The 119,203-nt window shown below is 44.6% G+C and overlaps 7 protein-coding genes across 18 annotated transcripts; 2 read left to right on the top strand and 5 right to left on the bottom strand.

Annotated features, from left to right (window-relative positions):
* Positions 1-1,501: 1,501 nt before the first annotated feature.
* Positions 1,502-9,095, top strand: DYNC2I2 (dynein 2 intermediate chain 2). The gene is made up of 9 exons (XM_065853536.2): positions 1,502-1,663; positions 2,261-2,515; positions 3,094-3,203; positions 4,909-5,066; positions 5,500-5,609; positions 6,350-6,517; positions 6,950-7,182; positions 7,963-8,120; positions 8,683-9,095. Exons 1-9 carry the CDS (start codon positions 1,586-1,588, stop codon positions 8,919-8,921), a joined length of 1,509 nt encoding a protein of 502 aa, XP_065709608.1. The 5' UTR covers positions 1,502-1,585; the 3' UTR covers positions 8,922-9,095.
* SPTAN1 (spectrin alpha, non-erythrocytic 1) lies at positions 9,079-56,478 on the bottom strand. Of its 10 annotated transcripts, XM_071817339.1 has the most exons (59): positions 56,336-56,422; positions 53,346-53,396; positions 48,504-48,743; positions 47,956-48,081; positions 46,117-46,257; positions 44,847-44,993; positions 44,112-44,245; positions 43,206-43,350; positions 42,957-43,111; positions 41,584-41,719; positions 40,949-41,050; positions 40,030-40,167; positions 39,686-39,796; positions 39,159-39,236; positions 38,846-39,001; positions 38,309-38,513; positions 37,997-38,178; positions 37,514-37,757; positions 37,071-37,193; positions 35,755-35,972; positions 34,938-35,030; positions 34,447-34,581; positions 33,786-33,934; positions 32,457-32,516; positions 30,872-31,070; positions 30,097-30,201; positions 29,492-29,515; positions 29,147-29,182; positions 28,628-28,675; positions 27,889-27,980; positions 27,352-27,496; positions 27,057-27,238; positions 26,781-26,880; positions 26,446-26,643; positions 26,192-26,338; positions 24,642-24,745; positions 24,342-24,504; positions 23,863-23,877; positions 22,034-22,165; positions 21,656-21,793; positions 21,199-21,303; positions 20,770-20,978; positions 19,846-19,966; positions 19,570-19,691; positions 18,933-19,065; positions 18,379-18,477; positions 17,944-18,103; positions 17,661-17,737; positions 17,297-17,506; positions 16,726-17,022; positions 16,136-16,248; positions 15,275-15,292; positions 13,486-13,548; positions 12,201-12,255; positions 11,511-11,707; positions 11,147-11,200; positions 10,577-10,723; positions 10,102-10,249; positions 9,079-9,401 (listed from the first exon to the last, which is right to left on the bottom strand). In XM_071817339.1, the coding sequence occupies exons 2-59, from the start codon at positions 53,376-53,378 to the stop codon at positions 9,276-9,278; spliced, it is 7,533 nt and encodes a 2,510-aa protein (XP_071673440.1). In that variant the 5' UTR covers positions 53,379-53,396; positions 56,336-56,422; the 3' UTR covers positions 9,079-9,275. The 10 variants fall into 10 exon arrangements, with proteins under 10 accessions (XP_071673440.1, XP_071673441.1, XP_071673444.1 ...); XM_071817340.1 differs by lacking the exon at positions 53,346-53,396 and having other exon boundaries at positions 56,336-56,478; XM_071817343.1 differs by lacking the exon at positions 13,486-13,548.
* A 2,047-nt stretch (positions 56,479-58,525) lies between these two features.
* GLE1 (GLE1 RNA export mediator) lies at positions 58,526-69,092 on the bottom strand. The gene is made up of 16 exons (XM_065854135.2): positions 68,838-69,092; positions 68,131-68,352; positions 67,015-67,140; positions 66,636-66,784; positions 66,268-66,328; positions 65,788-66,042; positions 64,793-65,021; positions 64,109-64,224; positions 63,887-63,956; positions 63,392-63,534; positions 62,141-62,331; positions 61,551-61,680; positions 61,128-61,232; positions 60,488-60,570; positions 60,252-60,315; positions 58,526-59,609 (listed from the first exon to the last, which is right to left on the bottom strand). The coding sequence occupies exons 1-16, from the start codon at positions 69,075-69,077 to the stop codon at positions 59,541-59,543; spliced, it is 2,253 nt and encodes a 750-aa protein (XP_065710207.1). The 5' UTR covers positions 69,078-69,092; the 3' UTR covers positions 58,526-59,540.
* A 109-nt stretch (positions 69,093-69,201) lies between these two features.
* ODF2 (outer dense fiber of sperm tails 2) lies at positions 69,202-87,623 on the bottom strand. Of its 2 annotated transcripts, XM_065853897.2 has the most exons (21): positions 87,281-87,299; positions 85,512-85,596; positions 84,675-84,826; positions 83,939-84,064; positions 83,169-83,339; positions 82,114-82,280; positions 80,937-81,066; positions 80,513-80,644; positions 79,895-79,969; positions 79,097-79,168; positions 78,383-78,499; positions 77,316-77,501; positions 76,396-76,505; positions 75,578-75,713; positions 74,803-74,913; positions 74,081-74,185; positions 73,432-73,590; positions 72,473-72,573; positions 71,776-71,938; positions 71,295-71,420; positions 69,202-70,546 (listed from the first exon to the last, which is right to left on the bottom strand). In XM_065853897.2, exons 3-21 carry the CDS (start codon positions 84,780-84,782, stop codon positions 70,373-70,375), a joined length of 2,469 nt encoding a protein of 822 aa, XP_065709969.1. In that variant the 5' UTR covers positions 84,783-84,826; positions 85,512-85,596; positions 87,281-87,299; the 3' UTR covers positions 69,202-70,372. The 2 variants fall into 2 exon arrangements, with proteins under 2 accessions (XP_065709969.1, XP_065709968.1); XM_065853896.2 differs by lacking the exons at positions 84,675-84,826; positions 87,281-87,299 and adding an exon at positions 87,457-87,623.
* A 1,104-nt stretch (positions 87,624-88,727) lies between these two features.
* PTGES2 (prostaglandin E synthase 2) lies at positions 88,728-94,060 on the bottom strand. The gene is made up of 7 exons (XM_065854122.2): positions 93,835-94,060; positions 92,665-92,859; positions 91,998-92,053; positions 91,254-91,406; positions 90,533-90,733; positions 90,122-90,239; positions 88,728-89,519 (listed from the first exon to the last, which is right to left on the bottom strand). The coding sequence occupies exons 1-7, from the start codon at positions 94,039-94,041 to the stop codon at positions 89,391-89,393; spliced, it is 1,059 nt and encodes a 352-aa protein (XP_065710194.1). The 5' UTR covers positions 94,042-94,060; the 3' UTR covers positions 88,728-89,390.
* A 1,224-nt stretch (positions 94,061-95,284) lies between these two features.
* Positions 95,285-99,170, top strand: BBLN (bublin coiled coil protein). Its single transcript, XM_065853723.2, has 2 exons — positions 95,285-95,407; positions 97,662-99,170. Exons 1-2 carry the CDS (start codon positions 95,329-95,331, stop codon positions 97,853-97,855), a joined length of 273 nt encoding a protein of 90 aa, XP_065709795.1. The 5' UTR covers positions 95,285-95,328; the 3' UTR covers positions 97,856-99,170.
* CIZ1 (CDKN1A interacting zinc finger protein 1) lies at positions 99,110-118,338 on the bottom strand. Of its 2 annotated transcripts, XM_065853722.2 has the most exons (16): positions 118,145-118,338; positions 117,726-117,850; positions 115,709-115,824; positions 113,097-113,260; positions 111,924-112,059; positions 110,963-111,023; positions 108,046-108,125; positions 107,632-107,711; positions 106,398-106,580; positions 105,920-106,050; positions 105,423-105,507; positions 104,924-105,037; positions 104,416-104,595; positions 103,697-103,766; positions 102,505-102,626; positions 99,110-99,834 (listed from the first exon to the last, which is right to left on the bottom strand). In XM_065853722.2, exons 2-16 carry the CDS (start codon positions 117,821-117,823, stop codon positions 99,250-99,252), a joined length of 2,205 nt encoding a protein of 734 aa, XP_065709794.1. In that variant the 5' UTR covers positions 117,824-117,850; positions 118,145-118,338; the 3' UTR covers positions 99,110-99,249. The 2 variants fall into 2 exon arrangements, with proteins under 2 accessions (XP_065709794.1, XP_065709793.1); XM_065853721.2 differs by lacking the exon at positions 118,145-118,338 and having other exon boundaries at positions 117,726-118,017.
* Between the last annotated feature and the right edge of the window lie 865 nt (positions 118,339-119,203).

Raw genomic sequence — 119,203 nt, 5'->3', positions numbered from 1 at the left:
CAGTTTACACCCTGGCAATTCGGACGAACTCCTGTGCTCATCAGAGACTAGAGGGCTGAAAGGACCATCCGCCCAGCCCAAGAGCATATTTATGTTCCTGGCTGTACGACAGTCCCGGAGGTCCAGGCAACCCAGGGGAAGCACCACAGCAGATAGAAAGAACTGGACTGGAAATCTGGAGGCTTTGGTTCCATCAGGACTTTCTTTTCCTTGCTTTTGAAGGAGGTGCCATTTAACCTCTTTGTGCTTCAGTTTCACTATCTGTAAAGTGTCTATAACAGTTCTTCATCATGAGTTTTATTGTAAAGTACTTTAAATTCTTCAAAAGAAGTGTTGCTATCTGCTTTGACATAAACTGATTCACACGTGCTGAGGCAGCGCTACATCTGCTCTCACGGGCACCTGCTCTGTATCTTGCAATCATGATTTTTACGTACAGGACAAACTCCGTCCCAGCACCAGCAGGAATAACCCCACTGAAGCTATTGCATCTGTGCCTGCCTATGCCAGGGCTAAATTTAGCCTGTGCGTTCATCGTTAAGTTCTTCCAATTAGAAAAAACCCCGTAAGTGATAATTCCTGACAGATGCAACTGTGCTTAAGGAAGTTGTGGCACCAGTAAATGTTTCTGCAGACACAAGCAGCACAAACGGTGTCCAGCTGTACCTGCACCCCTGGACAGATGCTGTACCTGCACCCCTGGACAGATGCTGTACCCGCGTAACTACAGCTCCCTGGTGCTCCCCAGTGCCAGCAACCCAGCCGGCGTGCAGCGGGGTGAAACAGTAATTCACCCACAGCGACAATTAACATAATTCCCTCATCAAAACCAATTAAAGTAAAAAGCAAGGAAGTCAAAACGCACACCAGGCTTTGCACGTGTGTTCGAAGCGGACCCCCTGTCTCCATTTCCCCGGCAGGAACACGCCCTATACACTAACCAAAGCGGCGGATTTATAATTATGTTTCTAGCATCACGAATAATTCCACCTTCGGAGGGTGGAGGGCTCCGGAGTGCAGGCCCCGGGCCTACGTCCGAGCATCTGTCATTGGCTCCGGAGCAGCCCCAGGGGCCGCAGCCGGTACCGCTCAGCGCTGCGGGATTTCTGCGCCACCGGTCGCCGAATATCGGATTTCTCTCGACCATGGTTTTCCTCACAATGCGACCCGGGCCGCCCCGCCATCGGCTTTGTCGCTCCCTCGGCCCCCGGCGCCATCTTAACTCCTGGCAGCCCTGGCGCCCTCCCGTCTGTGCCGCCGCTTGTGCCTCCGGCGACCCGGCGGGTACGGCTGGGGCAGCCGAAGGTGAAGCCCTCAGCGGACCTACGGCATTAACAAAAGTATCGGCCGAGGCCCCCGCCGGTGCCGGAGCAGCCCGTACTCCCCCGCTACATGCAGCCGCCGCCCGCCTGTCACAGACCCTCCGTGCCCTTCCCCAATATGGCACCGCCCGGGCAGTTTACCGCCCGCAGGCCAGCGGTCCCGTCGCTCCGGATGGCGTCATCCCGGCGCGCCTCGCCCGTTTCCATGGGAACCCGCGGAGCGGGCGGTGGGAGCTGGTGGTGCCGTGGCCCCGCTCGCCGCCATGTTCGCGGACGGGACGGCGCCCGGCGCCGACGTGCAGTCGCTGTGGCGGAGCGCTCGGAGCACGGGCTGCGAGGCGGTGAGGGACCCCGGGCGGGGCTGGGCCCGAGGCGGCTGTGAGGCCCGCGGCCCTTCCTCCTTCCCTCCCCCCGACTCGCCCCTCCGTGAGCCCCGCTCGGGTCCCGCTGCTCCGAGCGGGGCCGGAGACCTTTCCGCGGGGAGTTTGCATCCTGCCGCTACCGGGTCTGCCCGCTGGTTCTGCCCCATGGCAGCGTTTTACTGATCTAGGCCCTTTGTACAAACTGGCAAAGAAACACACGTGCAGCTGCCACAGCCTGGCGGTTTGGGCAGTTTGAGAGCAGGTAGCACTGCAGGTGTCGTCGTGTTCGGGGTTTGCTCTTTCCTGCAAAGGCTCTTTGTGCGTTTCTCACCTCACGGTTCCATACTGAAGAGCGCACGGCCTGGGTTTGACTGGCATTGGGGCAGCTCAGCCTCACAGAGCGTGTGGCGGTCACACAAATATCCCCGACACCCCAACAGTTACACAGGCACCCTGCTGTTAACCGCGGACCAGAGCTGTGCGTGTGTGCTCAAATGTCTCTATGCTTTGAACATTTTGTGCAGCACTCTCTTTTTTTTCTGTTTGGATTATAGAGTCTCTGTCTTTTTTTACTAGAAAAGCTGCCAGACTGCAAAAATTACAACAGCAGAAGCTGCAGCACAATCTCATACCAGCCGAGATGCCGGTGTGCAGACGGATCACAGCAAAGATGCTGCCCAAGACTTCCAGCAAGAAGCCCTGGTCGATTACGCTGGCCTTCTGTCCTTCCTTCAGAGGGTGGAGGACGCTGTCATCAAAGAGCTAAATAAAAACTGTAAAAGCCGAGCCTTTGATGGCTTTGAAGTGAACTGGACAGATCAGAATGAAACAGTAAGTTGGCAGAACTCAGATCCTTCTCGTTACCCAAGCAGAGCTGGTTGCAGTGGCTCTAACTTGTTAGTTCTATTTCTTACTGCTGTGATTGTTCTTGCCGGATTCTACTCATTAGAAGTTACTAGTCGTTTTTTCCTCCAGCTTTCTCCCTTGGTTGTGGCCTGGCCTTGTGTGGTAAAACTGGTTTTCCTGCTAGCGACTGTTGTCGCAGCTTTGTGAGAGGCAAGTCTGCAGTCGGTGTAGGTTTATCTTCAGCTACCAGTAGCCCCTTCAGAGCACGTCAGACCAGCAGTTGTCTGGGAGCAGCTGCAGCTGGTGATTTGGCAGCTCTTCCTATTTAGATCATATTTGTTTAGTGTACAATGTTCAAGAGTGGAAGCAATTTGTATCAGTCAGCACACATTGGTACCATTGTTTTCAAGCCATTGCTTGGGAAGCTTATTGAGTGCCAAACTTGTAACTGGGGTGCTGCTGTAAATCCTTAGGGCACAACCTCCCAGAATTGTGCAGCCCCTGAACTGTGCAGAGGTAATTAAAAGGCAACAGTTGCAGTGCCTGCATTTGCTCTCTTCCAGGTGTTGTGTTTGCATACGTTGTCATACGCGGAGGCTCGGGATCAAAACCTACAGGTTACCAGCGTCTCATGGAACGCAACCGGATCCGTTGTTGCGTGTTCGTACGGCCGGTGAGTATCCGAATGGACTCAGACATCACATCACCCTCAGCTGCACTCTCAGGATGACCTGAGTTCTAGGTATGTTCACTTTTCTGCAGTAATAAACTAGACATATACACACACCTTATGCAAGTTAAATAATTGATATTCAAACCAACGAAATCTCAGGGCAGTCTTAAATTATGGCTTTTATTTCTTCTACTCCTCACCCCCTCCTCCCCCGCCCCAAAAATGGATACATGTACTCTTACTAATTTGTTTCTAGGTAGATTTTATGTGAGGAGAAAATGTAAAAAGCTGATGCACTTGCAAATATCCATGAGTGAGTTTTGGAAGTACGTGCTTATCTTCATTGAAGATCATGGTTTTTTAATGTGCTCTCTTAGCACCTCAGCGTATCCTGGCACTCATTCACACCTGTGCCTGATGCCAACAAACATTTAAGAATTTCTGAAATGAGAGTTGGACAAAACTTTCATGTAATCCATGGAATGTGTGTAGCAGCTTCTCCCTTTTGTGCCCTCCTGCTCCCCGATTCCTTTCTCTATCCCCTGTGGTTTCCTTCAATTAAAAGCCCCAGCAAATGGGTATCCATGAGTGAATGTGCAGGGGAGAGTAAAACTGGGCAAACCTGTATGTTACTTGCTCCTGCTTTCCCAGTCCAGAGCTATTTTCAGATGAGACTGTGGTTTCTGTGTCTGTGGTTACCTTGGCAGAATTCCCTTCCATGAACTTTCAGTCTCTCTGAATCTCTATAAACTTTTAGCATCTACAACACCAATAAGGAGTTTCATAGATGAACTACCCATTGAATTAAAAATTGCTCCTTTTATTTGATCATATCTCTTCCAATGAAGTAATTAAGAGCATCAAATAAAGGCAGTAGAAGTCAGGCTCAAAATCTTTGCTTCCTGCCCTGACCACTGACTGTTCTGCAGAACTCTGTCCTCCGTATCATCTCCTGGTAGTGAGATGGGACATCACATTGGTCAGTGTGGTGCTAGTGACGGAATACGTCACATTTCAGTAAGCGTGTGATGAATGAAACAGGTAAAAATAACGAAGTACAGTGTCAGGTGTCCGGTAGCATCCCAGAGTAATAAATAATTCATGATCCACTTGTGGTAAACAAGTACGATGGGCGTAGGGCTGGACTGAAATCTCCTGAGCCATGGGGTGTGGTGTGATGTGATTTGTGTGGGGTCATCAACACCATTTGGTGGGTGCGAAGAAAGTTCTCTGTTCCCAGACTTCAAATCATGCTGCTTATCTTAGGCCAAGACTCGGTAAGTCTGTTCAGCCCCTCTCAGTCCTCCAGGGAAGATATTTCCTCGCTGTGTATCTCAGACCCTGGGTCTTCGAGGGCTCCTCTAGAGGAAACGTGGTTTGCAGCTCAGCCAGTTTGTAAATCAGCGTCTCTTTGATCTCTTTGGATTTTCATTCCCAAATACAGCAACTTTCTGTATGTGCTCTTTAAGATTGTTCCCATTCTTTGAACAGTTAGGTGGTCTTGGAATAGTGAATTATATCTGAGGTGTATTTGTTGGCACTTTGTTCTGTAGCTACACTGACATGTACTGTAGCCTGCAGAGAAGTTTCATCACCTCATGATCCCTTCACCTCAGTTTTCCTTCCAGCCACAAAGCAGCACGTTTAAACGATGAGTCAGGCACAGCAGACCAGACAAGGTCAGACATAACTTTCTCTTCTTCAGGTTGGACGATGGGGACTGGAGCACAGAAAAATCCTACGTTTGTACCTGGAATCTGGACAGGAGAGGGTTGAATCCACAGCACCCTGACCTCGTGGTGGATGTTCCCAGTTCTGTCATGTGTGTGGCTTTCCACCCCTCCCGGCCTTCGCTGATAGCTGGTGGGTCACTCGTACCTTAGATCCTACCTGAAATGTACCCGCGTTTCCTGCAGCTTGGAAGATTTTTGTCTCTCTCTGAGCTCAGCCTCAGATTTCTCGCAGAAGTGATGTTGTTGCAGCTCCCCAAACCAACACCCAATAGCTGTTGCTTCTGGAGTGGGAGCTGGGACTTGCTGCTTTTTCAGTGACATCTGTTTTGATATCATCTCCTCAGAGACACGATACATGAGGGCTGAATTCCCTTCTCAGTGGGAAGAGTCCACTTGGGCTCATACTCATTTCGGTAGAGCTGGATTCTCCTACACCAGAGCTGACTGTGCCATCCATAGAGCTGCCAGTCCTTTGAAGCCGGTGGGCCTGCTTCCACCAGAGCTTCCTTTGTGCATTTGTTTTGAGCTATTAGACCTCAGATGTTTTCTCTTTGTCCTTCGAGGTGGCCTGTTCAGTGGGGAGCTGGTGGTGTGGGACACCAGCCGGACAGAAGACCCGGTGCTCTGGAGGACGGGGATGACAGACGACACCCACACCGATCCCGTCTACCAGGTAAACCGCACAGGCGGCTGGGGGAGGCGAGAGCTGCTGTTGCTCTATTTCATACTCGCAGTTTTTGTTCCCCTTGCTGGTGCTGAGCCCACGGCTGCTACATTTCAGTGGTTATGTCCTCTTTTCGTTGACTGTTTTCCTCCAAATCCAGCTGCTGAACAGGTGTTTCCTAAAATTGGCACTTCTAAGTAAAAATAACCTCTCTCCATTTGGGATAAACAAAGAGTAGGTCCATTCCTATGCTGTAACTGTTTATTGAAGCAGACACAGCTGATACTCGTAATGATTTCAAAATGTGAGTACCAAAGTATCACTGATGCTCAGTTGGAAGCTTGAAGCTACACAGAAGGGTCACAACTCATCCTGCAGTCTGGCTTTCCAGTGGTTTTTTGTCCTGGAGTCCTGTGACTCTGGGTAATCTGTGTCTTATCTCAAAGTCAGGAAAATGCGGCTGTTTCTAGCTGGATGTCAGTGCTATAACTACCACATCTCAAAAGTGCTGGCGGTTGAACCACAGAAACTGCAATTCAGAATTGCGCCCTGAACACCCAACCGCGTTTCTCCCCAGCGTGTCTGTCTGTGCGCCAGCGCCCGGCAGGAGCTGGTTTGGCACCGACACCCTGGCTGCCGCCTGGCTCCGCTCCCACGCTGTCCCGGCGGGCGATGGGACCGCAGGGTGCAGGGCGTGGGTTGGCAGTTGTGACAGTCCCCTCGGCGTGAGCCCGTGGCGTTTGGGACAGGTTAACTGGTTACCTGAGGCAAAGCACGGAACGCACTGCCGGCTGCTGAGCGTCTCGACGGACGGAAAGATCCTGGTGTGGAGGGAGGAGCGAGACGGTCGGTTGGCCTTGGCCGAAGGGTTTGCCGTGGTGGCTCAGCAGATCCCTCGCAGCACTCAGCTGAAGAAGGTGAGTTCAGCAGTTCACAGAGTGCTGACTTAACAAAACCACCCAACCCTGGAGCACACATGGAGGAACTTGTCCTTCACATGCGAAGGGCCAGGAAAAGCGCCTGTTGAATGAAATGTGCTAAACCACAGTCCCCATCTCCTTTCCCATGCTGAAATAGCTCTTTGGAAGACTGGCTACAGCTGAGGTTTTGATGTGCTCTAAAGAGAAGCTGCTGTCTTGGAGAACTTGCTCATAATAACATTAACTCACATGAATCCCTGTGTAGGAGGATGCTGCAGGGGTGAAAGGCTGAGCTGCACCACAACCATCGTTGCTGGTGCAAGTTGTGCAGCTCGCTGGGTTCCGGGCAGGCTGGTTTGTGCTGCTGTAACCGCACGGGCGGGTCACTGCAGCCCCTGCTCACAACAGGTTTGTCTCTTTTTCTCCCAGTTCGCCCGGGGAGACGCTGCCGTGGGTGTGACCTCGCTCTCTTTTTCACTCTTCGATCCCCGTGTGTTCGTTGTTGGCCTGGAAAGCGGCTTTTCCCTGAAGTGCTCCACTGCGGCCCAGGCGCTGGCTCTGCAGCGGCTGGGCGGCTCCGTTCCGCTCCGGGCACCGGCTGAGCTCGCCTTCTCCCCGCACGGCGGGCCCGTCTACTCCGTCAGCTGCTCACCCTTCCACAGGCAAGTGCTGGGAACTGGCACCGGTTCTGCACGTTCTACACAAGTCACTGCCTGGCTCTGCACGTGTGTTTTTCAAATAGCTGCTGTGGGGGGTGGTGTGTGTACGGTTTCCAAAAAATGATCACGCTGGGAACTTGATCAAGTAGCTTCCTGTTGTGGGAGAATGAATGTCCATTGGTCTGGTGAAGCTGCCCACTCGAATCTGCTGCGTGTGGGCTCAAAATGAGTAACACACTCTTGAGCTTGGGCCAGGGCAGGACATCAGCACCTTCCTGAGATGTTAATATTAAGGAGCAATTTAAAGTCAAGGGGAGGAGCTGAAAAAGTAATTGATGTATCAGTGATGTGCCCATTGCAGCTATCAGTAGTAGCTGCCCGAATGCAACTGAGAAGCCGAGGTCTCTGCATTCATCCACCGGCCGTGGAAAAGGCCCCAAGCCACGTTTCTGTGAAACATGCTGACAGTCCAGGTTTGCATTTCATTTGCATGAGGCACACACAGCGCTCACAATGCCTGTTCTAGCTCAGCACTTCCCCGGCATCCCCACAACCCACCATCAACACCCCAACCCTCATTAAGCTTAATTGAGGGCAGTAACAAAGCTGTGTCTCTACAGAACACATCCCAGGGGATGACTTGGAAATTGCTGCTTTAGGAAACACAATCAGACCTTTGCAAAGCAGTGATATTGTCCACGATCATGCTCCTTCAGTGAGTTTTGTTCTATATCCTTAGCAATAAAACCTATAAAGTTGTTTCTTGCTTCCTCCATCCCCCAGGAACCTCTTTCTGAGCTGTGGGACTGATGGACAAGTTCACCTGCACTCCATGTTACAGACACAACCCCTCATTTCCCTTCAGTTATCAAAGAAATATCTCTTCTGTGTGCGCTGGTCTCCAGTTCGACCCCTGGTCTTCGCAGCTGCTTCTGGGGAAGGCAAGTAACTGCAGGTGCCTTTTCTCAGACATAACATTCAGATTGTGCTGGGTATTAATTAGTACAAGTCAATTGTGCTGATTAGCATTTCCCACAAGCAGTGACCATTGTTTGTACTGTGTGATTAGTATAATGGAGTAATTTCTAACTGTAGCCAGATGATTCAGTCACATTTTTCACTTTTGATGATACCTTTGCTGGTGCTGCCACAGCCGTTCACAGGGCTCCAACACAGCAAGATTGCTCTGCCTGAAACTTATTTCTGGCTTCCTTGGTTTTGGTATTTGCTTCTAGAGCTACTGGTTTAAAACAATAACTTTTTCCTTAGAAAATTACCCAACAATTTTTGAATTAAGGGAGATTTCACAGAACTTGGGAAGCTGGTTTCAGGTCTCTGACAGCAGAATAAACCTGCGCTGTCTCACAGCGATGGCACCTTCACAGCCAAGAGCATCAAGGGGGAAAACAGCTTAAAAGGAACCACTTTAAGTTCCAGACTAAGCAGATACGCATCTTGTGTTAAATACAAAAATCCACTGCCACAAATGTTTATGTTTTATAGGAGATGTGCACCTGTTTGACTTCGAGAAGAGCTCACAGAAGCCCGCTGTTTCCCTGAAGCAGGCCGCGGGTGAGCCCCCTGTCTACTGTTTGGAATTCAACGCCAAGCAACCGGGGCTGCTGGCAGCAGGGGATGGCACCGGCACCGTCAGAGTCTGGCGGCTGAGCTCTGACTTCACCGAGCAGGGACCCAGGGAGCAGAGTCGCCTGGAGCAGCTGGCGAACGAGATCACGGACTGAGGCAGCAACACAGTGGTTGCGTGAAACTTGCTCTGACTCAGGAAAAGTTGCCCACGTGCCCTCCGCAGCGCGGCCTCTGAAACACACATAACTACAACAGCTGGAATTTCATCCACATAATAGTTAAATTTCCATTTAACCATTAAACACAAGCTGATGTAGTTCGACCAGTAACTTTTATTGAAGCACACTGCAATATATTTATTTTCCCTAAGAGTTTTAAGCTAAGCAGTTTCAGGTTACATCATCATAAAATAACATTGATTATTGTAGAACACGAAGAGAGACACATGCAGAGCTATCATCAGCAAACGTGAGCGTGTTCTTTGCATCTTTTGGTACTAGTGTTTTAGATCAATTCACAAAGAGTGAACGTGTAAATTCTATGTAGTCGTAGGCAGAAGGCAGTTCTCTGCCCTTGCCGTCCATGTAGGGCTTCATGTGAGAGATGCAGTAGTCGGCTTGTTCCCGGGTCAGGTTCTGAAAGACAAAGAGCGTGGAGGTGGAGACGGGTGCGTTGGGGCTGCGCGGGGGATGTTCACGGGGAGGGGGGCGTTCACAGGCAGCCCTGCCCAGGGCACGGCTCGGAGCGGCAGAACTGCACCCGGCAGGGAAACGTTTGCACCGTTCGGGTAAGGGTTGGAAGGTCTGACCCGAGTTTTCCCACCCAAGAGAAAACAACCGGTAACTGATACAAGGAAGAAGTGCAACTTCTTTATTTCCATGCCAGCTTGTGGGGTTCAGACAGGAAAAACTTGCTGTCTTGGCAGGGCCGTGAGAGGGAGGAGATGTTCACACTGAGCTCAGGCTTAAGTTTCTCCTTTGAATCACTGGAGAAACATCTCCCTCTAGTCTCCCAGGTGATGAAAGGGAAGCACAAGTTTCTGAGGACAGACCCAGCGAACACACTCCCTTCCCAGGCCCTTGCGTAGCTCTTGTTTTACTCAACCTGAGTTGTTTGGCAGTTAAAAGCTTTTCCTCTTCCTCTATAGAACCACCAAAGCAGCTGGGTAGGGCTGTTACCGTTTCTGCGTTTGCTGCACAGGATACCCTGGCAGGTCCAGAACTGACTCAACTACAGTGACACAAGCCTCAAGCAATTAGTGCTGGTCTTTGTTAATAACCCACAAACAAAAAGCCTCCGTCTGTTCCTCCCTGGTGGGCCGCAACCAGAACTTACTTGGTAGAGCTCCTCCTTGGTCACATAGGGCTTCCCCTCGGAGCTGAGCGCACGGAAAGCGCTCTCGATCTCCTCGCTGGATTTCACGTTCTCCGTTTCCCGGCTGATCATGAACGCCATGTACTCCTGCAGCGAGACGTGTCCATCCCTGCCGGCGAAACACAGCGTGAACTCTGCTGTCCCTTAACACCCAGAGCACGGCGCTCCCGCACCTCCTGAGAGGCTTCAACTCTTCTGGGAGGAATGAAAGTCTTAACACCAGATCACTTTCTAAAGGGAATTTCTTCCTCACAAGTGTCAGTCTTTCTTACCTTTATAGGGACTGTTTTACATAATTTATTGTGAAAACAACCACAGCCGCTCCTCAACAGAAGAAAGCAAAGTCCTCAGCCTGTGAGAGACCTTCCTGCTGACCTCCCAAAGAGTCCCAATAAAATATTGTGCAATATAAAAATAAAAGGTCCAACCCACGTACCTGTTGGGATCCACAGTGTCAAGAATAGACTCAAACTCTGGGTCTGGCTCCCCTTCCTCAACCATAGGCAGGTCATAGCCCAGAGAGCGCAAGCAAGACTTGAACTCCTGGTGATTAAGTCGTCCAGACTTGTCCTTGTCGAAGTGCCTAAAAACAAAGCCAACATTTTAAAGTGTCCGTTGTTGAGTACTGAAAGCTCCAAAGTGGGCTGCAAACTAAACCAGATGACTAGTCCGCTGTTCTAGACAGGTGAGCTTGAATCAATAAATAGGTCTAGCTAACATACATTAAATATAAGGATAAATTATTTACTTTGCTTAAAAATCATCTGAACTGGGGGTATTCCCAGCTGGAATGCATCAGCACTCCCAGTCCCATGGGCCAGTGTGCCCAGGAGAGGCTCTGGCCGGGCTGTGCCAGCAGCGCGTGGCTCTGGAGCCTCCTGCCATCTGGCAGGGATCACAGCAGCTCCGCTACCAACGGATCAGCCAGAGAACCCTGTGAGCAGGAGCCACCCACACACCAGAACCCCCCCCCAGCGCTCCTCTGGCGCGCTTCCCTGCCACTCACTTGAACATCATGCTGAACTCCTTCAGGGCCTCCTCGGTGACTCCAGTTGTGTTTCTGAAAAGGAAGCAGCAAGGCTTGTGAGCGGTTCCTAAACTGCAGGACTCTGCTGAGTCCATCTGCCCCAAGCCGGCGTCTGCATCAGAAGGTGAGGACAGACCAACACCACAGCTCAACAGAATAAATTCCGCTGGGATCTCGTAATTGCTAACGGCCAACAGGAACTATTTCCAAACTGCTGCATCCCCCTGGAGAGAGCCAGGAGGTGGTGGGATTCACAAGCTTGCTGCACCCAGTAGAGCACAGGAGAGACTCATTAGCACAGACCGTGCGAGGTTTGGTTTTAGACACGTGGGGTGGACAATACCGAGCCTGAATCTGCTGCTCCAGGTTGTGCTGCATCCTCATCCCCAGCTGGTCCAGCTGGTCCCACTGCTGCGCCAGCCCCACGGTGCTGTGCTCCGTGTATTTGTTGTCCAGGATAAGCGCCTCTTCCATGGCCGCCCCGAGGTCCTCGATCTTCTTCAGCTGGCTCCTCATAGCTCGGATCTCCTGGTGCTTGCGCTGTTACGAGGGAGAGAAGAGGAGAAAATCAAGAAGTGCAACGAAACAATCTTAAAAAGAACATGTTAGAGCACAGGCTGGCAGGGGAGGAAGGGATTATATACACGTAATACTGCGATTCGTAAAATAGTATTCAAAACAACGTTCCTCTTCGTGCACACTATTGGAAACAGGCTTACAGAACAGTTCTTGAGACAAAAAAATCCCTCTTATTAGGAAAGGTACTGAAAATATTGTGTCCTCTCTGCCCTACCCCGCTCACTTAGAAAAAAGAGCAAAAAGGAAAACAGCATCAGTGTTGTTGAATGGCTTGTGATACAAGCAGACATCGGATACATAAGCAGCTCATCCCAAAGGTCTCTTCAGTGTTCAAAACGTGTATAAACGTTTAAGATTTTGCCGCACAATTACAGGCATTTCCATTCCCACCCCATGTTCCCAAGTCACCCGTTGGGAAAGGTGTTTCAGCAGGAGGTGAGTGAGCATCGCTTACTTTAGTGGCTTCCAGCTGCGATTCCAGCGTTCCCGATTCCTCCACCATACAAGACCTAAACACAGAGTCACAGTGAGAGCGAGCACTTCTCCCAAAAAATGACAGGTGGGGCTTGAAATTAACAGTCCTTCCTTGAAATTAAAAATCCTTACAATGGTGTTATTCTCCTGTAGATATACAAACACTTTTTGTGTTTTGTTTGTTCTGACTCATCCTATTTCAGACTGACAGGCGTACATCTCTCGTTTGATACTTATTTCTTTATATAGTTAATTTCTAGCCCCATTTGAAAGGCACCGCGATCAGCAGCCACACTTCATGCCAGATCCAAAGCGCCCCTTTTACTGGACCTCATGAAATTAGAAACTGAGTGCAGTCCCACCCGCCGTGCCCAGCACACACACACACACACCAGCTACAGGTGAGTCCCCGGAGACGGGCTCTGGTGGCCAGTACGGGACAGGAGCTCTACAGGTGTGTTACATGGGGAGAAAACGGGGGAGAAAGATCTATGAAAACTGCTGGTTTGGTTTAAAAGTCATCTTAACGTGGCACAGTTTCCACAGAACACCGCAGTGGGTGGTGGACAGTCGCTGGTTCCCCACCCCGCACCCAGAACAGCTGTGGCCCAGCCACCCCTCTCAGTCCGATCTCACACAGAGCGTGGGGTACAACTGCAGCCTCAGCGCTGCGGGGATGGTCTCCAAGACCCCCATCGCATGGACAAGACAGGGAAAGTCTCTGGATGCTGCTTTTTTACTCCCCCAAGATCCTAAGCAACCTGTAAGCAGCAGCATTTCAGAACCTCTGTGCTTCCAACGCGTGGGGGGGTTCCCAGTGACCCGTGCAGGGACAGCAGGTCTGGGCGCTGCCAGGTGGCCTGGCCTCTCCTTGGGCTCTGCAGCATCTAAGTTCCCAAAACTTAAGTCACTGGTATTTACATCACTAAAAACAGGTTTTCATCCCCACTGAAAACTATCCTACGTGCTTTTGAGCTTCTTAAGAAGGGGATTTCAAGCGCTGAATCACTCTGTAGCAATGAAAACGCACCAGACATCTGGGTGATTCTCAGCACAGGGTTAAGCTCAGAGTCAACGCGCGTCTGCAGAGACAAAGCGCAGGCCCAGGACCCCGAGCGGGGAACCAAGAACCAACCAGGAGTCAACAGGGAAACAAACCTCCAAGCATCTTTAAGCCGTGAGTTAGTTGGAAGGAAAGCGAGCCTTGGAATTAAAGGGTGCATTTGAAAACCAAAGTGAGGTAAGAAAATAAGAGGAAAAAAAACCTTCCAGATAGATCATCCCCAACTTCATACTGATAGACACGAATGACACGACGATACGCTATGCTAGTCAAAGAAAAGAAACCAAGTAAATGCCAAAAAGGAAGGAAGAAAGAACAGAGGAAAGAACACATCGAAACACGGCCCCTGCAGCGGAGCCACACGCCAAGCCAGCAGCACCCTGCAGCAAACACATGAAGGAAAATTATTCCAATGCTGGTTGCACATACACAAAAATAATTTTTTAATGTTATTATTTTTGTGTAAGTCACACAAAAGTGAGAGTCTCACTAAGAGACAAACTGAACTCCTGCAGTTAACTCCTCCACAGCTTCTTTAAACTCCAAATCCTCCTCTCTCCCGACCCCAAAAACACCCTCCAGGCAGCACCGGGCGCACACGAGCGGTACGGGACGCTCAACAGCACGCACGGCAGCTCAGGCCTCGAACCCCCTCGGAAGCTCTGCCATCCTCTGCCCAGGGAGGCCGAGCGCAACCAGCGCCTCTCTGAGCTCAGGCTGCGCTTATCTAGTCACGCAGAATTAAGGACAAACCCCGCCTGGCGTATCAGCGGCCTTCTGGTAATTTGTTCAACAAAAGAGCTTGGCATGGTGATCTCCAACTCTGACCCTACAGCTTTTAGTAAATGGCTCCTTTCTGTTCGCTCGTTCTCAGATACCAGAACTAATCTACAAAACTACTTTACAAAGGAGCAGAGAATTCAGCATCCGTTCCAGGAAAATCTGCTTGGTTCCATTAAACTGTACAACAAAAATGGGGCGAATTATTTTTATCTGGCAGAAACAGCAGAACACAAGACACTGTGATGGTTACAGAGCAAATAAGAAGCACAGTTATCTGCAGAGATTCCACCCTTTTATTATGAAAAGCTGCTCCCCAGGAGCAGGTTCCTGCTCTGCGAGCGAACCGAGCCCACTGCAGGAGGCCCAGCCGCCTTGTTCGCCTTTACACGAGCTCTCATTACAAAGCTGCTGTTGTGCTGCACATCTTTAATACTAAAGAAATTTAAATGGACAGACACACTTTCAGAAGGTTTGGCCATCTCAAGACATTTAAAGACCTCATGATATCCTTTCCACGTCTTGACAATGACCAACACGTGTCCTCATCAGGAGCTGTGTCCGTGGACACAAAGTGGGCTTGACCCCACAAACTCGCCTGCAGTTTGATGTTGGAAGGTTTTCTTTTCACCTACCAAGAATTTAATCTTTGTGGGGCGTGGTTATGCAGCAGATTAAAAAACGGGCGGTTCATTTTTACATACTAGAGCACCAAGATAAATAATTTCAGTAAAGCTTCTTCATAGGAATCTTCCCTCCACCTTACCAAAAATGGTCAATACTTTGAAGCTTTAATTGTTCTGAGAACAGTTATAATGGAAAAGTTTATTTCACTAAGCAAGTGTCTGTTGGAAAACCAGGAATGTCAGTTGTTTTCCAAGGGCAGACTATTCCATGTTCTCCCACATCTCATCGGATTAAGAGTTTTCTCGTGCAAGCCCTCAGAGACAAGAACAAACACTGGACTCCCAGGGTATGCCAGTGGCTACTCAATAATTTCTCCTGCTTTTGACTAGGAAATCATTATGTTTCTACTGGTTTATACTTAATTGACTCCAAAATCTTGTTTCCTGTGTCTGCTCCTCAGCCACAGGTCGCTCTTTTCAAATAAAAGGGGTTTCAGCGCAGCTTTCACAAGCTATGTAACGACAGAAGAGAACAGACAGAGCAGAACACACCACACTTTTAAAGATATAAAATTCGATACTAACCCATCTAGCAGGTAAGTCCTGTAGAATGTGAAGATCCAAACATCAGGCAGCAGGACAGAGACAAGACAGTAAGAGAGGGACAGAGATTTGGGTGGGAAGCAAACATCAAAAAGTTAAAAATCGTATTTATATTGCATTATTTCATGAAGACACATCCAGAACTATTTGTAAACACACAGAGACAGAGAATCACAGGATTACAGGAAAACAGAGCCCACCTCCTCTACAGCACAACCCGAGTGCGTCAGGACCAGCTAACGACGCCGTCCGAGCACCGTTACCTGCGGCTGCTGCAAACACGCTCTTCAGTTCACTGCAGGTCTCGACCTTGAGACGTTTTATTTGTAACAGAGTTGTTAAATCTTTACTCCTTCTCCTAGGCAAGGATATTACTAGACAGCACCCCAAGTGTTTACAAAGCAGTCTTAAGCTTTTTTCCACAGCTTCTCTCTATTCAAATTCTAGTAAGATTGTAATATACTATTCAATACAAAAGGAGCATTAACAGAAACACCACTGGCACTTCAGTCTCCTTGGAGCTCTTTGTTTCCCAGCCCCAGCCGTGCTGCAGAGCGGTTCAGGAATTACTGGAGAAGACTGAAGTTCTGGATAACTGGAATTACTGCAAATAAATTAATTCAGAATCAGAAATTTTTAAAGCCTGGCGTTTCAGGGCTTTCCTCTTTCCTGGAGCTAACGGGGCCTCCCTTGAATCCCAACTGCAGGAAATGAACAAGTCATGAATGGGTTTTTTTTCAGCAGGAAACATTTACAACTTGGACAGACTAAAGAGATATAGGACAGATACAAATATTAGCTGAGGAATTCTTCGAGGGCAGCTCCTGGGAAGATAAACTATACCTGGTCTCCTGAATCCACTGGTGGAAAGCATTAGCATGCTGAGCAAATTCCTGGCGCAGTTTGTCATTTTCTTCCTGCCTTCGTTGTTCCTTCTGCAGCTCCAGTTCACGTTCCTGAGAAATGAATAAAAATCATTTCAAACAGAGAAATTATGTGATTGCTCCCATTCTGTAACAGAGCCCCAAAAACTAGGAGCTGCAGAGCAGCAGAGTGCTGAAGCTCCAAACAAGACTCAGGGCTCAGAGACTGTCCTGGATATCAAGACAAAATAATTTAAGACAACACAGAACGTTCCTACTGAAGTCCTGAGAACTGGTGTTGAACCAGCAGTGACTTTGCTGCACAGCATGGACATGAAACATTGGATAGTTAGGAAGTGAGGGACATGTGCTTTGTCTGTTGAAAGACAACAAATGCAAGACTATGAAAACAAGTTTACAGCTAATGGAATGTTTTTCTTTGCTCCCAATTTTCAAGATATTTCCTTCTGTAGCATAGTGACAAACTCCTGTATGGATTGATTATCTTGGACGACAACCTCCAGGGAAGGCTGGAAAGGTCATAAACTATGGAAAGAGTCTCTGACTTGCCTTGATAATTTTCTGCAGATTCCTCCAGGTTTCTTCGAGAGCCTCCATAGTAAACCAAGTGTATGGGTTGGAGGCTACACGGAAGCTCTTGATCTGGCGATCGAGCTCTGCCAGCTGGTTGAAGTCAGCCTGGGCCGAACTCAGTGAGGAACGGAAAGCATCGTGAGCTTCTCGCAGTGCTTTGATTTCTTCCAGCGAGTTACAGCGCACGGGATCCGTCAGGTCCTCTTCAGCGTTCTCAAACCAGCTGTTGAAGGCAGACGCCTTCTTTGCAAAAGTCAGGAACAGATCCTCAACCTTGACAAGACAAAACAATCCAGTTGTTCAGTTCAGTTCCACAGTAACGCAAATAATCCAGATGAGTGGATCTGGAATTAACATACATCAATGGCAGTTTGCCTTTATTACTTATTTCTTGCAAACATGTAAAAAATTTCTTATGACAAGGCATCAGGATCTCCATAATCATTGGCTGCAAATGAAAAAGCTGCAGAAGTTGCAAGGGTTGAGTGTTTTTTTGTTTCCAAAGAGAACAATTAAATTTTTGTAGCCCCAGGGTTTGGCCACTTACCTTTCTGAAATGCTCCTGAGCCTCCAAGAGTTTCTTTTTCCTGGCAGCAGAATTAGAAAGCAGCTGATTCCAGCGTTTCATCAAGGACGCATGCCGAGCCTCTATGGCCTTGGACTGGATGTGTTTGGCTGCAAGGAGCTGGTCTTTCAGAGCAGTGATGTTTGCGATTCCCTCCTGCTGGAAAGCCTGAAGTCCAGCATCAAAAGTTTCCTGAAGCATTAAAAAAAAAACCCAGATTGTATTTTTATTTAACCGTTCAAATATCCTGCATATATTTCAAACGTAAACACCAGATCCTTATGTTGCAGAAGAGTTCACTTGCTCTCTCCATCACTTCGGGGGTGGAGGCTGCGTTAGCACTCACCTGTTTGGTCAGCAGTGTCTGCACAGATGAGAGGTCACGTCCATAATCATCTGTCTTCAGACTGTTCTCCTTCTCACCTGGAAAATAAAACAAATTTAGTTAAAATGTCAATGTCTCCAGCTTAAACATTCCCTCTACTCCACATCCAGTTAGTGTAGCACTGCTGATTACTTTCGGTTCAGGTCTCCTTGTTACAACAGCAAGTGAGGAGCTATTTGAGATCTTTTGCAGAGCATTTCAAACTCCTTTGTGACAAGGTGCTGTGCCCCAGTTCAGAACGTACCGATCCACGACTCCACGACATCAGCTTTCCAGTTGAACTGGAGGAAGGCAGAGTTCTCATCCAGTTTGGCTTTCCTCTGAGCTGCCGCTTTCTCCAGATCAGACACTTTGCCTCTCAGGCCCTTCATCTTGGCAGTGATGTTCTCCACATGGTGATTGTTCTACGTTACAGGAGAGAAAACAAACCAAACACACACTGTATCATCTTAAGGTCTTCCAAGGCATCCACGAGGTTGGTGACAGAGCAAGGACTTCAACTGAAAGATTTTCTCTAAGAAACAGCTTTGAAAGCAGTTAACACCGACAGCTTATTCAGCTGCAAAAATGAGTAAAAGCTCTTTTCAATGAGATGACAAATCAGAGAAGAGTAAGTCTACTTTGATGTGAAACATCCTGGGCAGCCTTTGAAGCTCTTTCTTTATGATTTTATGCTCACCTTTTTAATGAGATCCTCTCCATTGGTACAAACATCGTTCACTCTGTCTTTGTGGACAGTAAAATCAGTCTCGAATGCTTCGTGCTTTTTCAGCAAGCCCTGCAAATACGAGACACAGTCACTTTTTAATATAGTTTCTCACCACTTATTAAAAATAAATTCAAAAAATAATTTATTGTTATAAATCCGCTAGCATCAACTTTTTTTTCTGACAAAAACCGTTAATCTTAGCTGGTCAGCACAACTTGCTGTTTTTCTGTGGACTGAAGGAGACCGGTATCGCCTTCCAGTATAACTTCAGCCATGTGCATTAACCAGGACGGTGCGTCAGAGGTCAAGGATGCAAAGCTACACCAAACTGGAAGTCATTTCCACAGGAAATAAGATACTTGAGGTGCTTTCATAAAAGGAATTAAAGTTTTTTGCAGTGTAGGCCTTCTAAAGGAACCAACAATAACCTCTACATTGGAAAGACAGTTAAAGAAAAGGTTTGCTAAGCTCTAACCAACAATAATGAAACAAGAAAAACAAAGAGCTGATAACTTTCTCCATACCTGGATAGCAGCAAGGGTGTCCCCATAGTCCTCACTGGCCACCAGTGTCATTTTCTCATTGATCCAGGCTTCTTCTTCCTCAACATTTGCCACGAACTGCTGGTACTCCAGAGACTCCTCCAGACGCTGGCCCCTGTATGGGAAAAGAAAGGTAAAATTAGTCAGTGTCGCTTTATGGCTTTTAGATGTAAGATGTAAAACCAAATTACAGCAGCAGAAAACCTAAGAATGCGCAGAGACTGAACCCTAAACTCACGATCGTTCACACGTCACCCCTCCAGCAGCAGAGGCAATGGCTACAGCTCCCCATGGTCACTGGGTCACAAAGGGCCACATGCTACTGAAGGACTAAAATGAATCATTTCTCTCAACAGCTTCTGTTCAGAAAAACATCCTGCTAGCAGATTAAAGCCAGAGAATTTCAAGTCTATGCAAGAAAAGGCTAAATGCAGCACACCTCAAAAAACCCCTCATGTTTCTACTGAGGAACATTATCACTAAAACTCTTGTCAGTCGTCTCTAAGAGTCTGTCATCAGTGACATGTGCTAACCCTCAAAATTCAGTAAATCTGGTCATGATAAGTCTATGTAACTGTTTTAGTTAATACTGAATTTTACAAAAACATGTCTCACACACCTGGCAGCTGCCAACTGTTTTAACTCCTTCCAGTGATCCACAAACTGAGCCAGTCTCTGCTGTATCTCCTCCTTTCCAATCGTGTTATCGTCTGAAAGCTTCTTACCGGTGTCTAGAACTCCCTGCAAAGCAGAGAAACACACAGTTAACAGAACACCACTTGCTCTCTTATGCATTCTATTTGGATTTCAGCAAACCTATTGCTGCTTCTCGTATTTGCCAGAAGCAAAAAAAACGCTGCTTATAGAGAATTTTGTCACAGAGAGAGGTGTTTACCTGGATAGCAGGTTCATGGGCAGCTAATTCTGCTTCTAAGCGCTTGTGTTTCTTCCTAAGGTTCTGCACACCAGTTAGGTCTCTGCCATAGTCCTCTGAGCTGACCAACAGCTTCTTCTCTCTAAATACAAGGGAGAGAAAGATAGAATTTTAATATTACCTCTATAGGTCAAATCTGATAAAAGGGGAAAACAAACCCACTACAAGGAAGGAAATGCTCCTCATAGTCAAAAATCTGGGATGTAAAGAATTGTCTACATAAGCTATCAGCAAACAGCACACTCGGGAGTAATGTGTGGGAGAAAGAAAGGTGACAAAGGGCCTGCCACCCTACCACTTCTCTCTGAATGACGGAGTTTCTGTATTGTTTTCTTTCTGAGAAGATTGCTGCCTTTTGTAAAGTTTACCTGTTGTTTTCCCACTGTATTTTTTTATTCTACAGGCATCACCAAAAATGTGCTGTAGTTTGAATGATTTCTGTAAGTCTCACTTCTTTCCTTCCTCCCAGGATACTAACACCAATGGGGAAAGAGGATTTGACTAACTACTACAACTGGCTAGAACAAACGAACAAAAAAGTACTTGAGACTGAGAAAGGAATGTTTGAATTTTTGCTAGGAACTTTCCCAAAGAGAGCAGAGTGACATTTCAGTTAGCCACTCCAGCATTCCTTTTTCCAGAACAGAGCTTTCCTTCCTGGGCTTTGACCAAAGAAAACTGTAGATAAGAAGCCACAGCCCAGCTGGTGCTGAAGCCATTTTGAATGCCGTTTTCCTTGAAAGGACATAAAGGTGATTTCTCGTACAGACACACACACACTTGTGGAAAAGGCAAGTTATAAAGCCCATGCCACAGACTATGACTGTTGTCAGCAAGCTGTCAGTAAGCACATGCACCAGAGCCCTGAAAATCCAAAATACACACTTGATCCAAGACTCCTCATCATCCATATCACGGAAAAACTGATGCAGGCGGTGGGACTCGTTCAGCTTCGCACGGCGGGCAGCTGCCATGCTCTTAATCCTCTGAAAGCGCCCATTGATGGTCTCGCGTTTATCTTTTACTTGGGAAGTATCGAAAGCGCTGCTGGTCATCAGGCTGTCAGCCTGACTGTTCAGGTCCTTCAGACGATCCTGGAAACGTGGGTGAAAATCTCTGTGAATTGCTTGGATCTCATTTCTGCATCTGTTATGCCAGCATAAAAATAATAATCTGGCTGCTGTGCAGAGTCACGGTTTTTATTAAGAAAACACGTTTCAACAAGTATATGACTACAGCATGTGTTGAAGTGGTACCTGTAGGATTTGCTGATTACTATGATTTATCTTCCAAAACTGAAAGAGAAAGCAATACCTCATGAGCAGATATATCAGCCTCCAGTAACTGGTGTTTCTTCAGAAGGTTGTTAACTGACGCCAAGTCCTTCCCATAGTCTTCAGATGCCAATAAAGCCTCCACCTGGGGTCGGGGAAGGAAAAACAAGCTGTGCTTTCACAAAACTCTTGAAATTGTGTCTTTAAAACTGTGAAAATTAATTATCTTCTCAAATTTCTGCAGTGTGGATAAACCTTTGTCTCATCACCTGATTAATTAATAACAGATTCTATGCAAATATGCTGCTTCTTACCTTATTGTTTATAGATAATAACGTAAGAACGTCCACAAGACTTTTAGTCATAATAAAGATTTTTTTTAAAATAAATCTCGGCTTGCTCAAAGCGGACTGTGCCCCACAAAACCTGACATCAGCAAAGGGAGTCCAAACTTAGAAAAACAAGTCTTGCAAGTAAATAATCCTAATCTCAGTTACCTCTGAAAGCCAGAAATCAAAGTCCTTGATGCCAGTATTGAAATTCTGTTGCTTATTGGCTTCTTTCAGTTTCTGACTCTTCTCTGCTGATTTCTGCACCAGGAATTGCCACTGGTCAGCCAGGGCAGCCAGGCGTGCCTGTTATGAAAAGATGGAAAGGATAAATGCTACAAACAAAACACTGAAGTTCTGATAATGGCAAAACCACGATAAGGTACAAGTTTGGCTGCTGATTCTAGATACACAAATTACAGTCACTATTTCATGTGATGAACTAGAAATTTGGTTTTGGTTTTGAGGGACACCCTCCTCCCTCAATTACCAAAACACTTCTGAAAGCAAAAACTAAGCAAAGCTTCTAAGACTTGTTGTATCTACCTTCACGGCATCCTCGCTGCCGGCACACGCTCCTCTCTCAATCAGGGAGTTCCCCATGTCGATGACTCCGCGGATCCGGTCTGCGTTGGCGTGGAGCTCCGCTTCAAAGGCCTGGTGCTTCTGGTGTTTGCTCTGAATGCCACAAAAGCAAAACCGTTAGAGACTGCACCAAGGGCTCCTACATTGTTCTCATGCTCTCTCTTTAGCCTGAGCTGAAGACATTCTCTCTCTCAGTAAGAATACTGAGTAATTCTCGTTGATCTGAGTCACCGTCAAGCTTTGACTTAGCAAAACTGTGTGAGCTGATACACACTCGAGCAACAGCTGCTGCGTTTGACAGATGCCCGTGCAACGTTCTTTGCATTAAGTGTGGCTGTTACGCAAGTAAAGCTTCCTCACGTTCAGTGCCGTCACCTTTGAAAAGCAGCAATTACAGAGACCCTAAGCAGAAGCGCAGTAGAACATCCCTCCTATTCCTAATTTCAAAAATTTCTATTTCCCTTCCTAATGTACAGGTAATTAAGATAAATTACTGCTGCAGCTGCTTTCTGCACAGTTTTGATATTAGTCAAAGTCATACGTGACCACATTATATATTGAAATTGTGAATTAAGAACCAATAAACTTGATAAAAATAACTGAATTATTTGTTAAATTCTCTGCTGAGTTGAGAGCACCATGAGAACAACAGGAGCCTTGGAGTGGGAAGAAGAAGAGGCAGTTCTCAGATCTATATGATCCATCCGCCCGCCAGGAAGGTAACAATAGCACAAAAATGACAAGACAGAATTTACAAGTATTAACTGGAAATGCTAGTAACATTGAACATGGGTGTACAACGCCCTGAGAGAATGGAATGAAAGGAAATGTTAGATTAAAAATAAAAGATGGAAAATACTGTAGCGCTGGCATGAGAAATTCTGCATGAACTGCTTCATTTTGGGAACCGTTAATCCTGAGTGCTGAGACTGTAAGAACATGTCCTTCAAAGCTAGATTGACCAACATGTAAAATTCAATTAAAAACCTGCCAATTGCGTATCTCCACATAATTATCATGACAATAAGTCCAAGACAAGGCTCTTTTGATATGAACTTTTTTTAACCAAAAAAAGTCATAAAAATTTAATGCACAGCCTAAGATGACAAAGACCGATTCCTTCCTTTCTTACTCGTCAGCTTCCCCTCTCCTTGTTCTGTGTTCTCCTTCCATATATTTTCATTTTACTCCACTTCTTGGATTCTACAAGTCCTGTCAGCTTTCCACCTGGCACTAATCTTTTCCTGGAGTGTTCCACCCATATTATTCCCTTCCTGTATATGTATATCTATATGCTCCTGTTGCAAGAACTAAGCCATCTTGGTCTGTCATTTTACTGAATCCTCCATCTTCAGCATTGGATTTTACAAATGCAAGCTAACAGTGTTATGTGTCATGTTAAATCATCACCACTCATGATCCAGACAGGAGGGTGACAGGCCAAATAGCAGAATTTGTGAAAAAAGGAGGATAGAAACCCATTTTTCTAAGTGCTAACTCCTAAAAAACCCCAGACACATCACTAACGCACCACAAATTAAACAGATCATGCAGAACACCTGCAAAACAGATACATAAATAAATGATGCTGAATAGGCATTAACAAAAAAGCCACACCCGGCACATGAAGATCAATAGCTGGACCTGGATGTAGGTCAAGAGCTAACAGAAAACAAAGAGATTGCATGAACTGATGGATGGAGCAACAGAGTGCAACCAGAGCTTGTGCTCACACGGAAGCTACGCAAAGAAAACAGGTTCACATACCAGGGCTAGTCCAAACTACTTACCAGCAGTTTGGAAAGCTATAAAACAGATCAAGAGAAGTAGTTCAGTGCATTCATACTACTTCATAAGCTGGTATTAAAACACAAGAGGTAACTTTAATAATTTCTTAATACTGAAAAATAAATGAGACTTCACATTTTAGAACATAAGACAGAGACGAGACCCAAGAACTCCATTTCCTTATTTTATCATCTAGATGCTGGGAGAAAGACGGAATAGCTCCTCAGGGGTTTCTTCAGGAAACTTGCCACTGCAGATATCACATATCTTATTAATTAATACACATCAATAATTACCAAGTGAGTTCTATTTTGGGTCTCCTTTCATGCATAACGTAACTTCCATTTTCTCCTTGTTAAACAGAGACATAGAATTCTGTTATCACTGAACAAGAATTCCTGAGCATCATTTTTTCAAACCGGAGTATGCTTCATGAAGTCCAAAATTAGATTTTTATTTTTGAGCTGAAAATCATATTCACCTGGATATTCGTGGGATCCTTATACGACTCATCGCTTGCAGTTTGGAGCTTTTCACTGATCCAGGCTTCTATTTCATCCACATCGCGACTGAACTGCTGGAGCGTCTGAGATTCTCCCAGCTTCGATCTCTTTTCAATCATTTGAGCTTTCAGACGAAGCCACCTGTACGTCATTAGATAGAGATGTTGAATGAAAAACTAGGACTGCACAAGGCATCACGTTTAACAGCTACAAAATGTTGCCAAAGAACATTTGCTGTCAGTCGGTATCCACATCCCATCTAACATGATGACACTGACCTGTCCAGAACCTCATTGCGCCTGGTAGCAATGACACCTTTTGCATAATGATCAGCAGAGATCAACTGGTCAGCAAAGGACTGTAAGACGGCAATTTTCTCTTCCTGTTAAAAACATAAACCATCAATTAGAACTGTGATTCCTTAAAGCCAAGTGATGAACAGGGTCTGGAATGGAACAAGACCTGAGGGAGCTAGGAGAAGAGCTCGCCAAGCCACCCTCCATCATCTTCCAACAGTCCTGGCTCGCTGGGGAGGTCCCATACGATTGGAAACTGGCAAACGTTACCCCAATCCACAAAAAGGGCTGCAAAGCTGACCCTGGCAACTCCAGGCCTGTCAGCCTGACCTCGGTGCCTGGCAGGGTTACGGAGCAGATCATCCTGAATGCAATCCACAGCACCTTCAGGATGGACAAGGGATCAGACCCAGCCAGCATGGGTTTAGGAGGGGCAGGTCCTGTCTGACCAACCTGATCTTCTTTTATGATCAGGTGGATGAGGGGAAAGCTGTAGATGTGGTCTATCTAGACTTCAGCAAAGCCTTTGACACTGTCTCCCATGATATACTCCTGCAAAAGCTGGTAGCCCATGGCTGCATTGGTGAGGCCACACCTGAAGTATTGTGTTCAGTTCTGGGCCCCTCAAGTCAGGAAAGAGATTGAAGTGCTGGAGCAGGTCCAGAGAAGAGCAACAAGACTGGGGAAGGGACTTGAACACAAGCCCTATGGGGAGAGGCTGAGGGAGCTGGGCTTGTTCAGTCTGGAGAAGAGGAGGCTTGAAAGTGACCTCATCACTCTCTAGAACTACCTGAAGGGAAGTTCTAGCCAGGGGGGGATTGGTCTCTTGTCCCAGGCAGTCAGCAATAGGACAACGGGGCATGGGCTTAAACTCTGCCAGGGGAAATTTAGGCTGGAGATTAGAAAGCAATTCTTTGCAGAGAGAGTGGTCAGCATTGGAATGGCTGCCCAGGGAGGTGCTGGACTCCCTGGCCCTGGGGGTTTTTAAACTGAGATTGGACATGGCAGTTAGTGCCATGATCTAGTAAATGGCATGCAGGAAATGGCCCAGTCAATTCTGTGAAGACTTTTTTTTCTTATTTAAATATACATTACTGTAAATGTGACTATGAAGGAAGCCTATCTCCTACAGGACTGGAGAGTTGAACTTCAGAACTTCTTTCAGCTCTGGCATTTAGGAAAAACATATCTTTTGGACTTTAAGCTACAGCAGCATGATCTCTCAAAAAAACTAGGCAGCTTTCTGTTACAAGAAACAGAAAACATACCTTTTCCTGTTGTAAAAGAAAAGAAAAAAATCATTTCACATCTAAGAGATTTACAGAAATACTTGTCACTACTCCTACCCTGTTTGTGGGCAGTGAAATACATCCCCAGCTACATCAGCTGCTTCTAAACTTCTGCAGCAGATTCCAAATGGCTGAATATTTAGAACTGAACTTCAGAAGCCATACATGGTAGTAACTTCCTTTACTAATAATCTGCAGAAGAAAAACGAAACCATTTCCCCTTATTTAGGCTGTGCTCCTCACCTGGACATTGATTGCCTTATCAAAATCTTCATGTTTCTTGATGAGCGCCTCCACGCTGTCTAAGGAGTCTCCTTTATCCTCTGTGTTCAGGAACGCCTCTCGTGCAGCCATCCAGTTTTCAGCTTGTTCACAGTCCCGATGAAACAGCTATGGAGAAAAAAACCCAAAGCGTGAGAAAGACAGACCAAAAACACTTCTTATCACTATGAAATAATAAACTTTCTTTTTCTTTTTAAAAAAATGCAGCAGAGTACCTGTAGTTCCAGGCACTGGTCTAGCATCATTCTGCGCTGCACCCAGGCCTTCTCTAGGTCTGTCCGTTCCTGCTCTAGAATGTCCAGTTTCTCCTTGATCTCTGGGCTGGCGTAGTGTCCATGAGCCAGAAGCTGTTGTCCAAACTGCTCAAATGCCTGGAAGGTGCCAGCCCTTGCATCTATTTCAGTGCGGTGTTCCTGCAAGGTACAGAGATGTGTTATTAAATACATAGATGGCAGAGCTAGAACTGATCTGTCTTTGCAAATCTAAATAGAAAGTGTCAGAAAAAGGAATATTTGTTGATGTTTATGATATACACTTATATTTCACAAACCTGATGCCTCTCCAATAAAGCTTCAGCTCCAGTCACATCCTTCGCAAGTTCATCTGAGGAGACCAGGCCCCGGATTCCATTGATCCAAGACATAAGGTCCCTGTGAAAACACATTAAGAGAGATTTTTTTTCCCCTCTCTCCATTGAAACAAGCCATGACAGGAGACACTTTCCATTTTGAACACTCCCCAGAAATATCCCTGTGGAACAACAAGCCTTATATACTTCACTAATAATATACCAGACACACAAATTGAAGGGGAATAGTGTCTTTACCTGAAGTCACTGAGGAAACGCTGCAGGTCATGAGAGTCTCCAAGCTTCTCTTTGCGCTGGTCAGCACGTTTTCCCAGACTATTCCAAGCCTGATTTAACTCAGTACATTTTTCTTGGAGATCTTCAGCAGATTCTGGATGTGACTGGATCAGACGCTGAGCAGTTTCACCAAGAGAATTCACCTAGAATTAGAGAAAGGGAAATAAACACATTGTAGACAAAAATAATCTTTTCTACTGTTTAGCCATCTCTACTAGATAAAAAGCTTTTGGTTTTGTCCTCCTCCCAACCTCACCTTGTCTCCAAGAGCTGCCAAGTCTCTCTCAAAGCCTTCATGTTTGCGCTGCAGAGCCTGCACGCTGGCCAAGTCATGGCCATAGTTGTCTGTGTTTAATGCTTGATTCTTCTCCTCTATCCATTCTTTTGTTTCATCAGCATCTCTGATTTGAATGAAGGGGAGTAAAAAGAGAATTAAAATGGAGATCATACAAGGATCTGTTACCTTGCAGGTCATTGATTTCCAGAAAAGCTCAAGTAGTTGATTTTTTTTTTTTTTAATTATATCCCAAGATAACACAAGCAAACTTTGGCAAAATAGGACACTAGTCCAGGCCTCCCAAACCCACAGCAAATCCACACTTTGATCCTAACAAGTCTTTCTTTTTCTAGGAAGAATAGAAAGAATTCTTGTTGGCCCACCGGTGGTCCAGCTTCCACTAAAGGAGCTGTGCATTGAGTATGATTTGTTTAGCACAGGTCCCGCAATGTCTTAGAACTCTTACAAACAATGCATTTTACTGAATTAAGACCAAATCTGATACAAACATCTCACCTGTGGAACCGCTGGACTTCATGAGCGCTGCCCAACAGCTGGCTCCGCTCCTCTGCCAACTGCTGCAGGGACCTCCAGCGTTCATTGAGCTCCTGCAGAACAAACCAGCCCCACGGATATTGAAGATCACAGTTTTACAGCATTTCTGTTTGCTCAAGAAACTCTTGTGCTGGACTCACTGAAGTGTTCTGATGTCAAAACAGTAACCAGTAACATTTTGCTCACTCTGCTTATCTGCACCTTCTTCATTCTGCTGCCATTTACAAACATGCTAACAACTCCATCTCCATTCTCATAGGCTTTATTTCAGGGGTCTACTGCAAATACTGATAGCAATGCTGGAAGATTTCCTAAAACAGCTACACTTCTATCTTTTACAGTACATAAACTTCATCAAGCAGTCAATAAGATAAAGAAGAAGTCAAGATCGGCCTTTCACTGCAGGAGAAGGCTCCTACATTCTGCTTAATTCCAGAAGAATGCACAAATCCAAGTAGCCTAACTACATAAAATATTTTAAAGAGTTTTTAGTGAGATTTAAAACCAAATTATTTTATGTATATAGTAAAATATTGATATAACCTGAGAAGCAAATGCTGTATATGGCAATACCTCTTTTCAACAGGTTGATTCAAAAAGGTTTATAAAGACTAATGAAATATAAAGGCTATGGAAAACAAGGGTAAAAACAAAAAAGCTCTCAGCTTTTAAATCATTACAGAAAAAGTTGTATTATTACCTTGATTGAGCTAAAGGTTGCCACTGTATGAACCATCAAACGCGCAGACTGTATGAAAAGGCAGAAATAAAAAAATGCAGCATTAAAGTCAACTCTAACCAGCCAGAGCCAAAAATCAGACTGAAAAAACACAACTCCTTAAAAATCCATAATGACTTTGCCTTGGTCAAAAATACAGACTTGTAAAATACCACCCTACAAAACACAGGAAGAAACGCACCCCTAGATTTTAAAGGTTTCAATGAAAATTCCTACTGAATGCTTAAGAAATTTTTGTAATATGCTTGTTGAAGTAAACAAGCAACACAAAATTAAAGTCACTAACCCCAACCCAATGCTGACCCAAACACATGCTGAAACCAAGACACCATTCAAATCACTTTGTCAACAGTCTTTAAACAGAAGGAAGTGGGATAAAAAAAGGGCATGTGAGAAGGTGTATGGTGTAAAAAAAAAAAAAGATGCTCTTAAGTTTTTGTTTTACTTCCCTGGTGTGTGCTACTAAGCAATGGCACCCACCTTCCACGGAGAGGCCGTCTTAGAGTCAGTTTCATCCTGTTTGAAAAGGCAAAGAAACAACTTTAAATAGGAAGCAAAACCTAAAGTTCTCCATGCGCAATCCTAAACAGAGCACAACAATTTTCACAAGCATAATTTGCATAATTTTAAGTTATTCCACTTTGCACTGATTCGTGGTGTGGGGTAAGACACTCGGGAAATAAAAGATTGAAGAGAATATAATATTTTTATGTCCATTTAAAGACATTATTGAGTTCCTTCATGAAAATGGACTACAATTACAGCTGAACTTGTACATCCCAAACCTGCTATAATTTCCACACCATCTCAGAAATGAACACTTACCCTGGGCATCGCGCCATAGACTTCCTGCAAAGGAACAACAGAAGCAACTTGTTATTTTCTAATAGAAACAAAGTTTCTACTCTTTTTGAGCAAGGGAAGAGAGCAGCAAATATGCCTCCATCCTCCTTCTACAAACTGGTTACCACCACATCCTTAAGCCAGATAGTGCTCGCACAACTTGTAGAAATGGGAGTTTGGCTGCTCAGCCATTTACTGCAATAAACCATCTTCGAGCTCAGAAAACAAACTGCTTCAACACTTGGTTAGCACTGGATACAATTATTTACAGAAATAGCACAAGTATGTGAAAAGCTTGAAAAAAAAAAGTTACTAAAATAAAACAAAAAAACAAACCAGAAAACTAACTGTATATGTTGAGCTCTATTATATTTTTCTTTTCTCCTAGCATTCCTCACCATTTTTCTTGCAAAAAACACATGAAGGCTGAAATTTCAAATTTGTATGAAGTAAAGCTAATGCTATCAGAGCAGAGAGCAAAAATGACTGGCTAGAATCTTGCAATGATGCACAAAGCAGAAGACAACAGACAAAAGAAAGGAAGAGTGTCTTTTTCTTCTCAATACCAAGTCAGAGAGAAAGCAGACCTGTTGCTGTACTGCTTGCACCTCATCTGCCATCAACCCTTCCGACTCCAGGTCATTCGCAACCTTGTTTATGTCCTTCAGACGTGACTCGTTAGCTTTTAAATCCTGCACGGAACAGTAAAATATCACAGCGTTAACATTCACACAGGCAAAATATGTGGAACAAGTTAAGTTGGCACACCAGGGGTGCCAAAAAGTACACGGTTTGTAAACAGTAGGAATTCAGCACACTTGACCGGTACAGTTACCAGTGAACATACAATGCGGGAGAGCCTATGCCAAGAAACCCCAGCTGCCAGCACCGAGCATCAATGCAATAAAGAAAAAATAGAACCAAAAGGCTACCAGTGTTTTGAAGCAGAGAACTATTTTTCCATTTTGGGAAACATTCTACAGATTGAAACTAAAATGCATCTTTCAACAAAAAGAAGAGGAATAGCTTAACTAAAGGTTGTACTTCACACAAAATGAAGTTCCTCCAAAGCCTCTCAGATTCTGTATTTTAATGTGCTGAAAGAGAGTTTCTGTTCTCTGGATGCTGGGAAACATGTAGCAACCTCAAGACTGTAACCAAACTGAAGACTTTTAAATGTGGGATTCTCTCTATACTCACAAAACAAAATAAAACAAAAACACACACACACCTTTTGATTTCCAATTAAAGCCATGTCTCCTTCTCTACTATGCTCAGCTATGAAAAATTATCACGGATATACAATCAGCCTGAGGGGAGAGACCAAAACCAACGCGCACATTCCGCAGCCTTAGAACAAACCTTCTGAAAATCATCAAACTTCTTCTGCAGCACCTCCACCTGCTCCAGATCAGCACCCACTTCCTCGTTTGTGAGCGCGGCCTCCTTCTCATTGATCCACTGCTGGAGCTCGTTGGCTTCACGGAAAAGCATGAATTTTTTGCAGCTTTTCTCTAGCATGCCTTTGCGCTTTTCTCCCAGCTCAAGAAGAGAGTGATACCTGGAACAGGCAGAAGAGAGAAGTGGAGGCCGGTCAGACTGAACTGAGCAGAGTCACAGGGATTTACCAAGCACCAGTGTCACCAAAGATGTGGGAAATCCCTGCTGGCTGTTCTACTGAGTGATCTACTTGCACGTGATTAGGTAAATCTTAAATTGAGACTAGTCTCCCAGCTACTAGACACAAATGTCTTACTTAACCATAATTCAGGACAAATTCTGCCAAATGTTTAAAAAAAGGTGGGGTTTTTTTGACAATATAGGGGGCAGCCCCACAATGTTTTCATTTCCCACCTTGGAGCACACAGGGAAACAGCAGATACATCTCCCACCTTCAAGAGCTCCCTGATGTAGCATTTTCCTAACCAATAACTCAGAGATTACAAAGTCTGTTGAAGAAAATCCTTGATACCCTGCATTGTAAGGTCTACACATCAAACCGGTAATCAACTCTACGTCTTCCCATGGAAGTAGGCACATTGTGGTTTCCAATCCACCCTGGTTTGCGGCTGGATAAAAATGAAATAAGAATCTTTCGTATTAGGTTCCAATGGAAATGTTGTGCTCTGACTTGAGGAAAACACTCCCGAAGCCTGTTCTGACTGCAGCTGTGTACCTCAGCACACAATTTTACGTATTAAACACTTGCAAAGTGCACAGAGGATCTGGGGCAAAATTCATTCACTCCAAGTTACTTCACAACACTTCATACATTAATATAATACTTGCACTTTTGAATCTCAAGATATATATTGCCTATGAAAAAGCACAGCCAATGAACACTGTTACTTTGGATCTCCCAGCAACATAATGCAAACTTCATATTTTTTCCAGGAGACCTGAATACGAGTTTGAAAATTACATTAATGTTATGATTTTTTTAAAAATACCCTATATAAACTAATGTTTTTGACTGCCCAGCATAAGTGTTACTTTAACTACAATAATCCCACTCTTCTTAAACTGTAAAGGACTCATATGTGACATAATACTTGGTATACATATCTTTATATATATTTATGTAAACAAACTAATATTTCTATCTGCACCTCAGAAAATGCAAGATATGCTTTCTAAAGAAAACAGTCTAGATACTGCTAAAGCCTCATTTGGTAAGCAAGATCAGCATAAGGGAAAATAACGTCATTAACCAATTTAGCAGCACAGAGGTGACCAACAAGATAAGCAGCTGGCTGGATGGCTGGCTAGAAAGAACACAGGAAACACATACCACGACACTCAGCTAAACTGAAATAATTCACATTGTAGGAATTGCTTCCTTCAAGTCTCTTTGGAGCAGCTTTCCCAAAGAAAGAAACAAGTAAAGGGAGGATGAAGAGTGACAGTACAGAGACAGCATGGTTTAGAAAGGGCTAATCCTACTCACAGTTCTTCGACCTGTTTCATACGCAGAGATACACTGCCGACCTCCTTAGTTATGAGAGTCCTGCACAGACAGAGGGAGCACAGCAAATGCATGCAAAAAATTAGTCAGATTAACAAAAATAATGAAAGCAGCAGCTCCATCCATGGGTTGTCTGTGGTAGGAGATGGTTAAGAGTTCACATTTAAATGGAGAAAATCAGGTGTCACTCAGAAGCAAACAAAGCAAATCAGACCAGGAGCACAACTCACATAAGGAAACCTCAGCAGTACAGTTAAACTCTCTCTATAAGGTCTTATTTCCTGATCATTGTGCCATGCCATTGTAAATTAAAGGGTTGTCCCCTCTCCTTGGCCCTAAAATAAGGTGTCCTAGTTCCTGAAAGCAGCATGTAAACTTAGAGACAATGTTACACATTATTAAAATCCTGAACAAGGCACAACTTTCCAGCATCCTTTCTTCTCACCAGTACAATGTTTTTAATTTTTTTATATATATTTTTTTTAATTCTAGAGCTGAAGCTAGTAATTATTGTATTGCACTGTAATAACTGGTGACACAAAACAAATGAGTGGGAAGAAATTCTCATGTAGAATGACAGCGTAGCTGTGAAAACAGATGAGAGTATGCATAGAACTTTCAGTTTTGGCTTCCAAATGGCTTGATAAGATGAGCCAGGAGCTCACAGCTATCGCCCACAGCCCTTGCTTCAACTAATCTACAACGACCATGTGCTTGGTGAGGTCATCACTAAGCTATCATCCAGTTTTAAAAGAGAAAAAAAGAATAAGGAGGGGGCACCTCTTAGTGCATATAATGGCAACAAAAACGGCACCACATTTCAGGAGAAAAGTAAGGAGCTATCACCAAAGCAGTCACAGCTCCTAAGGAGGTCACACCTCCAGAGGCAGCCCTGTATAGGGAGGGTACTGTACTTTATGTAGCCAAATTTAAGAAAGCTTTTCAAAACAGATCACACATTAAGAAGTGACAACTACAAATACAAGAGCTGCTTAGGACAGATATAACTCACAAACAAGCTTAAGTTGTTAGGTACAACAACAAAAGAACACATAAAATACTGAAGTCAGACAGTAAATTGAGCTCTAGTGTAATGAGTTTTACAGTTAAAAAATGGAAAAAGCAACGAGAAAATCTAGAATAAGAATAAAGCAACTCCACATGGTGTCCCTGGTGGAGGAGCCCCTTCTTTTGCTCCAATTAATTACTCCCTGGTGCAAGAGGCATCAACCTAAGCTTCTGGCATATGTGAGGCAAAGGCCAAGCCAGCAAACGCTGGATGGGTGTCGTATCTCATCAGTTAGATCTTACTGGTTGTCAATCTGCTCCTGGCGCAGTGCTATGCTGCCTTGTTCTTCCAGGAGATTCTCTCGGGATGCAGACTGGGCAGGATCCAGTTTTTTCACATAAGCAGCAGGTACAAAGCCCTGGCGATCATTAACTTCAACCTTCCACCAGTCCTGGAAATGAAAACAAATAAATAAAGCAACCACTGTGAGGCAAGCAGCAAGCGTGAAGTACGCTGAGTGACTGAAAGCTGAAAATTAAAGACTCCTGCTAACACAGGAAAAACAGTGATGCTTACAACAGCTTGCTCTTTTTATAGAGATAATTTCAAACAAATAGTCTCTTGAAGACATCTAGGTCTTACTTGCACGTCTCCCCTTGTGTTTGGTCAAAAATTCCTTAATAGTAGGGAAATAAGTTCTCAGACACATGCCCTATAGCCTATGTTGTTTATCTGACTTGGAAATGCTGGCAGCTGCAGAGGAGTCATGGAATGAGCTGACGAAGTGTGTGGAAGTGCTGAATGGGAACATGGACTAAATGTACAGATTCTTTAACTTCTTTGAATGTTCTTATTAAAAACAAACAACCACCAAACAAAACCAAATCACCAAACAAAAATGCTCCACAGGACACAACACAAAGTGAGCCAAGCAACTCAGCAAACCAGAAGGCAAGTGCATACCTTGTTGGTGCTGTTGAGTAAGGTGAGGATATCTCCCTTTTTCATAGTCACCTCCCGGGGACTCTTCTCTTGATAATCATAGAGTGCCAGAACAAGCTCTTTTCCAGTTTCATCATCCGTGGGAGCAACTTGTTGCTAACAAAAAGGGAGCACAAGAAAAATGAGTCGTTCCATGTTTATTACAGTCAATGTACTTGTCCTAAAATAACATGTCAGCCTTGGTTAAAGCTACCGTAGAGCCTTAAAATGATTCTTGTTGAAATAAATGTAATGCAGATAGAGTCTGGGCTCAAACCTTGAAAACTACCACATTATGCTGTTTTCTTCTAATGCAACATAACTGCCCAATTATAAGAACGGACAACTAATTTTTTTGAGAAAATCAAGTAGAGTCTGCAGTAAGTTCTCAAAAACAACAACTGTTATCGAGCTTTGCCTTTACCTTCTGCTGACCCAAGAATTTCAGCGACATGATTAGCATCTTTCCTTACCCTGCATGACTGGGCCTGTTCCCTTAACGCCTGTATGCTACTGCCGTAAGCGGAAAGATCAGACATCAAAGCTTCGTGTTTCTTCAGAAGAGCCTGAAAGATAAAACCGACATGTAGGCCTGGCCCTTTTACAAATACTACTCTGCTTAAAATATTAATATATACTTCGGCTCCATACACAGGGAATGTGGGTTTTTCAGAGCTGTCAGTCTTGTGAAGCTCATTAAGAGTAACTACTTCTATTTATTCCCAGGCTAGATAGTAGTCGAAATGCTTTTGGTGCTTTTCCTGTACCTTATCTCAGAAACATTCTTTTGTTGGGACCAGGAATAACACTGTTTCCAGAGTGATATGTGATAAGTTTGAAAGTCCTGCACTTCATTTTGGTGGAATGTCAGTCAGCAGTGTCTGGGACATGGTGTCTGGCCACAGAACAATATAGTAAAACAACTCCAGACAAAAAAAATTACTTCCAAACCAATGAACTGCTGAAAATCAGACTCGCACTGAAACGCAACATCAGATGAGGAATTTGCTGATATTAGTCTCATTATATTTTACAAGAACCCTATTAAAAAGTGAGCAGAAAGTTTCCTCACAATTAGTTTAATATACTGAAGAGCAAAATTTCATGTGCAATAACTAAGGCACAGCAAAAACTGTCACCTTTTGACTCTGAGCTAAAATGCAGCTTGATTCAAGAACCTTCTGCCTTTTTTCTTTAGAAGCCTGAAATTAGCAGAACTCTATTTATTTACCACTGGACAAATCCTCGTTGTTCTTACGTAAAAGCGATTCAAACAACAATCTCAAATACCTCAGCAGAGTCTTCATCTTTTCCATAGTCTGTGCTGCCTACAATGGGCTCCTTTTCCCTCATCCAGGATTCTGCCTCGTTAGCATCAGCAAAGTACTGCTGAGCCTGCAGGGAATCCTCTAGGTCTTGTCGACGCTGTGACGCTTTAGCTTTCAGAGAGTCCCATTTTTGGTTTAGCTCGTTCAATTTGATTTTCACATCCTCAGCTGCAAAGTGTCCTGTGTAACAGAAAGGGAAATGAAGGATTTAAGGAAACATAAATAATACAGACTAAAAGATTATTCATATTTCTTGAAAGTCACAGAAATTAGACACATTTAAACCTATGTAGCCTATTCTGACTAGAACAATGAAAGCACAACTCAGCTTGTCCTTTTGCCTCAGACTGTAGCTCTCCATCAAACTATACCAGGAATATTTGAGTCCTTAAAAACAAAACAAGCCACCTCAGAGTATTGCCTCTCAATGATGAAACGCGAAACTCATCTCTTTCCAGTGTCAGAGTTTTGATGTAGGTAAATATTTCAGATCTGCATTCTGAATCCTGCCACGTATTGGAAAAAGCTCTTCCTGTTGTCCTTGACCCCTCTCGCCAGGTTTAATTCTAAGGAGGCCTTAGCTTTCCTAGTTACCTCCGTACACCTTCTGACAACAGCCTTAGATTCTCCCCAAGTGGCCAGCCCCTCCTTCCATGATCTATAAACTCTCCTCTTCCACTTGAGCAGACCCAGCAGCTCTCTGTTTAACCACGCAGGTCTCCTGGCTCCCTTCCTTGATTTCCTATGTGTTGGGATGCTCTGATCTTGTGCCCAGTAGAAGCAGTCCCATTCCTGTTCCAGCATTCTTTTGCCCCTGTGAGATAAACCTTTCCCATGTATCACTGTTTGGACTGGTGTCTTGTAAAACCAGCTGTTATCAAAGAACCCAAAGCCCTGCCTGTAGCACCAGTCCTGTAGACAATTGTTTACAGACTGAATTTTTCTATTCCCTCTCATATCATCACCCAAAACGGGAAGAAGAGATTTTTAAAATGGAGACTGAATATCATCAGCACAAAGCTGCTGAATACAGCGCTCATATGTGATTGTGAAGAGCAGATGGAGATCTGTGAAAATCATGACAGGTTCCCATCAAGGAATGTATTTTTATTTTCAGGTGAAAGAATGAGCAGAAGTTCATTCTGCTAGCAGGTACCTGCCTACTGCTTGGATAAAAACAGGCAGTAATTCTTAATTGTACGGAGCCAGAGAATAAAGTCCAGAACAAAGACTTTTGCATTTCTGAAAGAGAAAGAATTAAAAACGATTGAGACATACCCTCTTCCACCATAGCATTTCCTTTCTGTGTGACTGCTTTAATGCGGGGCTCATGGCCTGCAATTTCTGCCTGCAGAGCCTGGTGCTTCTTTAGCAGATTCTGGACACCGATTAAGTCCTTGCCTGAAAGATATAAACTAGTTAATCAGCTAATTTAGAGTCAGACTGACCAAAAATGTCCAGGAATCTGTAACCAATGCTACACAAACTTGCAGAATAAGAACTATCACAATGAAGACAGAGCGCTGTGAAAGCTAAGTCATCCATTAGAGTCGCAGAAGTAACATAAGTTAAAGAACCATGGGGGATGGCAAAGGTGTAACTCCAGGCAATGTTAATTACAACAAACATTTCAGAAATTTCCAGGGAATGTTCCATTAAGAGACAAGTTATGACAGAGCAATTCTGACACCTAAATCCTGGAGATATAGGGATGGACCCACCTCGGTTTGTTGAAGCTGCAATAGGTTCTTTTTCCCTAATCCATGTCTCTTCATCCTCAATGTCACGGAAAAGCTGCTGCAGGCGAAGAGAATCAGCAAGTTTCTGCTTGCGAGCTACCATAGGATCCTTTAGAGCTTCATAACGAGCTACTAAAGCTTCTTGTTTCTTCTTGATGTTGTCAGCATCAAAGTGCCCAGCATCTTGGAACTGGCGTGCCTGGATGGTAATGCCATCTATACGATCCTAAAATTCATTCAGCAATAGTATTATGTTAGAATCTCTGTAAAAAGGCTGCAGCGACTGGAAACATTTTCAGTTCTTCGCTAGTAATTTACATTGCGACAGAAAATTATTTCTGATAAATAAACTGTAAAGACCAAAGCTACAAAAATTATGAAAACTGAGACCTGCTAAGGTCTCTGGAGTGAATACTTTTGAGTGACCTGATCTAAAAGGGCAGGAAGAAAAATTACTCCCCTTACCTGATGGGCAGCAACATCTGCCTCTAGCAGGGCATGTTTCTTCTGAAGATTCTGAACGTTAGTAAGATCTTTTCCATAATCATCAGAAGCCAGGTGTCCCTCCACTTCATATAGCCACAGCTCTATGTCCTCCACATTGCGATTAAACTGCTGCTGTTGATTGGCTTCACGCAGTTTTATACCTGCCCGAGACAGAGCAGAAAGAGGAAAAGACAACTTAAGTTTTCCACTTCATTTAACCCCCTTCCTGCCTTCTCCCAGGGTAAACTCTCCAGAAAAAGAACTGCCTGTATTCCTCTGAGCAAGTCGTACCTTTGAGCTCAGTGGCCTCCAGAAGTTTCTTCCACAAGCTGATAACTTCATTCATGCGAGCTGCCACTTCATCAGATGCGTAGTGATTGACATCAATCAACTTCTGGCCAGCTTTCTCCAGCGCATCAATACGGCTCTGATTAGCGGAAAGCTCTGCTTCAAAAGCCTGATGTTTCTGAACTTTACCTTGCAAGTTTGATGGATCCTAAAGACGAAGAAACAATAAGAAACTTTCAATCCCAAAATTGTAGCTATAGGTCTCTAAAGAACTTTTAAAATTAGACCGCATTCATATACATGCCAAAATGTCACAAGATGATTTGGTGCCAAAAATACGCCTTTGAAATCAGAACACTTAAGCTATTGAATAAGTACGATTACAACATTATGGGAAAATCCCCCTTGGGCTCAGGGAGAAATTGCAGTTCCTCCTCTTGCCATTAACACTCCCTACTATCAGCAACGTTTTGGCTGACACTGCTTCGTATCATTGGAGCATTGCCTTAAAATTACTCTAATGTTCGTCTTTGTGTTTACCTTGTATGCCTCATCTGTCGCAGTTTTCATTTTTTCATTAACCCAACTCTTTAGCTCATCGGAGTCTCGGAAAAACTGCTGCAGATGGAAAGAATCTGCAAGCTGAGCACGGCGGTACATAGCTCGTTCATGAAGGGCATTTCTGCGGCTCAGCAGCTGAAAATAGAAGTCAAGGTTTTAAAATTCTTCAAGCTTGTAAGAACCACCACTGTATCTGTACTTTTGGGAGAGCTATATAGAACTCATACCATTTAACATAATAAAGCAGAACATGATTTAAAGTCTACAGCCCAAATCTATTTTAGATACTTACAGCATCTCTGCGTGTAGCAACATCATCCATGGCATAATGGTTATTCTGAATCAACTTAGTAGCAAACTCATCTAATGCCTAAAGAGAAAACAGGTTTTCATTTACTTGGTGTAACAGAAATTGTCTGTGCAAGTTTACTCAGATTAATTCTCAAAAGCTTGTCACAATAAATCTAACAGAAAGCCATTAAGATAGGTGGTGTTACACCCTTTTTTATCTGTACCATCATCTTACATGTGGAAGAGTGCAGATTTTTGACAAATCCTCATCCACATGTGTGCTGGCATGATATACATACACTGGGTTACTCAGCACTCTAAGGCTGCAATTGAGCCCTAGCCTATATTTCCGACTATTTTCCGTTTTAGGGATAATACACATAATTTAGAGATAATACATCCCACAAACAGTGGATCATTCTGCAGAGCAAACCCCATCTCTGTCATCCTCCAGCAGTGTCTCCTCCCACTCAACACATTTGTTTCATTTCTTGCTCATTTAGTCATGACCTAACGTAAGTGTCTTACTGTGATTTTCTCCTCTTGGGCACTTAAGGATTTTTCAAAGTCCTCATGTTTCTTTAGAAGAGCCTCCACACTATCCAGAGAATCACCAAGGTCTTCATTCAGCAGAAATGCCTAAAGTAAGGAAACAAACACATTTTTATGTTTCCATGCTCCTCTAAGTTAAAATCAAGCACAGTCAGTGATGTTTCCTACCATATACTTTCGTTGATAAAGATGATATACTGGGATGGCATTCCCTGTACGCCTTCAACTGCCACTAGTAAATACCAGCTGTATAAGTCTACAGAAGACTAGGCAGAAATGAAAACCAACCATATCTGGAGAGTTCAAAGATATGCACTCACTTCTTGTTTGCTCATCCAGTTGTCCACTTGTTCAGTATCTCTGTAGAAAAGCTGCAGGTCCATGCACTGTTCGTACTGTTGCCTGCGAAGCTCCCATAGTTCTAGCAAGGCAGACCTTTCATCCGAGAGGATGGTCAACTAATGGATCGGGAAGAGGAATGTATAATAATTTTATTTAACAGTCTGGTTCATTTCCATCTCAATGTAAAATCAAGTTGGAACTCTAAAAAAGTGGTTAATACTGGACTGAAAATGACCTCGTGTGTAAAGAATAATTCTCCTATCACTGACATCATCCTCCTCACACAGGGCAAGCCTCTTCTCAGCTTATCAAGCTTGAGTAGTGGCTACAACATTCTCACGTCAGTCAGAAACCTCTCCTTTTCCAAAGTAAATCTACACAGAGATATTTAATGGACAACTGCTCTTTTTGACTGCAGGTCTATTCATAAGAGAAGCTCTTCAGCAAACTATCCTGCTCCCTCAGCCTCCAAAACCTCTTTGACCCACTGCTGTGACATTTGAACTGACTGACCAATGTTTCAATATGCAGACTTCATGAGAGGCCTCATTAGTTTGAAAGCCAAAACTTAGACGCACTAAATATTTACTGACACTTCTGAGAGCAAACTTAAACTTAGATAAACAGATAACTCTCTTTTCTTTTGGAGGAAAGACAAACTAGTAGTTCCTAATTGCTTGTACTAATAGTCCTAATAGTTTCTACTAATAAATAGGCAGAAGCTGCCAATTAGAGAATGAAAACCACACATTACTTAAATACACTAAAAAGCTCTGTAACATACAGGTGATACTTTGATACTTTGCAGCTTATGATCTTAACAAAAAATTAACTTTTAAATTGTGGAACACAGAAAAAGAGACAAAACTCTTCTAGGAGCTCTTGCTCTCAGCTTACCTTTTCTTTAACTTCATCAGAAGCGTAGTGCCCAGCAGCAAGCAAAGCCTGGCCAGACTCATCAGCAGATTTGAAGCTATCTTCATGGGCATCAATTTCTCCCTATGAAAGCGGTCGTCATAAGTGTCAAAATATGAAAACTGCTATTGAAAATAACACAGAGACAACAGTCTGGACACCTGAATGATACACATTCAACTACCTTTAAATACATTACACCTAACATAAATAACTAGATTGAAATGTATTACCTTAACATGCAGATCAGGTAAGTATAAATTCATACGTTAAAATGAAACTGTTGGTTTTAAGCTGCACTCTTTCTGCCTACTTATGGCAATTTCTCATCATGGAGAACTAAAACAGTCATTAGTCCTACTGACTGCAACCACGTCTAATCTATTTTTTATAAAATATTAACATAAGCATTCTTAAATACTTATTTATTAGTGTATATCTACTACCAAGAAACAAAGTAAAAATATTAAATCAGGACAGCAAACTAGTACTGTGTTCTTTGCACAATCAAAGGATTCTAGTGATACAAGATTAGCTGTTCTGACTCAGAGACTGTGTTAGACACACAGATCAGTTCTAGGGGTTGCTGACTGGATTTGGCTCTACAGTCATTATACCTTATGTTCCTGATGTCTGTCTAGAAGGGCTTCTGCTCCAGCCACGTCATTGGCAAGTTCATCTGCGTTAATCAGAGCCTTCATCTCAGTCACCCAGCTGGTGAGGTCTCGGAAATCCGCAAGAAAGCGCTGCAGCCTTAGGAAAGCAAAAGAAAAAATGGTTGCGATAATTCGTTCACATAGTTTCTCCACCCTTATCCCACATAAAGCGTTACAAACATAAAAGTGGTTCATCTGATACAAACAAAAAAGACAATACCAAAATGCAATCAGAATATTAGATATCAAATATGTTGTCAATCAAAAAAACAAGCCTTTTAAAGTTAGGAAAAAGCTAGGTTCAAAATCAATTTCTCAAAGACATGGTTTGGATATAACTTACAGCGAAAGTAAAAGGAATATTCTGAACTACAAGCTTATGTATGTTGAAGGCAACAGAAATCAAACAATAGTTCTCAGGCAGAGTGTTCCAAGACGGCCCACAGGATTGGTGCTGTCACAAGCACAACAGTGTGTGTTGGGAAAATGACAGAAACTTTCAACTGCACGTCTCAGCCTTAAAACAAGCAAACAAATTCTCAGACTCCCTTCAGCACACCTCTACAGTTATTGTCTTTGGCAGGTGCTTAACACTTATCAGCAAAAGTGATCAGTTTCTGCTTCCCTTTTAAATTTGCTGTTAACTGACCTGAAGAGATTATGACAGGGAAAGCAAAGGAAAACGATTACTCACGTGGGTCTCTACCACCATAAATCTTGCATCACAGGAACAAACAGCAGAAAAACAAAGCCAGAAAGGACGTAAACTAACCACCATGTTAGGGTTTCTTTTTAGTACGGCTTCCCTATAGTGATCTAACAGATGATGTTTCACAGACAACCAGGCTAGTATAGAAACAAGATTGAATAAAGACAAATCCCACAGCAAGGAACTATCACAGAAACAGGTACTTCATTTAGTCTGGGACAATACGTCAAACAACATACCCTACTTTAGTCTTCAGAGAATCATAATGACTCCGTAGTGAACAAACTAATAATATGAGCGCAAAAAATCCCCACCAAAACTAAAACAGCCAGATATGTACTTCAAAACTCAGATGGGGGGAAAAAAAGCAGACGTCCTAAAACATCAAAGTGTCTATTTTCATAATTGATCCAAATCCAGAGAATGACCAAAAGCTGAAAGTATTTATCATATAAATATTTATTTTACTACAATAAGCTATTGTAAAATACTATTTATTGAACAAGACTGCTGCTGAAAACAGAATCCTCCCAAAACATTTGGAACAGCATCCCTTTCTTCTCAAGAGCTCCCTGTCAAATTTGCATAATGAAGACAGGTCATTTCGGCACTCCAGCATTCCTACCTGTAGGAGTCGTTAAGGCGAGCGTGCCTCTCTGCTGCGGAAGTTCGGATCTGTTCCCAGTTGGCAATCAGCTCCTCCCGTTTCACTTGAATTTGAGAAGCATTTATCGGGTGAGACTGCTGCAAACGGTCGGCTTCTGCACAAAGGGCCTTGACCTAAACCCAGCCACACACAGTGAGTAAGCTTCTAGTCTTCTATAAGCAGGTTACCTCATTTAAATTGTAGGTAAAATGCATGTCGTATGGGTACCTTATCTTCCAGAGCTGCAAGATCTCTTTCCAGGCCTTCATGTTTACGCAATAAAGCCTGCACACTTGCCAAATCTCTGCCAAAATCATCTGAGGCCATCAACTGCCCTTTCTCCTTAATCCAGCTGATTGTTTCATCCACATCCCTGCAAAACAAAGCACAAATTGAAAGCAGTCTGTCTCGTACTGAAAAAAGGAAGAAGGCAGGATGTTTTCCTGTATATATGCCAGATGTACTGGCATACGAGCCCGTATACATAAACACCGCAGCCAACTACAATCATCCTTTAAAAAAGAAACTACCACCACCACCACAAAACCACAAATCCCTCTCTCTCTCTCTATATATATATGTATTTTCTTAATTAAAAAAAAAGCCTTAAAGTGTATTGGCAGGCCATTCTTCAGATGGTATTACCAGATGCAAATAAGGAATTGCAGCACCACCGAGCACCCCATCGCCCAGTAGGCCCATTTCCCACTCTAGACCCTTCTCTGACTTAATTACAGCAGATCTGAAAATGCTGTAGATAGAGATGAGGATAGAAAGACACTACTCAAGTACCCCAAAACAATCAGACTGACATCCATCCGACAAGAAACAAATACCTTTTTAAAGCTCATCTAGGACAGAACTGGGGGAAAAAGCCCACAGAGGAAAGGGAAGCAAAACTGCCATTAGCAAGAATGAACAAAACTGCAAGTGTTGAAAAGCTAAATGAGAATGACTATTCTCAGGTAATTCTAGAACAACAAGGTCCTTATTAAACAACACAGAAGAGTAGAGCAAAAACATAACAGACAACAGTAGCAGTCGCTCTTCTCATAATACTGTGTGCAGCTGAACGCACTATTAAATATCCACACAAGTGTTACATCACTTCAGCAGATCCAGCCAAGACCGTACCTGTTGAAACGCTGAACTTCCGCTGCCCCAAAGAGTTTTCCTTGCCTCTGAAGGGCAAGCCCCTTAAGACGCTGCCAGCTTGCATTCACTTCATCCTGTTTGGACTTTATCAGTTCCTCTTCAGGGTGTTGTTCCTTGTGAGAAAGGAAAAACGCTGTTTTCATATGTTCTGTGGTTTTACACCCATTGACAAAACCTCTAAACATCTCTGGTTTTTAAGGGATTAATTTATAAAAACCATACTTTCCAGACAATTTGATTGTTTTCCTGAAACCTCACCATATAAGCATTCAATATTCTTGCAGTAGTTTAAGTTTCCCCATCCACTAATTAGTCAATGGGAAGAGGGCTGTAAACAGAACCTTTGTTTTCCTTGATGCAATACTTCCTGACCTCTCTGCATCCTTGATCAAGCCCCAGATGACATACTAGAAGATTTATTGATTCTGGTTGTCCAAGGGAAATACATTTAACATCAAACACAACAAGTTTCTCTTACTCCCCATATTTTCAGGAACTTTCTCAGCTGGGGCAGTTACTCATGCTGTTCAGCAGAACAAGTGAATCAAATAATGAACATTTAAGATTAAGATAACCAAGGAACTAGGCACACGTAGAGTAAAACCTTAAAATCTGCTATGAAACCAGAGAGGAAAAAGAGGAAGCTGAAGACAAAAGGTCACTGGTATAAACCAGACTTGCCAAGAGTGATTTAACACACACATGAATGCTTACCTGTATAAGTTTGCCAGCAAACTGGTTCACTTCATTTACTCTTTCCTCATGAGCTGCAAGGTCTGTCTGGAACTCTTCAAACTTCTTTTGCAAAACCTCAACATGCTCCAAGTCCTGCCCAAGCTCTTCTGAGGTCACTATTGCTTCCTAGCACATTGAGGGGAAAAAACTTCCATTTCAGTATGACCTATTGGAAACTACCACTAGAAATCATGAAACAAACTGTCCTAATTTTGACTAGTGCAAAGATACTTAAAATCACTGTGTTTAAAGTCAGATTTAAGACTACAATATTTCCTCCTTTACTCCCCCCAACATCTTTCCATTATTGCAGAAAACATGCAAGATCACTAAGGTTATTGTTTCATCTTGCTTGCCCTTATTAGTTTTTCAATGTATTGAATATAACCAGTTCTATTATCACAGATTTTATGTTCTGTGCACAATTATGACTATTACAACAACTGAAATTAGTGAAAGAAAATACACACAGAAAAATCATGCTTTTAAAACTCCAAAATAACAGCCGTGCTTTTTCAGAGTACACACAGACTTAGAATTTTACATTTTTAGATTGTTAATGGCCATTTGCTGTAGCCTTCTGATGCAAGATTTCTTTCTGAAAAGTGCACCGTCACATTCGGTAACGGTTACGCAGGGTTTACAGTTTGAACCCACAGTGACACAAAACAGCAAACCATCATTAAGAAAGCCAATATCATAATGTTGTGGCTTTTCTTCTTGATAGTGTGGCTTGTGGTCCATTTCCTCTGAGTTCAAAGAATCAAGAGCCAACAGTGCTCCTGCAGTGAACATCCTTATAACATGTATCTAAAGACACTCCAGTCATTAAGTAATTACGTACACACTGCTTGCTGATTAGGCTGGCTACTTTCTATAACAGATGACTTAGAACACCTATGAAAAACATTTACTCTTACATGTTGTAGATTTCCCTTATAGGAAACTTGCATTTGATTACTATGAGAAATACAAAGGTCTCCTCAAAGCAAAGAATTAATTATGCTTAATTACACTCTCCAATACGCAGGCTTCCTCTCTTAGTCTAGTACCTTTTACATGTGGTTGCAAAAGAAGTAGTTTGCATACCTGCTGTTCATAAAATCAGAATAATCTAAATGAAATGTATAGGTGCCTTTAAAAGCTCTCTGTGACTATCCAAATTCCAACAACGATATGTTGATAGAAAATTTTAACACAAACACAAATTTCCCATTAAGAACACAGTAAATACAGGTAATAATTATACCTTGTCATTGATCCAGTCTAAGACATCTTCACATTCCCGTAAGTATTGCACCAGCTTCTGTGCCTGCAACAACTTGACTCCCTTCTCTCTCATCTTTTCCAACAGCAATTCCCATAGTCGGTGCAGCTCCTGCAGCCGAGTCTACAACAATACAATGCTGTTATTAAAATCCTGTATCAGAAAAGACGTGATTTTTCCCTTCCTGACCATAAGAGAATACAAAGAGCGACAAACCTCATAACAATTTCATCTCCAGTCATTAGTTTTCAAATGATGAAAAGTGATGTAACAACATACTCAGTTACACACCGGTGGGTATGCTCAAGTGGAAGAGGAGAGTTTATAGCTCATGGAAGGAGGGGCTGGCCACTTGAGGAGAATATAAGGCTGTTGTCAGAGGGTGTAGGGAGGCAACTAGGAATTAGAAATTCCTGAAAGGAGTATTTAAACACTTGTTACTAATGAAGCTATCAAATAGTTATTTTTACATAACTATGAGGTAAAGATTTTGAGATAAATTTTAAGTTCTATGCCAGTGTGAAGTCAGACCAAAAATTTGCTGCCATCCCCTTCAAATGTTCAGTCTTTTACATGGAAGTCAACTCCCAATAAGTGAATTTCATCTTCATTTTGGGATTTACTTTTATTTAAGACCACACATTTTGTTTCAAGTGAAACTTGTGCCACTTTAGAGTATTTGAACCATTGCTCTTAGCACTAGTCAGTTAATATATTTAACCAACATTGTTAAGTAATGTAATACTGAAATACCGGTAGCAATCACTAGTTTTAATATTGAGTCTCTCTCTGACTGTGCTTTGACTTTCAAAACTGTTGGGAGCAACCACAAATTTTATAGACAAATAAAAGAAAAACCACACTCCCACACAGAAACACAGCTTGCAAAACAGGAAAGCATTTGCTCCACCCATCATCCGTAACGCTTTGCTCATCAAGACCTGAAACTTGAAAGTCGTGCTAGAGAAGCTTTTGAACATCCAGCACGGGCGGATGCCCATTTAATCCATTTAGAAAGCTCAGATAGGTTTGAAGGGAGGAAAGAGCTCACACAAGTAATTTTCCTAGTGCTGCTCAAAAGGATAGTGCAAATTGCCAATCAAGGAAGAAAGAGGACATGGCAAAAAGAAGTTGCACCACACAGCCAGAAGTTTCACCTACTCGTATGTGGGACCCCACTTGGGTAGCGGTTACTATGGGGCGCTGTGCAGTCCGGTACGGCGTGAAGGACTGAACCATTAAAAGGCAAATTACCACTCCAAACAGAACACAATTATCAACTTACACTGAGCAACTAAGACACAGTATTACTTAAGATCACCCAACTGCAAAGCATTGTTTGTTTATTTTTCCTGTTTGTGGTAAAGATTAACGATCACAATGAGATTTTCAAAACTATAATTACCTTCAGTTTTTTTTAATTTAATTGCTATATACAAGCCAAAAAAAAGAGTGGTCAGCATCCCCGACACCAGGCCTTGTGAATTTGCTGCTTGTGTCATTTTGGGAAGAACACCACGTATAATTAATCATTTGCCTTATGACTTTCAAAATGTCTTTGAATTACTGATCATTTTTTAGTCCAAATTCCTGGACTCCACTGGCAGCCAGTTCAGCTCAGAATTGGATGCAACAACAGATACGAGCTGGGTGCTCGTGAAAGAGAAAAGTATCTATAAGTTTCACAAATACAAATTCTCTTGTGATTTCACTACCTAAATATCTGTAGAATTTTGAATTAGAATACAGAGTTATCCATGAAGTTTGCATGAAGTATTTAGGGAAAAGCCTGTAAGAGGAAAAACAAGTTTTAAAACTCACTCTAATGGTTTCAGATGCAAAATGGCTTTCATTAATCATCTGATTTCCAGTCTCATCCAGTTTAACGATAGCCCCTGAATTGGCCTGCACCTCAGCTTCGAAGGCTTGGTGCTTCTGCAGCTTCCCCTGCAAGAAAAACATCACAGAACGTGACTGAGATTTGGTGCATGGCCCTCCTCCACATTGCCCAGCATCAAGATTTCAAGTGGATTTTATGCATTCAGTACTGACAAACAAACAATAAAATAGTGTAGCTGAAATCATAGTTATATCATGTTTCACGGGTGGATTCAAACATCCCAATTTTCATTATTTCATTATTGTGTTTGCTCTTGTACACTGGAGTGTTCAAACATCTGAGAACCCGTCAGCTCAGCAAAGAAATCAGGCTTTTGAAGAACACTTTGTAAGGCTGCAGGTATTTGCATCCAGCTTTCTTCACCACTCTCAGATCAAGTTACATTTATGTGTTTGTTCTGTCTGTCCCAGTTGACCTGGTGCAACCCAATATTAATAGCTCAAGAACTGAAAGCGGCAGGAGGACTTGCCTGCAGGTTGCTGGGGTCTTTGTAATTTTCATCGGATGCTATCTGCAGTTTCTCTTGGATCCATTTTTCCAGCTCATCTGCATCACGCTGGAAGAACTGGAATCGATAGGAATCTTCAAGCTTTTGGCGCCTCAGAGAAGATAGTTCCTTGAACCTGTGGTAACGGTCCAAAACTTGTTGGCGCCTTTCTTGGATATCTTCTGCTGTTTCCAGCACTTTTACACCACTCGGGTCCATTTTCTGAAAGCCAAAAAAACCCACGTTTTGTTTGTATTATTATAAAGCAATGGTAGGGCAGGAAGAGATCCACGAAAGAAAAGCCTGCTTTTCCAAACTCGCATGTGGTTTACTTACAGTCTTATTCCGTGTGTGCAGGTATGTATATAAAATATGAATATTATACATATAAATAAAAGCACACTTCTAGCAGAAAGTAAAAGGAAAGGAATATTTACAGACACATCTAACTTGTACCTGTTTTGGAAAAATATGGCTGTAGTCATATAAAGGCCATGTCATCTCAAACTGTAGCATGCAAGTGTCTAACACATGTTAAAAATGTGCTTCTGTGCACATATATATGTAGATATATAGACATAAAATGCTTCTTGTACAACATATAAAATTTGGAAACATTTTATTTAAAATACTCAAGATAGATAAACTAATGAATATTACTGTGTTTTAAACAACAGCTAACTGGTCCACAGAACTATGTATATCCACATATATATCTATATATAAACATTATACATACACATATATATAGATGCTTCTGTGCGTGTGACACATCTCCTCTTTGTTCCCTCAGAGAATCAGAAAAAAGCTCCAAACCCAGCCTGCCTCTCCCTACACAACCTTCCAAAAGCTGACAGAGGCTCTGGGTGCTGCACGGATCTGACTTCAGACAAGTCAGTTATGGAGCATTTCGTAAAACCAGTGATATTGCTCCTACCACTTTCACTGAAAACCTGTCTTCCACTGAAAGACTCTACAGGTTGGAAAGCGATCTATATGGTCACGTTTTCCATTTGGCGTCCACGTGCTTGCAAAGGGACAATCTGACGGAAAGGAACATATGGGGGCGAATGCGCACATTCCCCAGCTCCCTCCCAGCCGCACCCTGCGAGCGCAGCCGTGGCGGCTCCCCTGGACTCTGAGCCCCAACTGCATTGCGGCAGTTGAAGGAAGGAAGGAAGGAAGAAAGGAAAGAAAATTCAGCTTTGCTTTCTCTTCCGGGCCTGGGAGGTTTTAGTTCATTATTATCAAAATAGGACAACGAAAACCAAATAAAACCAGCCAGTCTGTGTAGACTGTACTATACACATTAAGTCCAGGTTTCATCTGGCAGTGGCACCAAAGGCTCCACTTCATTAGCGTATCCGGGTATTGAAAGATCAAAACCCTGAACATAACTTGAGCTCAACTACAGATCTGTTCTCCTGAGAAAGCTGCTGCTTTTTCCAGCACTTTTTCAAACAGTGTTTTTCCTCCAGCAGAGCACGTTATTGCTAAAAACTTCCTTTCCTGTGCTGTTACATTGTGCTTGAATTCCAAAAGCACTTCTTTTAAAGCAAATTGTGTTCAGGAATAACAAACTGGCAGTTCCTCTAAATGCACTGCATCACTGTAGCCCATCTCTGCTTACTCTGGTTACAGGCATTACCAGGAGAAAATGCAAATCCTCATTAGTCTTTGGAACACCGTACTATCTTTTGCTGTCAATTTATATATCAGTATTAGAAATAACCTCCACATGAGAGACCTTTTGTAATTTAGCCTGGTAGCTGCTTTGTCTCTCACCACACAAGTCATGCAATCCGGCTCATCTTTTTGCTGGAATTCGTTAAAAGAAAGGGTCCTTTTATAACTACAGTAAGTCGAGCTAGTCAATTGTAAAAGAAGTGCTTTGGTCTAGCAATAATAGACTGTTCTTTCCTGCAGCAGATCAGCTGACGTCAGCACGTCTGTGCTCCGCCAGAGCACGATCAGCAGTCACCGGGGAGCTGGGAACTCAAAAGTCATCGATGCTGCAGAACGAGGCAGTCTAACGCTGGTGTTTTCATGCTCCAACTCCGGCACCCCCCTGGAATACGAAGCAGTTCTGCAAGAGGTTTCTAAACCTTCTTCACTACATCATTCAAAGGCACTTAGGATATAGCCCTGCAGCCCCAGCATGAGAGTGGCCAATGAGAAGTTGCACTTTATGTTTTTAACTTGAAAAAAAAAATATAGTGCATATTGGGATGAGCACAAACGCCCAGCCTGACCCCAGATAACCGGCCCCGTGCATAGAGACAACGCTCCCCACATCGCAACTGCTGCCTGCGCCGGCTGATAAGGGCACAGAGAACCTTCCAGATGGTGCGGGCAGGAGCAGCAGCACTGGCAGCGCCTGCCCAGCCTTGGCCTGCGCCTCGTCGCAGGGATGTCCCCAAACCCAGGGGTCTGAACCGTCCTGAATGTATTTGCCACTGTACTGTCTTGTTGTAAGACTAAGTTTGGAAAGCCACTCGACAGCTTATGTCTAACTAAAGAAAATATTCAGAAATGCTTCTTTGCACTGTGCCATTGTGGTGGGGGATTTTTTTTTTAAGCCACCAAGAAGTAGTAAATTTCAGAAAGACAAACAAATAAACAATACCAAAACAAACTTACTACACTGATCTTCCAATCTAAAATGATTAGCCTTCCCCAGATGATATAAATTATACAAAAGGTATGCTAAAATCTGCAAATTGAAAATTGCAGATATTTCTAGACACTGCAGTGCAACAAGGATGATGTCAGCAACATCAGTCAAGTTCGGGAAATAGCAGGACCAAGGTGGGTTAAACAGGAATTGCAGCGGTGCCAGCACGGCAGACACGTAAGAGCCGTCAGCATTTCCCTTAGCAAAACATGTTTGCAGGGATTTAAAATCTCGAATGTAAAATACATTCGGCGCTATACAGATGTTAGCGTAGTTTTTAAAAACAATTACATGAAGTTTAAAGAATTAAACTCCTTTTCTTGAAAAGCAATCAGATATCAGTATATAAAGATCACTATCTTAAGATGTAGCAAAATAATGACACATCTCCCTGATGTGTGTTACATTATATTCAGCATACGTGACCCTGGGAACAGCCTGTAATACGAGTACTTTCCCTGTCAAAACACTCCCTGCTTCCCAAGTACGCACATGAGCAGCTTGATGCATTTTTTTTTTGCATTCATCAATATTACACATCCTAAATCTTGTCAAAAGAGCATTTAACTGATACCAGCTACTCCCTCCTGCGGGACAGGAATGGATTGCTGATGGTTATTTTTTAAGAAAAAAAAAAATTGAATCCTAATATTGGATGTGAAAACAACCTTCAAAAGGAAAGGACAGATAAAAAATTACATACGCTTTTTCCAGCTTTCATTTCTTCCGCTCAGTTTCCTCAAAATGCTAGGGAGTAAGTATACCACTACATTTGAACACAAAATGACCACAAGTGCCGAGTTTAATGCCACGTTAGTACATACTAGTGCTGCTGGTAAATAAAAGAGAATCCTTCTGAAAAGTATGTGCAGCACTGGCTCCTGCTCCTGTGAGGGGAACTACACGAATACACTGTGTTACGAAGAGGTAACAGAAGGATATTGTATCATATACTCTATACTAGAAATTTAAGACACTGTTAAGGTAAAATTAACATCCAGTCATTTGGTTTGTTACGAATTTAAATCCACAAAATAAAGCAATTTTAAGAGTGGACCACTTAATGCCATAGACTCATACAGACTAATCGCAGTGCAGGTAAAATTCAAACAATCCCCATATGATACTTGAGCATTACAGGGACACAAGAAACTGCAGCATGAAAAGAAAAGCAAAAGGTAAATTCTGTTTGAACGAAAACAGGCTGCAAAGCGAGTGATTCAGGCTGATTAGAGGGTTTGTCCACAGCCTGAACTATGCACTCCTGAAATATGGACGATGATTAGAGACCTGTTTATTTTTAGGCATCAAGTCTGAAAATTTTATTTTCACTATTAAAATAAAAACAGCTGAGTTGCCAATGTGAATTTGGTGCCCTTATGTACGAGGGGCTCTTGGCATCACTTTCTTTTCAATACCAGCACAGACCTTCGATAAAGCTCCGCAGCGCTGGCAAGGACTGCGCTCTGCTGAGACTCCTGAGAAAGCAAATTACCTCGACTGCATTGCAGGAACGGAGAGTTCACAGGTAATGCAATATTATATAATTAGACCCAGCATTTTCCATTCCCATTTGCTATCTTTCCGTTGTCATTTTAATTGTATTATAAACATTTACATTACTGTCACTTCCAAATAAAATTCAGTTGCTTGTGTTACCCAGCTGAAGTTTGATCCATACATCTTATTTATTTTACCACCGCTGGGCACAAAACACTGTAGATGCAGGAATAGTGACACCACAACAATACAAGGATTATAAATTTGTGCAAGTGGACAGAACAGGAACCAAAGTCCACTTCAAATTCACAATGTTCTACAGTGTAAATCTTAAAATGGCTGATTTTTAGATGCTATAAGTAAAAAGATACTGCTCAAGTACTTGTTTTAAAACAAAAACCTCTTAGAAAATCAATCCACATCAATGAGCTATAACAACTATGAAGCGTTCACACATCATGCACCACAGACAGAAATCAGGAAATTGGAAGTATTAAAGGAAAGGCAGGTCAGACTCAACACTGAAGCACAAATAAAGCACCTGCTATATAGAACAAACTCTCAAATTAACAGCCTTTTGTTACAAATAGGTCATTGCAATAAAGGCAGGCAAGTATGGTGATGACACTTCATGCACTATGTAAAAATACCTGGACTTTGACTTTACGAAACGATGACAACATGATGGAGGAATGTAGAGTCTAAAAGGGAGGGGGAAACCAAGATAACGTTCAACTAATGACTAGCATACGGACATGGCTTAATCCTTTTTCTTCTAAATACAGATACCGTCACGGTACACATTTCATACTTTCCTTTTGGTTCCTCGCCACGTACAACAATTTGGCATTACTGTTACACAAGCTATTGTGAGGGAGACCTATCCATGCAAAAACGGTTACAAATATCAACAAGAAAACTTAATTAACTTGGCATGTATTAACCTTTCCAGTTGGTTTAAAAAAATACTACTGTAATCTGAAGGTCAAAACAGAAAGGAAGTTATCTGGACTTGGCAAATGACGCTTCCCGCTACAGCATAATCAAGTGGGGTGGCTTAATTTAAAGACATAAACTCAATCAGTAGGCTTTGAATATAAATATCTACAAAGATTTTTACCTTCAACTACCACAGTAAAAAAAACCCAGACAAGTAACAGTTGTGACAGAAGGTATTTTTCTGAGATGGCTAATTACACAGCTGTTCAGTGTCTCTAACGCTGAATTTTTAACTGAAAATCTCCTTGCCTTCCCTAACCCTACATTTTCCCCTGAGCACACTGCAATCCCTCAAGCAGTTCCTGGACAACTGCAGCTCCGTGCCTTTGTGCCCGCTGAAACCAGCGCATTTCTCTGGCGGTTTTGGCATAGCTCAACATGGATCGGTTGCGGCAGCGAGAAGGCAGCTCCCCGCTCCGCTCGATCCACGCTCAGCTATGGGAGCACCGTCCTGGACTCCACTTGGCAACCTCCATCAGCAGCATCTGCAGTCTGCTCCACCCCATTTTTCTGCTGCCTACACTCCAGGGACAAATGGCAAAAACAAACTCCCACACTCCACTAACATGCAGCAGAGAAAAGGGAGGAATTCATATTATATCCTCCAATACAAGGGAAGCAATTAGTTGCCTCCCAAAAGCAATGTATTTATGAATAAATGCCATAATTGCATTAAGTAAATAAAAATAAGGCAGTAAATTACTAAGGTTAGTTATAAATGTAATAATTGAGAAATAGGAATTTCACACCGGGACATGTCTCAAGAGACTGAAGGCTGCTCCTACCTTCCTGCCATGCAGGAGAAAAACATGTAAAAAACCACTTAGACAGTCTTTGACATTCAACATTTTTGTAATTGTTGCTACCTTTTGTTATTAAAAAAAAAAACCACCACAAATACATTTGCTAACTTCATCAACTACGGATCTCACAGAATCATAACATCTAAGTCTGATTTTAAAGTAAAATTTCTATTTCAATCTGACCAGTACAGATTTTTTTTTTTAAAGGAATTGAAATAAACTACTTCTGTAAACAGCATAACCTGCCATCTTGATTCAAGTATTTTCCGCAGCTTCACAATTTCACCACTCCAGTTACAGATCCTGCACAGAATGCAGCAGAAAGCATCCCACCGTCAAGCTTTTGTTCATTATCTTCTCTGCACAATTTTTGAGGACAAAAGATCTCATGGAAGAACTCACTGCCAGCTGCATTTAAACGCATAAAAATCACACAGGGAGATTTAATATTTGTTTTGCACAAATCTGAACCCCTGACCAAGGCCTTTCAGTGAATAGTCATCAGAATCTTCTGGCACTTTGCTGAAAACGCAATGCCAAAAGAAAATGGATTTTTTTTTTTTCCAGAAAGATACCATTTCAGATCGAGGTTTTGTTTTTTTTTTTCTACCTAATGCGTTCATTCGCCATCTCCAGACAACTGCTCTTCAGAACCTATTTAAATATGTATGAAAGACTGCTCAATAGTCACGTACATTTTAGACCAGAACATGTAGCTGGTTTATAACAAAATAGCTACTAAAAATCGTAAATAATCACCACAATCCTGCTGAAAAAGATGTAGCCATAATTGCTAATGTTTTTCCTTAAATATCAGGGCAAATGATTACCCTATTGGTACGTATTTATGGTCTAGCAATATAGATTTACATCACTGTCACCAGGTAAGGTGTATGCAGGCAATGAACTGAGATTAAAATGACTGCTGTTACTTTGATTTATGTTAAATTTTAAAAAAAGAAGTTAATTAGGGAAGGAACAAATCCTGATTTTTTTTTAATAAAGGAAACCGTAGTGCTTGACCTATATACCAACATGACACATATATGAAAGGAACCCAGGTTGGGAGGATTTCTTTTAAACGTCTTTCTGCTTGGCAAGACACCTCTGTTGTACAAGCTGTTTACATGCTCATCATTTCACAGACACCTCCATCTCGTTGAGGAAAAGGTTCCCAGACATCCCTGCACAGCCAGCCCCTCCATCGCTCCCTTGTCTTCTCTCTCCTCACACGCTCTTCGCTGCATCTCCTGACCTTGGTCCGGGCTGGAAGCCATTGCTGTGCAGCGAACCCCCGGTTACCGCACAGCGCCCGCTTCTCCACCCCCCTGCGGCTTCTCCTCAGGGGGTTTTACCGCAGCCCTCACCAGAGGGGAGCTAAAGGAAGGGCGAGGCGGGGTTCCCTCAGCCCGCAAGGACGGTGATCCCCTGTCGCTGTTAACGACCCGCCTGTTTATCCCCTCCCCAGGGCACTGAATGAAATTCCAGCCGCGGGTCGAGGCTGCCCAGGGCGGATCCCGCCGCTCCGCGCCCTCCTGCCCTTTATCCGCGGCTGCGTCCCCGCCCTTCCCTTCTTTCCTCCCCTCCCGAGGGCCGCAGAGAGACCCCGCTGTGCCCGCGATAAAAAACCCCACAGAGGCAGCCGAGTGGTACCCGAGGCGCCGCGGGGAGTCCGCTGAGGCAGGGCCGGCCTGAGCCTCCCCCACGGCTGAGGGGAGCCCGCACCCGTGCACCTGTCTCCGCAGCGGCGGAAGGCGGAGCGGGGGTAGAGGGGCCTCTATCTACCCGAGCGGGGTGGGATAAAGGCGGGCACGGCGTCCCCCCGCCCGCCGCCTCACCGGCTCGGTGCGCAGCTCTCCCCCGCCGGCTCCGCGCCCTCCGCCACGGACAGCGCGCGCCGCCTGCGCCCGCCTTTTTATAAGGCGGCCCGGAGATGACGTCAACGCCGCAGAACGGTCTCCCGGCTGACGGAAAGATCCGAAAGGCTTCGGAAAGAATCGGGAACTGGGTGCGGCGGGGGCGGGACGGGCCCCACCCACCGGAGCTCAGCGAGCGAACTGCTGGAGCGGAGCATGCTGGGAGTGCCGGAGCAGCCGAGGCAAGTCGGAAAGCGCCGAGCAATTCCGGAAAAAGCCGAGAGGTTCCGGAAAGTGCCGAAGGGCGGGGCAGAGTGCGGAGGGTGAGGGCGCGGTGCGGTTGTTCCCCCTCAGCAGCGGAGTGGGCAGCCTCGGACACGAAAATACAAGATAACATCAGGAATCGGTTAAAACGTCCATGCAGCAGGGCGGCAGCTGGGTTTTCTGTCACTGTCTCCTCAGCCAGGGTCAGTCTGCGCTCTGGGAGGCCCGAGCTGCTGCGCCTGCAGAGGATGAGCGACAGGTTTTACAATTCAAATCAACAGGCCAGACTCAAAGCAGCAGCCTCAGGAGTTCTACATTATTAAAATTATATATGGGTAAGGCTGTCTTTCTGAAACCGTGTGCGGTGTCACAATCACAAGCCTAGCAAGGACAGGGCAGCAAAAGCTGCAAGCGCCTGTCAAATCTATTTTTAAAAAGCTGATGAATAAATTCAAAGGAAAATGAGCCTTTAGTATAAACTGGATGTTTAAAACATGCACGGCAAAGGTCTCCTCTAATCTCTTAAAAAAAAAAAAAACTAGTAAGGCAGCAAGAACTTTGTAGGATTAAAGTGGTGAGTGGGTTTGAGTGATTTTTGAGTTAATAACGCTTTCTTTTATTAAAGTACTTAAATGGCACAAGCACACTTGCGGTGACATTGTATCGCAGCCCGTGGGAGGCCTGGAGCTCTTGTCTCCAAGGAACAGTGTGACTCAGGCTATTTTAATGCAGGATTTTCATAGGTGAGATGCTCTCCGTCAGATTTGATACAAATATCTCATGAAAGTGCCATGAATACCTCCATAAGACCTTATTTGCACTGCATCTTCATAAGACCAAATGGCTAACATTTAAAACTGCTGAAATGACAAAAGCCAGAATAGAATAATACAAGTCAACCATCAGTTCAAGTAGCAGATCTTAAGCTACATCTAAAAATAAATATTGACTTATTATGATTCTTTTGAAGTGCACTCATTCAATTCGAAATTCTTATTAGTGTTTTTGAAATAGTATTTGGGTGCCTTTTACTGAGGCAGAGAAGGGTACCATGTTTGTTATTTATAAAAATATATTTCCCCCAGAAACATGAGAAAACCCTAATACCTGTCAGCAAAAAAAGCAGCAAGCTATTTTATCTTATATGTACATCACCAAATCACTCCCTGTGTTTTGGCACAGACAATTGTTTCTAACAGACAGTACCAATTACTACCTTGGCAAAATGAGTCTCCAACATAATTGTAGATACGCGAGATGCAAGTAAAATATCTCCACTCAGTATAAAAAAACCTAAACACTTTCAAGTGTACTAATGCAAGTCGTATTGCTTCAGTGTTATGTGGTAAAGGATACTAGAAGGAGATTTCCAGTAGCCCAGAACAATCACCAGTAACACCAGTCTAAAGCATTCCAGAGTCAATTTACAAAATATATAAACCAAATGCCAATTTAACTTATTTACCAGCCAATTCTAAAGCCAAGGATAAGGTTCTAAAGGCCTGAATTCCAAAGAACATCACAACCTTTTCTCAGAGATCTCAAGAGCTACATAAAAATCAAATCCAGATTCTCATACGGCCTCAGCTCCGCTTTCTGCAGCTTCCAATTGCGGTGTCTCTAGGAAGAGCACAAACCAATCTGGTAAAAATAGTAATTTTAATTTGCAACATTATATTGCAGAACAATGCGCTGCTTTCTAGAACTCGGGAGCAAATTTTCCCATCTCAGAGGCCACCAAAATAGTTCAAGGACAATGCACTGTGAATCAGACAAACCTCTCACCACTGACCTCCCACCACTATTTATCTCCTTTATTCACCAAAGAGCTGTAGATTTGCTTGACCATCCCTCGCCAACAGAAACCAACATCCTGCTCCTATAGACAAAAAACCAAACTGCATCAGCTTCAGATTAAGAAGAAAAATCAAACTTTAATATTAATTTAAACAGATTTCTAGAATGAACTACTCTCAGAATAATCCACCATTGGTGCAAAAGTATCACAGTACTTGATACATAAAACACAGTAACATCGGTAACAAATCCATTTACATAAAAAGAAGAGCCTTTATAAAACGCACCTCAGGTACCCCAAGCCCACTATTTCCCCCTCAAATGACAGCAGAACATCAGCAGAAGTGCTCAAATGAAGGAATTAAGGCACCATTTTGCCACCTTTTTTTAATAAGAAAAAGGATTATTAGCTTCCATCTGTCTGACTGATAACAGACACAGAATTTCTGTAGTTTTGGGAACTCTGCCCCATGAATTTACTATTATCCATGCAAACCTTTTAAAACCATGAGTCTACCCTCTGAAATGGAGAGTTCTGACTCCTGGAGCAAAGTCACATTCAATAAAGAGAAGCATCAACACCGCTGGGCCAAGCGCCTTTACCAGCCCCACTGTCGTTTTCTGATGCTGTTGAGCCAAACAGGGTGCAAGTACGTAACTAAAACTGAATTATAAAAAGCCAGATGTAATAAGTACAAAAATAAAGTTCTAGCGGTAAGTTTCCGAGATCGATCACTCTGTTAAGACTTCATAAAGCTGTGAGGTATTTTCACTTTCAGGAACAGAACAGCGCTGTGCACATTTTCAGCCCAGGAGTCTTTAACCTCCGAAGCCCAGAGGTCACCAAGACACTACATTTAAAACATCTTCCACATGTTTAAACACATGAAGGAAGCATCTTCAATTTTCCATAGTTTACTATACAAAAGCTTACACAAATCCAAAGCAAAGAATAACTTCAAATTATTTGCAACAAACACAGGTTTGTTCTGCCCAACGTAAACCTTGATGCAATAAACATGAATGCATTGATGGAATTATTTTCTCCTCATTCCTCTATTTACATGTAAACAGGAATCCAGGTCTGAAAGCACCGACATCCAAGGACAAAGAAATATAAACAGATTTATGATCTCCAAAAGGAAGACTGCAGAGCACCCTTTGGTAACGGGATTTCCTTCTGCTGTAGACATGTCTGGAGGAGAGAAAAAGAAATGTGTATCTTAATTTGCTCAGGAAATGTGATGGCTCTTACTGGCTCTTATTCAAAGCATTGCTAATAAAATGTACCCAAATTAATTCTGAAATGAAAGCACAAACTCTGAAGCTATCATGTCTTAATATCATAATCTAAGTTGACATTCACATAACAAATAATTATTTTACAGTTTTGCAAGCTTTCTTAAGAGAAAAGACGCAGAAAACAATGCTGAACAAACGCCAGAGCTCACAGTGTCTACTTCCTCATGCATCTAATCAGGACAACCGATGAAAAGAAGCAAACCACTGATAAAAAAATAGAAAATAGCTGCTTCAGAAATGACTCAGCAGAATCCTCCACAACTTGCGCATCTCTCACTGCAACCCATGCCACTGAACCCCATTTATCATCAAAACACAGTTTTACTGAGAAAAATTGGATGCAAGGTAAGAAAGAAGTGAGATGTTCAACATCATGAGTATCATGAAGGCAATTTGAAAAGTTACAAAAGCTGGGTTACATCATAGTGACAGGTCTGGACTATCAGGTGTGCTGCAAGCATGTGATTTATAGATTGAATGAAGGGAAAAAAACCCAAACCAAGAACACCTGAACACTGAAAAAAAAATGCTTTACCTCCAAGAACTGCTTGAAACGCATTAAAGAGCCCATCTGTCCAGAGCTGGTAATCGCTTCAATTCTGCAGAAATAACAGCATGTTTCAAAATCAACTTCGAAAGTTGGGTTTGATGTACAGGTGGGTGTGGGAGCGAACGGCAGAGATTGGAAAAGATGGACGAGTCATTTAAGAGCAAACAGTCAGCAAGCAGAAAACAAGGATTATTTCACATGCCTGAGCACAGATATCATACCTTGGGAAATAGTCTTCTCGGATAAGCAACATCATTTTCCAGAACTGAACCTGATACTGTTTCATGAGAGCGTTGCCACACACCTGCGGTACAGAAAGCCACAAAGATCAGATTCCAGAACTGGGTTCCAGACCAGCGTGACAACTTCAACGAACCTCTTCAATATCAACCACTTTGTATTTTATCCAGATGTTTAAAAAGAATATACCAATACCTACACCTACAATAAACCGAGCCAATCCTCTAAATGCCATTACTGCTACCAAAATAACTTTTTTTTCTTGTTCACCGCATGGTGGCCACTGATACCAATCCTGTGTTATTCCTCCTCTCGCTCCAGTCTCCCTCCAAAAATAACAGCCATCCCTAGAGCCATTTTTAAAATGCCAGGAACCTTAAATGGGACCAAATACAACAAATCTGCACGTATAAAAACGTAAGTTTTTAAATCATGCAGCTCCAAAGCTCCATTTGCAAGAATGTGGAAATACTCACATTCTTTTCTGAAGGAATGAGGACAAGTTAAACCAAAAAATTAACCTCTTAAAAATCACAATGACCCTCACCTTGGCAACCCCTTCAGAAACTAAAATGTCACCAATTTAGATTCCTTGAACTACCAGTAACCCACATCACTTACCTCCAGAAAATCAAAAAGCAGCGTAGCTGTCACGTCTGCCAGAGGCTCCATATTCAGCATCTGAGCGAGCCAGCGCCAGCCATAGTTCAGCCCATGAGGATGTGCCTATAAAGCAACACAAAACTTACCCACCGCTTGTTTTAGGACTTGCAAAATGCTGTTATTAAAAAAGGCAGGTTTCTGATTTACTTTCTTAAAGTTATTTCACAATAGCCTAACATAAAACTTGATCATTATGAAAATATAAAGTAAAGGTCTACACTAAACATTACTTTGCTGATGATGGTTATGACCATCTCCCTTCAAATATATCATGAGCTGGTTTAAGTTCAGCACACCTTAACTACAGATCACGTTTACAACACATTTAATAGACTCTTGAGACAGTAACGAGGTTCTAGCTATAACGCCACCCATGCGTACCCCTTGTTTGTTTCCATAAGGCCACCGGAGTTGAATGATAGCAGCATAAAGACGAATCAATCCTGACATCCGTTTAAGAAAATGATCTTGCTCTTCTATCTTAGAATCCTTAACTTGATATCCAAGCATCCTAAGTATGAGAAGATGTTCCCGTATTAGTACAGCAAAACACATTCACTTGAGTCCCCGCAGTTCTCAGCTTACTTTAAACCAACTGCACTGAGCACAGGGATACTCCAAAACCACGCAAGGCTGGTCATTACCCTCTGGATTGTACGTTTCACTATTTTATACCACGTGGAATATTCAGGTTCTGTACTCGATACTTCAACCCGAATCAAGCTATGGCTATCAACTGTTCTTTGAGGATGAGGAAGAAGCAAAAGAGCCACTTCCAAAGCTGTAGGACACAGGGTGCTCCACGGAAACAGGATCAGGGAGCTGCACGCTTCTTAGTGACCCTCCAGAGTCTACACCAGCACATCACAGTGCCTGCGCAACTGGAGATGGAGAAAAGCGGAGCTGACTCAGAATAATACAGTCCTCACCCCTGCAGGGTTCCTGCTGAAGAAGCTCAGTACTGGATTTACCTCTGGTAGTCTTCCATGGAAGTCCCCTCTTTCAACGCAGGGTAAAATGGCACGGAATAGGGGCACTTTTTGTGCAGATGAGCTAAAAAGAGGTCTCCAACTCGAGGGTGTAGCTCCCAGATTCCCGAGGCCACCACAGCAATTGGGAAAGCTGCATCATGGTGAGAAGCTACTTCTTCTTCTCCTTGGTTCTGGAGAAGGGAAAGGAAAGTCAGTCCCCACCCCTCCAGTTCTCATACCAAAAAAATCCTCTTTTCTGTGTAATGAGCCTCCTCTAAAGGATCCTAACGTTTCCATGGCTATGTAGCCAAGCACAGAAAAGCTGATAAAGCCCCATGTTTTGAGCATATACACAGTTTTGTGATAGATCAAAATATGTAACATGTAAGCCTGTGTCATGGCTTTGTTAAAAACAAGTTTCTCTTTTAGTGAATTCGCCTGTCAGCTAAAGCTTCGTATGAGCTGCGTTTTCCTGGAGAACCAAACACGTTTTGGTAAACATAGCAATGGAATGCGAAGTTATTGATAAGCATGGATGGACATCTCATGAGAGGGGCAATGAGAAACAAGTGACCAAGGAACTGACCAACTGAGTATAACATCCCATTCACGTGAATACTTCATATAAAAGTGGGAGATCACGAGGATCTTGTCCATTTTTCCTTATGGCCGATATTAGGAGAGGACCTTGGCAGTTGCCCCTGTGAACTGAGGCCAGTGACAGACTGAATCCAGCCCCGGTTGGCTGCAGAGTCCAGTCCAGGACTTTGGGTGCCGGCTCTGCAGTTGCTGGGACTTTCAAGATTGGTTTTGTATATTTTGTATTATTTTCTCTATTCTTATTAGTAGCATTAGTAAAACACTTTTAATTTTTCCAATTCTCTTCTCTCTGTCCTTCTTTCCCACTCGATCACGGGTCCTTAGTGGGAAGGGGGGAGAGGGAGGAGAGGAGGTTACAAATACATCTGCCACGGTTTTATTGTCACCCTGCAATCAAAACCCTCGACAGGCTGGAATTTAGTTCTTCCTCCTAGAAGAGCTAAAATAGGCGATGGGAAGGAAAGAGAAACTTAAGTTCTTTCTCCTTTTTTTAATCCAAAAAGGACTTTCTCTAATCAATATGAACATTAATACATGCAAGCTTAACACCTAGTAATTTTGTTCTTAGGAGCTGAAGACAGAGGACAGTGTCCACAAGAACTTAAAGCACTAGCTACCTTTGTCATCCCAATAAAAAGAACATTTCCTCACCACAAATTTCTCCGCAAGCTTGTAATAAACAAAATCCAGCCCCTGCGGATGCTGCGTCACTGACACCGTTCGCCCTCCACTCTGAACAGACTTTCCAGAGAGCAGGTTATTGATCTTGTCAAGTATCTCTCTCAGCTGAGAGCCTGCAAATACATAAGGAACATAGAGGCAGTAGATGAGGAACCAGCAGACAAGTCTTAACCACATCAACTTCACAGAAATTAGACCTACATCCCGAAGGGCAAGGCACCCCAAACTGCGTGTTTGCTACAGCTGATTTAAGAACCTAAGCACCGTGAAGAAAGATGCGTCTGAGGGAAACAACAAACCTTTAAAACCTAAGTAAACACTGTACTGCAAAGACTTGGGCTGGGTGCACACCAGCCTTCTGCTGTAGGGATAGAAGCTATAGAAACATGAGATACGTTGTGTTCTATAAACATCTTGACAGCAAAAGGCATTTCAGCTGCATTGGGGTCTTGGTGTTTTCCTGACCTGCTATTCTAGAGATCTGGCTCACAGGGATCGTAGCTGCTTTCTGCAAGTCTGTTTTTATCTTCTTAACCTGCAGAACAAACAATGAAACAACTTTAAAAACCTTTAAAGGCAAGTACACCACTATGACAGTTTGGATGAGCAGACTGTTAATAGAGGCTGTCCTGTTTCCCTAGAAATTCAGACAATCACTCTTCAGCTGTATTAATCATCTGTTCGTACCTCATTGTTGTCTTTGCAGTTGCTGATTTCACTGAAAGAAGCAACACACTGCTCAGCAGCATCTTGAAGCTGCCGGTACCACTGCATGGTACTTTCTTCTGCCTTCACTTGAAGTCCTGGTTTTAAAAATAGCAGAAGACTAAGACAGGGCCGAAATCCTAGAAAACCTTAAGAAACCTTTTTTTTAAAAAATTGCAAGGAACTAGGAGCTGCATGAGTGCTTTTCCCCCAAATTTAGTTTAAAAGTTGTGTTCATAAATTAAGTACAAGTCTGCAAGCTACAGGACTCGTCCTTCTTCAGCTTAGTAGCTGATAAAACGCAAGATACTTGGATTTCACTTCACTCTCAAGGAGGAAGCCATTTCAGCAGTCTGTCCTCGTATGTTTTGTCACATCATGCACAACACATCTACAGTCACAAGGCAGCACAACTTTATTTTCTTATATTCCAATATATGACATACTCTCTAGGAAGAGTAGGTTTTGCTCCCATTAATATAATCAATTGATGCTGCATCAGATTAATTTCAAGAGTTTGCTGCCAGCAGTCCTATACCCATTTTGCTACTTGTGCTAAAAGTGAAGGCTACAAGAAGCTACGCCATCACAAAAATAAGATTCCAAAGTAGCATTTAGCCTAACAGTGAAGTAAAGTGTAAGGAGAAAAAGAAAGGTGTAACCAACCTTCTTTCTGCTGCTTGCCCCCTGACTGCTGGGCAGGGGCGGGAGTTTGAGCCTTCATCTGCTCTTTTTTCAGTAACTCTTTTTGCTTTTGTCTCTCTTCCTCTTCGTCTCTTCTCCTTTTCTCTTCCACAGCTGCAGCGATTTCTTGCTGCATGCTGGAGATCAACCCTCGCATCTCCTGCAGTGCTCGTTCGGTGTTGGCCACATCCACTTGAGTAGGGAAACCTCTCTGTCAGGTAACACGGAGATAATCATCAGTCTTTTGTTCCACTATCTGGAGGGGAACAGCAAGAGTGAGGAGCCTTCAAAGCAACAGCCTTCAGATAATCTGGGAGCCAACTACACCTTTTATCCTGTTTGGTGAAAATATCTTTTTCTCCTTTATTTTTACATAACATTGGTCATAACATTTGTAAATAATGTTAGTCCATGACAATCTCGCAAGATCTGGGACAACAAAAAATAACACCACACTTGGACAAGTATAAGGGAAACCCAAAGCAAAGCCCAGGCAGCTTCCTCTGCAGAAATGCAGTTGTGAGAGCTGGGACAGAGAATTAGCCTTATTGCAGTGTTTTATTTTTCAAGGTTTGTATCCCACCATTACATAGAGAAATAAATATTTAAAAAACCTACTTACAGCAAAAAGGCTTATGAGTAGAGGAGAATCATAATGTGTTGAATATTTAATAATTTATGAAGCACGTCGCTTCCATGGTTGTCTCAAAAAGGAACTTTACAGCATCAAGAGTTTACAGAATTTAATATTCAGTCTTTCTCCTGTAGAAATCCTCATGCATTTTTATAAGCTCTTCTCAAGACAAGAGCTGAAGTGCCTCAGAAAAGAATTTTCCTTTTAAAGCAGATGCTTTACAGGATGAATATTTCTGTGACATTTTCTTTAACGGTCTCATAACAAGCTGCCTTTGGAGACAACTAAGGAAGATTTATGAAGGAATAACAACCCAAGTTAGGAACAAATCTAGAACCTCTACCTCACTTGTGGTGCGGATGAGTCCTGACACCAGCCCACAGATCTGGTTGCCACGATTACTGTACGCAGAAAGGTCGATCCTTGGCAGGTCTTTGTGTCTGTAATTGGGATCAATCTGCTGGTTGAGCTGCAGAACTTCCTCCTGGATGGAATAAAGGCGGCGCAACCTTTCCTGGCCCTCTTCTTTCCGCAAGCGCTCCAGCTCTTCCTGACGCTGCCTCTGCTGCTCTGCCTCCCGCAGTTTGAGGTTTAATACCTGGGGAAAGACAGAAGACACACAAAATACTTAAATAACTCCAGACTCAGAGGTCCCTCCTGCTCCTACAACATTTGCCATTACTGCATTTCCACAACTCAAGGTCAGCACCAGAAAACACATTCTCACTCCAGAAGTGCCACCTAAACACAAACCAACTGTCTTTCCAGTTCCCACCAAGTAGTCGTGGTCTTTTATGAAAGAAAACTCTTACAAGTCTCAGACCTTTGCTCTGTGTCTGTGTTCTTCCTTCAGCTTCTCTTGCTGCCCCTGTGCCTCCTTTGAGCTACAAAACACACGAAGACAGAAAAAATGTGTCCAAGACATGCACAAAACACAAACAGCAAGGAACTTTTACAGCACGCCAAGCTAAAGGAACTTCAACTGTCACAAGTATAGTCTTTTTCTAACCACTGAAATGTCAACAGTAGTCAGAGATCTACTCTGACAGACAAACAAGATAGTTAATGTAAGAAAAGCAGCAGGTGACATTTTCAAGCACAAGTGAGTAGCATGGAGTTGTCAGACACAAGAATGAACCCTCACTTTGTTTAAATGCTATAATGTCTTAAGGCTACCAGAACTAATCTCACCTCTTCTCCATTACTTCTTGCAAATCCTGGAATTCCTGATGCTGCTTTAGCTCCTTCAGTTCATCAAAGCGCTTCAGTTGTTCACTTGCCAGGTCGGACACTGCCCTCACCATCTGCTCCTGCTGCTCCTGCCGCTGCCTGAGCCCCTCCTGCAGATCACACCACAACGCGGCAAACACCGACATTTCAGCAGAAGAACATAAAAATTCAATTACCCAAAGTGGGACACTGTCTAGGATAACTTATTGTCCTGAGACTTTTACCAGAGCATTGTTACATCTGGTTATGTAGCTCTCCTGCGACTCACATATACCCTCAATATTTTTGTGTGTGTTTTTCCTTATGTGGTGGTGGTTGTGTTTTGGTTTGGTTTTTCTACCTTTCCTTTCAGCCTGTGCATCTCCTCGTACATCCGAATGCAGCCTTCGACTTCTGTGACTTTACACGGCAGAACAGCTGGAAACACTTCGTGATCCATTTCCAGCAGACCAAGATCTCCATTTCCCTGCGTGTTCAGCATACAAGCAAAATCAGTGACCAAGTACAGCCGCAGCAACTCACAGAAAACATCAGGTTAATGAAGTCTCCTAAACCACTCATTATTTTTAGAGAAACAGACAAAGTAGTCCCTCCATGCACAACTTTTCAGAGTAGTTACATCCCCGGTGGTGTATTTTTGAGTATTCTCTAACACCTACATGAATTTGAGATAATTATTTTTCCCAATGACTAAAACTGGGAGCAGAGACAGCAAGAGCCTGTAGGACTGACTGTCACCTAGAAAGGCCAGACAGAATCCCCACGTTCGCTTCACATTCTGTGAGGATGTTGCACTGGAAGGAGTCGAGACAGGTTTATACTTTAAATCATTCTTCACAGGAGGAGTCTTCAGAGTCTCTCATAATTTTCATCAGATCTTGTTGCTTTATTGAGATGTTTTCCTCACAATACATTTTTAAGTCTAAATGAGGGCAATATCATGCAAAACTTTACCGCTCAGTATCACTGTTATGTGGTGAAGTCGTAACTTAATGCACAGCAACAGATATTTGTTTTCTTTTCAGGTGCTCCATCAACTTGATTCCCTCCAGAACGCAAAAGCTCATTGCCCATAAAAGGGAGCCAAGACAATTCTACGTCATCCAAAGACTCCAGAGAACCCAAGGGGGCACTCAGGGAATCTTACCACAGGCCTGACCCCACCAAATGGGTGAATCCCGTGCTATCACTCCATACACTTACACAGCTACAACTACGTTTTCCTCGGTTATGGTGAAAAAGGCAGTTTGCTTCTGGTCCCCTATGAAACATCATTCTACAAAGATCTTGTTAATACAAATTTTATCGTCACCTGTTTATCCTACAATAAGTTGAAACTAAGTACATTCTTCCACAGAAAAACAGAGCACAAACCAAACTTTATCAGACAACTCGTGGCAGCAAATTGGCACTTTTCTGTCACAGCCGCTCACACGTGGGTTATAATCAGAGGTACCTTTGTTTCACTTGGCTGTGCAGGTGGAAGCGGTGAAGAGCCCTGGCAGCTGGCAGATGTGACCTCCAGAGGAGATGACCCATTTGTGAGGGGAGCGGGTTCTTTAGGTGTTGAACTTCTGGAGGATGCGATTTCTGGGGCCGCTTGCCCAACCACTCTGTCTAGGACCCAGCCAGAGTACGGGGACAGCACAAGGGGAGACATGCAGCCTTCCAAGAGATCCTGGGGAGAAAACGCTTTCTGTGAACATGACACATACCTAGAAAGCAATGAATCATTACCACGCATCGAAAACATCGGCACAGATCAACAGGTGCTTTGGAACCGCAGCTCAGGAACCCATTTATTCTGCTGTTTTTCCAACGCTTTCCCCAGGTTCCCCTGTTTTGCAGGACCGCCACGCTTGGACCTTCTCCTGTACCAGCCCCTCCTCCCCAAACCCTGGGATATTCAGTCAGGAGGAAGGACCCGACCTGCTGGACGGGGAGCTGAGGGGCCCAGGTGCTGACACACCAGGAGCGGGCAGCACAGATAACATAACGTGATATATACTAATACATTTCAAGCCCTGGGGGCTGTTAAGGAGGCGGGAGTCGATGTGTCACCGCAGGGCCCAGTCACAGATCCCACCTCAGCCACCCAGACCCTGTGTGTGCAAAGCGGAACAGCCGCGGCCCGGGGGCCCCCAGCCGCTCGGCAGCCCCCACCTCATCGTGCGGCCAGCGGCGGCCGTAGCTCAGGCGGCCCTTGCTGGAGGAGCTCAGAGCCGCCAGCGTCTCCCAGCGCAGCGCCCGCGACTCCATGGCACCGCTCCGCCGCGCCGGGCTCGGCCCCGCCCTTCCGCTTCCGCCCGGGGCGGGGCCGAGATTCAGCATCCCGGTTCGAATCCCGACCGAGCCACCTCCCGGGGTTTTTAACCTAAAATACAAGTTAATTTTCTTCCTCATTGCTGGTTCTTTTGGATTTATTACGAGAATAATGTTGAGAACGCACTGACGTTTTACTTTTAAACCACAACAAAGGGAAGGAGACCCTAAACAGAGCACAACAAAGAGCAAATCCCCACCATAATCAATGAAAATGTATTTATTGTTTGCTTTACGGTAGCACCGTTAGGATTTTAAAATTGTTAAACACACCCACAATTACAGAACTCTCAAAAATTTGATTCACTTAGAAAAGCTTTGTGACAAACACCACCCAATGACCACATCGCACATAAATAGGATACAAAAGAGATAAAAATAAAAACAATGCTTATTTTTGCCCCCAGAAGAACCATTTACTGCAAAGAACAGGGCACTAGAGAGCACGCAAGTTCTAGGGACCAAACAACCGAAGACCTGATTTGCAGGAGTTGGTGGGGTCTGGTTACTCAACCTCTTCATTGAACCAATCGTAGCTGCTCTTTAATTGGCTTAAGACCAGTTCAGCGTTTCACGCTCACCCCGAACTCGCGTGGCACCCACACCAAGACCTCAACTGAAGGGCCACTGAGGCTGAACCGCAGTCTCCTTTGCATGCAGCTGGTTTTGGCTCAGTCCTGGGGATATTCAGGATCAGGAGACCAGGGTGAGAGGAGTAAAGCAACATTAGCAACACGCTCAGAAAAAGGTGAGGATCAGAGAGTATACAAGAATCAAGTGGAAAAACATAAAATAATTATTTCTGGTATAAAACCGTTTACAAACACTGTGGTTGTTCAGGAGATAATCTCTTGTAAGTGTAGAGTCCAGGCACTTAGGTTATTTTCAGCTTCACACTGTTGGCGGGTGGACCCTCTCCCACCATCTTATCATCCAATGTATCGATATAACGTTCAGTAGTTTAAAAAATTAAAACAAATAAAAACCTCCACATGATCTCTGCAACACAGAAACAGAATGAAAAAAGCACAAAAAGGAAAAGAGTTCTTATAAACATTAAAATGCTCGAAGAACCACTGAGAGGTTTTAAGAGCTGAAACCATCAGGACCTTAGGGGATGAAAAGGACCCAAAATCACGTGGGTTTGGAGCACAGTTCATGGTGTAATGCCAACAACCAAGACCAAATGGGTACCGCTGACACCCCCAACCTTAGGACACACGCCACCATCATTTGATCATCTCATGCTGCAAGGAAAAGAGAAAAACGTCTCCTAATAGTGACCCTGAAATCCCAACCTATTCCTAAAAAACATATGGCTTTGAAGTAGGGCTCCTTTTGTGCTGAGCAGCAGAGGTGCAGGGAGAGCATTGTCCTCATGGAGAAGAACGAGAGCGGCTGGGGGAGCCCAGGAAGGCACTTTCTCCAAAAACGTTGGCGTAAGAAGACTTGAGGAACTGGACGTAGTTCTGCATGCTGCGGTTGGTGCTCTCCGACTGCTCCAACCGATCCTTTAAATCCTGTAAGCGGCTTTCGTATCGGCGCTCTGCCTATGTAAGGAAACACAAAACACAGGCTGAAAGGCAGCAACATCCATCCTGTTCACGTTAAACTTCAGCTATTCCCCAAAAGGGCTGAGGACAGCAAGAATCGGCATGGCAGCAAATGACATCACCATAGGCAGTGCTGTATTTATAATTTGTTCTGCTCGTTTCCAACTCCATTCAGCAACAGGCTGATTAAACCAGGAGACAACACAGCTAATCAGTCGGGCTTTTAAACGGATTAGCTGTAGTTGTGGGGAATTAAACACACTCTTTTTGAAAAGCAGCTTGATCCCTGTGGCAACCCGATTCCAAGTACAACTCAAGTAAACAAGCAAGGTAAATGGGACATTAGGAAAGATTCTCCTTCTCTCTTCTAGAAGAAATAATTTCCTCTAGAAGAGAAACTGCATTCTCTCTCAGGTAACCAAGCAGTAAATGAAGTTGAAATCCATCCGTGATATCTGGTGCAAATCTCATTTGAAGATAAGAAAGGTCTGAGTCTTTTCTTAGACACACGTAAGTTAAGAGCAAGCTCATTCAGATCATTGCTGTAAGTACGAAGCAAATGAGAATCTACTTTCCTGAATTAGTGACACAACAGACATGTCATAGCACACGTGTCAGGGACACACACAGCAGCACGTCACAGACACAGCCCTGCATGATATTTGCAGCGACCCACAGCACTGGGGTTTATGGAGCTGCTGCCAGGACACCAGCACAGCAAGAGCATCCCTTGCAAGTCACTCACATCGTCTTTGCTCCGACGCAACTGGTTCAGCTCGGTTTTATTCCTACTCAGCTGCGTCTCCAAGTCCAACATCTTGGACTGGGCTGCTCTCTCTCTAGACGTTGCTCGTTCTCGAGCTTGTTCCACCTACACGTAACAACAGAACAACAACTTTGTTAAGGAGTTGTTTATGGAAGAATAATTTTTCCCTACCCCACTGTCCACAAAAGCCCTATAATGTTTCATCAGACACATCCTCATACGTAAGCAGCGGTTCTGTGTTTTCCTCTCTTCCGTTGCAAACTGGAGAGCAGGGTTCAGTTTTTCAACGGCTTAAGTACCGACAAACAAGCAACAACACATTTTATTATCTGTATTTCACTGAACATGATTGATTTCAGGAGTTTGGTCATAGGCTGAGGAGGTATTTCCAGCATCCCTGCTGTTCCCCTTCTACAGTCTGGATAGTTTTGGACAAATTCAAACACAGGAAATGACTTACTTGTCTTTTGGCATCCTCAATGGCCATTTCCAGCTGACGCGCCAAGGAGCTACATTCTCGGCTCTTCTCCTCTAACCGCAGCTGATACTGGTGGATCGACTCCTCACGTTTTGCTATGACCTGAAGGAATTCTATGTTCTGGGCATTCGTTGTCTCTAGTTTTCTAGGTTAAGACAATAAGGGAAGGAAACCTATTCATTTTAAGTGAGCGTATTTCAGTCTGCATTTTTGTCAGGTCCTGCCTAGTCTGGGAATAGATTCTATCCCTCCTTGAAAAGGGAAAGCCCCAAGAAACACTCATCCATTTCTCAAATCAGAATTTCAAAGACTGAAGGACATACAGAGTATCCACATACCTGCATCTTCCCAGATACTGTCACTAAAAAGAATTTATAAACATGAGTAAAACCACTGTAATATGCAGTAATCTCAGAACTGTCAGGCTAGATTGGCGAAGCAGCTGATGTATCTGCCATGTAATTCACCATCCTTTCTAATGACATCCATAAACGGTGCTGCAAAATCCTATAACTGTCTCCAGTGGCCCCCTACTGATTAGAGATGCACAAATGCACAAAATCCTGCAGGCACGTAGGGGACTGGAACAAAACTGAAGCTGTTTCAATCCCCTGAAAAAACAACAGGAAGAGGAGGGAAATGGAAGGTTAAGAGAGCAACAGAGCCTAATATTTCTAACCTTTCTAGCTCCTCCACCTTCAAGGTGAGCTGCTTTTTCTCCTCCTGGGCAGACTGATACCTCTCTCTTGTCATCTCCATTTTGTCTCCCTGGAGCTCAATCTAAAAATTACAGTAAGTAATTACTTTATGGAGTAGTCACTAAACACACATGACCAAACATCTAAAACATAGGCAGGTCTCCAGAAGGAAACATGCTCAATTCATAACTTCTGGAGAGCCCCAGAAAAGGAACAGGGGATAGAAAACCAAAGCACAAAACGTTCATTTTGCTGGTGCTTCCAGTTAATGCTGCAAAAGCTATGAGAAAACCCTTCTGTACTGCAAATGAAAAGCCAGGTCTGTAAACTCTTGCATGCAGAGCAGCCACCTGTAAGCACAGCGAAGCACAGACATTAAAAGTAGCCACATACATGAAAGCAGCACACAAAGGCACCAGGGTTTATAATCAGAGTAAAGCAGTCAGACTGCGAGATCATTTGCTGTGTCTTGAAGCAGGGTTGTAGAAGTGATGTCTGTCTTCACTTATCCTGCAATACCTACGCTGTGCTTCCAGGGACAAAAAGCAGGGAGCGGAAAACCTGAAATCAGGGTGAGGAAACAAGGTTGGGACAGCACTATCAGCAGAAAAACATAGGAGGGAACGCTGACAAGATGATGGAAGTAACAGAAGCGAGCGTTGGCATTAGCAAGCGTTGTCACTACTGCTATTTGAGTCCCAATAAGGTTCTGCACCAAGGGATGAGAAACCTTTCAAATAGTAAGGAAAGCTACCAGCTACGCTGCTAACTTCTTGCACAAAGACATGGCACACACCTTCATTTTGCAGAGCATGTTTAATCTTTTGTTGAAAAGAGAGGAGAACAGAGATGAAGACTGAACCTTCCTGCGATTAGAAATTCATTTTGGACTCAGAAGCGCAGACTGCAGTGCTTCGGGATCTTTCTGCCACTCCCTTACCCGCTGACGAAGGTCTGCGATCATGACAGACAGCTCCATGTTCTTCTTCTCGTAACTCTGAAGCTGGTCCTGACATTGCGCCAGCTGTGTCTCTGTGATCTTCAGGATGTCAGGAAGCTTCTCCAGTTCAGTGAGCTGGTTCTCATACTGCTTACGCGCCTACAGTCAAAAAAAGAGAACACGAGGAACTTTCAGATGTTCATAAGGTAAAGACTAAAAGGTTTCTCAACTTCAGTGAAGCTTTGTTAGTCTGATGACACTGAGTGGATATTTGGCCGGTGTTGGAGTTCAAAGCTTAAGGTCTTCTACTCCAAAAGACTTTCTCTTAAACACCTCCGAAGAATGCCATAGAGTCAAAAAGAAGTTGCTAAATGTTCAGTAAGTTTTGCAGAATGAACAATTCCTGAGAAAAACTAATGGAAAAGGCAAAGTGAGATAAGCTGAGGGCTCTGAGCAACATGATCTCGTTGAAGATGTCCCTGCTCATTGCAGGGGGGTTGGAACTAGATGACCTTTAAAGGTCCTTTCCAACCCAAACTATTCTATGATTTTAAGCCTTGCGTTTCCTATTCACAGCCATTTTTCCCTGGATTCACAACATTAAGATCCATGAATGCCTACAATGTATCAGTCTTTGAGGAACAGTTACCTGATCAACCCCCTTGTTCATTTCCTCCCTCAGGGTCTTGTTCTCTTTATCACACTGCTCCAGCTTCGCCATCAATTCATCTGTTTCCATTCGGTTCTTCAACAGCTGGACATACAAAAAACCCACATAATTTAATATATAGTTTTCAACAAATACGCAATGCTTTGGAGCAACTAAAACTGCTCAAGGATCAGCAACGAGTTTCTTGCCACACTGACCACCACCCCAGAACTGTATTTGGTGGTTCACTCTGCTTTTGCCATCTGCATCACTGCAGCTTTCCACCAAATGTTCTCCCTTCTTGCCTTGGCTTCCTAACTAACACACTATACAAATTCCCCCCAAAAAAGCAGCCAAAAAACAATACTTGCTGCTTGGATGTACTTGCCAGTACTTGAAAAGGAGCAAGGAAAAGTGAAATAATTAAAACCAGTCTTTTGTTTTCTATTAATCAAGATCTCTGCTGTGGGAGTCAGTTCCCCCCAATGACTGAGTTATCAGTGCATGGTGAGGAAGGAAAGTCTTCCACACTTCGGCTTACAGCATGGAGCAGTTTGAACGCTGCCATTTGAGAAAAAGTCAGGCTAAAAGAATCAAAACCATATGAAACTGCAACACCATCCAAGAGCAAACAAAGGGTTAAGGTGTTCCAGAATAAGCCACAACAGTGAAGGGAGAATAGATGTGTGTGCAAAGGCTGAAGGTTTGGATGAGATGCCTACCTGTGACTTGTAGGTTTCAATCAAGCCTTCATAGTTCTTGACAGAGTTCTTGAGCTCCTCCACTTCATTCTGCGCTTGGGTCAGCTTTTCCTCCACTGGGCCCACATTAGCCTGAAAAAAAGAAAACATCTTCCATCGAGTGCTTGGGAGTAACCGCCACGCAAGCTGTCTAATGCTGTCTAGACGAAGAAAAATCAGTTCATAAGTTGGCAAAACTTGTCAGATGTCAGCAGATCACCAAATTTACACCAGCAGAGCACAGAGTTTTGGGATGGATGTGCAATCTTTCCATTTGCCTGAATGGGCTGTGCTACCTGGATTAGGGTTACTCCTTATTCGGATCAGTGTCTAGCTTTCTAAGAAGAAAGTTATGTTGGTCACCTACAAGATCGCCAGTGGCTGGAGATGACAGGAGAAATATGCCAACCACTTTTATATATTCTGGAGATTACCATTCTCTGTGTGTGCGAGAATGCTGTTTGTTCTCTGGACAGCAGCATGAAGAGGTTAGGACAAGTCGTAAGATGCCAGCTGGAAGAAATTGTACTTGGATTTGACATACTCCTAGCCAAAATGTGGGAAAAATCCTGTCTTCCCAAAGCATTCACTTTTCTTTATATCTCAGTAGACTTGCCCTATCATTCTCGGGCTAAGGTGACACTGATCTGAAACTCAATGGCAGCAATGGGTGCAATTCAACTCTGCAAGTAACTTGTTATAATTTCTTCCTTTTTTCCCCCGAGCATTTCAGTTCCAAATGCCTAGAATCACTGACCTTTAGCTTTTCATTCTCCATTTTGAAGGCAGCTGTCTCTGTAGCCTGTTGGTTCAATTTGTCCATCAAAGCATCTCTGTCCTCCCTCATCTTCTCCTCCAGGACTGTTTGCTGTTGCTGCAGGTCTTCAACACGGCTGACATACAGAAAGAAAATCACACCTTAAGTGACAAAGAAAGAACAACATTCCTAATGCTTGAAAATTAGCTTCAGAAAGGTGGTTTTTCCCTCTCCTTTCATCTTCTTTCTCCAGTCACATTATGCACACGTCTGTGTTACTGTTCTACTACCTCAACCTGCTGGGAATTAGTTTGAGTCATCCCCTTGGAGCTCAAATGCGTTACCTCCAAGATACGTAAGATAAAGACGTGCTTCTCTCTTCTTGTATCTACTGATCTTTTCCTTGCAGCAACAACTGTACTGCAGTGATACCAATACACTTATTCCGCTTCAAAACAAAATTGGCACAAACTATACTGCCTATCTCTTTTAATCCCTTCAAGTGTCTCAAACAGATCTCAAAAGAAACATAACCATAATTCTTTCAAAGCATCACAAAATGGCAAAGGAACAGAGAATTTGAAGGGTCAGTAAGCCCTTAAAAAGCCTGCCTTTGCTGTGGCAAGTCAGCACCAGAAGCCACATCTCTCTCTGTTTCCAAACTCTGCTCTAGCCCTTAGGCAGTGCTGGTTTTGCTTGGATATTCACGAGCAATCTAATTAAACTATTAAATTTAATGAAATTATTCAATTGAATTATCCTTTAATTTAGAACTCATCCCCACTCATACTTGTTCCTCCGCACTAATTTATTTTAACCTGTTCAGCGTCACGAGTTCCATTTCGAGGTCACCCTTGTCCTTTACTACTTTGTTGTAGCGGCCCCTCCAGGACTCCATGGTAGACAACGCCTCAGCAACGTAATTGTCCTGTCAAACAAAAACACATGAGGAAAAGAGCAAGAGTGACAAAAATGTCACTGGACATGGGATATGCAGACAATACACAGAAATGCTGATATGGGTAAGCACAACATTTGCAGAGAGTTCACTAGAACTTTTAAATATTGAGGACAAGTATTTCTTTTTATTCTTCCTGATCTTTGAGAGAGGTGCTCTCCAGCACTGCTGTCAGCCAACAGACATAACAGCAGTGAAAGAAGAGTCCTCTTTGAAGGCAGATGAACTATCAGAAATACAAGGCATGGCTAAGATTCTACCAGTGGCTCTGGTCCCTAGAATTCTAAACATGAGGAAGAGTCAAGTTGTGTGAAATCCACATTCCCTTCTGATTTTAGTCCTAACTTTTCTATTTTTCTTTGCTATCCTTCAGTCATTTTCAACAGGAAATTCCAGTAGGAGTCTTTGTACTTTTCTGCTGTAATTAGTTTCTTGATTAACAACCAACTTCATTCAGAATTTTCAGCCAAAACTACAAGGATTTATTTTATTGGCTTTTGTGAATCCTCAGATAGATCTAAAAGACCAGGGGAAAATTCGGATCTGCTGGTTTAGGATGATCTAAGTTACTGCATGTCCTAAGCTAAGGACATGCAGCGAATACAGTGACAGCTGAGAAAACTGGATTTGTTCTAAACTTAGCATAAATGGGCCAGGGCATCAAGACAGAAATAAATCTCATTAGTTGAAAGCAGAGCCTTCCCCCAGGGCTGCTAGCAGAAGTCAAAGATTCAGATGCATGATCTGAAATGAGGTCTCTCCTCCTGTATTCTCGGGTACCTTCTCTGCTAGCTGGGCAGACAATTGCTCTGCATACTCTTCACTCTGCTCTGCCCGCTCTTTCTGGGCACGGACGGCTTTTTTCAAGGCCTCTTTATCACGGTCTCCCTTCTGCCTGAGGTCTTTCAGTTGTTCCATGATAGAGTCCACCTCTGCCTTATGCTGAGCTTCACTGCGCTCCAGGTTCTGCAGGGGGGAAGAAAACACACCGTATGGAATAACACCCTTACTCCTGCATTCCCAAAGCAGCAACTCATTTCCTAGAAACAGTGGAGAGAGCTGGGCATAAACCCCCAACCCACAGCCCAGAGGTACTTGCAGTCAATGCTTCACCAACACAATCCTGTCCCGATGCTGACAGACATGTCTGTCTTTTCTTTCCATGAGCCTTCCTCTCTTCTTTCATAAGCTGCTCTCTAGAACACTGATTTTCTCTCCTGACCATGATAAATACTGGTCTGGTCTACTAGTCTTTTGATCTACCCAAGAACATTCTCTTTATTAATTGAAATGTTCTCATCTAATAACATTGCTTTATGCAGCTATATAGCTTAAAAGAATTAAAGCTCTTCTAAACCATTAACACACACGTGTTCATCACAACATCATCACAACATCAACAGATACATCAAACATATGACTTCAATCAAAATAAACCAGGGTAACTTTCTCCTACTCATTAATACTGTGGAAAGTGTGCTTAAATACAGAACTCATGGCACAGCATTGCTCCCAGAAAGCAAATTATATAGTTTACAATATGTCTTGATGCTTGGCTAAAACAAAGCCATCTTTTAAATAACTATGCAGCAATCAGAAAAAAAGTATCAAATACATGCACATAGACCTTAAGGTTATGATTTTTCCTTATGTATCAGAAGTGAAAAGGTTTTTCTTTCTTCATTTGAAAAGTATGGGCTTTGCTAGTGGTACAAACACTACCAGCCAATATTTCAGTCTACCAGACGCAGTAGAAAAAGAGTTGGTGAGTGTTACTTCCCTTGTCAGTCAATTCAATTCAGGAGAGTAAATGAATAGACAATCCCCAGGGAGCACTGAAAACACACCTGTATCCGGATGGTCAGCCGGTTGTTCTCTGCTTCTTTATTTCGCAGCTGCGCTTGTAAATGGCCTCTCACAGCCTCCATAGATTTGGAGAGTTCAGAAGCTGTCCTTGCCTGGTCCTAAATAAGAAGCAAACAGGACACACACCTTTCTCCTCACTGAGCTAATAGAAGGAATACTTTCCAACGTGTAACCATTCGGTGAAGAAATCTGATACCATCTCCAGATACCCCCACTTTCCTCAGATGGACCCTCACAGCTCCTCTACTCCAACAAAATGGGAAACAAACCAGTAGGCATTTATTTTAAATCAGATATGAACGACTAGCCTGAAAAATTTGTCCTTGGGCAAAACATCCTTCATATCTGATCTCTTCCACTACATTTCTTTTTTACTTTCTAAACAAAGGAACAGACTGGAACTTGACATCAGGAACTGAGAGGAGCTTGAACAGAAAGGCAATTCAGTGATAAGCCAGAGCAAAGAGAATCCTATCTATTGATCTTTGTGATGGAAGTTTTATTATTAATAGCAGAAAACTGAAGCATGAACTATGTGGGAATGGGTACCTGTCTGTCCAGTTCTATAGGCAAGCCAACCATCTGATCCCTTAAAAAGTCATCATCTGCAAGTATAAACCTAAATTTTGGACAATCTGTGGTTCTACAGGACTGGAAGGCGGAACAGGGAGGGGAAAACAGAAAAAGGAAACTACCTTTTCTGACTGTATCTCAGCGGTGAGATTATCCACTTGTTTTTCTTTCTCGTGTAGCCTAAACTGAAGTTCCTGGGAAAACAAACACCACTAGATGTTAAATAACAAACACATTTAGGTTGGCAGGTGGAGGGATGAGGTGTAACTGCCTCCCCTGACACCCTCTGATCCACAGCACCGCCCGGTATCCACAGCAGCAGCATCCTCAGCCCAGTTTACAGATAAGGAAATGAACAAAATCTGGCACCAGGTCACTCATTCAGTGGCCGAAACAGATCCAGAAAGCCTACCCCTCTTTGTGCTTTTCTGGTTCTAAGAATAACACAATTTCCAAACTTATGAATCCTATCCTGACCGTCAGTCAGGATTATGGCAGCAGATGTTTTTTCTCTCCCACCCCCAGAGTTTTCTTTTTAAAGAAACATGTAGCACAATTTTTGCTTTGTACATTTGGTATCATAAGAAAAGGTAAGCAGAATCATTTGTGCTTAAACATTATAAGAACATGCTTAAGTTCACCTTTAGAGCTGAATACTGTAAATCCTAATGGTGCTTTTGTATGTAGGTCTCAGTTGTGCTATCCCCATTCTAAGTCCCTATATTTTAAAGGCTACAAAAATCAATCCACTTTGAAATGTAGTGGATGTGATTACCACAAAAGCCAAAATACTTTTATTGGTGTAAAAGGCATTAGTGTAAGAGTTGACAGTTGAATGCAAGACAAAGAAGAGCTTGTCATTTTAGATCTCTCTGCTTCATCATTAGAAAGAAAACAGAAAGGGACTGTGGTTTGCTTACGGCTTTCTCTGCATCTGAGTCATCCAGCATTTTGAGCAGTGTTCTCTGACGCTCCAGTACTTTCTGAGCTTCCTTCTACAAAACAAATATGGAGAAAAACTGTTAACTAAAACCTCAATTTTATACAGGTTCTTCAAATGGAACTGAGTAAATCAACCATTTCCTCCCAGTTGCAGCAGCAATTCTCAGAAGACACCCAGAAAGATCAAATTTGCTAAATATTTCACATATTATCACCTATCTCAGAAAGCTTTTCCACTTCTCAGTCAAAGATTATGATAAAAAGTATGATGGCAATTTAAGATCTTTTTGAACTCTCCCACTACTCAGAGAGAGTCACGTGGAAGAACTCAGTCCTTTTATCCGGTCTCACTGGTGGCTGAAAGAACTGTTACCATCAGCCTGCTTTTGTTTGAATGGAATACAACTACAGGAGGAAGAGCAATTTCATTTCTGTGTTGCTCTTACAAGCAGTATATCCATCCTTTAAGACACAGGGTCAACAGCAGGGTTGGGAAAAAAGAAAAGAGGAGTTAAAAGCTCTCAAACTGCATTTCAGTCCACAAGGCACCACAGACTCCTGTAACGATGCAAGTTGAGGCACACGGCAGGGCTCACCTCCCGGTTCTGCTGCTCTCTGAGAAGGTCTCGTAGTGTCTGGTTGCTTTCTTCAAAGGTGCTCAATTTCTGGAGCAGAAGCTCTTTTTGTCTTATCAGTGCGTTAATGTCTGAACTGCTCATGTGTTTCTCCTAGAGGGAAAAAACAAAGCAAAAAAGAAAACCATTGTTCACATGGAATTAATGTATGAAGCTGACACAAGTGTGAGCAGTGCAATAGTCAGCACCACATATGCACAAAATGTCTGGATGCTGCAAGTAAATACCCCACTTCCAAACACAACTAGCAGACAACCTAAGCACATTCAATCCCTCTACTTTCCCTTACGTTTTTCTGAATCAGCAACTGTAACATTACCTTTTCAAGACAGCCATCTAAGAGGACAACATAGTAAAGGCAAGAACAAAAAACAACATCATCTACCTTGTTGAGTCTCTCAATTGTATTTTTCAGGGCAAGGATCTGCCTGCCTGCAGCTGCTCCATCTCTCTCTGCCTCGCTCAGCTTGGTCATCAAACACTCCTTCTCTTCCAGCAAGTACTTCTTCTGTAGCCTGTAATTAGAATCCAGCCATCAGAAAAACACAAAGCTTTGACAGCTGTACCAGCTGTTATTAATATACACTTGATTCAGTTAAAACTCATAAAAAACTGAATCAGAGGATAAATACCCTAAGCAAACATCACTTAAGGTTTACCTACTTTCCAGTGAAGAAGCTGTTCTGATAGAAACCAGTGAGTAGACATGGTTGTGAGGACCACAGCTGGCAAATAGCAACTTAGAGGGACAAACTGGGCTTATACTAAAGCCTGCACACACTATTAAACCCAAAACATAATGCTGTGCTTTTCCCGAGCACTTAAGCCACACCAGAATTAAGACACCAAATGGCTGAACATAAAACAGGAAAGCACACCAACATACACAGCTTTAAGTTTTCAGCAAGGGCTTATCAACTCAGAAGTATTCAACAAGTTTTCTGAAAATGGAACACACAGCATTCACTTTCAAGTGATCTTTCTTAAGGAAAAAGTAAAACTAACTCTCTTAAAACACTGGTGGTCCCCTGGAGACACAAACTTCCCTAATTCTTTAGATACAAAGCAGATGCAAAACCATCAGACTTGGAGATCTTCAGGGTCACTACGAAAAAAGCACAATACAACACAACATGATTCAGTCCTGTCTCAGCATGATTTTCACAAAGGCAAAACATTCTCCTCTCATTTTCAGCTCCATGTTTACTCGTTTACTGTTCTACCAATGTCATCGCAATTCAAACAGCATCTTTTAATCTTCAAAATATTAACTGCAGAGCTAGGATGACCCTCCAGCAGGCCACACAAGCCAACTGCCCTCAGGTTCCTCTCAGAGTAGTTCTTTCCATTTCAATAATCATGCCAGAGCCCTTCTCTGCAGCTCCTGCCATCTCAAGTCCCCCTTCTAAAAGGTGACCAAACAGTCGAAGAACATCAGTTCTTCAGCAGCGCTGCAACCCAGCGTACAAACTACAGCCTCAAATACTGTTAGCAATAAAGGAGGTGGGTGTGCTGTAAATACCGCTATGTGCAGTAACAATGGAGAACCGGAGCTTTCTTACATAGTCAGTTCTTTCTCTTCCTTTATACGCTCGATATTGCGCCTGAGCACTATATTCTCGTGTTCTGTTTCTGCCAGCTCTTGCGAGACCTCATTCAGTTCTTCTTTCTGCTCCTCAAGGAGACGCTTTGCCATTTGCTGCTGGTCGTCCCTTTTTTGCAGCTTGACCTGATGAAGATATTTAAATAGAACTTAAGACAAACCAGGTGCTTTTAAAGTGATACACAGAATCCACACCTCAAACCAGCAAGCCATCTGCACCAAACAACACAAGACATAGATACTTACAGGCTCTTTTTGCACACAAGGGACATAATTCATTTATTGCCAAGAAACACTCTCCGTCTCACAAACATGGGGAGACACAAATGTCCTGGCTCTATGTCACATATGAAAAACTGATCAGCCAAGAGACGTGTGACAGACCTCAAACATGGCAGGAAAGGGCTCTGGCAGCAGATCACGCACTGGGACATGGCTCCAATTTCTCCACTATCACTCCGTGAGATGCAGGAAACTGGGTTTAATCAACTTAAATAGTCCCTGGCATTTTGTTTCCATCTACCCATTTTTGGGAGGCTCTGTGGCAGCTCAGGATCACTGCTGGTAGCACGACTGGAGGTGGGTACAGACTACTCAAGAGCTGAACAGGGCTCAGAAGTCAACACCTGCTCCTACCAAATGGCACGTGCATCCCATTCGGCAGTCAAAAGCACTATGAACAGCTGAAGACGTGCAAGAAGAGAGAACATAGAAAGGGGTTGAATCGTTGTACCAGACTTGTTTCTGAAGATGACAGATTATTTGGAAAGTGAAGATACCTTATCAAATGGATAATATGTTTAAGTGTTTCACAGTAGGCCTTAGGATCTCACCAGAGTAGTTCAGCTCTTCTAAACAACTCAGATTGCCTTCTTTTTTTTCTAAAAGCAAGCTACCACCGGCCTGGAAAGTCTTCCATTGCACCAAGACTTGACTCCAGCCTCCTCTTGCCAAAGGATCAGCTACAAAGCCTAAGTCAGCCTAAGTCAGCAGGTATTTACGCTGCCTCCTCACCTCATTCTTCAGTGTTCCCACTGTGTTCATCAGGCTGTTTATTTTCCTTTCGTATTCGTTCATTTTGCCACAAACAGCATCCTCCTCATCTGTAGAGAGGTCACTCAGGCGCAACACTGACAGCAACTTTTCTGAGTCTGGAGGTGTAATTTCTAGGCGGTGAGTTGGTCCCTGGTAGGAAAGCAACAAAGGGCATAATCTTTTTAGCATAAAATTATAAACAGGATTCTCACCCTAACTTTGCTAAAAAGAGAGACCAGGTTACACGACTGCAAGACAAAAAATTGTAAACAGCTCTTTCATTTCCATTAGGGAATGGTGAAAAACTCAAAGACTAAAACAACAAAAGAAGAAAAAGTAATGAAAGTTCAAATTCTCATCTAGGAAGCACCAGGAACACAAAAGGCTCAACTCATGAGAAAGAAAATATGACATAACATTGCACAAATGCTCCATGCTCGGGAAGGGACTAAGAACAGCAGCTTCATGCTGTGCCTCCAGATGAGATCTTATAGGGGATTAGTAAAACTAAAATAAATAAAGAAATTTTTCTGGCTTCTAGAGGCAGAACAGCATGATATGGCCATAGGTTGCTCACTAATTTCCAATTTTTCTATATTAAAAAGTGAAAAAGATTCATAGAAGACACTTAGAGTGGATGACAGGTGACAGTAGCCTTCAAAGCAGTGCAGCTCCCTTACTACAAAACTGCTCTCTTCAACCTCAGATAAAGCTGAAAGTTTGTTTTAAAGAGCAAAAATCACCCATACCTCCCATTTGCAGGTGGACTCATGGACAGATGTTTTGCCTGGGGGCACCCATGGGGCCTTGGTTTTCGCCCGGACAGATCGGCACACATTCACGGTATCTCCTTTCATTTTCTGCTTGTGTTTTGACTAAAGAAAGAGAAAATAAAATACATCACAGACTTTTAAAGAACCATGTGCAATTGTTAGTGCTGCAAAACCAAACCAAAGTTCATGCATACAAAAATATCTGTGTTTCACACGATACATCAGATCAGAGGAGCCAGCAGCCATCGGGAGCCTGACACCGGCTCAGCGCACTCAGAAAGTGCTTAAGGCCAGAAGACGGTTTGAATCCAGACTCTTGTTTTTTAAACATATTTAATACAATCAAGATGGAATTTGAAAGGCCTAGATATTACCTTTCCTACAAAAACAGGGATGAAACCAAAAGAAAAACCATTATCAGGATACAAATCCAGGAAATAAAAGGAATTAAAAAAAAAAAATACCCCCAAGCCTCACCACATTGGAAGTAACAGATCTCCCAGTCACACACTTGAATGGGAAAAGTAACTATATATTATATATCATATGTAGGTACAGAAGACATGTTATTGAAAAGCCACCATTGAATATGAATTCAAGTCTTACAGTTCTAATATAACAGTAAAACAGACCTTGAAGATTTCGTGGTGCTTCTAGGAGCGCTCACCTTCCTCTTTGTAGCCCTTACAAAGACCCAGCTACACACTCCTACCTGGCGTTTTGCAGGGGTGGTTTTCTGACCCTTTTTAATATGGACATGGACAGGGGTGTTTTCATCCACATGGACGTGCAAAGGGGGAGATGAGGAACGGTTCTTCATGGCTCTTCTCCCAAACGGGAAAGGGCAATACAATGAAAGGAAACCTGTGGATAAGGAAACTGGAAATAACAACACTTCCCTCTGTGCCAGAGAGCAACAATGGCCAGCTTTGGTTAAAGCTTGAGCTCGCTTGCAGTAGCATCTGCCATTTTGAATTGCGCAATATTTTGCTGTAAAGCTAGGATTAATACAAATAATTGATCCGCTTCAGGTATTTTCTGCTTTTAACACAGTTATTAAAGATGAAATACAGATGGATTGATAGCAGGTGTCTGTAAGTCATCAGCATTCCAAGTCTTAGAGCAAGCGAGCAAATCAAGGGGTCCAGTACCCAACACCATCTTATTATGAAGACAAATTTGAAGGGAGAAGAAAAGGAATATTTAGAGTTTAGTCAAGAAAAATCAATAGGAAACCATCAGATCCTTCCATCCTGGAACCCTGAACCTGTAAACTCTTTCATATGTGCTTAACTTTAAGTGTTTTTTTGAATGCATAAAAGCTTTTGGATCACAACATCTCTTTAATAATCAGAAAAAAAGCATAACCTTAACCAATATCTAACACAACACAGAAATGCCTAGAGACGCAAACTTAGTCACCATCTTTGTGCTTGAGGCTTCGGTTGAGGTAATGATGTGATGCAACTGCAAATCTTACAAAAATACACCAGCAGCACAACTCTGATTTGGGCACGAAGATTTTATCACCAATGGTAAAATTACTTACAGTTAATTTCAGGCTTTTAGCTCTTCTGGACAATGCGTTCTGTGCAGAGCCCGAAGCCACATCATCGCTGGTGTATGTGGGATACCTGATACAGAAATAACAAAAATGACCACTAATAGGAAAAAGTGCTGATTTCTGAACCACCTCTTCCTTTCAATTTAAGGCGACACGCAGGCTCAAATGCAACAAATGTATGAGGCCAAACAACAAAAGCCGACGTGCCCTAGCGTCCTCTGACAAGCATGGGATGAGGGAAGGACCCAGATTATAGTTCCTTATATACTAATGATGAAAGCTGGTTTAAACAATGGAAATGTTTTGTACAATTACACGATGGCCTTACTCAAACAGTTACAAACCTTCAAATTCTAACTACAGTATTTAACCAGTTTCATAAAGAAACAAGGTTTGAACAGTTCCAGGGTACCTGTACACGCCCCTCTCTAAATTCTGCCATCACCAATGAATTCTGTACAACTTGACAGAAATGTTGAGGTTCTGGGCTTTTACAGTTTTGCAGGCTGAAGAGATGCATCCAAATTAGCACTCGTGCTGAAGGAAACCCAGCACCACACAGACCAATGTGGCCACTGCCTGACAGCAGATACCTGTGTACCGGTGGGCTCACCTGTAGCACACACACACTGGGAGTCAGCTACAGCATGAGCAGCTTCTTGCCTGGTGGTACCTGGGGGACTTGAAGAAACAAGAACGAGGGAGGAGGGATCTCCAAAGGACAAATGTCTACTGCGGAGTGATGAAATGGTGGCATCAGGCTTAGATAGCTGACCTGATGGTAACACTCCTTCACAATTCTCTGTGTTTGTACAATACTTCTGCTAGACTAGAATTTAAATCACTCTGCATAGCTCAGTGGTTAATTTGTCAGCTTGCCAAGGTTCACATAACAACCTGCTCTAAATAAAACAAATACTACTGCATGTGTTTTTAAGCAGTACGTGTTTAAGACAAAACACACCTGTGTGTTATGTCAGATTTATGAACATGATAGAATGGAAGACAGAGCAGCGCTTCCCTTAACCAGAAAGAGGAAGCGGCAGTTTTCCAAGGAACAGGATTTCCCAGCTTCCAGCTATGAACCACTCAACCACCGCTGTGCTTTAATCCTCTTCTTTCCAAGGAAGGGTTAAACCCTTGCCAAGGCCCAGACACCTACACCAGCTACAGCACTGGCTGAGAACTTACAGAGCGGTTGGATTACCACAAGCAAAACCCAAATCACAGAATCATTTTGGTTGGAAAAGACCTTTACAGTCATTGAGTCCAACCATAACCCACCCCTGGCACTAACCCGTGTCCCTGAGAACCTCAACGTCTGTTCAACCCTCCGGGGATGGTGACTCTATCACTGCCCTGGGCAGCCTGTTCCAATGCCCAACAGCCCTTTCCAGGAAGAAATTTTTCCTAATATCCAATCTAAACCTCCCCTGGTGTGACTTGAGGTCATTTCCTCTTGTCCTATCACTTGCGATTGGGGACATTCCCCATTTGAAAGTGCCTCCTGCTGAGAGCCCAGACCCGGTGAGTGTGGCAACGCTGTCACCAGCTGTCCCTAGCAACAAGGTTTATTTCACAAGTTTAACTTCTCCCGCGGCTTTCCAAAGAATCCGTGGCTACCTCGGGCTGGCAGGGACCAAGCCTGGGATCAGCTTCAGGCTCAGAGCAGGATCAGCTCTAAGCTCAGAGACGGGTTTTACCCAGCGCGGGCTGGAAACCCCCAGGGGCGGCACCGCCCCAGCACCACGTACCTTTTCCGTTAGTTATTTAAACTCCCCGGTATTTCCCGCTTCCCCCCGCGGCGGGAAGAACCACCCCAAGGCCGGAGGTGCCTCTCACCGCTGACAGGGCGGGGAAGGCGCCGAAGGGGGCTCGGGAACCGCGTCCCTCCCCCTCGCAGGGCCCGGCGCGCTCCGCCCCCCCTCACCGCAGCCGCTGCCGCCTCAGGAGTTCTTCGTCGGCGGCTTGGGAGCGGCGGACGAGGGTGCCGCAGCCATGGACGGCCCGCAGCGCCGCGCCGCTGCACCAGGGGCAGGAGGGGCTGCCGCACTTCCGGAGCCGCCGCCGAGCCGCCAGCGGGCGCGGCTCCCCCATTGGGCGATTCAAACCTTCCTCCGCCGGGCCCGCGGCCGCGTCACAGGCCCCGCGCCGCGTCACGGGCTCCGCCTCGCCACGACGCCCGTCGCCATAGCGACGCGAAGCGGCCGGGAGCCCGGCAGCCGGCGGGGAGCGGCACCGGCACCGGGCCCAGCCCTCCCGGCCGCCCCGGGCGGGGTGACGGGGCGCAGCGGGTGGAGCGCGGAGCTGCCCCAGAGCTGCTGGGGTTTCAGCACCTCATTTATTGTGCTCCCGCTCAGCATGCTGCAAAACACTTTTCTTCCATCTCGGCGTTTACACAGATGGATATTTTGAGTTATCATAGAGGGTTCTTCAAGCTCCTGCCTATGTATGACCAACGTGCTTGAGCATTACTTTGATACTGTGGAACACAACTTTCAGTACAGGACAGCTTTAACATGCAGGAAGTCACAGACTGGCAACCCAGCTGTTTTCACTATCAACATCTTCCTTCTCCCCGCTATGTCAGATCATAACTCAAGTTATAGTAGTCTCACATTTAGAAAAAAAAAAAAACAACCTCTCTATCACAGTCTTTGTTGTTATACCAAATAAAGATGCTTCCCCCCCTCTTCCTCCTCCCAAAAAAACTACCTCAGCTGCACCTGAAATACCTCAACAATCCAGGCTCCCCAAAACCCACCCTCCCTTCTGAGGAAACAGAAGTTGACAATAAGGACAAGTTGACAATAAGGACATTTAAGCCTGGGGCTGCACAGAGGATCACTCCCTTTCAAACCTGCATCGTCCTCACAACAACAAATGTCAAGTTCTATCCAGCATAGCCCAGGAGACTTTGTATTGCACAACGTTACCTGCAGAGACGACTCCTAATCCGATTGCTACAACAACAAATCCTCTGTTACTCTTGCATGGCAAAAACATCTAGAGATTACCCCAGGCAATCAGATTGCTCTTAATCCTTCTTTTTTGAAAACCAAACCAATTTGATAGGGATATTCCAGAGAGATTTCAGGCGAGAAATCTTTCACTCGACTGATTTGCATTTGTGATTTCTGTGCAGGGAGTGCTTTCTGAGCATTAACGGGTGAGGCAAGAACTCACGGATCTCACAAGGCGCACAGGCAGAAGCAAGCCTTTATCCTCACAGACCGTACAGAACCAAGTATCGAAAGGACCGTTTACATGGAAGAGTTAAAAGCACACAATCTGCCGAGTGCAGCATTGTTTCTGACATTGGAAGGGCGCCTTTCCCAGTACTGTGGATTCCCCCCAGTTCCCTCAGCACTGGGCTTACAGTATTCTATTGCAGGAAAAAACGTCACTTAAAAACTAGTATCCAGTGTCTCAGTCAGGAAAACACTTCACATGACGTGGATGAGCAGCGGAAGACAGCGTGAAGCAAGACCTGCTCAGACACACCATGTCTGACACAGCTGGTACACTCACTAGCCATGAGTGGTTTGCTTTTACAATGATCTGCTCCGAGAATGCCTCTTGCCTAAAAGAAGCCTATTTACTGTATTCTTCAGAGCTTCTCCTTTCCAGCAGCGTCCAACATCCCTTCCTTTTACCTGTCCCCATCCTTCCAAATATCACGTTCAAACACACACCCAGCTGGATCCCTTCTGCTCACCAAGACTTGATAATCAAAATGGGACAGTCTCTGGACCTGCATGTCAGTCCATTAGCTGTGACCAGTCCAACGCCAAAAATATCGATGCCATTCCTTCTGACAATTTTTACCATGCAAGTACTTCAGGAAGGCAGCCGCAGCTGGCATCAGACCGCAGCTTCAGCTCTTTGAATGACTTCTTCCATGCGCTGGTACCACGGCTGAATCTTGGTGTGAACCATCATGTCGTCAAAGGCTTCCAGCCCTTCCATGACCCGGAGGACCCCATACACAGCCTGTGCCAGAGGGCAAAGATCAGAACAACACTGAAAGAGAATGGCCTGGATACCAACAAGCGTCTCATCATCCCAGCCAGTAAGGCTCTTTCCCTGTCCTGTCATCTATTCCACCATTCTGATTAGCAAGGAAGACTGAATGGCAGAAAGGTAATTAAGAATATGCACGTTTTTTTCCATGAGGAAACAGTGATGGAAGATCAGGATCTACATGCAATTATGGGGCAAAAGTTAAACTCATCTTTGCATCAAATCCCAGTGTGAAATGTTGCCCTTGCATTCCAAGAACTGTTGGTGCAGCAGTCTTGGCTTGTAAGCTGGCTTGTAAACTGCTTTTATCTGCTTCCACATGATCAGGAACATCCACCCACAGGTGGGAATTTTAAGTTCCATCTTAGGAAACATTTCTCTGGAGGAAAACAACAAATAACAGTCCTATGTAATTTAAGTCCCCTTAATGTGGGAACTGCACAAAGGACATTGACAATGTATGTCATGTAACTCATTTTCTCTCCCTATATTTGTATGAACTATTTCACACCGATGAGCAAGTGGATAATTTGTAACACACCTAACACTAAATGCAGGAATCAACTTCTTACCAAGTCAGCAAGGTTCGGCTGGTTTCCGCCCATGAACAGTCGATGCTTTCCAACAGCTTTTACCCACTCATTGACTGCTTCATACAAATCTTCTCGGACATCATCTTGAAGGTGATGTCTGGATGAAGAGAAGAACTAGTTTGAAGACACAAGAGCCTTTTATCATCTCTGATCTTATGGGCTGACTTTTCCTGGGAATTAGGAAGGTATTTGAGAATGAAGGGGGCAGTTAGTGATTAAATATAAATGAGTAGAGGGTTCAGTACCTCCACTTAAAGTAGTACAGCTTTCACACTGGATTAAATGGTTTAGTTTAAAACACTGAGGTTCTGCCCTTTGACATCTGGGGCTCACAGTTAAGAAGGTTAAGGAGCTATTCTTCATGTGTACTTGCTGCTCAGTGGTACCAACCTTTTCTTCAGCCTCTTGCTAATGAAGAACATGGCAACAGCCCCCAGGTACTTGGCGAAGAAACCTTCCACGGTGCCAAATTTTCCCTCACGGACAATGTAATCAAAAGACGCCAAGGCTTCTCTGGGGGTACGGTACACGTTGGGGGAGATGAGGTGAACAAGCCAATCATCTGCCCATTTTCTCCACTTCATTTCTTCCCTGCAAGTATTCAAAAGAGTGAGTGAGGGACAGGCTGCAGGGCTACAGAAGGCAGACAAAATCGCAGTGGCATTAGCCAGAGGTTCTGCCAAGGACAAACGTGTCAAAAACTCCTGCCCAGCCTTGTGCTCTGGTGACCTCCCTGAAATGCACTCAGGATCATGGTCTTTGGCAAGTCTCCTCCAATCTCAGACTAAAATTAAGACTAAGAGCACAAGCTTCTCCTCCTCATATAAGGACGGAAGCAGAAAGGGAAAACAGCACTGCATTGTGTTCCCCTGTGACACAACCAAAAGGCCAAGAGGGAAACTGGAGACAACTCAAGGCATGACCATGAGGGTGGGAACCGTGTTTCAAATTATGTAAGAAACACAGCAAATTAACTACTGAGGTTTTAAATGCTAAGGGGATGTGACAGGATTTGCCACCACAGGGAGATTTTCTATCTACATCATCCCTGAATACATATTGAAGAGGCTGTGACCCTACTTGAAGGGCCCACAAATTACAGAGCACTTACACTCTCACTTCATTGACAGGATAGATTCGCTTTGTCTCCTTCTCATCCAGCATGAGCCAGTATTTATTCCCATACTCAAATACCTCCTTGCCTTGCTCAGTCACAGTTTTCATAGGAGGATAAAAGGACACGATCTCTTCCAAGGTATTCCTCCTGTGGACAGAAACACAGCACTGATCCAGCTGCTACGAAAATGAGCAGATCAAAGGATAGATCAAAAGATACACACTTTAAAATGTATTGTACTGAAAATAAGTCCACAAGGCTCCAAATTCTATTTGAGATAAATTTTGAAGAGTCTGGAACAGTTACTTGCAAATAACTGTTAGTGTCAGAACAGAAGCTCTTGAAGGCATAAAACTTCCTGCCACTCTCAAGTGCTTTGTAGCATGGACCTAACAGCAATTTCACTTCATTCTAGATGTTATAACCGGCTAATTGCAATCTTAGTTCCAGCAACAATGCTAGTCCATATTTAAGTAGGTTTTGTGCAAAGAGAATCTCACAGGTGCAGAAGTAAATCTGAAAGGTTAAAGCTTTGCTTTACTGCAGGCACATCACAACGTATACATGGACCACCCACAGCATCACAGCCAGGGTCAGGTCTGCTGGGCCAAACACCCAGAGCTTCAGAGACCAAGGTCAGCAGGACACTTATCACTGGCTCCAAGAGAGTTTTCTCAATCTCTAGTTCGCTATGGCCATTCACATTCAACTCTTCTTCCCATTATCCCATTTTCTTACTTGGAAATGAGGTAAGTCTTTATTGCACTGATGATCACTGAAGAGTCATTCAATTGCTGAAAAACAGAATTAAAACAAACTTTTAGAAGAGATGGGTGAAATTGAAAAGGAAATTCTTCCAAACCCTTTCCCCTGCACGCTGAGGCTCCCAGTCCTTTTTCCTCCCTTGCATTTCCACAGAAGTCCCTGCATATCTAAAGACAGCCCTACATTCAGATCTCTTCTGTGATGGTTTGATATTACCATTTCAAATTTGTCTCACATTCTGACAACAGAGAAGCAGAGGGCCAGACACACACTAGTGGGCTTTGGATTTAGGTTCTTAGCAGCGAAGGAAGAAAGCAACACTAACACAAAAAGAGTCAAGTTGAATTGTCAGTATTAAGATCTCATTGTTCTCCCACAAGATATAAGCCCCTGCATAAGGGCTGATACAAAGTAGATAACCACTGGATTATAAAGTCACTACACAAACAACTTGTAAGAAAAAGCAACAAAAAACTCTAGCAAGGCCAAGCCATAGGGGCCATGAAGCACGAAACAAACCTTAGGCTCTTGATAGAACAAAAGATGATTTACAGATTCTACTGCATGTGATAAACCACAGACACAAGCCTCCAAACCACTGCTTGTGGGGAAATCAAGCTTTTGACACAGTAGGACTTACCAGAGGGCTTCCAGCATTGGCTAGCAGGATAGGCACCTTTCTGTAGGAAGAAAATTTGATCTCTTTCCTCATGATTGGGTTCACTTCCACAATTTCATATGGCAGTCCATGATAATCAAGAAAAGCTCGGACTTTGCTACAGAAAGGACACGTTTTATACTGGTAGAGAGTGAGCTGCAGGCTCCCTGCAGGCAGCTGGGGAAGGAAGAGATCAGAAGCTTCCATTTTCTAGTAAAAATATAAATATTACCTTCCACCCTTATTTTTGTCACGAAGTCACAGTCACTGACATTCAGTTTCAACATCTGATCATCAAAATATCTTGGCTAACAGATGCTTTCTCCAAATGGCATCACAAATATTCACCTTCTACTGGGACCAAATACCATTTTTTCTAAACATATTTAATGTGCTGGCAACTCCTACTCACAGCCAGAAAAAGATTTTATATCCAGGCAGCTTACCCCTCTACATAGAAATTTGAAACTAAAGAAAAACACAAGGATATTTTAATCATCTTTCAATCAAAACCTTTTAAATGCGATTTCCTCTCCCTCAATGTTGAGGCCACAGGGTGTGGAAAGCAGTTTGCTGCTGATTTTAGGCCTGAGTCTGCCTAAATTAATATTCCAGGGATTAACCAACCAGCGCACAACTGAGCCAGGGCAGGGAGACATGGGGTGAGGGACGTCTCCCAGCACTGTGATACCTCAGCGACCCGACAGGCCATGCCAACCATCACTCACACCTTAAAAAGCAAATGTCCTCTAACTTTGTCTCTCATTTGCAATTTACTGGGTTACACAACCCTCCGTGGGCGCTGGGAGAAAGCACCAACTCTAACAGAAAACGCTGCTCGCATCCCAGCGAGCTCTCGCTGACAGACATTTCTCACAGCTCGCACAGAGCGCTGCCGGGGCCTCCTCTGCACAATTTTAAGCGGTTTCCTCACAGAAACGTGAGCAAAACCACCCGCTCGGTCCCCCGAGTGAAAAGAAACCGCCCGCACCCTCCCTGAGGTTCCTGCCTGCCCTGCCCGGGCCTCGCCAGGGCCCGGGGTGCAGGAAGGGAACGTGCCCGGTGCCCCACGCGGGGATGGCGGCGGGAGGAGCCGCGGGGGGACCGGCCGGGAGGGCGGGAGGCGGCGAGCGGGGCCCGGCAGCGCGTTACCTCAGCGGCCGAGTGCTCCCACAGGCGGTGCCGCGCCGCCAGGTAGAGGCCGGCACCGCCGCCCAGGGCGAAGGCAGCGCCCAGCAGCAGGCGGCCCCCGCCGCTGCCGCCCCCTCCTGCCGCGGCGCTGTAGGTTCGGCCCGGGGCCCGCAGCCGCCATGCCGGCAGCAGCGCAGCGGCCCGCCAGGCCCGACCGGCGGCCGCCATCTTCCCGGCACGGCGCGGGCGGGCGCCTGAAGGGAGGGGGGGTTGCTTAAAGGGACCGCCCCGCGACGCGTCCCCCGCCCCCGAAATGGCGGCACCGGCGTCGCGCTGAGGTGGGGAAGCGGCAGCGGTGTCGAACCCCACACGAGGCGGGCAGGGCGAGGCTGGCTGGCTGCAGGGAGCCGCAGCGAGCGCGGCCCTGTGTTCTTACAGCAATTATAAAATCCGGGCTTGCTGAGAAGACACAAAAGCATAAAGTGTAAATAAATACGTTCTCTGAGGGCACGTCCTGCCCAGTGGGGGCTGCTGCTTCTGCCCAGCGTGTGCCTGCAGTGCAAGTGCAAACCTTCACACTGAAAGTCGTCATCTTTCTCATTAAAGTGTGATTATGAGCATCAATTACACTAATGTTCAGTTTCCGTACTTGGCATACAACATGGAGCCAAGTGCCTGCAGCGGGGTGACCGCAGGGAAAGAATAGCGGGCTGCGATGTTAAATGAGGACACAACCTTTTATTTCTTCTTTGCCCCAAATACCCACTTAATAACGGAGTCCTTAAACCAGGTTTATCTCAGGAGCACTGCTTGAATTAATGCTCTATTTTCATCCCAATGACACCTCTCCCAGGGATAAAATAAAACAGGCAAGCAGATTTCCGCAGGGTGTGTGAGGTCTGACCGATACCGGGCCAAAGGCAAGGGAAGGGCGAAGTGACTTGTGCTGCTTCCTTGTGGGAGGAGGTTTGAAGGTGACCTGGGGTGACTCAGGGGACAAACGGGGCCGGAGACGCGGCTGCATTTCGGAGTTCAGCAGCAAAGCCCTCGCTGCTGCGGCCTCAGCACCCGCGGGGCGGTTTGGGGACAGAGGCGCTGTCCGGGGGATCACGAGCTGCGTGGGGAAAGAAGCGCTGGGTGCGCACGGTGGCCCCTGAGGAAACTTCACTTCGTGCCCAAATCCACTCGCTTGTGACGGTGCGCGCTGTGGCTGGGACAGTGCAGGGGATGGAGAGGCCTTGCGGGGCTGAGGACACCGTAGGGCAAAGGAGAGCGCTTCGCTTTGGGAGCGCCTTTGGGGAAAAGACCCAAGCAAGGGCAGCTCGGAGCTGCCGCCACTCGCGATTCCCGCCCGCATACCGCCCGCCCCGCGCCCTGCGCGCTAACCACAAGCTTTACCCCGGGGCTGGCCGGCCGGCCCGCGTGACGCGCACGGCGCGCAGCTTTCCCATTGGCTGGCGGCCTCCGCGGACGCACGGACGCGCCGCCCGGCCGGTTCCGACGCGCGGCCGCGGGATGTCGGGGCCCAACGGGGACCCGCACGTGCCGGCGGGCGGCAGCGGCGACGAGGACGGGGACACTTTCGGGGAGGAAGGTGCGCGGGGCGGCCCGGCCCGGCGGGGAGGGGCGGCCTGGCCGGGGGGATTGCGAGTGACAGGGCCCAGCTGTTCCCAGATGTTTTGTGGCTCCGCTGGCAGCGGTGCCCGCGTTTGGAAACCGAGCGGGGCCGGTCCGGACACACGGGGGCGGTGATTCCCCCCGGCCATGGGGCACTGAGCTCCTGCGTGCTGCTGCCCGGGCGTTTCTTATTATTTCTGTTGTAAAAAGAATATTCTGTGCTTTTGCTGGTGTGCGCGGCGCAGGTGACCGAGGAGAAAGAGGACGTTAAGATTTTCAAACTGCGGAGCAGATAATGTGATCAGATCTGGGAGAAGTAGTCGTGGGTGGAAAAAGTGAATTTAATGCGATTCGCTTGGCAAGTTCCACTTTTGGGCATTTCTACAGCACCCAGGTGATTTCTGATACCGTCCTGTCCAGTTAGAAAGAGCCAATGCAGGAAGTGAGAGCAGGGCAGAGCTGTGATCTGTGTGTACAGATTACTCGTAAAACTGGAAATCTTTCAAAGAGTAAACACTTTGCTACTCTTCTCTTGAAAATGGTGAAGAGCTGGGCTGTGCTGTTTCCCAAAACACCGTTCGGTTCCCAGATGTGACCCGCACAGGTGAATCTCATCGTTGTGGCTGTTCCAGGATCGTTTCTGCCCTGGAACACCCCAAGAGGATTCACTGTTTTGCATCATCACAGTGGTTTGCGTTTCAGACTTTTGGAAGAGCAAAGAGACACAGTGAATGTGACAGAGAAAGTCACTAAATCTGACCTACATCAGGTCTGTGCGTTAAGTTGCTCCTGTAATTAGCTGGGGCTCTGTGTGCAGTAGCTGGTCATGAAGTTCTGCAGCTATTTCCTGGTCTCGTGGAGCTGTGCATCACTTCCTTGATCTCAAATTGGAAACCTTATTTTTGGCAACTGTTCTTGTAAGAATGCAGAGGAGTAAAAAACCACAATTGCCATACTCCTGGTCAGCATTTTCATCAGGGGGTGTGGGATGCCTGCAAAAGCGTAAAGGGAGCAGCCAGGAGGAGTAAAATTGGGCTTGTGAGACTGGGGGATTTCAGCGCGACTCAAGCCTTACCCATAGGACCAGGTGCCCGGAGCACATCCTCACCCTCCCACATCCTCCTCTGCGTTTGTCAGCTCCGAGCCCCGCTCCAGCCCGGCGCTGTGTGTGTCACACTTGGCTCCGACACTCCGCAGCTGCTCAGAGGAGCCGGGTGGATCGTTCCCAGCCGCAGGGCTGAGCTGTGGGCTGGACCACCCATCCTGCAGCCCATGATACACACAAACACCAGCTCAATACCGGCCTCTCAGTACCTGCTCAGCTCTTAAAGAACACGGGCCTGGCTCTGCCTGGGGTCTCCTGTACCCTGCAGGGTTCCTGAGTAACTTGTCAGGAGAGGTTTATCTTATCTGGTTTCCCAGTTTGGTTTATTTTTGTTATTCTTTAGGACTGTGTGAATACTGCTTGGAGCAGTCCAAAAGCAAGCGTTTCATCAGGGCAGCACAGCTATTGTCACCCAATTAACAGTGTTAATATGCATCACTGTGAATTACCAGTGTACCGAGGCCAAGGCTTCTGCATTTGAAACAAGTGCTGTGAATAATAAACTGTACCCAGGGAACCAACTGTCTGGACTGTTTGGTTTTAATCTGAAGTACCCAAAGCCTTAATGGCGCATGAAAATCCTGTGGACAGACTCAATGCCCACCCCTTCCCTCACTTTGGAAATAACAGTGCCACAGCATGACCCAGCCAGGCTTCGTGAAGCACATCCCAGCCCAGGAGCCTTACACAGATAATTCACAGAATGTAGTAAATGCTTCAGCGCACTGCCAAAATGTCTGCGCCCTCATCAGGAAAGATGATCCCCAAGGCAGCTAAAAAGGCTGAGTAGCCCTTGGGATTTATTTGAAGCATTGCAATGGGGATGGCTGCTTGCTACACACAACCAGGGCTCAGCTATTTCTGTAGGAGATCAAAGGTGGCCAGACGTGTGCAGAACAGGTTTGGATTGCCCACAGGTACCTTGTCTTGGGTCTTGTTACCAGTTCTGCAGCTTCCCATTGGTCTTGTTTGATGGGTAAACACACATGCTGGATCCAGTTGCATTTCACACGCAGGTCAGGCACAGCCAAAGTGCTGTGAGAGTGTTTTGCAAGAGCTCTCGCTCCCTTCACTGACTGCAGTGACAACGTACTGATGTTCTATCTCTCATTTCCCTTCCTTTTAGAATATGCAGCAATAAACTCCATGCTGGACCAGATCAACTCCTGCTTGGATCACCTGGAGGAGAAGAACGATCATCTACATGCCTGCTTGAGAGAACTGCTGGAGTCCAACCGCCAGACGCGCCTGGAGTTCCAGCAGCAGAGCAGGCAGCAGCACACGGAACCCGATGTGCAGGGCTCACAGCCTCCTGTCTAGCGTGCTGGCCACGAACTCTAAGTTCGTATTGCTACAGGAACATTTACTGGTCACCAAATTAATGTAAAACTTGAATACGAGAGGTCCCTCGTGCCCGTTATCTGTTCCTTCCTATGGTTGTGTCCTGCCATTCACCTACATGTTTTTCGTTAGCTGTGGTAGGTGCAGAAGCGCACAGGTGGCTGTAGGAGAGCTGGTTCTCTTTGCTCCCCAGCGTGAGCCTGGCACTGACACATGGTTAAAGCTGGTTGTAGGAAACGCGATGCTGTGCAGGGTGTTTGTGAGCAGGCCCGGGAAAAATGATCTCTGTTCTTTTATGCTGTTAAATCCAAGCAAGGAGTGTTATGGCTCTTGCCTTGCCCTCCAAAAGCACAGTAGGTGGGGGCTGTCCTGACCCCAGGCTTGCCCCTAAGTGACAGTCACAATCTGGTGACAGATTTTGAGAAGGGAGCGCTAGGCCAGCTCCTGCCTTGGAACTCCAGCTTCCCCTTTATTCACATTAATGGCGATGTAAGAAATATTGGCAGATGGTCCCAGATCACCGGACTCTTCCATCCCCTTCCAAGGGGATGGTTTTGACTTATAATTGGAAGCTGCCTAACTCCTTAAGCTGCCATTAAAGAATCAGGCTTTAGAGAGTGGCAGAACAGCCTGGTTAGTCCCCTGCACAGCCTTAGCTCTACAAAGCCCAGAGGCTTGTACATTTTGACAAGAACAAGCTTGAGCATTCCAGTCTGAAACTTTGTGATCTTGTCAGGATGGCCTGGGACCAGCACTGTGAAACAAATCTTGTTCTACTTCTGTAGAGTTAAAGGAGCTTTTTGGAAAGTTAAAGTGGTTATTTATAAGAAATCTGTTTTATTAAAATCAGTTAGAAACACAATCTGTTCCTGAGAGATTAAACTAAGAGAACAGGCTGTATTAAGCCTTGTGATATTAACAAAGGACCAAGATGCGCATTCTTGCCCAGCTTAGGACACGGTGCTTGTCCAAGAGTGCGCATCTTTGAAAGGATCCTGTTCTGAGGAGCAGAATTAGGTACACACTCTCCCAAGAGACAAACCTTTCCTCTGCCTGGAAAGGAAACGAGAGGAACTACAAAGAACAGAGGAAAGTCAAGTCTGCATCCATCTGCTTCATGATCACTGTCCCCTGTGGAAATCACATTCCTGTCTTCTTTCAAGTTCAACAATCCAAGTCTTTCCACATAATCACTATATCCCAACTGTACAAGTAACAACCAACACCATCCTGTATTAGACACGCTAAAGCCAGGCTTATTTTATTCTTAAAATAAAAACAGCAGTAAATTGAAGGTTTCTGCTCTATTAAAAGACTCCGAAAATAAACATTTCCACCAAATATATTTAAAGGGCTCTCCCTTTAAGGCCACTCTATCTGGGTTTGCGCCTAGTAGAGCGTCTGCACCCAGCAGAGGTAAGACTGCCTGCCTCACCTTTGGCCAGGGACGAAGGCTCTGCCTCCTGGCCTGCGTTTGCTGCCTCATTCTGTCCCAAACCCCCTCCTCCATCCTCTGGATCCTGGCAGTCGTCTGCGCCTTCCCTCTGCCTGGCTTCCTCCTCCTCAGACACAGCGTGTCCCAACAACCCCTCCGCGGCGCGGTTCTCCTCGGCGAGTGGGCAGTCGGCACTAGTGGCAGTGGACTTGCTTTCTTCCTGTAGATTTTCTTCTTCTACAACCATGATTCCGGCTACATCATCAGTCACACCGGCAAGGCTTTTGCCCCCCGCTACAGAGGTGGCCAGCTCACCCTGACCCTCCGCAGCCCTCAAAGCTTGTTCTTGCAGGGCTGACAGCTCTGTGCCTATCCCATAATCATCATTCATCTTCTTCCTGGTATCTGCTGCTGTAGCAGGAGGCTGTTTCGGATCACCCAGCAATTGGGAGCTGGAGCCCTGGGAATGCAAAGGAGCCTCGGGGCAGGCAGCCACAGCGCGATGCCTCGCTGCCTTGTATCTCTGCAAATACAAACAAACCAACATGAGGGACGAGCCCAGCTCAGCTCCTGTCACTGCAGCAAGTAGCAGCTGGTCCAGGAAAACCTGTACAAAAACAGCGGTGAGTGGCAGCTACAATCTGCAGGGGCACGACTTGTCTCAACAGCTCTCCTGGCCTGGCTGCTGAGGCTTTCGGGCAGAGAAGGGTCAGCTCCTGCGAGGAAAAGTGGCAATATTAAAAACTGAAGTCCCTCTCACAGCAATGCTGAGCGAGTGCATGGCAGACCTGCGGCTCCCAAGACAACAATCATGGCTTGGCAACTGTCAATCTCAGTCAGACTCAGGACTCTGTAGATGTAACAGTGCAAGTGACAGCTCTTGCTTCAGCTACTGCCAGGACGTAACTCTGGACATGTACCCTGATACACGGGGCTATGCACCGCCCTCAGCTACAGAGATGTGATTTAATGTTTATCAGTTAAAGACTTAAGTTGAAGGCTTAAGATTTTTCACTCTGCTGATACAATCTGTGCAGCCAGTGAAACTGTTGACAGGAACACTAAGATATCAAGAATATCTTCTTGTTAAAAGGTACTGAGGTTCTCTAGAGAATAAAGATAAGCATATCACCAATAGAATTACTCACTTGCACATCACGATGAACCAGTAGAGGTCTGTAAAGAGATTAAAATGGCTACTAGCAATTTCCAAGACTGGATTTCAGAAAAACAGCAACTCTGTATAGCTGCCTAACATGCAGCAGGAATCTGGTCTTCAAGACCCAGACAGAGCATGAACTAAAGGAATAAAACAAAGCTCCCTCTTTTCCATAACAGTTCCCTCCACAATCAACTCTCAGCTTTCTGCTAAGGGTCCCTTGAACTGGGAAGTATCAGACCTGACAATTTAAGGAAACTTTTGAGCGCGCTGGCTTGTACCACTGCCTTAAGCAGTGCTACTGTAGTCTGCGCTGTGGAATTACAGCACATCAGACAGGCAGCTTCACGTTGTAATCCAGTTTATCATTGCAGGCTTGCTCTTTCCCTGTCCTCAAATAATGGGAAACGTGGAATATCAAAACACACTGGAACTAAATCATTCAAGTCATAATGTTGTACCTGAACTAAACCAGGTCCAAGCACATCAATTTGTTTTCAGAGTGATGCTGTTAACTGCCTCACCAGCAGACAGTTCCCTCCTCTGAAACCCTCTGAGGACAGTACCCCATGAACTGGCAATGATTTAACCCAAGACTATGAAAACGCCAAGGCATCCAGGCAGCCAAGAATAATAGTTATCTGCTTGCAGGTATTTAAGGTTGGACTCTTGTCATGTATAATCCCTCCAGGTCACTCTGGCATCCATTTGAAGAGCATCCCATTTCAGTTCTAAGTGGGCCAAAATGGAGATAACACACTGCTGCTGCAGTTTCACTCTAAGCTGATCTAAAATAAGCCAGGAAAATTGCAAGGCCAATTCCTTTAGTCCCGAGATGACTAGCTGCAGGAGTGGGAGAAGATGAGCAGCCATGAAGAACAGCTGTGGTCTTCTCCTGCTACTTGCCATTCCAAATCCACTGCTCTAAGCGTTGGCTTCTGCAGCTCCCCACCCCTTTCCAGAGGCGGTGATGGTTGACTAGGAATAGTGTAGTTAAACTGTCTGAAGACTAGCAGATAAACACTATTGATTTTGCCTTTTTAAAAAAAAAAAACAAAACAGTAATAAAAGCTGGATATATCTGTGGTAGGGAAGCACAATGGCTTTTGCTGGAGCAGGTTTTGAGTGCAGGCAGAGGACAAAGTCAGTGTGGGAGTCTCTGGCCTTGCCAGGGTCAGGGAATTCTGCTCTCCTGCGCGGGTATGGAGAGGACAGAGACCGTGCGAGCCCTGCGTACCCACCACAAGGTGCTAATCCAGGCCCCTCACCCCCTGGCAAGTCAACAAGGACAGAATGATGGAGGCAGATTCCAGGCCAGCCCAGGAGGAAAAGCTTCTAGATACAAAAGCAGCAAGGGGCAATACAACTTCTTTAGGTGGAGCCAAGTAAAGCAAAGGAGCAGCGTCAGTCAGCAGAGCTTTGTGCTAAGGAGTTTCTAGGGAAGGGGAGCAGACAGACAGACAGACTGACTTCCTGTTGCAGGCTGACCCTGGGGACCAAATGGACTCTCACCAGTTTGTGGCTTCTGTCACATAAAGAGTCTGTAATGTTAAGTTTCCAGATTTCTGAGGTGAATACCCGATTTTACCAGGCCCCTGCAATTTTGGCTATTGGGGCTGTTCCTGCAGTATCGCATGAGGATACGCAGAGGTACCAGCCTTGTTTAAAAGGAACAGCCTCTGTCGCTTGTTCCTCCCCCATCTTGACCCACCTGTCATCTGTCTAACTGAGAAGAGGCCTAGACTGAAGGACAGACTCCACAGGTTCAGCAAACAGAGCAGACACTCTGAGGAAGATTTCCAGCCAGAAATGGGCAACAAGATGACAGCAGCAGTAGCTGGGAAGCAGAACTGGACTGGCTTTAGATCTACAGGGGTGATGGGAGACAAACACAGAGCACACCAGGAGAAAGCTATGGCACAATGGACACCAAGGATGATGGAAATGAACTGAAGACAGCTAACGTGGTGGATTCGCTGAAGAGACGCACGGGGGTAACAAATGCCAGGCCATGCAATCGCCAAAGGGTCTAACCTGAAAGTTCTCAAAATGCATCAGGGACTTGCAGTGTGCGAGCCGGGCAGCAGAGTCGCTATGGTAGAATTTGTGACACAGCCTGCAGAGGTAACCTGCGACGGGGACCAGAAAATCCAGGCCTGCGAAACGGGAGGGGAAGGGAAATCACAGATCACATTGAATGGAACTCAAATAATGAAAGCATGTTAAAAGGGAAGGGGAGGGAGAAAAAGAAAAGTGGAAAGCTTTGCTTCTGTTAATCAGGGATTTGCAAGATGACTTGCTGAATATCTCATCTTACCATGGAATGGCTGTGTGGTTGATATTCAGAGAGAAATCTAGCTGCCAGAGCAAAGAAACTACACAGAGCATTAAGGGGAAAAAACAAGGGAAAAAAAGAATACAATGGAAAACTACAGAGAACATGTGGTCTAATGTAATGGGATCAAACCAAGCAGAAGACAGCAGGCTCGCAAGAGGAACACGCAGAGAACATTCACAGCATGAATCATTATTCCATCTGCCACACGATAGTGGAAGGTTACAGCGATATGGAAGTTTGGTGTAAACAGAGCTCTCCTTGGGCACAAACCAGCCTCTGCAGAGCTGCCCTCCTCACAACGAGTGGCTGTTAGAGGTTTGAAGTCAGAATCTCTTACAGGTTGGGGACCAGAGACGGCCATCCAGAGGCAACACTGCCCACCAGTCCAGCAACATGTCTGAGTAACCGCTAGGTAGAGCGTGGGGGTTCTGAAGCGGAGGAAACATGCACAGTTTGGGCTCTGGCAGAGAGCTTGATACTGTCAGTACTGCTCAGTATCTCTATGCAAGCTGCATTTCTGTTGGAAATCAACATGCTTTCAGGCTCCATCTCTCCATGGCATCCCTCATTTGCTACCTTTCTTCAGCACTCCTGCCCTACTTGTTCCATCTCCTACCTTAGTAAGGTATCTGTCTCTCTTTCTTTCTTCTTCAAGGCAAAAGGCAGCTGACAAACATCAATCACATCCTTATGTTTTATCACACAGTAATAAAGCAACGTTTGACTCTTTCTCCAGGCAGCAGTGACCTGCACCAGTCCAATGCAGATGCTGAGCACTATGGCCCAAGAACTCATTACAGCAGTAGGGAGAGACCGTCCTCTCGTACAGATAGAGCACGTGGCCAGAGAAGGCTCTGTGGGCCTTTGTGCTTAACTCCGCTCGCTTACCATAGGCTGTGTCTGGACAATACTTCTCGCTTCCTTCGTAATCCTCCAAAGACACTTCCTTCAGCCCAGTCTGGAAACCAAAAGAACATTAGTGCCTACTGTATCTATGCTGATTTCCCTCCTGGGCTCTTACACTCTTCTGGTAAGCTTGAGAGCAAACCAGAGGATTCACATACCAGAGACAGAGTTGCACAGCATCTGGTTAGGGCAGATACAAAACCCACTGTCAGGAGGCCACTTCATTACAGGGGTTAAAACACCCCTTGCACTCCAAGCCTGAAGTAGCTTGGCCATGTACCTCCTTCTTGGTAACTGCTTGCAATTGGGAAAATGATATTTATCAAGATAAACGTCCACACGTATGTTTGCCATGAGATCAAGCTACTGCTGGGCTAGTCAAAGAGACTACGCCAAAGGCTTCGTTAAAAATTCTCTCTACTGAAAGAATGTTGCTTATGCTCCTCAACAACAAAGTAATGTTTGAAGACACCAGTAGGAGCTGCACAGCAGAAACACTCTCCTGCATCCCACAGGTAGTGCCTGATTCTCTTTTGTATCATCCTGTGGTCTGGAAAAACCTCAGAGCCCTCACCCTCCTGCTGCAGAGCGCAAAGTTGAATGTACTCTTGAAACCCTGAACTCAAGCAGTTAAGATCGACTAAGTCACAGGAGCCCACAGCAGATTTTCAGGTCATTCCTTCTCCTTTTGCACGGCATACCTGCTTGGCAGCAGAATCCTCATTCTCTATCAGTGCTACATCAAGGTCTTCCTCCTCACCAGTTCCCCCCTCCTCTTCCTCCTCGTCCTCCTCATCGTCTTCAAAACAGCCCACGGCATCCACTGTGATCAACTCCTCTGAATCTTCTGGGCTGCCCACCTCCTTCTCTCCCAGCCTCACCTGTCAGGCACAGAAAACAAAGGTCGGATCACCTGAGCACTCTCCATTTAACCAGGGAAGACCCCAGACCCTGAACAGACTCCATCTGATGAGCAGAAGGGACTGCAAGAGAGGCACAAAGCTATCTCACTTCCAGACACATCTAATATTCACCCAGTTCCTTTAAGCTCTAACAACTGAAGTCCAGCAAAAGATGAAAATTAAAACAGAGTTGGAAGAGCTGCACATTTTCCTTCCATCCCTGCAACAGTCAGGGAAGCAGAAAGTTAACCTGCTCCACAGTGTAGCTGCCCCAGTCCTGTGCAGCTCCCCACTCAGGCAGTGTCACCTCTTTGGCTTTCTGTTTGTGCTCAGGGGACTTCATATGCTCCACAAACTTGCGAGGGGTCTTGAAGTGGCGGCTGCAGACAGTGCAGAAAGGACGAAGCGAGCGTTTGGCCAGCTAAGGGAAGAGGGACAATGCAGTAAGTCACAAGAGGCACCACTTTGGAGGAATGGAGATAAATTTGGAGTGAAACAAAGTTATAGCCCTGCATGTAAAACAGGGAGAACCACAAAGAAAGTAATATTTTCAGCAGAAAGCACTCTCCAGCTCTTATCTGCCAAAAAGATGGAAAACATGCAGAGCAAAACAAGTTCTAACAATGCCAGCATTCAGAGGCAGGAGGTAGCATGGCAGTACCCTTAGACAGCAAGGATGTTACTGGCAGAACTTTATGTACATCTCTCCAATCACTTTACTGCCTGGGGAGCAAGAGATGCTACACACTTCCACTCAGCCCCCCAAGAAGTCAGTGCAAAGAGGAAATCCACGCTGTGGCTGTTACCTTGTGTTCTGGGGTCCTGCGATGTTTGATTAGATCCCCTGTGAAGTGTATCTGACAAGTGTTACACCATCGCTGCTGGGTCTCTCTGAAGTGAGAACAGATATATCTGTAAGTCACACATTTTTGCATTCTCCAAGGAATACTGCAGCTTGCAATCTGTTCTTGGCATTGTTTTCTGCAGCATTCCTATCTTTACAGGCTCAGATTTATGTTCTCCCCTCCCAGCCATTTATATAGGTTGTTTTAGCTCATACTGACAGAAAAGTACCAGTTAAAACAAGTTTCCAACTTCATCTAGTGTATTAAAAACTACACAGCAGGTCAAAGGCAGCACTTCAGCAGGAAGAAAGTTGCCTGAAGGAGATTAAGGGCCCTGAAACAAGAGGGATTTTGTATCTTACCCAGAACACGGGGGTACATCCTGGTGCAGTGAAGAACTCTAGAACCTGTGTAGGCCCACATTCAGATTGTGTTTTCTAGTGCAGACCAACACTTACCCATCTTTCTCTGCCAGCACCTTCTGCTCCTTCACCATGGGCAGCAGTGAAACAAAACAAACGTTGCTCATGTGCTGAATCTCCCCAAGTCGCTGCTGGTGCTGAATTCCAGCCATGTGGGATTGGAAATTCTGAGAGAGAAGTTGGGAGAAAGATCAATTTAAATGCATTCAAAATACAGAAAATAATAGGTATGAGCTTTGCTTTCCGTTCTCTTGACTGCTGTTTAACAATGAAATGGTATAAAAGCTTAAGAGCATGGCTGCCTGTAGATCCACCCACATTCGCTCTCTAGCAGGTTGATTTCCAGCTCCTCAGGAGAGGTTTATCTGCTGGCTTGTCATCATTTTTTATGTTCCTTGTTCCCAAATCATGAGCCCTTGCTAACAAGTCTCCTGCTGCACCTCCCCATGGCACCTGGCCATCTAATTCACTTCTCTCGACCACCCATATCCCAGTCAGACCTGTGGATTTTTACCTGCTGACTGCAGCAGTTGGTCTTGCAGATATAACAATAGAATTTAAGGACGGATTCAGGGCCGGGATCAGCTGCGCCCACCTCACAGGTCCAGTGCCCTGGTTTCAGAGCTGTTGTACTGATAGCTCTGCTCTCGCTGCTCTGCTGGATAGTCACTTTCAGGGAACCTCCAGAGCTCAACATCTGCCAAAACAAGTCAAGATTAAGTCCAGTCTCAGTAGAAAACACTAAAAATTGCACCCACTATTTGTATGCGACGTAAGCTCTCTACCCCTTAAGAAAACACATTTAAGCTTGAATTCACAGGAGGCTGACCAGAAAGACTTTCACAGACACTCCTTCTCACAATGCTGCTAAATCGGTGACCCCTGTGTGATAGTATCAGGCCTATTAGCGCAGACGGTTGTTTCTACAGCCTCTGTAGACACACATGATTCAGTCTCTGGAGACTGGAGCAACAAACAATGTGCTGGTAAGGGACACATTCAGCTCATGTTTCTGCACTGCAGAACTAAAAGCAACTCAGCACCACACCTGATGGAGTAAGGAAGCCAAAAAAGGGCAGGATGATACATTTGATCACAACAATAGATGTCTCCAATTATGGAAGACTATCAAGTGTTACTCACACCACGGGTTAAATAAATCTTTGTCTGCTCACAGATTTACGCAGCATAAGTTCCTGGTTTAACATCAAGCATGCTGGCAAGGTATTTCATGCAAAAGACTCTCAGGTTGCTGGCTTCACCTATGTCTCATTTTTGCAAGCTGCCTTTCAAAAGCACAGACTCCCACTATCTGCTCATACCTGCTGTGATGGCAAATGCCAGAGCGGCTGCATCTTTACTAACATCATCCAAATTTTTTTACATCCGCTGTTCAGCGACATAAAGGATGTATTAAGCTATGGCCCTCAATACATGTATTTTTCAGTCGCTCTTTCACTTCAACTTTCCATCTTTCCAGATGAATAGTGAAATGCTATAGAACCCCAGCATCCAGCAGTAGGTAAGGTACAGACTAGCAGAGGTACAAAAGCAGCAAGTCAGAGCAGACTGCGCACTAATTGCAGACATATTATGCCTTATTGCCAGGGACAACAGCTTACAGCAGGAGACAAGAGTTCCAGACGTGGGTGCCATCTGGTTCCCACTGGCAACGGGTTTCTCTGGGATGGAGGGGGAGGTTGTATGTTCTGCACCACCCCAGCCTGCTCAGAGTGGTGTCTACTTACCTCAGGAGCCTTTGGTTCCTCAGAGAATTTCCTCTCTTTAGAGAGATCTTCAGCTGTGTACTCCTTTGCAATGTCTGTACCTAAGAAGAAAGAGTCCTTTTAGCTGCCTTAGACCAAAATAGTGATGACAGGAAAAACAAAGCAGCAGGTGAATGAAGTCAGAGAGCTTTCCTCACAGTGCTCTTGGCGATAAGCCCAGCTCACAAACCTTTCTCCAAAAAAATCCTTATTAAAGAGGGAAACTCTTCCCATCATTTGCATTTGGTAGGCAACAGCTTTTAGGGGACTACGTTTGGATGACTGGAGGGAGGACATTTTATGAAGAGAATCATGTGATCTACAGATGCTGATGTACAGGTGCAGTTCCAGCAAGGAGTTCTGTGAAAGTGCAAATCATGGTGCCCAGCAACTCACCATCAGCTTGGACATGGGCGCTTGACTCTCTTGCTTCCTTGCTGTCTGTTGCATCCTCCAACGCAGACTCCTCAGCCACACTTCAAGGATATCAAGAAAATAACCTTATTCGACATGTTACAGACAAAGAGATTCAGCAGACACACCAAGGCACAGGCTGAGGTCTAAGCTACCACGCTCTCCACTAGACCCCTAAACCAATAAACTACTGGAAGTGGTATTTCAGGCAAGGATTCAGCAGAAATTAATAAAAACAATGAAGAGTGGGTATTCTAGAACAGGTTCAAGAACAGCAGCCAAATAATCTGGATAAGAAGGTTACAACTGATGTTTTGGATCACTGTCCTCTCCTGCAAGAGGCCTGCAGTGAAATAAGTTCATACAGGAAATATTCTTAATAAGAGCTTTGAGAACTCATTCCTGTCTTGTTTGGTGACCTGCAGAGAAACTGCAATACCTGGACAGTACTCCAGGCTGCCCTGTGCACGAGGGAGCACCCAGAGACCTGTCAGAACCGAACAGCTTCTCAGTGGTTTCTTACTTCATCATAACCGCCTGCTCTACTCATATCAGTCGTGTTTTGTTCCAGAATGCCTACAGGTCTGCTCGTGGGGGCAGCGGAGCTGTACAAGACACAAATCAAAAGGACCCTGTTTTACTTGGTACTGCTGATCTGCTACAGAGAGAAAAAGATCCTTTGGGGCCTGCTGAGAACAAACAGTTGACTTGCAGAGGGCACAAAGTGTACTTCGCAATATCTTTCTCCATGCCCCATTTTTCCATCAGGGCTAACGCTTTCCACCATGGCTTGAACATCTCTCTCAAGCCAGCTCGATATCCCACCCGCTGGTGTCCTTCTGCCAACAGGGAGCACATTCCACACAACCACAAAGGCAGACAGTGCAGGTACTGCATCCAGTGATCCAAGCACACAGGCACCGCATAATTTATCAGATTGATAAGTGATAATGTAACTGGGTTACACGGCTATAAATATGCAGCAGGGTTTGGGCAGTGCAAACAAGAAGAAAACAAGAGTGGCTGGCATTCCCATTATTTGTCAAGTGGTGCCAGCAGGCTCAACACTGTACCACGCACAGATGGTGACAGCACTCCAGGGCAAGGGTTTGCAGTCTAAACTGCAAATCTAAGGGACAAAAGCCACCATGAGCATGATCTAAAGAGAAAATGGTTTATATGGATACTTGTCAGGCCATGCTGGAAGAAGTGGGTGTTCGAGGAGGATTTGAAGACGATGAGTACTTTCTGCACTGGAATGAGGATGTTGTTCCAGGCATACAGATGGTACATAGGAGAAAAGTAGAAGTGGGAAAAACCTGAAGTGAAGAAGGAGGCTGGTATTTCTGGGCAAAGGGAAATGGAACGTGAAGCACGAAACAAAAGTTTTTAACACGGATGGGGGGAATGCCCTTCTCATCTGCGAAGGGTAATATGAGAACAGTGAACTGTTTTTTTTTCAGAGATACATCATCTGTTCATTGGAAGTAAACAGAAACACTTGGAAAAACGCTAAGGAATGATCTGTTCTAAGTAAATACCAGCCATAATATATGCATCAAATCTGGCAGTCCCCAACTACTGCTTAGGAAAGCATTTTCCTAGTAGCGGACTTGCTGCAGTGAGATCTGTCATTCCTCAGACTTGATTCTTTTTTCAGTGTATGTAACAGGACTTTGATTAATACCCTACTAAATATTAATGTAATTAAAATTAAACTAGCTTTGGCAAACAGATTAACAAAGCATACGCTCAAATGCATTTGACTTAGCTTTAATAATTAAAGCTTAATAATGATGCTTTAATAATTAAAGTTTAATTGAATTTATTTACTTTCCTGCTAATCAGAGTCCATAATTCACGATGCTTCCTGCTCACATAATATTTATCACTCTTTAATGTTGTACACGATCAGGGTAATATCTGAACGTCAAGGTAATCCTGGAATATTCTCCCTAAAGCTCGCCATTCATCTCTGATCTACAGATGGGAAACAGAGAGGTGAGGAAACATGTCCAAAACCACGCAGTGAATTGTTAACAGGAAAGATAAGAGGACCCAGGAGTCCTGACTCATAGTCATTAACATATGTTGGAGAATTCTCAAATCAATGCCTCCAGAAATCTGTATTCGCTCCCTCCTCTTCTCCCTCCGCACCAGCCAACAGCGACAGTTCTGGGGAAGGTACAGATGGCACCGGGAGTTCGGTGATGTGCCTTCCCAGCAGATGGCAATGCAGCCTCCTCAGCACCCTCCTGCACCCAGGGAGCGCCAAGAGGGCCCAGCCATGGCCGGCGTGCCTGTGCGCTGTGCATCCCTTGCGATAATAGGATTGCCTTCGGCTATTTTTACCCAATAGACTGGGGTACTGGCAAAACAGCCTTTGTAGAAGGGATACAGGACTTGACACTCATGGATACACACTTGGATACTGGAGAGTATTGATTCTCTTTCTTATTCCTCAAAATAAACTACCCTCTCCTACACCTACTGCAACCTAAAATATTCCAAAGGTGTTTCCTCTCTGCTGATAAGTGGCTGCTCATTTCCCTTTCTGACATTTAGGGCGGAAAATTAGAGAAATGCATCAGAATGGAAAAGAACTACTCTGCTTCTTACAAGAATCCTGGCAGGAGAACACATGAGCAAACTCCACTTCGTTGCATGTTTGTGTGAGCTGCATCTCTCATTTTTCATTCCCACAGTCAGATCACCCACAGCAGAGACCCTACAGCACCCTGGATCTCAAACATCATGAGATCTGCTGAATTGTCCACAAGCATCTGAAATGCCTCCTACACGCTAGCCATCAGTACAGTACAGCCCTAATTATTAGAAAATAAAATTAGACAATAATTCTAAACCCAATAACTATTTCAACACCCCATTCAATAAATACCTCCTTAGTCTTTTTGCTGCAGGCTCAGTGTTCAACACAGATTCTGTCGGAGTTCTTGGCTCTGCAGGAACACAGAAGGAGATCTCCTTAGCAAAGCAGACCATGCCACCTTGAGCACGTTCCCTAACTGAACGGCCAACGCCAATAATACTCTGTTAGAGCAAATAATACTGAACACTCGCTTATTCTGAATTTGAGAATGGTGGTGACAAGGTTAGATAATGATCTAGGAGACTGGAGTTTTATTACACATCGTTGTATGAGGCGTTATCCAGAAATAAATCTACGTTTATGTCTACTAAGTGGGTCTCAGTCCTGTGCCTACATGATGAGAGCCCTGATCACAGGAACATTAAAATGAGCCAAGGCGGTGTGTCTACCTGACAACAACCATTTCATCAGGTAATTTTCTACATTGCATATACACTGGTCACATCCTCATCCTGTGCCCGCACTTTCAGATTAGGCACTCTTCAGTCACAAACAACATTCCCACATCTGTATTGTATCTGAGACCGTAAGAGATTCAGTGCCAGCAGTTCTGTTCTGACAACTGGAGTTCAGGTACTCTTTCAACTCATCTTTTCCTTAGCATGTTGATTGCAACTGCTGCTGCTTCATGTATTTGACTCCATGAGATGTTGAATTCAGCATGGGAAAGGCAATGTGGAAGCTTTCATTTCAAACGCTTTTTCCCCCACCATCTTAAACAGGGCTCACTGCCAAAGTGACTTCTGAGAGGCTCCCATGCAAGAGATATGGAGCTAGTTTATAAAAACCAAAAATATCCAGGAAAAATGACATAAGAAGCAGAGGGCTGTCATAGGCAGTTTAAGCATTTACAACTAAGGAGAAATGCAACTGATTAAGACTAAAGCCACTGCCAGTCATTGCTGCAGGAATAGCAAAGAGAAGTTTATCATGTCTAGAAACATTTGTTTCACTAGAGGCTCCCCCTTACCTGTCCATGGCGAGGAGTTGTTCTGCTCTGACCCTGCTTGCACCCCCTCTGGGATTTCCATTTTCTCATCACCCTGCGTCTGAGATGAAGAACCAGGATCCAGTTCCCGCTTCCTGTCAGGGCCCCTCTGGAAGTCCTGCAATGGGGACAGAGTCACCGCCAGCCCTCGCTCCTTCCTCACACCCAAAACACCCACAAAGCACCAGATTTTTGCTGTGGGGCAGGAACGGGAATTCCAGCACACGCTAACAGAAAGGAATAGATGGTTTACAATGGATTGTCTTGCTTCAGGCAAGTTGACGTGGTTAAACAGAGCAACACACTTGAATTCCACAGGCAGCATAAGACATTTCTCCAGCGCTTTAAGCAGCAGCTGTAGGAGACCCTGTTGCTTGCAGAGAGCACCATCACTCCAGAGGGACTATGGCAAGGGGTGCGTGGGCAGGAAAAAGAACAGTCCCAGATAATCCTCCTTCCTTCTGACTCTGGGGAGAGGACAGTCCGAGAGGGGAAGTCTACCTTATCCAGCACATCTTTTTGACAGAATAGGACCAAATGTGCAAAAGCTAATCTAAGAGGAGGGAAGCACTGGTCAATTCATTCAACCACCATTTCCAGGATACAAAAGAGCTCTTAATGGTGGAAAGTGAGAAAGGTTTTTACAAAAAAAAAAAAAAAAGAGATAATGTTGGTTTTGCAAAATCCACAAGAACAAGTATGATCCTGATCTCAAAAAGAGAAAACATCCCAAAGAGGCAGAGGGATCTGTCCTATTGGGAACAAAAAACTGCTTTGGAAAGCTAATGGGACAGAACTTCAGGCTCTGTGAAGAGCAAAGCACTGGGCCAGGATTTCTTCTGTTGTAATTACTTTGAAGCTGGTACTTCTAAAGGCTCCTTTTATATCTGAGGTTTAAACAGTTCTGCTCTGACGAATTCTCTCTGTTGGGGACAAAGTGACAAGAAAGTTTTGTATCATAAACGTAAATATGGACCACAAGAACCTTAGGAATGGACTTATTTGTGTCTTTCTGTGTCAGCAGCGTGGTGCAAAATATAGTTTTCATTGTAAGACTCTCTCCTTTCTCTTTTGTTCTCCACCTACAATACAGTCAATGGCTGCAAATGCAAACCGAGCACAGAACTCTCCAACAGTTGGAAACTACAAACGCACCTTGCGGAAGGTCCGGTTCTGCCGCTGGAAGGGAAGGTTGGGGAAGCCCAGCCGAGGCTTCAGTGAGACCCCAACAGGTGGTGGCCCCAGGAGGGAATGTCTTGTAGCCTGAGGGAAAAACTGCTGCAGTGCTGGCGCTGTCATGTTAAATCCACGCAGGTTTCCTATAAATGCAAACACAGCATATCAGTACCCTGCAGCGCGCAAGGGAGAGATAAATCGTCCACCTGTACGAGCAGCAGGTGCAGAGGGAAGGGTTCCAGCATGCAAGACCCCATACTTGGCTGTGCACTAAGTGCACTATGCTCTGCCCTCCTCAGCTCCCCCAAAACAATTTGATGCACTAGCAACCATTACTATGTATCAGGCTATTTAATTATGATTGTCACTGCGGGCTAAGATCATTAGAGCAATTATTTGATCTGAGCACACTAGCGCTTGTGTTTGCAACAAACAAGGTCTCATTTTGCAGAAATTGTCTGTAAAAAAAGGAAATTCATCCCACATTTGTGCAGCTGGCGGCTCACACCATAGAATGGATGTTGTTTAATACAGGCCAACAGCAGCATTTCATTTAGAACAACACTGGACTTTTCAAACAAGAGATTCCCCAGTCCTCCCTACCACCTGGTTGTCACACAACCTCAACATGTCACCCTAAACTCCAACACTTGAGCCTCTGCCATTTCCAACTATAATGTTCTGCCTTCTGAACGGTTCTTTTCAGCATCCGCAGACTATTAACTAAGTCTCAATAATTTCGGCAGTCCTTGCTATCCCCATGTCATGACTTAGGGAATCAAAGTGCTCAGATGCCTCAGGTACACCCTCAGAAGCCATTCACCATTCTGGGAACCTGGACCTATATCGTGATTCTTTTATTTCTCACTTGAATTAGTGCACACTCTGGCTTTTTAGAAGCTGTCAGGGCAGAGAAGTTCGGAGACAGGCACCCAAAATCTGAGAAAAGTTATGCTGTTTAAAGCCTGCAACACAATGGGAAGTACTCCCCTATGTCTGTCTTCAAAAGTAACCTAATCTCTTATTACTCACCACAAATAATCTCTTGCTGTAAAAAGATATAGCTGTATTAAAGAAAATAAATCTATACAGCAAGAAATCATCTCCTGCTCTTGGTTTAATAGCTTTAAAGAACCACACTTCTATTTCAACTTGAAGTATTTATTTTTTCCTATTCCCACTGCTGAAGCCACATACAGTCAATGAATTATTGATGCTGATGTTGCCCAGGTACAGAAACACTACAGCGTCAGGTATTTTTACATGTAACCCAAACCCCAATGACCAAAAAAATTCAGATCCCTGAGAAGGGCCACACAGGACACTGCAACTACCCTCCATGTTCCCTGTGGCCAGGTGAGGTACATTATTGAAAGAGAAGTCACAACTCAACTTAGCACATAGAGGTGAAAAGACACACTGGTTAAAAAAAATGCACTTAGAGTGTTCATTAACATATCTTACCCTGCTCTCCTATTTAATTTGCCTCAGGTCCTTGCCATACTATTTCAATTCAACTTCTCAATAAGAGATTTTTGCTTGAGGAAAAAGGTCAGCCTAGCAAACATCAAACATATCTGAAAGGAGTACGGCTGACTAGAGTGGAGCCAGACTTTTCCTGACACAAATATATACACTGATCTGCAGAATGTGGCTTGTCTTTTTTCACTGCCAGTTTCCCTACAACCTGAGAGAGAGATCTGTAGAGAGCCACTGGAGTCACTAGAGAGCCCTCTCTTAAATGGGCAAGAGAGAACAAAAGGAGAGTTAACGACATGCAGAATAAATCTATTGTCTGCACATCTGGGCATGATTCACAGGCAAGATAAAAATCGCAGGCGTTAATCTAAACTAGGCACTTCAAAACTATCCCAGGTACTGATTTTCTGTGTTGAAAAGAGTTGTCAGGTTAAGACACGAGCAAAAATAAAAACAGCTTTATTCCTAATATCTTTATGTTTGCAATGCTATTAAGGCAGCTTCATAAATTCTTTTTAAAACATCATATCTGGCATAAAAAAATCCTCTTCTGGAAACACAGTGATGGAAGAACAGTGACATTATCCACCACACGAATTACAGTCATTTCAGGGAATCAAAATTTCACAAGAGAATTGAAACCTGAACCATTTTCCACCACAATATACTTCATTTGTTTGTATTGCACTAAGTTTGGACAAAGACAAGTGTCTACTGCAAACAAGGGTAGTCTATATTTAACGGACAAGGAAATAAATGGTTTTAACCTTTCAATCAAGAAAGATAAACAATAAAAATCTAAGTATTTTATCTAAATACACTGATGGAAAAACACTCCCTCTGCCAATTCTAAGAGGGAAGGCTCATATTCAGTACCTAATCTGATACCTTCTAGTGCTATTCCCAGTTGGGCACATGGGATTTTCAACAACTAAAGAACCTCTGTGATGTGAATGATGGCCAAATTTGAAGAGAAAAAAAAAGGGAGACAAACGGTACTGCCAAATACAAGGACTGCAATGGTTCAGCAACAAATAGCTGTACTATGGTTTCAGTCCATGAAGGATGATTAAATAACTCCAATAACGAAGCGTCTCCCATAACGACAGTACCTTGCATCTGCTGCATGAGTAAGGCCCGCTGAAGCATAGGATTGGCATTGAGCAGCGATGGTTGATTTGTTGCCCGTAAGCTCAGCATCTGTTGCTGCTGCGGTGGTGGCAAACCCCTGGAAAAGAAGGCATTAATCATAAGAACCCAATAAAAACTGTAGCCTTCCATCCCTGGCATCTAACAAGTATAAAAGAGAGGAGCAAAGAACAGCTGAAATGTGGATATACATGCACGAAAAGACACCATATACCAGCACTGTATCCTCTTTCTTCAACTCTCCTGGAATTTCCAAAGCTGACAGATTGTCTATCAAGGAATTTGAGGTCAGAGAGAACTCCTTAGCACCAAACCCACATGAAGCCTGTCAAGCAGCATAAAAAAAGCCCAAGAGCTGACTGCAGTTCTACCGAATTATGGAGCACTCGTCAGCACGAACAGGCTATCTAGATCAGCAGCTACATTTAACACAACAACAAAGAAGTAGTTCTAAAAAACAGGGAGTTTTCTCAGTAGCTTAAAGCACATTTTTCCAAAATCGATGCCTCCCACACAGAGACAGACAGGCCATAGCTGCAAGTGGTGCCCCCTAACTGCAAGAACCAGATGGGAAAATAAAGCACAGCCTTCATATTTAAAAGAGCAGGAAGAAGCGAGCGGAGAAGGACTCTCCAGTCCTAAGGAGGGTGGAGCAAACATGAGAGAAAAGTCTGAAGAAACTGGCAGGCGCTTCTTGAGGCGATCGCAAGGTCAGGCCCACCTCTCAGCACGACTGCTGACACAGCTGTATCTGTCAGGGCTGTAAAGAGGTACAAACACGGATCAAAATATCCACGCTGACAACAACAAAACCCACAAAAAAACAACCCTCTTAACACCATGTACATCAGCTCATCTTCGCATTTGATGCTCTAGATTGTTCCAGTCTCAGAGCTGCAATATTTATACCAGAAAAATCATACTTTTAAAAGTGGCAGATGCATCCATGCTATCTCGCAGTCAGCCCCACGCTGGCATTTTAAGGGCAGCTTTGTTTACAGTATAAGCCATATAATAACGGTAAAAAGATTCAGAGATTCTTATTTCTAGTAGAACAGAAAAATTCCCATATTTACCCCAGAGACATATGCCTTATAAGGCTAAAGTAATTATCATAATTTATTAAATAACAAATTAACTTTATTCTTAAATGCACACCCCATTGCTTTGAATTTGTGAGCAGCCTTTAAAGATAACAGTAACTACAAATAAATGCATAATTTCAGAGTACTGGTGTTAGTTCTACGAATCTCAGATCATCAGGCGCAACTACTCCTACCTAAGACCGTTGTTTCATCTCTCGCATTTTTAAGGAAAACCCCGTTTATTTGTCTTTTTATCCCTTGCAGATGTCATTTGTTTTTTAACATACAAAACGTTATTTCCTCCATCCCCCTGTCCCCAGAGTGCTCAGGCACACCCTCAGCACCACTGCAGAAATAAGTTCAATAACCTCACCCAGGCCAGGAGACCCAGCCGGAGAAAGAAAAATAAATACGAAAGTGAACTTCAACAATAAAACAAAGTGCGCGTCTCTATTTAGGGACGCTCAGTGAGGTGCGTATGAGCATTTCTACGGGAGAAGGCGTTTTCCCCCGACTCCGCTCCTCAGCCGCTGTGCTCCAGGCATCCCCCCAGCCCGGGGTCACCCCCGGGGACTCCTCGGCGGGATCTCCTCGGTGCTGGAGGGAGAACCCAACGGCCACGGCCGCAGCCCCGACCCGCCCGTCCTGCCTCCCCACAGCGGGGGCGCCGCCCCGCCCCGGCCGCCGCCCCACAGCCCCCCGGCCCCCGCCGGGCACCCCCACCGCCCCTCAAGGCCTCCAGTTCCCCCATGGAGCCCCCCCCTCCCTTTGTCGCTTTCCCCAGCCGGGAGGGCAGACCGGCAGCCACGGCTTTCGCGGGGCGAAGACGGAGGCGGAGGAAAGCGGGTCCCCGGGGACAGGCCCGAGATCCCCGGCCTCGCGTAGCGGCGCTTACCGGCCTCCTTGTTGCGCCGGGGGGTGGTGGTGGTGCTGCTGCTGGAGGAGGTGCTGGAGCTGCAGCAGCTGCTGCTGGAACTGCTGCTGGTTGAACATGTCTGGGGAGCCCCGAGCGGGGCGAGTCTGAGACAAAACACGGGAGGGCGAGGGAGGCACCGGTTGCGGGGCTGGCGCGTCTCAGCCCAGCAGCCATGGAGCTCGGGAGCCGCCGCTGCCGCCCATTCATTCACTGAGCCGATCCCCCCCTGCCGCCGCCTCCTCCGTCCCCCCGGGGTCATCGCAAGCAGCAGCTTGTGGAGGAGGTTTCCAAACCCCACCTCCCAAAACCCGCTCCCACCCTCCGCTGCCAGCGGAGCCCACAGCCCGCCCCGCTCCGGCCCGGAGCCGCGGCCCCTTCCCCGCCCCGCCGGGACTCACGGCGCAGCCCGCGGCGCTCAGCGCTCCCCGCCTGCCGCCTCCATCTTCCCGCCGGGGACAATAACCACCTGCCCGGCCCCGCTGCCCGGCCGAGCCCGGGCAGGAGGCAGCTCCTTCGGCAGGGATCACCCCCGGAGCCTCCGCTCAGGTCGGCCCAGCTCGCAGCACCTCCATTTCTCAACCCCCGCACAGTGGGGTCCCCTGTCCCTGGAGAGGGCTGGGAGGGGATGGACACCATCTGTGCAGGGGGAATGGAATAAACGGCTGGAGAGGGGGAGCAGATGGCATCCAGCAGCGTGGGTTCTCTGCTCTTTGGTTTTTTGTCTGTTTGGGTTTTTTTGTTATTAAATAGTCCAGGGCAATCTTTGGTAACCATCTCACCGAGGTGGAAAAAACCCAAGAGCCTCTGCCTGTCCGCTGTGGTCTCATCTTGACAAGGCTGCCATGAGAACCTGGAAGAAAACAAATGGACTTCTGCAATATTACTCTGTGCTGTAGACTGAGATGACTTTTCTAGCAGGTCCATCCTCTTCCCTCACCCCCTGTGCCTTTTTTTCCCCTTTGAGTTTGCAGCAAAACCTTTGCTGCGGCACCTGTTTTCAGAAGGTGAATTAATTTTAAGGGTGTTCAGCACACATGGCCTCCATATGAAAAAATACTGTGACTATCATGTCGCCGTATACTACACCTAGCAAGGATAAGGATGCATTTCTGCTTGTTGCCATTCCAGAGAATCCATCCTGAAATAATGTACTTTATAGTGTTATTATTCACGCCAATAAAGACTACTTGATTCATTAAAGGCCTCGGAATTGATTTTTAGCTGCAAGTGTTGTGAGCTGGACACAGTTGCTGGTGATAAACAGTTAGCACTAATAATTTCCAATGCAGCAGCATACGTAGATTTTTCTTTGGGGCCTTTTTATACCATCCTGATTTTACAACAGTCAATTTGGAGATGACCATCCATATCAATCAATAACTGGCCATGTTAATGCCCAGAGTCCTTTATCCCGTCACAGCTGTCTGCACACGGAGAAAACGCTCCCCTGTTAAGCA

Source organism: Patagioenas fasciata, chromosome 20, assembly GCF_037038585.1.
Source record: "Patagioenas fasciata isolate bPatFas1 chromosome 20, bPatFas1.hap1, whole genome shotgun sequence".
Lineage (NCBI taxonomy): Eukaryota > Metazoa > Chordata > Aves > Columbiformes > Columbidae > Patagioenas > Patagioenas fasciata.
This window is presented reverse-complemented; position numbering and strand designations above follow the sequence as displayed.

Excerpts from the sequence above, each read along its gene's own strand:
- ODF2 (XM_065853896.2), bottom strand. The coding sequence starts at position 87,623 with ATGGGGGAGCCGCGCCCGCTGGCGGCTCGGCGGCGGCTCCGGAAGTGC. Across the intron at positions 79,970-80,512 it reads GAGAGCAGCAGAACCGGGAG|AAGGAAGCTCAGAAAGTACT; the intron begins GTGAGCCCTGCC and ends TTTGTTTTGTAG. Across the intron at positions 79,169-79,894 it reads ACTCAGATGCAGAGAAAGCC|GAACTTCAGTTTAGGCTACA; the intron begins GTAAGCAAACCA and ends TTGTTTTCCCAG.
- GLE1 (XM_065854135.2), bottom strand. The coding sequence starts at position 69,077 with ATGAGGAAGAAAATTAACTTGTATTTTAGGTTAAAAACCCCGGGAGGT. Across the intron at positions 61,681-62,140 it reads TCCATGGAAGACTACCAGAG|GATGCTTGGATATCAAGTTA; the intron begins GTAAATCCAGTA and ends TCTCATACTTAG. Across the intron at positions 59,610-60,251 it reads GTTTCAAGCAGTTCTTGGAG|ACATGTCTACAGCAGAAGGA; the intron begins GTAAAGCATTTT and ends TCTCTCCTCCAG.
- BBLN (XM_065853723.2), top strand. The coding sequence starts at position 95,329 with ATGTCGGGGCCCAACGGGGACCCGCACGTGCCGGCGGGCGGCAGCGGC. Across the intron at positions 95,408-97,661 it reads GGACACTTTCGGGGAGGAAG|AATATGCAGCAATAAACTCC; the intron begins GTGCGCGGGGCG and ends CCTTCCTTTTAG.
- DYNC2I2 (XM_065853536.2), top strand. The coding sequence starts at position 1,586 with ATGTTCGCGGACGGGACGGCGCCCGGCGCCGACGTGCAGTCGCTGTGG. Across the intron at positions 1,664-2,260 it reads GGAGCACGGGCTGCGAGGCG|AAAAGCTGCCAGACTGCAAA; the intron begins GTGAGGGACCCC and ends TTTTTTTACTAG. Across the intron at positions 6,518-6,949 it reads GCAGCACTCAGCTGAAGAAG|TTCGCCCGGGGAGACGCTGC; the intron begins GTGAGTTCAGCA and ends TTTTTCTCCCAG.
- CIZ1 (XM_065853722.2), bottom strand. The coding sequence starts at position 117,823 with ATGTTCAACCAGCAGCAGTTCCAGCAGCAGCTGCTGCAGCTCCAGCAC. Across the intron at positions 112,060-113,096 it reads AGAACCGGACCTTCCGCAAG|GACTTCCAGAGGGGCCCTGA; the intron begins GTGCGTTTGTAG and ends TCCCCATTGCAG. Across the intron at positions 102,627-103,696 it reads TTGTCCAGACACAGCCTATG|GCCTGGATTTTCTGGTCCCC; the intron begins GTAAGCGAGCGG and ends CCCGTTTCGCAG.
- PTGES2 (XM_065854122.2), bottom strand. The coding sequence starts at position 94,041 with ATGGCGGCCGCCGGTCGGGCCTGGCGGGCCGCTGCGCTGCTGCCGGCA. Across the intron at positions 91,407-91,997 it reads AAGACTTACCTCATTTCCAA|GAGGAATACCTTGGAAGAGA; the intron begins GTAAGAAAATGG and ends TTCTGTCCACAG. Across the intron at positions 89,520-90,121 it reads AGCCGAACCTTGCTGACTTG|GCTGTGTATGGGGTCCTCCG; the intron begins GTAAGAAGTTGA and ends CCTCTGGCACAG.
- SPTAN1 (XM_071817339.1), bottom strand. The coding sequence starts at position 53,378 with ATGTTGTCATCGTTTCGTAAAGTCAAAGTCCAG. Across the intron at positions 31,071-32,456 it reads ATGAAACAGGTCGAAGAACT|GTATCACTCTCTTCTTGAGC; the intron begins GTGAGTAGGATT and ends TGCCTGTTCCAG. Across the intron at positions 12,256-13,485 it reads GGGGATGATCTATCTGGAAG|GTCTTGTATGGTGGAGGAAT; the intron begins GTTTTTTTTCCT and ends CTCTGTGTTTAG.